Here is a 144179-nt window from a genome sequence, read left to right as displayed (position 1 = left end):
GCTATACTTATTAAACTCATAAATACAGCAGGTAAACATCGATGACCATTGGCGACGAAGGGTGAGTCAGTGCTTTGCTAGGACCTAATTTTGTGACTTCTGGTACTGAGCCTTCAATGCCTCGATGAGAGCATCATGTGTAGTGCAGTTCCTGATGACTGCATACCCTTTTATTCCTACTTTAGAAATGAGTGTGGACCTCCTGAGATAATCAGTGTGGAAGATATCTCTGGTCACATCCAAGTAGACCTGGAAGCAGTCTAGCCAGTATATGAAATCTTCAGTCGCGCCAGGGGACAGAGGGTCTATCAGCAACAGACGTGGCTTGAGCAGCGCTTCCATCTTCTAAAGAAAGGGCTAATAAAATTGTAGCGTGAATAAAAGCTCTTGCAGCTGGATGGAGAATATATGCTTTTATAAATTATAACTGAGGATAGGGTCTTACATTGGTCTTCAGAAGGACTTGAGGTTTAGGTGGGAAACCAAGGTTATATATGGGTAGATGGGGACAGAGCCAACCTTCAGTATAACACACCACCAGTGAATCTCAGTTCACTGCACGGATGTACTATTCAAATTGGATAAAGAGGTAATTAAAAAGACAACATCTGACCCGCAGGGTCACCAAGCAGGTGACAGTGCGTTAAATGTGGAAGGCAGAAGCAAACAAAGTTCTTCTAGAGTGGGCTCCAGAGTTTCCTGTATAGTATCAACACTTTTAAAATTATGAGCTGAAAAGGCCGTTATTGATGCAGAAGATGAATGACTTAAGGATAAATATATCTTAGAAGAATGAGAGGAAACACAGGTGGAGCAGCTACGAAGAGAGCAGGAGCAGCGACAGAAAGAGGAGGAGCTGAAACGGGAACAGCTAAGGAGGAAAAAGGAGCTGTTGTGAGTGAGGAAACAGGTTTGGTCGGTCTCAAAAACAAGGACACTGGACATAGTTTACAGCAGTCGTGGGAGAGTAAATTAGCACTGAAACACGCATACAATTAATAATGAACATGTGAAAAATAGGGTGAGAACAAAATGTGTACACACCCCCCACACCCCCACACACCACCATACACACACTGCCACACACACACTGCCACACACACACCACCACAACCCCACACACCCCCACACACCACCATACACACACTGCCACACACACACTGCCACACACACACTGCCACACACACACCACCACAACCCCACACACCCCCACACACCACCATACACACACTGCCACACACACACTGCCACACACACACCACCACAACCCCACACACCCCCACACACCACCATACACACACTGCCACACACACACTGCCACACACACACCACCACAACCCCACACACCCCCACACACCACCATACACACACTGCCACACACACACTGCCACACACACACCACCACAACCCCACACACCCCCACACACACACCCTCAAACACACCCCCACACACACACTGCACACACATGCACCCCACACCCGCACGCACCCCACACCCGCACGCACCCCACACACGCACCCTACACACGCAACCCACGCACGCAACCCCCCCCACACCCACACTCCCCCATACACACACCCACATTCCCCCACACACATCCCTTATGCACGCACCTACACACCCTCACACCCTCAAACTGGTACATACAATAATCAAGGAAAAATCACTACAATGCCTCACCACCCCTTGACTCAGTGTAGGCACAGTTCTTTGCTACAAGGGATATTAATTAAAAGTTCCTAACTCTTTTAATAGTGCACATCTTACCAACCTTTCCATGTTTCTAGGCCTGGAGTGAAGCAGGGTGGCCCCAAGCTGGCAAAAAGGGAGAACAAAGAACACATGTCACCTTTATAGTGCTGGAGGTTCCAGCCTATGTCGTTAGCAGGGACAAATGGCTCAGTGCCAGGAGGATTAATCCAATTACAACAGCCTATGGCCCAAGATCAAGTGCAGGCAGGCTGGAGAGTCCAGTCCAAGTAATTTACATGGATCCAACGGCAAGGTGTACATTAATGTGTGGGGCGGAACCAAACCTTGATTGGCAGTTGGGGTGTCCTCCAACTTGGTAGGGAGCAGTGCTGTCATGTGACAGTCACAACTCTTCCCAATACAGGAACAGATAAGGAAGCAGCTAAGAAAGCAAAAGAACCAAATGGAATTGAGGAAAAGAAGAGTTGGAATTGATTCCTTGTCGAATGCACTAGAATATTCAGAGGTATCTGGTGCAAGAAGTAAATTACCTAAAGTGTATGATGGTATGGAATCATATCGTAAAAAAAGAGCCACAGGAAACAAAAACAATTATTAAGATAGAAATCTTAGTACCATGGGGACAAGACATATATAAACAAGAAAACATCCTTCCAGAGCATGATGTAGCCAAGCTCTATGTACCTGTGGTAAAATCCATCAACAGAACTGCAGCTTAGGTTTAGTCAAATGCTGCAGGTTCCTTGGCATTCATAGTCATATAGGTGAACCTACTCCAGTGAGGTTTTCAGATACATTACCTGGTACAAGAGGCAGTGAATAGAACAACAAATTATTATCCATGAGAAGAAACAATGAAATAGCTGCATCATGGATCCAGCTACAATCTCTCACTTCTTTGCCCATGAAGAAGATTCAAACTTTGGATGGAGACCCTCTTCAGTACCAAGTGCTCATGAGATCTTTTAGACATAATATTGAACACAAATGTCTAGACCCTGAAGATTTTCTTTATTATCTGGAAATGTACACCGAAGTAAGGCCAAAGGAACTTGTCCTCGAAAAGAGAATTTGACAGAGCAAAGTGTTTACTAGAGAAGAATTTTGGCAACAAGCATCAAGTTGATGAGTTCTGGGAAAATCAAAAGACTGTAAATAAGAAATTCACTTCTGAAGAAAAGAAAACAGATCAATGTGAAAATAAAGCAAAGGCATCTAAAACAATATTGATAGAATTATTTTCATCAACAATAGATGGGAATAAAATATTAGCAGATGTTGCAAATACTACTGGTGATTAATCCCATGTAATTGGACTAAACTTAAAGACTGAGAAGAAATTTAAAAGTTTTTGCAGCTCAGAGATTACAGCAAAGTCAATGAAGAAATCTTGCAACGTGCTGCAAAACCTTCGAATGCAGAAAATTGCACTGATGGAATAAAGGAACATGTGACTGACAATTTGGTGCAATTGCATTCAGAGAACAAAATGTTGAAGAAGAGTTTCTTATTTAGAAATATTAGATAGTCATGGAAACAGTAAAAGGAAAATTTTAACGTTGCAATTGAAACCAAAACTGGATTTCAAAAGGATGAGAATTAATCCAGTGATTCTTTAGTTTCCAAAGGGAAAGGCCCAGAAAGAAGTTGACAAGAATAAAGATTTAATTGTCAATAACATTCTCAAGGTCAGAAAGCGAAGGAAAAGAATAACTGCTGAAGAAATGAATACAGTCACTGAGGAAAGAGATTCAGCATTATCAAAATGTAAAAGGTTGGAGGAAGAAATTCATCTTTTGAAAGAGAACAAGTCATTGGTTTAATAACACAAAACAGTTGACGACAGAAAACAAACAAGAATGTAAGTTGAAGGATCAGTTATCAACAATGCAGAAAGAGAAATTGCATTTCAGTTGTGTGACAAACAAGATGAAGAAAAAATGCCATTTGAATCATATTATTTATAAATAATTGTGGAAAAGAAAAGATGAGAAAATCTGGTGCAGAGAAGTTTAAAGAGACTCATTCATTAAAATCAAAGGGATCAAATACATTTTCAAAATTTGGTGCGAATTCTTTCTATGCGAAGCAGAATGTTGAAGAAAGGAAGAGAGCCAAACAACATGTTGAAGAAGTACCTCATGTTAAACTCAAAGGGAAATTGTGCCTATTTTGTCTGAGGAAGATTTGAGATTTACTGATCGACATTTTAACTCAAAGATTCTGGAGACAAAGAAACTTTTATGTACAAACGGACTTTATTTTGTTGTTTGCACACTATAAAGGTTACAGACTTTATTGATCCAGAGTGGTGGTGAAGATCACTCTTTATCAAGGCTATGTTCTGGTAACCTCTGGTCGTATGAAGAAAGAAGATCTGTATATTGTTTGAATGTTATATGTAATTATTATTTAACACATTGCATCTAATTATAATAATTAAGAGCCAGTATTGTAGGGGCCAAAAGGGCCAAAAATATGTAAGCAATTTATTTACCTTGTTAGGTCGGCATCCCATTGGTCCCTGCATGGTTATTGGAGGCGTCCCGAGTTAGTTTTAACATTTTGCAGCCATCTTTGTTGTTATGTGCATGCGTGGTTCCAGGAGCATGTGCAGTGCATTCGGGAGTTGGAGTGCTGGCTGGAGCATGCGCGGTGGGGCAGAACATGATTGGGCAGCTTAGATATAATGTTATAAAACATGGTGGCAACATAAAGGAGGGTGAGTGAGATCATAAATGTTACTGTAAATTTATACAGATGTTACTCATGGATATTTCATTTCAACATTCAATAAGATTATTTTAAGTTTATGTGCTGGAATAAAGGATTTAAATACATCTGGACATGTATTGGAACTAATTGAAAACACATCACTAATAAATGTCTCACTTAGCCTTCAAGCAACTATTTATTGGATCGAAGTTACTATATCCAGCTTTCCCTTAATCCGAAGTACCAGAGCCCTTTCTTTGCCAATCATCTCTACCACAGTGGCCATTCATCACAGTGCTCCCCCCATTGTTTGGAGATTCGCAACCCAGATGGCCACAGCCATGCCATTCTGTAGGTAGCCAGGGGTCAGCCCGGCAGGTGTGCACCCAATACATACCGGTGATTCTTGTAGGAGCACCCCATTGATGAGTTGTAGACTGTAGGCAGTCTCGTGTTAGGCTACTGTTTTTGCTTGCAATCCCACTGATTGCTTGGACTATTGCTGACTACACTAAATGCACTACATTACCAAAGTATGCTCCTTTTGTGAACCTACTGGGAGAGTCAGGACTGTTTGTGTGCCAAATTATATAGAGGAGAAAAATAAACCAATTCCCAAAGCACCCACCCAGCAAGGATTATTGGAAGTGAGGTGGTTAAGTGGTGATGGAAAGTGGAAGAATGCCATCATGACCAAAATATTTTAATTAAAATCAATACAAACATTTCCTGTAGCTGTTGTCGAGTGAAGTTGGCAGAGGTGGAAGACTTTCAGCTGCAAGTGCTGGACCAGTGATGCAGGTGCCACAGTCTGGTGTAGAGGTGCCTCATGTGTATTCAAACACACCCACTGTGCTGATCAGCATAGGCTGGAAGAGGAGCAGATTGAAAAGTAGCCTTCTCCCGTTGAATTTGGTGGGGGTGGGGGGGTTGGTGGTGGGGGAGCACAGGGGTGTTTGGTGAGTTGGTTGGTGTGGTAGCATGATAGATTAGTTAGGGACCACCTGTGGTGGGAGAGGAGCAGAGGGGAGGCTGGTCTGGGTCAGAGTGATTGGTACATTGGAAGCTCCAAGTTTATGAGGCTTCCCCCCTCAAATCTCTTTCCAGAAAGCATACATGTCTCTGAGAGTCACCGGGAGGATGGCGTGGCTGAACTTTGTTTCAGCCTTGCAAACTTGAGCAGGTGCTCCCTGCTCCACATTATCTAATCCCTCCAGGAGGGTAATGGGTAGCCAGACTGTTTTCTTAGTCATCTGTCCGTCCATTGATGGCCAAGTCAACTCCTCTAAGGTCGGGGCGTGTGGTAGTGACTAATTAGCACACCAAAGCACCAGTTACCCTCATGTGCTAGGGGAAGTGGCATTCATGGGTGCCCCTATATATATGCCCGTGATTAGTGCCCACTCCCTAGTAACCCATGTCTCCTTACTAATTGTGGGCACTGCAGCTGGCCACATAGGACCAGAAGGGTAGGTAACCTGGCCCACGCCGCAGTGACCACCCATTCCCTTAGGGCAGTCCCATCACCGACCCATTCTGGCAACACCCGCAAGGCATTGTCTGTTGCTCAGATGAACTGCCTAGTGCACTCACTTCTGATGAGAGAAGCGGACTTTGGGGACCCCCTTGTCTCAGACCCTTAGTAGCTAGGTATTCCCCCTTAGCCTAATTAGTTCCTTGGTGGAATAGTTCTGAGTCTCCGTAAGTTCACAGTGATCACATGCGTGGCCACTTGAAGTCCCTCCATTTTCAGCTACCTCCCCATTTTGGAGGGTCAGTAGGGTGCCCTAGTGGCAGGTCTGGGACCATGTGGTCACTAGTCAGGCTTGCAAAGGCTCATGCATGTAGTAGGACTCAGTTTCCTCCTGGTCATCACCATCTGTCCGCACATCCCCATCTCCAGATCACATGTTGACCCCCTTCCCCCGCTAGACAATGGCTTGGACCTTGTCTAGGTCGAGCTGCCAGTCAGACGGGTGACTACTTGCACTTTAACCAGCTTCCAAGCTGCCTTGGGCCTTTCATTTCCAGGATGGTCGCTCACACTTAGTCAGTCTGCACTGCCTCCTGTAGCACACAACAGTGATGCTGGAGGGATTCTATCTCCCTATCTTTGTGGGTACTCTGTTGGCCTAATTCTCCTATAATTTCCTGTTGGTGTCTCAGGAGAGACACCATAAGCCAAACAACCACACATGACTCCCCTCGGTCTTGGAAAATTCCAACTTCTCATGGAGGGATGCCACGTTGTGATCAATCTTCTCCCATCGCGCGTGAGTCCAAACTGTCAGCCCATGGTCCACCAGTAAACCCGTTAACCTGCTAAACCCAACACTATCATCAGTTCACCCAGCAATTCTGCTCTCATGCCCTAAGCGTCCCTTATGAGATGTAAGGTCCTTCTTGCAAGTCCTGTTCGTGGGGAAACACGGCATAACATGCACACACACACACACACACACACACACACACACACACACACACACACACTCACACACACACACACACACACACACACACACACAACCACACACACACACACACACACACACACACACATGACAGGAGATCCACACACATGCTTGTTATAAATACAAACATAGTGACCATGCATTTGTCCAGCTGAGACTCTTTGAACCCTGCTCGTAGCACCAATTGTTTTGTGGAAAGGGAAAAATTTGGTGGGTTCAAAGAGCAATGGTCTGGACAAAAGCTGAACACAGGAAGCTTCTTTATTGAAACACTTGTACAGAGATCGCAAAAGGGATAAAACACATTATACTGTGTTTTGTAATTGAGAGTACTAATCAGTCACTTTGGACTTAACACTACTATACTAGCAGCTGCTTACAGACATACAAACACAGTACAATCCAGACATATTGGACTTAAAGCTACTGATACTACCAACCGTGTACAGACTTATAACAACAAAGAATTCAATATGCTACTTGCCGTTTACTTGTCTAACCTGGGCTCCAAAGCTATCTACAGCCCCGATCTTTGTGCAGTGCACACCTTACCAACTCCTCCAGCACTGTCTACAGTTCGTGATCTGGAGTGGAGCAAGGTTCATCACAGGACCAAATAACATGATAGACTTTATACTTCAGCAAGCTGGAGTCTCTGGCTCAGCTAATCACTAGGTCAGGTGTGTACCGATGGGTCTGCAGAGTCCAACCTTGATTGGCATGTGATATAACTCCTGACTAGGTTTCGTAATCCACATTCCCACCAGGTATTAGACCTTCCTGATGGAGTGGACACATGATCTCCACAATCCACACTTCAAGTAATCACCTGAAGATTAAAATATTTCTGATGATTAACAGAAATATTAAAATAGACAGAGATAAGTTTTGATAAATGGGTCAGACCCAAAATTTGACCGACTGCTTCTACCCATGCATGCCATCTGAACTGCTGAGTTCCTCCAGAGATTCTTTGTCTACTCAGAAATAAACTCTAGTCTTGTAGATGAATCCAGGTTTATGATCCATATCCTTAACATTAGAGCTATTGGACTGTAAAATCTGGAAACACCTCTTTCCAAAGATCAAATACTTCATCCTATATAGTTATGACCTAATCTTGATTCAGTACCTCAGTTCCATTGAAATAGGATCTGAAGTCTAATTCCTGGAGAACTGCAATCTAATGGTTCTCTTACACACCATCTTGACTTGGAACATTGATACCATTGATACCATCATTGGGCTCTAAATCATGAAACTCCCTCCCTAACAGCACGATGGTAGAAATTTTATCAGGTGTTTCAGTGAGACAGTACACCACCATCTTCTCAAGGGCAGTTAAGGAATGAATTGCTTGTCACCCAGATCCCAAAAATGAATTTAAAAAGCCTGTTTTCTTCACTCAGGTTTGGGAACTGTACGCTATAACCACACTTGATCGTCAAAAGCAGGAGGAAAAATGAGTAAAAGCTATGGAGAAAATTGTCAATGACTTCTGACATTTAATAATACAAAAGAAACCCAGAATTCAAAGCAGACTTATTGAATTCTTCAACAACGGTCTATATAAACACAGCATGCTATTTGTCAAGGCTAACCCACACTGTCCTTCACATTTAAGCTACCACAAATAAAACAAAAAAGTGCCTTAAGTTGCACTGTTTGAGCTTCCACCAGCTCAGCACCACTTCCCCAGGTGGAGACTGAACTCTTGCAGTTCCTTTCTACTTGTCTTCACATCAGATCTTGAGTTCTTCTTATTTGCCACTGTGTGATGTTATGCAAGAGTAGTTCTGACTTTGTTAAGAAAAACCAAAGGAGAAAATCTTTATAAATAAATATTGAAAATAAATGAATTACCGGTACTTGCTTTCTCAATGTAAAAGTAAACAGCTAAGAAAGCTTTGGTTTATATATATTTAAATGTCTATTTTCAACCTGACTTCTTCCAATTCAATTAAACTTTAATTCTGAGATTGTCTTTCAATTTCAATAGACATATAGATAAATGTCAATTGGAAATAGCTTCCCTTACACATATGTTTTGGTCCTGTCCCTCTTTACAGAATTATTGGAAGGAAATTTTTTCCATTATATCTACCGTTTTGAATATTGATTTACAACCACATCCCATTACTGCAATTTTTGGATTACCTATGATAGATTTGACTTATTTATCTCTTCCTGCGGATCGTATGATTGCTTTTCTTACACTAATGGCTAGAAGATCTATACTATTGAATTGGAAAGAGGTTAATCCTCCCATTGTTTTCCAATGGTTTACCCAAACTATACTATGTTTAAATTTAGAGAAAATTAGAAACTCTGTCTATGAATCCCCTTCTAAGTTTGAGTTAACCTGGCGACCATTTATTCAATATTTTCATTTGTGGTGAGTTGATCTGGCTCTGTTTTCTTTTTATGATTATGTATGATAATTGGGCCGTTAGATGAGATCGGAGTGATCGGCGTGGTTTAGCTATATCGGTAGGTATTTTTTAAAAAAGTTTTTAATTCAGATTTGTTTTTTCTTCCTTTTTGGGTTTTTTTTTCTCTCTTTTTTTATATATTTTTATTAATTATATCTTTTTTTTAGAGATAGTTCATACTCTAAACTGATCTAAAATTTTTTTTAGGATATATTTTTATTCTGCAATATTATTGTTTAATATCTCTGTATTAATTCGTTATTTACTATGTATTTTTCATATCTCTTTGAACTGTATGTGTTTATAAATTATAATAATAATAAAAAGATTGGAAAAGAAAAGAAAGAAATTTCAATAGAGCCCCAGAGATTGCTAACAGTTGCCAGGTAACAGATTAGACAATCTTTATTATTATTTATTTTCCAAGAGTGTAAATTGTGATGAAGGTCTCAGTAACTTGAGACCTGTGGTTTTTTTTGCTACAATTTACCTTTACTGCACCCTTCCCTTACAGCAGAATGATGGAGTCCCCCATGTTGCCGTAATGTTAGAAGAAAACAGAATGTGGTAAATGAATAGGATTTACAATTATTTGTTATTAATATTCTTTTTATTAAAAACCTGTTCACTTCCAGCCTTTACCTGCCCATGTTTCTCCTGAAAAACAAACTTCATTAATAACATTTGCTAATATATAACAAAGATATTCTTGGATTCCAGGATTCTGAAAGACAGGATCTACTTGCATTTGGAAAGACAAGAGCTGATTGGGGATCACCAGCATGGCTTTGTTCATGGGAAATGACCCCTTTGGTCTTCACATTCATTGTATCCAAGATATTATTTTCTTGGTTTGGCAAATGCTGTGCTTATTTAATCCAAAAATCTTAAATAACATTTATAACTAAGCTTTTCCATTTTTACAATCCTGCAAACTTATGAAAGCACAAATTAGAAATTAATGCATTGCCTGTCCATCCAAAAAAGAGGACCAAACTATGGTGAGCACTGAGCTACACTGTGGAATATCTTTCCCAATGGATCGAAAGTTTGTGAATAGGACCCTGCTGTTTTGGTGTGAAACCTACAGGAGAAGAGGCTTTAAGTAGGTCGTCAAATATGTTTGCTGCTTATTTTCATGGAATAATGCAATGATATAGTCGTTAGGATGAGTCCTGTGGTTTTAGCATAAGATTTAAACTAACTTGGCAAGTAATGGATCTAATATTAAAAGTTGAAATCAGATGTGGACTTTATGAGGGAATTAGATATATTGCAGATTAAAGTAGAAACAAAAATAATAATGTCAAGGCTGCATAAAAGTTGCTAACTCTGAGTGTAAATAGCTAAAATGGAGTACAGTCTAGCGCTGAAAAGTTTGCAAAGATAAATTGATAAAGGAAAATATTTCAGTTCTTGAAATAAAGTGCCATTGAGGAGTGAAAGTTGGAATGTATGGAGCCAAGAAACAAAAGAAGGCGGAAGATTTACAGCAAAATTATTGAAATGTGCCTCAAATACAAAAGGAATGGGAGGTCTGAAGGTCTGAATAATGATCCTGACATGTATCTGAATCCCACTCTGGCTCAGAGGAAGTTAAATCCACCTTATTGAACAGTCTGCGATATAAAGCTATAATTAGCATTGCTGACTACAAACCTAATAAACTGTAGAAAAAAGATGAAGGATCTCCACCCAAACTATCAGCTGCTCATTCTCTCCACAGATGTTGCCTGCTGAGTTCCTCCAGTCATTAGTTTAATGCTGTAGTAAACCCTGCTGACTTAACAGTGCCTTTAGCCTATTTCTGAGCTGTATTATTTTATAATCTACTGATTAAGCAGAAGTATAATGCATAGATGATTGATTAATATAAAGATTCACTATGATTCTGTGCATGTCATATTACCAATCCTAGACCCATAGCAATCCTATTACTGAAGGCACTGAAAGCTTTACACTAACAAGAAATTTGCTGATCTTGAAAATAAAGGGGGCTGATACATCTGCTGTTACTGTAAAGCAGGAAGTGTTCAAAATCATGGATCCAAAATTCCCTTCTGCAAACTTGAGACCAAATATTTCTTGTGATGCTCTGGAAAGGAGAGCTGCATAATCAGAAGTTCTTCCTTTCTATTGAGATGTTACATATTTGCATTTTGTTCAGGGGACTAGGCAGTACAATGCAGAATTACTGATATCAAACTTGGAAATAAAAAATGGAAAGAGATACTATCAGATTTCAAATTTCAAGAGAAAATAGATATGCCATGGAATACATTGCTGCAGATGGAGCTCAATAGTAATAACTATTGAGGGTGAATTATGCAAGAGTGAGGAAGGGATTTTTTTTTAGCATGTTTAGCATGGCATTTATCTGAAGAAGAGCTGAGACTATTCCAGCATTGCGACCAAAAGCTAATTCTTCACATTACTTCAATGCAGTCTAATCATTTCACATTCAGAGTGATTGTTCTGTGCAAATTGTCTGCCATACTGCCTACTGATCTGTGTCTATTGAGAGACTACGTCCTAATCTATTTCATCTGGACACATCAGTTCACTATTTTACTAACCTGAAGACCAGTCCACCAAACTTAATTGCAAACTATATTCCTTCAAGAACCTGAAGCTCAATTATTAGTTTAAATTTTAACTTTTAAATATAAATTTAAATGTAAAATTATTTTAAATTTTGACATACAGCATGGTAACAGGCTATTTTGGCCTGCATGCCCTTGCTGCCCAATTACATCGAACGATGGGAGGAAACTGGAGTCCCCGGGGAAAACCCACACAGACACGTGGAGAATGTAAAAAGTCTTTAAAGACAGTGCGGGATTTGAACCCCAAACCCGATCACTGGCGCTGTAATATTAACCGCTATGCCAACCTTTCTGCCCCAAATTTAGGCCCAGACAATATCACTCCCTTCAGAATCACATCAAGCAATGCAACTTGTTTTTATACAACAGGCAAATCAAGCATTGAGACAAGAACCAATATGCAACGTGGCTGATTCTAAGAGACCGTAAGATCCTTCATGCACACTTTTTTGGCACAATGCCATAAATGATCAAATCTGCATCAGATTTGATGTGCACTTTTGGATCACAATTGAAATATGAGGAACCCATCCCTTTTGGACAAAAACACTTGCACCTCAATTAAGATTTCTTCCATAATTACATCAGGAAGGTCTTTGACACCAGGACCAGTGAAATATTCAGTATAACAATGGAGAGTGGTCTCACTTGCAGTAGAAAAACACAGATTGTGTAAATAATAAGGCAACCACTTAAAATCACTTTGAAAATTGTCAAGTCTATTGCACAATATTTACTTTATCAGTTATTGTTCTTGAAAAAGGTTCAACAATGTTTTTTTCACTGACAATGGTGCAGCAGCTTGGCATGTGCTGTGTTTTGACCAATGATTCTAGAGCTCTTTTATGAGAGTGACCGTTGATCCTAGATCTCAATCGGGAGGATGATCACTGATCCTGGATCACCATCTGGAAAGTGACCACTAGTTCTAGATCTCCATTGGGAGAGTGATTATTAGTCCTGGATCTCCAACCAGGGAGTGATGGTTGATCCTAGATCTCCATCAGGAGAGACACTGTTGATCCTAGATCTCTATTCAGAGGGTGGCCTCTGATCCTAGATCTCCATCAGGAAAGTGACTGCCGATCCTAGATCTCCACCTGGAAAGTGACTGCTGATCTTGGATCTCCATCCAGAGAGTGACCACTGATGCTTGATCTCCAGCAAATTACTTCCTTATCTTCAGTGAATTGGAAAGCACCTGTTTTTATTTTTACTAATAGCCCTTTCAGTCCAAATTAAATATTTCCTTATTTCTTGAAAGTTAATCTTCAGCCTTCAGTTGTGTCAGCTTTCTGTAATGCATCTCCACCATCAACAATATCAAGGGACATCTGACTCTTCTTGCTCCTTATTAAGTTGAGTGATTTCTGATCTCTTCCAAGTGTGCCTCGGGTCACAGCTTCTGGCAAGTTATTTTCATATTAGAAAAGGAACTCATGCCTCTTGTTGGAAGAAAAGGGTGTTACGAGTCCAGAGGATCCCAAAACCCAGCAGCAATAGAGATGCACCACATCAAAGGGTTACTTAAACAAAAGTTGCTTTTAATTAACTTTGAACATGAAAATAGAATCAAACATTCACTTATCTCTATTGACTCACTTAACCTACTTAACCACCTTCTAATTCTAAGCGCACATGTGTGTAATGTGTGTATAAGTTCAGCAAAGTTCTTTGGTTCACAGTCCAATCTCATTGGTTGCAATACTGTGCACAGAAGTTAACATTAATAAAGTTCACCAGGCTTTGGAGCTTAACAGGTAAATGGTTACCACTCAGGAGGGTTCTTGTTGGTTTTCAGAGAGAGAGTTTTTCTGGTTGCAGGTCAACAAAGAGTTCCTTTCTGTTTCTCCTATTCCAAGGGAAGCACCGGACAGCCAGTCTTCTTTGACCAGGCTCGCCTTCCAAAGCTTGCCAGCTTGTCCCTCTGGAACCGATGTCACTCTCTCTCTCTCTCTCTCTCTCTCTCTCTCTCTCTCTCTCTCTCTCTCTCTCTCTCTCTCTCTCTCTCTCTCTCACTCTCTCTCTCTCTCTCTCTCTCTCTCTCACACCCCTTCATCTCTGAGAGCAATGCCTGTTTTTTTTCTCCTCTCTGCCTGCAAAGACCAGACAGTAAATTCTGTTTCCCAGACAAAGCTGCCACTGCCTGTTGTTACATTTGTCACAAGGGGAAAAAGTAAGAAGTCTGGAGGTGTTAGGAGGGAGGCACAGAGAGCTAACAAAGATTCTTGCTAATAGGAGAGGACAGTAGATCATGGAATCATACACAAATAATTAGGCATAAAAAGGCAGATCAGTTTTATTTATCTCATTACTAGTAATTGAGGGCTAATATTGAGCAGTAGTTACCAACTGTTCTTGTTACACTGTTTTCTCCCATTTCTGGTGTTTTTAATATTTCCAGAGCTGATCTAAGAGATTAATAAATCGGTACCTCATCTGCTATTGGCAAATATTTTCCCAATGAACAGTAATTCTGGACAGTAATTGGGAAAGGAGAGGAGTGTTGGGGAACTGGTGATGCAGGGAGCACATTACAGATTGAGGGAATTTAACGGGAAAGGTGGATGTTATGAAAGTCAGGAACAACTACTAAGCTTCCCTCAAGGAGTCTGGGGAAGAGAACCAGTGTTCTTATTGGCTAATCATCTCCGAATCCAGAGAAATTAATGAGCATGCTAATTTCAAATTCAATCCTCAACGTCCCTGTGATATCAATAAACATTCCATCACTCCATGGGAGGATGCTGGAATGTCAGAGAGCATGGAATTTGTTTCTCAACATCCCACTTAAATTCTACACAGTGTTGGTAGTTAAATTTGAAGGTCAGAAATTGGAATTCAATGGAAAATTATCAGGACAGCATAAAATTGATATTGTGATCATACAGTGAAGTTACTACAGACAGCAGAGATGATTTATCTCTTGGGGGCTTTAACATGCTCTGTAAATTCATGGCTGACTTAAGGGCCTGTGACATTTAATAAAGAGCCAGGAACAATGTTTCAACTCCTAACTTAATAGCATCAAAAACAAAATGGCCAATTTCAAATAAGTTTAATCTCTCTATGGCATCTAATTAGAAAGACAAATGAACACCTGCATATAAAAATCTATAAATAATTGTAAAGACATTGTTGCTTATTTAATTCCCTTTCCTTATTTGTTCTTTGCTCTTTCTTCATTGGCAAGAACTTTACTTTCTATTGGAGGTTGGGGAGAGATGTTGAAAATGGTTACAAGTGATTTGAGGTAGTTCACTTGAAATTAGCATGTCTGAGGACTGCTCATGCTGATTCAGTATTGTGTTCTAAACTTTCTCCCTATATCCCTTCCAGTCCAAAGAACAATATCTACTCCATTTTGAATATATCTAGTGTGTTACATTTACTGCTTTCTGTGGTCGAGAATATTCCATAAGTTCACCAAGCTTTGAGTGAAGAAATTGCCGCCTTCTCTCTTACATTGCCTAGATCAAGATTAAGATGAGGATTTAATAAATTGTCATGCGCACAAAATACACCAAATTCTTTCCTTTGTTCACTCTAGAATGGCATATGAAGAAGGATTATTAATACAGAACCACTATCAGTGAACCAAAAGAGACTCCCTACAGAGACATCATGTGTCCATGGATCCCATTATGGCATCTAATGCCACCATCTCCTGCCGTGTCTTGTCCAGGAGTGAACCTAACCTCAAAGTATCCAAGACACACCAACTTGACCCTGGTTCCAAACCCCAAAAGTATTAGGAAGGTGCCAGTGCCCAAGGCCCTTCAAGAGCCTTGCTTGCCATTGGTGCCCTCACAAATCCTGGACCTCAAGATTCAAGATTCGATTTATTGTCATGTAATAAAGATTCACCATTGGCAGAAATTATCTGAGACACCTCTTACAGTCAGAGAAAGAGTCATCTCAGCATCACCGTGTGATAACTGATACCTGGTTCTCAGAAAGGGTATGAATTTGTTTCCAGGATTAGAGACATTTAGTTATTAGGAGTGACTAAAAAGTCTAGGTCTGCTTTTCTTGGAGTGCAGCAGGTTGCGAAGGGATCTAATTTAGATCTGTAAATTTATGAGGGCATATACAAGGTGAAAAGTGGCCTTTTCTCAGAGTAGAAAAATCTAAAATGAGATGATATAATGAAGGGAGTGGGATTTAGATGGGATGAGAGGGAACAGTTCTTCAGTCAGATGGTGGGCGTTTGGAGAAAGCTGCCAAACAAGATGGTAAAGGTGGGTACATTAGCTTCCTTTAAAAAATACGTGGATAATTATATGTTTGGGAGAGGATTGAAGGGTTTTGGACCTAATATGATCAAGTGGGACTAAAACAGAGGGCACGTTGTTTGGTATAGACAAGCTGGGCCTGTGAGCCTGTTGTCATGCTGGAAGACTATGACTACAAGACTCCAACACCATAAAGACTCTAAGACTCAAATATTTCAAGACTCTAAGCTGATTGCCTGCTGCCTGGTGTGAGGCCTTCTGCCCCAACCTGGAACCTGGTTCCTTACTTTTTTGGGTCTTCTCCTGGGCTTCTCCTTTTCAGAGGGGAAGGATGGTAGGGGGTGGTGGGGGGGAGGAAATGTGTCATGGTGTTCTCTAACTTTGGTGCACAGCACCGGTCTACTCCTTTTTCGGAGCCCAGATCCCTCCAAATCTGGGCTGCCAAATCTGAGCACTGCCATCTTGGATGTGAACTTTCAAGAACATTATTGAAAAAAATTGCTGGCGGCCCTATTCCAAAGGCTGTTTAAACCTGCACATTTTTCTCCCTGGAGTGCAGGAGGCTGAAGGGGGACCTTGTAGAGGTTTATAATGATAATGAATTATTTGTCATACACAGAAATAAAATGTACATATGCACCAAATTTCTTACTTCCTGCAGCCAAACAGAGTTTTGTAAAAAACCAACACCAATGGTACACATTAAATCATTAAATGACCCAGTGCAGAAAAAGATAATAAATCAAAAAGATAGATAGATAATAAATATTCATAGATGTCATGAGGGTATAGATAAGATATGTGGTCATAATCTTCTCTCCTGTGTTGCATAACTTAAAACTCAAGGGAATCGATTTAAATTCAGAGGGTAAAAATTTACAAGAGACCTGAGGAGGGCCTTCTTCACTCAGAGGATAGTAGGTATATGAAAGTGGTTCCCATGACAGAGCTGAGAAAATCAGTATCTACTTAGGATGTCGGGTGCTAGGCAGGTTTCTCTGGTGAGGTCTCCCCAGTGCAGCTGACAGAATGTAATTAGAAGGGAGTGGAACATGAAAGTCGGCTGTGATTGTAGTAAAAACACAGTGATGCTGGAGGATCTCAGCAGGTCTCACAGCATCCATAGGAGGTAAAAATATAAAACAATCATTTTGGGCCTGAGTCCTTCAAGGAAAAAAATGCTTTTTTATTTGGTGTCTGCCTGCTTTAGGGTGACAGGTTTGGCGTAGCAGTTAGCATAACGCCTTTAAAGCACCAGCCATTGAGTTCAGGGTTTGAATTCCACGCTGTCTGTAAAAAATTTGTATGTTCTCCCCATGTCTGCATGGGTTTTACCTGGGGGCTCCAGTTTCCCCTCACCCTTCAGAATGTACCGAGGTGTAGGTTAATTAGGTGTAAATTAGGCGGCATGGACTCATGGGCCGAAATAGCCTGCTACCGTGCTGTATGTCTAAATTTAATTTAAGGTATAAGCGAAAAGCAGGCAGGAACTAAAATACAAAAAAGCATTTTTGAAACCTCCTTAAAGAAGGGCTCAGGCCTGAAATGGCATCTTTGCCTCCCATGAATGCTCACATGCTCATTTTTGTGAATGTAATTAGAACCTCAGTGCTGGAGAGGATGTTGATCTGGGTGAAGTTGCTGACAACATCTCATTTAATCGTTCTATGAATTTGGAGCACATTGTGGTAATTATATTGATGATATATTTCCATTGATCTGAGTGCTTGCAGTAGTTTAGATCTCACACCATTTGGATGGGCACCTGTACGATAATTAATGGCGGAGCGGTCCATGAAGGCCTTGTGCACAATTTAATTGGATTTTCAGTATAACTCACATCTCAGACAATAAATGTTTATAAAATGTCAGTCAACAGCTGGGGAGAACATTTTTTGAACATAAAGCAGTTGGAGTCAGAAAGGATCTTCATAGTCATTGTGGCTATCCCTCAATGTCGAGGATCATGGTTGGATTGTTATTTGTCAGGGTCCTTACCCTTGACCTTACCGCCATGGGTGGCCCTACCAGGACCATAGCTCCAGATGGTATCATTCTTAAAATCTCAGGACCACAAAAGCTGCTCCACCACAACAAGGTGAAAATCCATGGAGAAGATCTTCATAGTAATACTTCGTTGATGGGCATGTCTGTACTTCTTGTCCCAAAGACTGCCATGCTACTGATCAGAAGCATTCCAGGAACTTTTACAATGGGGGATCCACCAGTGATCTCACCTCTGAATCTTTCAGCTGCTCAGTTCTGGAGGTCACACACCCTGTTAGCTGTACCACTTAATGCTTAAAAGTCTGCAATGAGTTGTGAGAAGCCACAGGCAAGCTTCCAGATGTCATCAAGAATTCACATTAAATAATTAACATTGTAGAGTGGCTGGGAATGAAAGATGACTTAATAGAGGTGTATAAGATTATGAGAGACATGGATAGGATACCAGTGCCCATCTGTATAAAGAGAGTGGAGGAACATTTAGAGGAGATATCAGAGATAAGTTTTTTACATAGAGAGGGATGGGTGTTTCCCGAGGTGGTAGTGGAGGCTGGTACAATAGAGTCATTTAAAAAACTCGGATTGTAACATGGATATAAGAAAAAATGTGAGGGAGAGAAGGGTTACATTCATGTGGAGGAGGTTTATATAAGTCAGCAAAACATCATGGGCTAAAGGCCCTGTATTGTACTGTAATTTTCAATGTCTATTTAGGTTGAGGCTTAAAAGTCTAATTTTCTTCAACAGAAATGGGATAAATTTTGCACAAGCTGTAAAGTGATCAGCTGCACATCTGATACTAGAAAACTTATAACATACTGATGTGAAGAGTGAGTAGAAACATCAGGTCCAATTTCCCAAATAATTTACACCAAGTTAAATGATTTTTTTTTTGTAATTCTCTCAAGCAGCAGAAATTGTAATTATCCAAAATCAGTAAACTCAACCCCTGAACTTCATTACAGAATATTCTCAGGAGAGTGTCCTATCATCAACCTTCTTCGGCTGTTTCATCAATATCTCTTCTAGTAAAGGTCAGAATTGTGAGGGTTAACTGATGATACAGAATGTTCAGTTCCATTAGCAAATGAGCCATTCCATGCCATGCAATAAAACCTTGTTTACAGGCATAGGCTGATAAGGGGTGAGTACCATTTGCACCAAATATCTCCAAGGCAATAGCCACCTCAAACAATAGAGTGTGGCCACTTACTCATTCACCATTTATCATTCATACTTTTTAAAGGCCAAGGTTTCCTAATGTCCAGAAATGTAACTGGACCTACCACATAGAGACTGTGGTTGTAGAGACAAGTCATAGATTGGGCAACCTGTGGCAGGTAAGTCAACTGCATTCTTCTCCAAAGCTTCTAGTCCTCAGCAGATTGTCGAATACATTAAACTTGCCTGGATGAGTGGAATTCCACATATTCTAAAACCAAGCAGCATTCCATTGACCACCCCACCTCCAGCACCCAGTGATGAAAGGTTATGCCATCTATAAAGAGAATATGGTTCCTTGCCATTCATAACCACTGCCAACAGGCAGCAAGCAGATTCAGTGCAACAGAAGGTCCCCAGATGCAGGTTTACTCCAAATCGTAGAACTATTCTGACTTGGAAATACTTCATTGTTCTTTCATTGTTGCTGGATCTATATCTGGAAACTTCCTACTCATCAGAGTAATGGGATGAGCTGGAGCAAAGGAAATGCAAAGCTTCAAGAAGGTGTCTCACAACTACCTGCAGAAGGGCATTTTAGAATGGACAAATAGATGATGGCTTTGCCATCAGTATTACATTCCATTAATAAACAAAAGGGCATGACCAACCTGGAATGTCAGATGTTTGAGAGACTGCATTCAATATTAATGGCAACATTTGTACAAGATTCTGTACTGAAAGTTAATACAACTAAATCTCCTCAAGAATTACAGCCTCAATAAATTAGAGGTTCTATTCCACCAAGACATAAGCAACAGTTTTATAGGTTTTGTGAGAATTAGAGTTCTCTGGTGGATGCTGGAATATTGATGGGTTCCTGCCACAGCATTAGTTGGATAGGAATAAAACAACAAATGTAATATGTTTCTTTCTATCAGTCCTGATTGGATGTCTTTATTTCATTTCATTTGGTTTGTGATAACTTTATCGCAGATTAATTAATGTTATAATGCGAGAAAGTTTAGTAGTATTTTTTGCTGGCTGATATATAAATTTAGTTATATACTTATGAATCCTATAAAAACTTATTAAATTGCTTATCAAATAAATCAAAGAAGTATGTGGATCATGGAGAGTGGTGCAACAAGTAGATAGGGTTGTAGAGAGAGCTTTTGGCATATTGGCCTTCATATATCAAGTACTGAGTATAGGAGATGTTATGACCAAGTTGTAAAAGACATTGGTGAGGACAAATTTGGAGTATTGTGTGCAGTTTTGGACACCCAATTACAGGAAACATATCAATAAGATAGAAAGAGCATAGAGAAGATTTACAAGGATGTTGCAAGAACTTCAGGAATTGAATTACAGGAAAGGGTTAAACAGGTTAGGACTCTATTCCCTGGAGTGTAGAAGAATGAGGAGAGATTTGAGAGAGTTATTTAAAATTATGAGGGGTATAGACAGAGTAAACATAGGTTGTTTTTTTCCACTGAGGGGAGGTGAGATACAAACCAGAGGATATGGGTTAAGGAGGAAAGGAGAAAGGTTTAGAGGGAACATTAGGGGGGAACTTCTTTACCCAGAGAGTAGTGAAGGTGTGGTATGAGTTGCCAGCTGAAGTGGTGAATGCTGCCTCAATTTTAATTTTTAAGAAGAATTTGGACAGGTATATGGATTGGAGGGGTATTGAGGTCTAGGGGTGCAGGATGGTAGGACTCAGTAGAATAACAGTTCTGCCCAGACTACAGGGGCCAAAAGGCATGTATGGTTTCTATCTATTTGTCCATTATGATTCTATGGAATGAGAGAAATAATGCCAGTCAAATATGTCTAACAACATTCTGATGATTATTTGGGAAGACTTCACCAGTTTATGCCACTCCCTGCTTCTATTCCTTTCTGAGTTGAGCCAATTAAAAGACCCAAGTTCTTGCCCCATCTTACATGTGAAATAGGAAAGAGCAAAGTTGAAATGTTGGGCCAGCAGTAATGGCTGCTTTGATTAGATAATTGAGAATACCTTCGGCTGATTAAACAGGTATCTGAGAAAGGAAGGAATTAGGGGACCATTCCTGAGAGCAACTTTTAAACAACAACTCTACTCTAGTTTCCTGTTGACCTTGGTTAGATTCTCCACCCAGTTCTTGGCCTGTGCCTATCTCCTCCGAAGTGTATGAAGTGTATTGCCGGTACTTTCATTTAAAAAACACCATAGCGAAGGGAAACAAGATTGGCCAGACCTGTTCCGAAAATCATAGTTTTCTTTTTGTGATTGACTCTGCCCATTGGGAGCCCAATTCATACTTTTCGCAGGTCTGATCAACCCGCAGATGTACACGTCAACTCATCCATGTATTGTAAAAGAAGGCTTTGACTTGGATTTATTATTCCTCTTGTATCTGTGTCCTTCCTGATAGATTGAGCAAAAGGCTCAACACAACACAGAAATAAGACAGAAGGCAGCCTTGTTTAGCTCCAAGACTGTGTCTTGCCCATTAATATGTATTATGTGTCTAATGCATGTGCAGTATGTTATATCCATTCATCTCTTCCTCGTCCCATTTGAAAAGCATGCCTGTCACTTATACGTGTGATTAAGGGCCTTCTCCTAGTTGAAGGCAGTCAGGTAAATGATCACTCCAAAGACATTTATATCCTTGAGAAATGTCAGGGATCTGGATATGGCACAGGTTTGCTCAGTTGGAGCACAAGTTCCATCACTGTGGCCTTGGACAGGATTTTGAGGTCCTATTTAATAGGGAGATGTGTGACCAATTGTAATTTTGATCCCTTTCCCTTCATCTGCAGATGATGATTATGAAGCCTTTGGTCTTGGATTCTGACATTTAAGAGCACATTTCCAGCAGGTCAGAGCTGATCCATCCCACAGAACCAAATATAATGGACATTCAGGTTGCACTTCTAGGAAATATATTTGTCTTAAAAGAATATGTGGAATTAATCAACTTGCCTGGAGTCAGTGGCTAGTGCAGAATTTTTCAGTTGCTGCCCTGGGATAGAAGCCAGTACATTTTGAGAGCTGTGTGGTCTATGGCCTTCAATTTGCACAGGCCATCATGTTCATTAAGTCCACCTATGAGGATATCTTCTTCTTTGGCTTGGCTTCGCGGACGAAGATTTATGGAGGGGTAATGTCCACGTCAGCTGCAGGCTCGTTGGTGGCTGACAAGTCCGATGCGGGACAGGCAGACACGGTTGCAGCGGTTGCAGGGGAAAATTGGTTGGTTGGGGTTGGGTGTTGGGTTTTTCCTCTTTTGTCTTTTGTCAGTGAGGTGGGCTCTGCAGTCCTCTTCAAAGGAGGTTGCTGCCCGCCGAACTGTGAGGCGCCAAGATGCACAGTTTGAGGCGATATCAGCCCACTAGCGGTGGTCAATGTGGCAGGCACCAAGAGATTTCTTTAGGCAGTCCTTGTACCTCTTCTTTGGTGGACCTCTATCTCGGTGGCCAGTGGAGAGCTTGTCATATAACACGATAACACGATCTTGGGAAGGTGATGGTCCTCCATTCTGGAGACGTGACCTACCCAGCAAAGTTGGATCTTCAGCAGCGTGGATTCGATGCTGTCGGCCTCTGCCATCTCGAGTACTTCGATGTTGGAGATGAAGTCACTCCAATGAATGTTGAGGATGGAGCGGAGACAACGCTGGTGGAAGCATTCTAGGAGCCGTAGGTTCTCAGCTAATTACATAGTTCCCATTTTGAACCCTTTTTTAAGATGAAATGTGAAAATATCTCATCTGACACAAGGAGCAAACTTTGATTTGAAAGCTGAACTTGATGGGTTCTGAGTCAGAGAATCAACTTTACTGGCTTCTTATCTCACCGTCACATAATTGTACATGTTAGGAGTCCAGAGGACCCCAAAACCCAGCAGCAATAGATATGCACCACGTCAAAGGGTTACTTAAACAAAAGTTGCTTTTAATTATCTTTGAACATGAAAATAGAATCAAAGTTTCATTTATCTCTATTGACTCACTTAACCTACTTAACCACCTTCTAATTCTAAGTGCATGTGTGTGTAATGTGTGTGTAAGTTCAGCAAAGTTCTTTGGTTCACAGTCCAATCTCATTGGTTGCAGGCAATTCTTGTACTGTGCACAGAAGTTAACATTAACAAAGTTCACCAGGCTTTGGTGCTTAACAGGTAAATGGTTACCACTCAGGAGGGTTCTTGTTGGTCTTCAGAGAGAGAGTTTTTCTGGTTGCAGGCCACCACAGAGATCCTTTCTGTTTCTCCTATTCCAAGGGAAACACCGGACAGCCAGTCCTCTCCTTTGACCAGGCCCATCTTCCAAAGCTTGCCAGCTTGTCCCTCTGGAACCAGTCTGTGTTTTTCCTCTCTCTCTCTCTCTCTCTCTCTGTCACCCGCTCCAACTCTGAGAGAAAAGCCTGCTTTTATTCTTCGGCTCTCTGCCTGCAAAGATCACAAGACCCTCCAGACAGCAAGTTCTGTTTTCCAGACAAAGCTGCCACTGCATTTTGTTACATTTGTTGCCCTTTTGCAAACCACAGTCCATCATGAGTCTCTGAGCCCTCTTGCAAAACCTCCTGCAAAAATTTTGTGTTTTAAAGTGTTTGTGTGTGACCTGCTCTAACGAAACTTGCCCAATTTATCTCCCAAACACCTCTCTATACTCTGTCACATAATATAACAACAATATTTGCCATATTGGAAAAATTAAATTTTGGAATAAGTTTTATTAAATGGATTAAATTATCATATTTAAATCCTATGGCCTCAATTCGTACTAATTTACAGCAATCAAAACTCTTTGAGCTTCAGTTGGGTACTCATCAAGGTTATACATTAAGTCCATTGCTTTTTGACCTGGTACTAGAACCTTTAGCAATTCCTCTTCGGGAAAGTAGAGATTTCACAAGGATATACAGGGATAGAATTGAACATAAGGTTTCCGAATGTGCAGACGATCCTTTGCTCTTTATATCTTTTTATCCTTTGTTTCTATACCAAACATATTAACTCTATTTGCTCATATTAGTCAGTTTTCCTTCTTTAAATTAAATCCGCATAAAAGTGAACAATTACTCTTAAAGGTTTCTTTATTAAGATACTCTAATTTCATTTTTAAGATTGTGAAAGATCAATTTATTTATCTTGGAATTACAACTATTAAGAGTTTTAAACAGCTATTTAAGGAACATTTTTTCTGTATATCAGGTCAAATCATTGTTATCAGGGATAATCATCTTTATCTTCTTCTTTCTTTGGCTTGGCTTCGCGGACGAAGATTTATGGAGGGGGTAAATGTCCACGTCAACTGCAGGCTCGTTTGTGGCTGACAAGTCCGATGCAGGACAGGCAGACACGGTTGCAGCGGTTCCAGGGGAAAATTGGTTGGTTGGGGTTGGGTGTTGGGTTTTTCCTCCTTTGCCTTTTGTCAGTGAGGTGGGCTCTGCGGTCTTCTTCAAAGGAGGTTGCTGCCCGCCAAACTGTGAGGCGCCAAGATGCACGGTTTGAGGCGATATCAGCCCACTGGCGGTGGTCAATGTGGCAGGCACCAAGAGATTTCTTTAGGCAGTCCTTGTACCTCTTCTTTGGTGCACCTCTGTCACAGTGGCCAGTGGAGAGCTCGCCATATAACACGATCTTGGGAAGGCGATGGTCCTCCATTCTGGAGACGTGACCCACCCAGCGCAGCTGGATCTTCAGCAGCGTGGACTCGATGCTGTTGACCTCTGCCATCTCGAGTACTTCGACGTTAGGGATGAAAGAGCTCCAATGAACGTTGAGGATGGAGCGGAGACAACGCTGGTGGAAGCGTTCTAGGAGCCGTAGGTGATGCCGGTAGAGGACCCATGATTCGGAGCCAAACAGGAGTGTGGGTATGACAACGGCTCTGTATACGCTTATCTTTGTGAGGTTTTTCAGTTGGTTGTTTTTCCAGACTCTTTTGTGTAGTCTTCCAAAGGCGCTATTTGCCTTGGCGAGTCTGTTGTCTATCTCATTGTCGATCCTTGCATCTGATGAAATGGTGCAGCCGAGATAGGTAAACTGGTTGACCGTTTTGAGTTTTGTGTGCCCGATGGAGATGTGGGGGGGCTGGTAGTCATGGTGGGGAGCTGGCTGATGGAGGACCTGAGTTTTCTTCAGGCTGACTTCCAGGCCAAACATTTTGGCAGTTTCCGCAAAGCAGGACGTCAAGCGCTGAAGAGCTGGCTCTGAAAGGGCAACTAAAGCGGCATCGTCTGCAAAGAGTAGTTCACGGACAAGTTGCTCTTGTGTCTTGGTGTGAGCTTGCAGGCGCCTCAGATTGAAGAGACTGCCATCCGTGCGGTACCGGATGTAAACAGCGTCTTCATTGTTGGGGTCTTTCATGGCTTGGTTCAGCATCATGCTGAAAAAGATTGAAAAGAGGGTTGGTGCGAGAACACAGCCTTGCTTCGCGCCATTGTTAATGGAGAAGGGTTCAGAGAGCTCATTGCTGTATCTGACCCGACCTTGTTGGTTTTCGTGCAGTTGGATAATCATGTTGAGGAACTTTGGGGGACATCCGATGCGCTCTAGTATTTGCCAAAGCCCTTTCCTGCTCACGGTGTCGAAGGCTTTGGTGAGGTCAACAAAGGTGATGTAGAGTCCTTTGTTTTGTTCTCTGCACTTTTCTTGGAGCTGTCTGAGGGCAAAGACCATGTCAGTAGTTCCTCTGTTTGCGCGAAAGCCGCACTGTGATTCTGGGAGAATATTCTCGGCGACACTAGGTATTATTCTATTTAGGAGAATCCTAGCGAAGATTTTGCCTGCAATGGAGAGCAGCGTGATTCCCCTGTAGTTTCTATTACTATTAAAACAAACATTTTATCTAAATTTTAATGTCTTTTTCAAGCTTTACCAATTTTTATTCCCAAATCATTTTTTGGTTCACTGGATTCACTAAAATAGAAAAAAATGGCAAGGAAAACATCCTTGCTTAAATAAAGCTCACCTTCAAAAGACTAAAATGAATGGTGGATTGGCCTTTCCTAATTTTAGATTGTATTATTGGGCAATCAATATACATAATCCACTTCTTTAATTACATTTTATAAAGTTGCTGATCACCCTCCTTGGGTAGAAATGGAATTGAATTTTACTAAAAATACATCTCTGTTGCCAATTTTAGAGTCTTTTTTTTACCTTTTTCTTTTTATAAACTGATTACAATCCGATTATGAGACAGTTTGAGAATATAGGAACAGTTTAGAAAGTTTTTTGGATTTCTCTTGCCAGCCCTATTATATAATCATCTTTTTCAACCTTCTTTTAAAGCCTTTGTCATCTATACTGGATAGCGATTTGCAACCTAACCTATCGAGTGCCCTTTTTAGAATTGTAGCTTCAGAAGTGGGTTGAGTTCCCACTTCCACACATCGGGTTGTAGCCTTTTCTACATTGCTGGCTAGATGATCTATCTTATTTAAATGAAAGATTCTAATCCACCTACTTTGATTCAGTGGCTCTCTCAAATTATGTCATGTTTAAGTTTAGAGAAAGTTAGGAGACGTACATGTGATACCTCTATTAAATTTGAGAAGACTTGGCGACCTTTTATAAATTACTTCCACTTGATTTAATTAGTATGATTATTTTCCCTTCCAGACTATATTTTATTTCTTTTCTCTTTGTTGATGAAGACCAGAAGATTAAATTTTATTAATAAATTCTCAGGAGAGGCTGCTCAGTCTTTATTTTTAGACTAAGTGGGGTTTTATATAATAATAAAATAATGTTTTTTTTAAAGATTTCAGTTTGAGGAGATGAGAACATATTTGTTAATTGTGGTGTAACATAATATGTTATATCATATGATGTCATATGATGAATTTTTTCCCCTTTTTGATCATGTATTCCTATTCTCCTTGTGTATTGTTTACCTATAATATGATTAATAAAAAGATTGAAAAAGAAAAGAACATGATCATACCTCAGAAACTGGTGTATAAACTCCTCACTGGGTATCAGTACCCTTCTCTACAAATGAATCCTGGACATCTTAATTGAAAGACCAGTCTGTCCAGGTTGGCAGCAAAACCTTAAGCCCCATCTCACTGAGTGGTAGGGCATGTCAGGGCTGCATGCTTAGTCCACTACTGTTCACGCTGCTGACTCATGACTGTACTGCCAGATTCAGTTCTGATGGAATCAGTTAAATCTCTGAGGTGGCATGGTTGGCATAGTGGTTAGTGCAATGCCTTTACAGCGTCAGCGAACGGGACTTGGGTTCGAATCTTACGCTGTCAATAAGGAGTGTGGTGGAACATGGTAGTGCAGGTGTGACCTCACTAGACTGTACAGGCTGGCATGCCCTGACCCTGTAACTCCTCCTCATAGATCCTAATAAAGGCTGATACTCCTAGTCTCCTCCTTCTATACCAGCCTTGGATCCAGGCCAGCAGCATGTAGAGACATGCCCAATGTTTCTGGATATTAAAGCCTTTAATCACTTGCTTCGTGTCTGCTTGTGGTTATCGATCACACCACAGGGAGTTTGTATGTTCTCCATGTGTCTGGTTCTGGTTTCCTCCCATCATTTGAAATGTACTGGGGGTGTAGGTTAATTAGGAATAAATTGGGCATTACGGACTCGTGTACCAAAATGACCTGTTACCGTGCTGTATGTCTGTAATGATATAATGTATTATGCTGACTGCTTGCTATTGGTTATGACTGTAGATTGGCTCCACCCTACTGGTATAACAGATGGTGCAACTTATCCCACTAGTCAGTAGAGGTGGCTTCTTCTGTTAATAAAAGGCAATAGAATGATATGTCTGGTCCTTGCTTATGGCATATCAATGTCTAAATTCAAATTTAATTTGCAAATGATACAACAGTTGTTGATGGCCTCATGATCAACGAATATGAGTTGAATGACAGAGAGGAGGTTGAAAGGCTCATAAAATAGTGTGAGAATAACAATCTGAGTCTCAAAATGGGAGATGATTGTGGAAGTTAGGAGGATGAAGGCTGACTATTCTCCACTACACATCAATAACTCAGTCGGAGAGTGGGAAGCACAAAATTCTATGGCATGCATAGAAAAAGATGATATATCCTGGACTGACAAGACCTCCTTGTTAGTCAGGAAAGTGCAGCAGCCCCTACTCTTCCTAAGGAGCTTGTGAAGGGCAAGGCTACCAACTCCATCTTGAAAATAATTGACAGGAGCACAAATGAGACAACCTGTCTGGTTGTATCATTATGTGTTATGGTAACTGCAAAGCAATAGACAGAAAGTCTATGCAGAAGATCGTAGATACAGCTAAGAGTATCACTGGGGGCTCCCTTTCCTATTAACAACATTTACTGGGAGCATTGTCCAAACAGGGCTCAAGGAATTACAGAGGACACTTTCTATCCAGCATACAGTAGCTTTTACCCACTGCCATCAGGAAGGAGGCACAGGAACATCAAAATTAGACTGCCAGGCTGGGGAACAGCTTCTTCCTACAGGCTATGAAATGGATGAATAGTATCCTGTAACTGTGTAAATTATCCCAAATATTTATATGTAATTATTTTGATTATTTATGTGATAATTATATACTGTGTATTGTGTGTTTTTATGCGTGCCCCATGGTATTGGCAGACATTGTTTCATCAGGTTGATTTGTACAATCAGATGATAATGAAATTGAATGTGAGAGGAACTCCTGCCTTTTTCGCTTAGTTCCACTGTAGAGGAAAAATCTGAGCTTGGTCTCAGGAGTTGGTCACTTAGTTACTTGAATAGAGCTGTGTACATCATATGTACTTCAGGTATTATGCATTAAGTATTATCAGGTGTTACTCATGGACTCCTGGGCATTAGGGGACCTGATAGTTAAGTGCAGATGAGCACTGCTGCTTGGAAAAGGTTAGTATGTTTCCAAAACTGCTTGCAGGTATTTGTCTAATTCTCATAATTTCAGTGTGTCCCAAAGCATTTTTACAGGGAATGAATCTTGGCAGTAGTTTTCTGAGAATGGGGTTATGAAGCCCTGATAAATTCAAAGTTAAAGGAAATTCAAAATCAATGGACTGAATGCACAAGTAAATGAAGATGGTTGCAATATTTAGGGTCCAATGATCTCAGCCCTAAGAAATTACAGGGCATTCTGCAGGAACACAGAAACAAAATGCAGCAGACATCGGAACTCTGAAGTAAAACAGAGTATTCAGCATGCCAGGCAACATCTGTGGAGAGAGAAAAAGAGTTAATATTTCAAGTGAATGACTCCCATCAGGCCTCTCATAGTCTAAAAAGAGTTTAAAAGGCCCAGAGTTCAGGTCATGATTAAAACCAGTCAGAGAATAATTCAGTAAATATAAGTAATGCAAATTTTGCCCATGAGCACATCAAATCTCATTATACCTTCATTACACGTCATTACATTAACAATGCAATACAGTATTTTCCAGGGTATCCTGCTGTAAAGCATAACCTGTGAATGAAACCTATAAATTGATGTTTTACTTTACCTGCGATCATTTGAGTGTTGAAAGTAATAAAGAATAGCAATTAAATCTTCTGAATTTAAAATTAAATCATCATATCCTTTATTTATTACTTCCTCTCAAATGACACATTGAATTCTTTAGTCCTATTTTTGACCACATTACAAATGAGATTTTAGTTGAGGTACTAATTTAAAATAATTATTAGACTCTAGTGAGCAAATTCTCCTCATTAATCATATTGTCCTCATTCTCCAAAGAAATACATACAATTCACAACTTACAGTATTAAGTATTCCAAAATTAATGGAAACAAAACAATTAATCTTGGCATACACTAGTTAATTTGTAATTAATGCTGGTATTATAGAGAGGTAGAACAAGAAATATAAATATCAGTCATGTAAACATCCTCTTCCTAAATCACTGATGGCAGAATATCCAATCTGCATGTTTAATAGTCAAACCCAGATCTTAAAATGAAATGACTGAACACAATAAAAAAAACAGACCCAGTGTTCATCATAAGTGTAAATGAGATCTGGAAGGTAAGGAACTGCTACATTTAGCTGTAACCGCTAACTAATCCATAACGTTTGTGACGTGCATTCAGCATATATAGAAATAGTGTAGCATGGTGGCTATATTCTAGAATTAATATCCAGAGACATGAACTAATGATTTGAAAATATGAGATTAAATTGGAGAAAAACTATTATTTAAATGTATCTAGAATTGAAAGGATTGCATTATTAATTCTGACCATGAAAATATTTGGACATGATAAAAAAAAACTGTCTGGTTCTCTGATATCCTTTGATGAAGGAGGTATGCTATCTTTATTAAGTTTTGCTCGCAAAACCCACAGCAATATGGTTGATCCTCAAAAGTCTTTTGAAATGCGGAGCAAAACAGTCAGTTCTACTAAACTGCAAATAAATGCAACAATGAGAATGAAACTGGACAGACTAAACACCAAATTCCGATCAGATAAAAGTACACTCAGCTGAGGTGATATTTGAAGACTACATCAATTACTGGAGAATTTTGCCAAAATTTATATTTTATGAATAACGAATTTTCCATTGGATCTTGCAAATGTGGGCTTTCTGTTCATCATATCAAGGGTATTTTGTAAGTCAACAAAAGCTACCTCAACATGTGCCTGGTTGTTCATGGTTTCATCTTTGTACAAAACACAAAATGCAATGGACAGTTCACTTGTATAGCACTTCGTTCTCAGCCCATACTGGATCTCAGATAAGACTGTTTCATAAGAGCTTTTATTTCAGTGGCATCCTTGCAGAGATTTTACAGTTCAACTGCCCTGGTAGTCCATGCTGACCAGAGATATATTTTGGTATGTCAAGTGAAGTTTATTGTCAGCTCATTGCACACGTACAACAGGACAAAATGACATTCTCTGGTTCTTTCGTGCAAAACATTCAGACACATAACCAGACATAAAACACATATACAGACAAATGATACATATTCAGTATTCATACATACAAATAAATAAATATTGTTTCGCTATGTCAATGAGGGTGAGAAGGAGGGAAACATTGGTGATCCTCTCTGTAACTCCTATTGTACTGTGGATTGGACCATTCCTGTGGAATGGTATGTGTGGGAGTTGTCCCCTTTGTTTTTGTGTAGAGACATTATCTTTGTTCCATTATGTTATATATTATTACCATATATGGTTAATTCAGAACAGATTGAACAGCTTAAAATCGATGATTCATGAGTTGTGTTGGCCATCAGCAGCAATAGATTTGTATTCCACTGGAATTTTAATTAAAAAAAATTTAGACGTACAGCACGGTTACATGCCATTTCAGTCCATGAGTCCATGCCGCCCAATTACACCCGAATGACCTACACCCCTGGAACTTATTTGAATGGTGGAGCCCCTGGGAAAAACCAATGCAGACATGGAGAGAACATACAAACTCATTACAGATAGTGCAGGATTCAAACCCTGGTCCCAAATCCTTTGAACTGTAAAGGCATTGCGGTGACTACTGCACCAAGCTATGCTGCCCCTTTCAATTCAATGTCTTGAAAATCCCTTCCTTTACCATTATCATCAGGCTGGCAACAAGGGCAGTTTATAAAGGACTGGCAGGGGCAACAATGGGAATATTCAAAAAGCCACAAGTCGATATGCATGTTAAACAGCAAAATCAACATATATTGTAATGTTTCTGAACAAATCCCCAGCAGATGGATACCCATAGCCAGTTTCAGATATAAATAGTGGAAGACAAGTAACCATCAATCAGATAAGGATAGTCCATGACCATTTTATTGTCTCTAATGGCAGAACCCATTGCGTTTCTTGTTTATTTAAAACAGCTTCTTTCTGAAGTGTCAGGGTAACACAATGTTTCGCAACCTTTTTTTATTCCCTACTCACATACCATCTAAGTAATCCCTTACTAACCACAGAGCACCTATGGCCTAGATTAGTAAGGGATTAATTAAGGGGAAGTGTGAGTGGAAAAAAAAGGTAGAGACCCATTGGTATAGCACATCCATCACAACTTCTTTCAGAGATCTTACTCAGCCTTCTGATATGTTGAATGAATTAATCTGATAATAATAAAGAGGTAAGAGTTATTGGAATTCCCCCCCCCCCCCACATTCCAGTCATGGAGCTAAATTCAAACCCATATCCTCGACCATTAAGAAGAACAAGGGTAACAGGTGCATTGGAATCATTAAATTTTGCTTTGCCCCTTGAAATTCACACTCTATTCTTCTTTTAAAATTATTTTTATTGAGTTTTATCATGCAACCATACATTATAAGTCCATATAAATTAAATATAATAGTGTTGCATTAGTTTCATATCATATATAAATAATAATACATGGACTCATATTAACATAACATAACATAACATAACATAACATAACATAACAACAATTAGAGCATGGAAACAGGCCATTAGCCCCTTCTAGTCTGCACCGAACCAAACACTCCTCTCTAGTCCCACCTACCTGCACAATGACCATAACCCTCCACCTTCTTCTCATCCATATACCTGTCCAGCTTTTTCTTAAATAATAAAATTGACTCTGCCGCCACTATTTCTCCTGGAAGCTCATTCCACACCGCTACCACTCTCTGAGTAAAGAAGTTCCCCCTCATGTTACCTCTAAACCTCTGCCCCTTAACACTTAACTCATGTCCTCTTGTTTCAATCTCTCCTACTCTTAACGGAAATAGTCTATCCATATCCACTCTGTCTATCCCTTTCATAATCTTAAATACCTCTATCAAATCCCCTCACAACCTTCTACGCTCCAAAGAATAAAGACCTAATCTGCCCAATCTCTCCCTGTACTCTAGATGCTTAAACCCAGGTAACATTCTGGTAAATCTTCTCTGCATTCTCTCCACTCTGTTTATATCCTTCCTATAATTAGGCAACCAGAACTGCGCACAGAACTCTAAATTAGGCCGCACCAACGCCTTATACAATCTCAACATCACTTCCCAACTCCTATATTCCATGCAATGATTGATAAAGGCCAGCATACTAAAAGCCTTCTTCACCACCCTATTCACATGAGTTTCTACCTTCAGGGAACAATGTACCATTACTCCTAAATCCTTCTGCTCTTCTATATTTATCAATGCTCTCCCATTTACTACGTATGTCCTGTTCTGATTCTTCTTACCAAAATGAAGCACCTCACAATTATCAGCATTAAATTCCATCTGCCATTTTTCAGCCCACTTTTCTAAGCAGCCCAAATCCCTCTGCAATCCTTGAAAACCTTCTTCATTATCTACTATTCCACCTATCTTAGTATCGTCTGCATATTTACTAATCCAATTCACCACCCCATCATCTAGATCATTAATGTATATAACGAACAACAATGGGCCCAATACAGATCCCTGAGGCACACCACTGGTCACCGGCCTCCAACCTGACAGACAATTGTCCACTACCACTCTCCCTTTCAGCCAATGTTCAATCCATTTGACTATCTCAAAATTTATACCTAAAGACTGCACCTTCCTAACTAACCTTCCATGTGGTACCTTATCGAAGGCCTTACTGAAGTCCATATAGGCAACATCCACTGCGCTACCCTCATCCACATTCCTAGTCACCTCTTCAAAAAATTCAATCAGATTGGTCAAACAGGACCTACCGCCCACAAATCCGTGTTGAGTGCTCCTGATCAGACCCTGTCTATCTAGATATTTATAAGTACTATCTCTAAGAACTTTCTCCATTAATTTACCTACCACAGACGTCAAACTTACAGGCCGATAATTGCCAGGCTTCCTCCTTGAACCCTTTTTAAATAACGGAACCACATGCGCAATACGCCAATTCTCCGGCACTATCCCCATCTTTAATGACATTTGGAAAATTACCGTCAGAGCCTCTGCTATTTCCTCCATTACTTCTCTCAATGTCCTGGGGAAGATCCCGTCTGGTCCCGGAGACTTATCCACCTTTATATTCCTCAAAAGCCCTAACACTACATCTTTCGTGATCACTATATTCTCCATATTTACCCAATTTGCTTTTTTTTAATCTCACATATCCCAATATCCTTCTCCTTGGTGAATACCGAAGAAAAGAAACTGTTCAATATCTCCCCCATTTCTCTAGGCTCCACACACAGTTTTCCGCTCTGATTCTCTAAGGGACCAATTTTGTCTCTCGCTTTCCTTCTACCATTAACATATTTGTAGAACCCTTTTGGATTAATTTTGACCCTGCTTGCTATAGTCTCCTCGTACCTTCTTTTAGCTTTCCTAATTCCTCTCTTAAGATTCCTCTTACATTCAATGTATTTTTCAAACATCTCCTTAATTCCATGCTTCTTATACCTAATGTACGCCTCCCTTTTTCTTCGAACTAAGTTTCCAATATTCCTTGAAAACCACAGCTCTCTCAAATCTTTTGCCCCTCCTTTTAACCTAACAGGAACGTAAAGCTTTTGCACTCTCAAAATCTGATCTTTAAAAGACTTCCATCTCTCTACTACATCCTGCCTATAAAACAAATTGTCCCAATGCACACCCTGTAAGTCCTTTCGCATCTCCTCAAATCTAGCTTTTCCCCAATCAAAAACCTCAACCCTTGGCCCTGACTTATCTCTTTCCATAATGACATTGAAGCTGATGGCATTATGATCATTATTCTAATCTAAACATATGGAGAATGGTTAAAAAGAAAGTAAAAGAAAGAGAAAAATAAAGTTGATTATAAAGATTTAACCCTATCCACTAACTAAGGCTGAAATTGGTATTCAGGCAGATTTGAAATTGAACAACAGCCTCGAAGAAAAGTGTACACTTACTGCATCCCCACACCTTGATCAATCCATTTATGAAGGTAAGGTATAAATGACCCCATCTTATTGAAAGAGATCTTAATCTTCTTAACATTATGTCTGTTTTTTTTTCCAAACTTAGAAAGGACATAATATCCAATAGCCATTGTCGATGGATGGGTGGAAAGACCTCTTCAGTTAAGCAATATTCCTCTTTTAGTCAGTAATATAGAAAATGCTAAGACCTGTTTTTGGTTGGACATTAAATATAAAAATGCATCACTGAAGAAGCCAAACATTTCAGTCAGTGGACATGGTTCTAGATCGATCCCATAAATGGCTGAAAATGTTCTGAAAATAGCAGTCCAATATCCTGCTAAATTGGGACAAAACCAACACGTATGTATCAAAGAGGCTTCAAATCTTTTACATTTATCACACAATGAGTTGATTACTGGTAGATTCAAGCAAGCTTAACTTGCTAACTGTGAAATGTTTCCCAAATTCTCATTTCAGGTCAAAGGCTTGAAACTCTTATCCTAATACAATACAAAAAAGTGCTGGAGAAGCTTAGCAGGTTATGGAGCATCTATAGGTAGTAAATGGTAACCAACATTTTGACCTGAGCTCTTTGTCAAGGTATGAGTAAAATACATGGTGTGTGGAAAGAAAATAATTTTTACCCTTGTCCTTCCCCATACTATTTGTCGTCCAAGTGGGGAAGAATCTATCCTTGTGACGCTGGTTGCTTGTCCTTAGGCTCCTGTTCTTTTCTCATGATGGTAACAGAGTGAAGAGGGCTTTGCCTGGGTGGTGAGGGTCTTTGAGGATAGAGGCTGCTTTCTCAAGACCCACCTCTTGTAGATGTCCTTGATGGAGTGAAGACTGTGGCCATGATGTCGCTGGCTAAGTTAACAACTCTTTAGTTTTTCCTGACCTAGAGGTGTACCTCTACCAAATCACCTCTCATTCTTCTATGCTCCAGGAAATGAAGTGCTAACCTCTTTAACATTTCCCTGTAACTCAGTTCTTCAAGTCTCAGCAACATCCTTGTAAGTCTCTTCTGCACTTTTTCAATGCTGATAAGTGTGAGGTGCTTCATTTGGAAAGAATAATCAAAGCAAGACATATGTGGTAAATGGGGGGGGGGGGGCATTGAAGAATGCAGTGGAGCAGAAAGATCTAGGAATAATGGTGCATTATTCCCTGAAGGTAGGAGCACATGTGGATAGGGTGGTGAAGAAGGCCTTTAATATGCTTGCCTAAAAAATCAGTGCATAGAATATAGGAGTTGGGAAGTAATGATGAAATTGTACAAGGCATTGGTGAGGCCAAATTTAGAGTACTGCGTGCAGTCTGGTCACCAATTTATAGGAAGGATATTAACAAGATAGAGAGAGTGCAGAGAAGATTTACAAAAATGTTGCCTGGGTTTCAGCATCTGGAATACAAGGAAAGATTGAGCAAATTAGGTCTTTATTCCTTGGAACATGGAAGGCTGAGAGGGGATTTGATAGAGGTGTTTAAGATAATGAGAGGGATCGATAGAGCTGATGTGGAAAGGCTTTTCCCATTGAGAGTAGGAGAGATGGATACAAGAGGTTGAGAGTTGACAGGCAAAGGTTTAGGAGTAACATGAGGGGGAACTTCTTTACTCAGAGAGTGGTTACTGTGTGGAATGGGCTTCCGGGAAATTTGGTGGAGGCAGGGTCAATTTTGTCATTTAAGAAAGAGTTGGATAAGTATATGGATGGGAGGGGGATGGAGGGATATGGGCAGAATGCTGGTAAGTGGAATTAGAGGAGGGTACTTGGATCAGTGCAGATTAGAAGGGCCAAATTGGCCTGTTTCTGTGCTGTAATTGTTATATGGTTATATCATCCAGATCATTGATATAGATGACAAACAACAATGGACCTAACCCCAATCTTTGAGGCATGCCACTAATCACAGGCCTCCAATCATCCAATACCACTCTATAGCTTCTCCCATGATGCCAATTCATTATCTCACCATAAACAACAAATGATTGAACTTTCCTGACTAACTTCCTATGCAGTACCTTGTCAAATATCTTAGTAAAGTGCATGTAGACAAATTCACAGCCTTTCTTCAACTTTCCTGATAGCATCACACCTTGAAAAACTCTATAGAATTGGTTAAACATGACCTACCATGCACAAAGCTATGTTGACTAACCAGAATCAGTCCATGCAGAATGCCACTAGTCATTGACCTCCAAGCAGAATATGCTCTATCTATGACTAACTTCTGCTTTCTGAAATCAAGCCAATTTTGAATCCACACAGCCAAGGTTCCTTCAATCCCATGCCTCATGAACTTCTAAATTTGTCAATGCTGAACTAAAATCCATATACACCACATCTATGCCCTATCTTCATCAATTTCTTTTGTTACTTACACAAAAAACTCATGAGACATGATGACTATCTCTGAGAATACTATACTGCTCTAAATCCTCCTCATAAATCTGTCCCTAAGAATCAAACAATTTGCCCACCAATGACATGACTTATTAGTCCATAATTCCCAGGATTCTCCTTTTCTAAATAAGGGGATTACATTTGCACTTCTCCAATTCTCCAGTACCTCCCTGTGGCCAGAGAGGATGCAGATATCATTGCTAATGACCCAGTAATATCTTCCTTCACTTCCTGTAGAAACCTGTGTATATCTTGTCCAGTCCCAGGGATTTATCAATCCAAATACTTTTAAGTAGATCCAGCACTTCCTCTTTCTTAATCTCAACATGCTCCAGCAGATAAGCTTGTTCTATACTTATCTCACATTGACCAAGGTTCCTCTTTCTGGTAAATACTGAAGTAACTTTAATTGGGAGAATCTTGATTCTTCATTGAGTTTCATACATAACTGACTGGCAGTGCTTTAAACTAATCTTTGTAAAAACATTCAACTTCCTAGCACTTAACATTTTTTGCTTTGAAAGGCTTTCCATTCTTCAGAAAAAAAAGACATTGATGTTGTCATGTAGAATAATAAAAGGTGATGAAATGTAAGTTAAAAGAAAATAAATGAATTCCAATACTGTGTCATTTGTGATAATGAGTGACACTTAATTTTTCTCCATTATTTCTTATAAAGTCATGCAGCACAGAAACAGACCCTGAGGCACAATTTGCCCATGCTGAGCAAAATGTTCTCCCCACACATCCCACCTGCAAGCACGGCCCACATCCCTCTAAACCTATCCTATCCAGGTGAACATCCAACTTTTCTTGTGTTGCTATAATACCCCCCCACCCCCACAACCACCTTCCCTGACAATCCATTCTATGCATTTTCATCTGTAACAGCAAGGTGTGGATCTGAGAGAGTGGAAAGCAGAGACACAGTGCTGTTTTGAAGACTTCAACAGTCTGGTCCTACTGTTGATGTCTCTGTACAGGCGTTAAATAGCCTGTTAGAGGAGCCAATGGAGTTTTACCCTGCAGCCATGAGTCTGTTCTTGGCAGCAGTCACAAGGGGTTGCAGACACCTGGGAGCAGCAGACTGGTGTAAGGCACCAAAAACAGAGAAAACAACTCCTGTGGAGAAGGAGAACCCAAGAAATGGCAGTAATTATGTTGGCAAACCAGCGAAGGTCTCAATGGTCAGGGAACCCACACAGGCTGTAGGCGGCCAGAGATTGGTTCATGGGAACCAGGTGTCGAAGCTGGGATTTGAGCTGGTGCTGAGGGAAAGAAAGGCTCCCAAAGGGCCTCAAGCACTGTAGATTTCCTGATCATGTCAGTGGTTTGGATCTGGAGCTCAGGTTACCGATGGATCAATCAGGAGTCTCTGTGGTTGCAAAGGCAACAGGTGTACTGGAGAACGAATCCACTCAGTAGGTGCTTTCAAATTGAAGCTCCCGGGTAGCCCTCTGGGACCCGAGTGAGATTACTGGGTCGTGTGTGCCTCCTGCACCTTTCAAATAGCAGCGTAACCTACCTGTTAAATCATCAACTTGGCAATTTATGGGGGATCCCGCCTCTTTGATGATGTGGTGAGTGAAGCATCACACAGCCACAGGGTATCCCCTGTTCCATGTGCTCTTTCTGTTTAAAGTTCCAGAGTAACTGGGCGAGCCATTTCCCCCTTTCAAATAGGTGGAGGAGGATGCCCGGGTAAGTTTTACTGGGTTCCCTGACCATCTTTCAGGTAGGTCTGGTACCTGGGTGGATTTTTGACCCGGTATGCCCAGTTTGGCCCTTTCAAATAGATCTGTACCTGGGTCTTCAACCTAATAAATTGCCTGGTTAACGCCATTTTACAAGGCAATTTGAGAGGGCCTCGTGACTCTGAAGGGACTCTCTTTTTCTCTTTAAGGGTAATTGGGTGACACTAATAATGACCTTTGACTTCCTTATCGCAGACAGAAAGCAATTTTGTGTAATATTTCATGTTCTGTTCTATTCCATGACAATAAAAGAAATCTTCAATCTTAAATCATTGATATAGATGACAATCATCAATGAGCAATTGAACCCTGAGGCAGACCACTAGTCACACACCCCCAGTCCGCTAAACATCCTTCCGCTATGCTTCCATGAAGCCAATTTTCGATCTAATCTGTTACCTCACCTTGAATCCCTTGCATTTTAACTTTCCAGAACAGCCTCTTGTGTGAAATCCACTTTAGGACTTTAACTTTCTTCCAACTTTGCTTATGTTAGTTTTATCAAAGCAACAACTCTGCATTTGTTTTTGAACTATTATTCCACTAATAATTTGCTTTCATTTAAATTTCAATCCTAATTTATATGTAAATATTTTGTTTGATATTCTTAAAGAGATTGCATTATTTTTCCCCATCATATGTAAGTAAAGACTCTGGATCTGATTGCAAATGGCTGTGGCCTTGCTTGTCCTGGAGAAATTCTCAAATAATGTTTTGTACATATGTCACTTTGGATTAATGGGTTTGCTGCAGGAAATGAGTTAGGCACAGGTTAACAAAGAAAAATAATTTTAACCCTGTCAGAAAGCTCATTTTGTTTTCATTAAATGATGTTTACTTCAAGCTGTGCACAGCTCTTCAGAAAATCACAATCTAATTTGGAAACTAGTCAGCAATGTAGCAAGGTCATCTCAACCAATGCTTGTGGGTGGCCTTGAAGGCAGTAACAAGGCAGATAAAAGCAGGAAGAGATATTGTCCTCCTGCATGAATGCTTCATAATTGTGCTTTCACACTTAACACCAATGCGCTCTGGAGTGTGTTCTTTGTTGATATCATATAAAGTACACAATGGGTGTAATTGTCTTTCAATGAAAATATAAAGTTGGTGATAATGAAATTCCACTCTGGTGATGCTGTTATCAATAAATGGAAGGGAATAACACCTCCAGGACTAGGTTCGCGGCCTCATTCTGGACTCTCCTTGAAAATCAACTGAGCACCTAATCTGAGATTTGTACTGGAGAGTAACAAAGCATAGACACAGGCCTTTCAGCCCACTCATCCACACTATCCAGATTCTGAGCAATGAACAAGGGAACTGTTACTGAGCTAGTGTTCCATAGAAGGATTCAAGGCAGAAGTTGTTTCATGGACTCATTGGGTCAGGAACTGTGAACACAATGAGGCTATGCAACAACTTCTAGCACAGAATCCTGGAGTGGAACACTACCTCAGCACCAGTTCCCTTGATCATTGTGAACACGGTTCTATGTTCATTTACATTCAGGAATGCAACATGTCTCCCACACATTGTTGCATTGGATTGAAAAGCATATTCTATCACTTCTTCTTTCTTTGGCTTGGCTTCGCGGATGAAGATTTATGGAGGGGTATGTCCACGTCTGCTGTAGGCTCGTTGGTGACTGAAAAGTCCGATGCGGGACAGGCAGGCAGGGTTGCAGCGGTTGCAAGGGAAAATTGGTGGGTTGGGGTTGGGTGTTGGGTTTTTCCTCCTTTGTCTTTTGTTAATGAGATGGGCTCTGCGGTCTTCTTCAAAGGAGGTTGCTGCCCGCTGAACTGTGAGGTGCCAAGATGCACGGTTGGAGGTGAGATCAGCCCACTGGCGGTGGTCAATGGGGCAGGCACCGAGAGATTTCTTTAAGCAGTCTTCTTCACCTCTGTCTCGGTGGCCAGTGGAGAGCTCGTCATATAACACGATAACACGATCTTGGGAAGGCGATGGTCCTCCATTCTGGAGATGTGACCCACCCAGCGTAGTTGGGTCTTCAGCAGCATGGATTTGATGCTTGCGGACTCTGCCAGCTCGAGTACTTCAATGTTGGTGATTAAGTCATTCCAATGAATGTTGAGGATGGAACGGAGACAGCGCTGATGGAAGTGTTCTAGGAGCCGTAGGTGATGCCGGTAGAGGACCCATGATTCGGAGCTGAACAGGAGCGTGGGTATGACAACGGCTCTGTACACGCTGATCTTTGTGTGTTTCTTCAGGTGGTTGTTTTTCCAGACTCTTTTGTGTAGTCTTCCAAAGGCGCTATTTGCCTTGGCGAGTCTGTTGTCTATCTCTTTGTTGATCCTTGCATTAGATGAAATGGTGCAGCCGAGGTAGGTAAACTGGTTGACCGTTTTGAGTTCTGTGTGCCTGATGGAGATGTGGGGGGGCTGGTAGTCATGGTGGGGAGCTGGCTGATGGAGGACCTCAGTTTTCTTCAGGCTGACTTCCAGGCCAAACATTTTGGCAGTTTCCGCAAAACAGGACATCATGCGCTGGAGAGTTGGCTCTGAATGGGAAACTAAAGCGGCATCATCTGCAAAGAGTAGTTCACGGACAAGTTGCTCTTGTGTCTTTGTGTGAGCTTGCAGGCGCCTCAGATTGAAGAGACTGCCATCCGTGCGGTACCGGATGTAAACAGCGTCTTCACTGTTGAGGTCTTTCATGGCTTGTTTCAGCATCATGCTGAAGAAGATAGTAAAGAGGGTTGGTGCGAGTACGCAGCCTTGCTTCACACCGTTGTCAATGGAGAAGGGTTTGGAGAGCTCATTGCTGTATCTGACCCGATCTTGTTGGTTTTCGTGCAGTTGGATAACCATGTTGAGGAACTTAGGGGGGCATCCGAGGTGCTCTAGTATTTGCCAAAGCCCTTTCCTGCTCACGGTGTCAAAGGCTTTGGTGAGGATATTCTATTACAGTATACATCTTAAACACTCAAATTTCAAAATTGCATATTGTAGTATTTCAAGTTACTGTTTTTAACTGTTTCTCTTTCCAAAGATGTTGCTTCACCAGCTGAGTGTTCCAGAATTTTCTGTACTTTTTAATTTTATTTCAGGTTTCCTGCATCTGCAGTTTTTTTTAAAAAAAACTTTGTTTACTGTGATTGTTGGAAATCAATATCCTAGCCCAAGCACATAAATCAGGAATAGACCAGGCTCCAAACCATCTTCAAGATTTTGATGATATTGAGGTATGAGCTGGTACGTGATAAATAACATTAGCACTAGACATGTGCTAGTCACTGATGACCTCCAACAAATGATCCTGATCATCTCCCCTGTATATTCAGCAGTATAACTCGTGTTTGGTGGCATGGTAGCATTGCGATTAACACAACACTATGACTGTACCAGTGACAAGGGTTCAATCTGATATTGTCTGAGAAGTTTGCATGTGGCTGCATGGTGTACTGGTTTCCACCCACATTCCAAAGATGAATGGGTTAGTAGATTAATTGGTCATATGGGTGTAATTAGGTGCCATTGGCTCATTAGATCAGGAGCAACTATTTCTATGCTATATCTCTCATCTATCCTAAATCCTACCTCATGACCATTGGCTGGCAGTGTAAATGGACCATTTATTTAAATACAATGGCTGCACAATCAGTTTGGAGAAGGTAATCTGCAATGTGATAGTTTTTGACTTCCCAAAGTCTCTCTGTCACCTACAAGGAAATATTATTTACTTGTCCTTGAAGAATGCAGTATCAACATCATTCAAGAAGCTTCACACCATCTAGGAAAATGTGTTCCCCGAGAGCTCGTTACTCCTCCATCCAAACCACGCATTCTCTTCTCTTCATCACTGGTGCATTGTGGCTAGAAGATCAAGTCTGCACAAACTGCACAATTGCAAGTTGCCAAGACTTTGTGACAAAGGCTGAGACAGGATGCTATCAGGAAGTCATGCAGGTGAAAATAGGTGGTGGTGAAGGAATAAATGTGTGATCAAGAGCTCATTATGGGGTTAAAAGCTTTGATTCACTTTCAAAGAGTTTTCAGTGAGGGAACAGGGTTAGGCACAGGGCAAAAACTTCACTCATCCTATTATTTTTATGGAGGAATATAACTGCTAACTGAGAACGGGGTGCCAGATAGACAACATGATAACTTGGATAGAGTGGAGACTCCAAGAGAGTGGTAAGACAGAACTGAATATCGTCAGCATGCATGTTGAAATTGGCACAGCATTCTTTCATTTGTTCAAATATCCACAACCCCCTTGTACAATCAGTGCGACTTTGGACTCTTCTCCAATTAAATTTTCATCGGACGAGCATCATAAATTCCTTTTTTTCTCTTGCAAATCTCTATCCTTGTGCTGTTTTCTACAGAATGAAGTGCAGCATAATTGTCTGCTCTTGTTATGAATACTGTACTTGCTGTAACTCCCAATTTAGTCAACAATCCAACGGTTATATGAACTCATGCAGTTATGTGAAACCCACTTGTAAGTCTATGGTCCTGCAAGGGAGGGCACCAATGGAAAAATTCCAATATTGACTTCCTTTGCGAACAAATATGCACCATGTCTTCATCTCAAAGACACCTACCAGACATGATCTCACCTGTAGAATCCAAGGGGTCAAGAACACAAAGATTTCACACATAGATCCCATCAGAGGATTGTCCCTCCACTGCTGCAAAGTCAGATTTTCCACCTGCAGCCATCTTCAATATATTTAAAAGGTTAATTAAAGTGGATACTTGCTCCTTTCTCATTTTCTGCTTTGGAGAATCCTCCAATCTGCTTTGATGCTCAGCCATCTTGGTGTCAAGACAAGGCTCCATTGAAGACATCAGATGGAATCCTTCTGAATGGAACATCCACGATGAAACTTTTAATCCATGGGACGATTTATTTGAGATCTGTCTAAGGGATTGCAGGAGCTGGGTTTTTAGATTTTGTTGGATATCACCACATGCCATCGCCTTAGAATTTTTAAGTATTGTGAAACATAGAGTTGATACAAGCAAGTAAAGACCTGTCTCATCTGTGTTGTTATGGGCCCAGAGGACCCCAAAACCCAGCAGCAATAGAAATTCACCAAGACAAAGGTTACTTAAACAAAAGTTGCTTTTAATTATCTTTAAACATGAAAACACGATCAAACTCTAATTATCACTATTAACTTAACTTAATCCCCTTCTAATTCTAAGCACAAATGTATGTAATGTGTGTGTAAGTTTAGAAGAGTTCTTTGGTTCACAATCCAATCTCACTTCTCACTCCTCTATTTTCACCGGTATCAGGCAATTCTTATACTCTGCACAGAATTTAACATTTATGAATCTTCATCAGGCTTTGGTGCTTGAAAGGTAAATGGTTACCACTCAGGAAGGATTTTTTGTCAGTTTTCAGAGAGAGATTTGTTACTCATTGAACACAAACTAATTCCTTCCAATCAGACTTCAGTGTCTTGCTGAAGAAACTTGCCCCATCAGGATTTTCTTGATGATAACCCCTTTCTTTCAGGTCACCACAGAGTTCCTTTGCTGTTTCCTTTGTCTCAGGTGAAACATTATACAGCCGGCCATTTCCTCTTGTATGGACCACAAGGGCTTTGAATAGGCTGAACTAAGAACTCACAACCCGTCTTTAAAATGGTTTTTCCACAAGCTTGCCAGCTTGTCCTGTTCCAGTCCCAGTTGCTGCTGCTGAACTGTAGAATGGAATTCTCTCTCTCTCTCTCTCTCTCTCTCACTCTCACTCATAGAAAACCACATGGCCCTCTTAGAACAGCAAATTGCACTTAGACAGACTGTGGAACTAGACCTAATCTTCCGAGTCCGTTTATCTGTTGCTTTCCAAAACAACAGTCCATTGCTCCACAGCATGTCCAATTAACACCTACTTGTGAAGTCTCTATAGGCATTCTTCAAAGTTTTTGCAAAGACATTTGGAGCCTGGACTATCTGGCTTGAGCAGAGCTCTGGCATTTTAAATGAGATCTGTGTTGTGATGTGTTTGTTTGTGACCTACACTAAAAAATCCCCACTATTTATCTCCTTTAAAATATATCTATCCAATATAAAATATAACATAATCCAACACAATGTACAAACAATGTTATGACTGAATCTATTGTTACAGTCAAAAAGGTTTTAAATAGAATGATTGAGGAAAAATAAAATAAACATTTAATTTTTTAAAAATCTGACTCAGAGAAGATAGCAGTAAAAAAATTACTGAATACAATATCACTTTCTCCTTAGAAATCTGAGTAGATTGAGAACCCAGGAAATTATTAACCAAGCTGTTGGAGAAGATCCTGAGAGACACGTGAAGCAATATTGCAGCTATCTCAGACCTTAGTTAATCCTCATTTGTTCAATTCAGGTCACCTCACCGCAGGAAGGTAGTAGATGCTATAGAGAGGGGCAGAGGAGATTTACAAGGATGTTGCCTGGATTGGAGAGCATACTTTATGAGGATAGGTTGAGTTAACTTGATCTTTTCTCCTTGGAGCGATGGAGGTTGAGAGGTGACCTTAGTACAAGTGTGATATAAGAGGTCATTTTTTACACAGATTGGTGGGCAAATAGAATTCACTCCCAACTACAGTGATGAAGACAAGTACAATAGGATCTTTTAAAAGACTATTAAAGACGTACAAGTAATTGAGAAAAGTAGGGGTAAATTCTATGCAGTTGTTAGAGTAGGTTCTTAGGACAGCACAACATGGTGGACTGAAGAGACTGTACTATAGTGTAGATTACTATGTTCTATAGTTTCTTTAGGATTAAATTGTTAGCATATATCAAGGGTTCTACTAATATTGTACCATGATAACAGTTTTGTTTTATGGGCTGTCTTGTTAAGCCGATAGAATATTGAACAACATGCCCTAAAGTGGGAACTGTAATTCAGTTAAAGCATTGTCGAAATTGAACAGCACTTTGGTCAGACCGGACCTGAGTGTAATGTTCATTTGTGGTTGCTAAGAAACCGGGAAGACAGTTGCTTCTGGAAGCGCAGAGAAAAGTGACAAGCATAATCCCAAGTGAAAGGAAGTCCACAGTATAAAGAATGACTGGAAGAAAATGAATTTTTTTTAGGCTAAAAGAAGCAAGAACTGAGAGGAGACATTAAAGGTGTTATTAGGTAGTAAGTGATATGGATAAATATCTGGAATACATTTTCTTATTGAAATCTGGGCATTTATTAGTTTAACTCACCCTAAAGCACTGTAAAAGGCAAGTGAGAGTTTCTATTCAGAGGAATGATAGAACATTGAACAATACAGCATCCAAGTAGCCCTTTCAGCGATGATGTCAGAGTTTGATGCCCAAATTAAACTAAAACTGTTGTTTGCACTTGCATATATCTGTTTATTGCCTGTACATTCATGTGTCTATCTAAAAGTCTCTATAATACTATTGTTCTTACTTCCACCCCTACTCCTGATAGCCTGTTCCAGGCACATACCACTCTCTGTGTAAAAACGTCTGTCACCCCTTCCCCATGTTAAATGTTTGTCCTCTAAAATATGTCATTTTTTACCTTGAAAAAGATATTGACTGTCTACACTATCAATGCCTCTCATAATTTTATAAACTTATCGGCCTCTGAGGGTCTCCTGATGCTCTGGAGAAAACAACGTTTGTCCATCCTCTTCCCTGAGCTTGTACCCTTAATCAGGTAATATCCTGATAAATTTCTCTTGCCTGCTTTCCAAGCACTCCACATCCTTCTTGTAATGTGGTGATCAAAATTGCACACAATACTCCAAGTGCAGCCTAGACAAAGTTTTACATAGATATGGTATGATTTCCTTACTCTTGTAGTCAATGAAAGAAAAGTATAGAAAACCACTGTTCTGATCGTACCTTATTGACTTGTTATGTGCACGGTTTCATATCTCCAAAGGACATGGACAAATGACAATTTTTCTCAAGCAAAATATTTCAGTAACAATTGGGTCTAGAGCAGTGATTCTCAACCTTCCCTTCCCACTCACATACGCAATCCCTTACTAATCACAGAGCACCGATGGCATAGGGATTACTTAAAATGGTATGTGAGTGGAAAGAAAAAGTTGAGAACCACTGGTGTAAAACCTCAAGCTTTTCTGGATTAAACTCCATCTGACATTTTTCTTGCCCATATCTGTAACTATTTTATTCATTGATAGCCCCCTCCACTGTCTGCAGTTCTACCATTCTTAGTTTCACCTGAAAATTTACTAATCTACCCCTCCTACTTTTTCATCCAAGTCATTTATATACATAATTAGAAACAACAGGTGTTTCAGCACCATTCCCTCTTATCATGGACCACCAGCCAAATAATCATCCTTTCACCATTATCCTCCATGAGCAAACTAATTTTGCATCTAAACTATCCTGTTTATCTTCATCTTCTGGATCAACCTACCACAAGAGACCATGTCAAATACCTCACTAAATTTCATGTAGACAACATCCACTGCCCTACCTTCATCAACCATCTTCATAATCTTGTCAAGAAATTCAGTCAAATTTGTAGGACATGAGCTGTCCCTCACACAACCATGTTGATTGTTCCTAATCTGACTAAGTCTTTCCAAATGTGTGTAATTCCTATTCCTAAATATCTTCTCTAATAACTTTCATATGGCTGATAAACCTCACTGGTCTACAGTTTCTGTGATTATCCCTATTTACCTTCTTGAACAGGAGAAGAGCATTAGCTACTCTCCAGTCCTCCAGGACCTCACCTACCTCTAACGAGGGCTCAAAGACCTTCATCAAGGCCCTAGCAATCTCCTCTCTTTCAATAACCTGGGATATATCATATCTGGCCCTGGACACGTAAAACCTGCCATCATAAAATGGCCTAATGTATTAGTATTCTCTACACTGCTCTCACTTGTCCTTCTTCTTGATGAATAGAGATGCAAATAATTCCTTTAGTACCAAGCCTGCTTCCTCCAAGCATAAATTTCCTCATTTGCCCTTGAGTGATCCTATCCTTTCCCTAATGCCTTTTTCATCCTGCTCCCCAAGGCTACTTGTGTGATCCGTAATGCCCTGGTTAAATTCTTTCTTTTCATCTTAATATTCTTCCAGCACCCTGTCTGATGGTAGCATCCTAAACCTTACATCTTCTTCTTTTAACCTTGTTGATGAAATTCACAACCTATTTTGTTATTCCTGTCCTTTACCATCCCTGTCCTTCATCCTTACTGGAATATGTCAAGTTGGCTGGTCCTTGACCAACTCCCACATCTCACTTTTAAACTTGATCGATAACGGCTGCTTGAATAAAATCTGGAATGTGCTCTTTAATCAAGTGTGATTGTTTGATTACAAATTTAAAACGGTGGAGCACAGAGACAAATAAAGGAAAAAAATGTGTCTTTATCCCAAAAATTATGGAGGCCACTGTACACAAAGATCTGTCCAGGGCAAACAAGATCAGGTTGCAGCACTTTGTCATTATTGAGAGAAAAACAAAGTTTTATTTGACAGTGCCACATCATCTTGGAAAGTGTTAGAAAGTTGTCAAAATGTCAAAGCAGTGATACTAATGGGAGTTGCCTGAAGAATTTTGGCTGGTATTTTGAGACTGATGCATGTTTGTTTACTCTGTGCATTGCCTATCAGTAATTTAAACTTATGATTTAAGCTCACTTTTCACTTTTTGGCTGCTGGTTTTGTTTCAGCTGAAAGAAACAACATTGTAAATCCTCTCAAAGTTGTTCAGAATGCCACATTAAGCAGCTATATCAATATCTGTCCTCACATATCAGCTCAACCTAATCTTTCAGCATGACAGGCTGTTTAGAACATAGAACAGCTCAGAATAGTACCTTTGGCCCCTCTATTTTACTATCATCCATATGCCTGTCTAAGAGTCTTTTAAATGCCCCTAATCTTTCAGCTTTCATCATCACTGGCATTCCAGGCACCCACAACTCTCAGTGTAAAATAAACTCACCCCTGATGTCTCCCCTAAACTTCCCTCCCTTCACTTTGTATATATGTCCTCTGGTGTTTTGTATTTCTGCCCTGGGAAAATACCACAGGCTGTTCATCTTATCTATGCCTCTCAGAACCTTATAGATTTCTATCAAGTCCCCTCTCATCCTTCTTTGTTCTAAAGAGAAAAATCCCAGCTCTGCTAACCTTGCCTCTTAAGACTTATTTTTTTCAATCCAGGCATCATCCTGGTAAATCTCCTTTGCACCCACTTCATAGCTTCCACATCAATGGTTCTCAACCTTTTTCTTTCCACTCACATACTACTTTAAGTATTCCCTATGCGATTGGTGTTCTGTGATTAGCATAGGGATTACTTAAAGTGATGTGAGTAGAAAGAAAAAGATTGAGAACCACTGTTCTACATCCTTCCTATAATGAGGTGACAGGAACTGAACACAATATTCGAATTGTGGTCTCACTAGAGATTCGTAAAGTTGCAACTTGACCTCTCTACTCTTGAATTCAATCCCCCTATTAGTGAAGCCCAGCATCCTCTTGGCGTTCTTAATTATCTTATCGACCTGTGCAGCAACCTTGAGAGATGTATAGATTTTGACCCCAAGGTCCCTCTACATTGTTATGAATCTGACCATTAACCCTTAAAATGCATCACCTCACACTTATTCAGATTGAACTCCATCTGCCACTGTTCCATGCAATTCTGTATCCTTTTGTAACCTATGACAACCGTAGGGTTAATCCAACAAACAAGCTATACATGTAACAATACAAACTATTCAAATTACTGTGCAACTTCAGTGTTTGCTGCACACTGAAATCTGTATTTGATACTTTAATGAATGTTTCACAATAATAAGTAACTTCATTGCAACAGTTTAAGACCATTCAGAAGTTTTTAGAGAGACAAATGGATTGTGGTTTGCATACAGTTAGCACATGGTTGGCCAAGCGGGCAGCACAGTTAGCGTAGCAGGTGGCATGTTTAGCTTAGCAGCTAGTGAAACGCTATTACAGCTCTAGCAACCCTGATTTAAATCTCGTGCTGTCTGTAAGGAGGTTGTACATTTTCCCTGTGTCTGTATGGGTTTCCTCCAGGTGCTCCGATTTCCTCCCACACTCCAAAACATAAGTAAATTTGGGTGAAATTGGACATCACAGGCTCTTGAGTGAGAACGGCCTGTTGCCGTGATTTATGGCTAAATTTAAATTTTAAAATTAAAAATTTTAAATTTACATTAAAAATTTTAAAAAATAAAATGTATATTTATAATTTAAATTACTTCTGCTTTCAAAACATTTAATTGTAGTTTAAATATCAGCTCCTCAGGCCAAGTATCAATAAAAAAATGAATATGATCTGAAACCAATGTTTTATCTTACAGAGAGATTTATTCTGTTTTACAATGGTCATTCACTGAATTCAAAATTCAGAGGTGCAAAGGGACTGCCCTAAAGGTTAACCTCCCTGTTGAGTTAGGGATGAAGGAGGCAAAAGCAATATTAGCATTCATATCTAGAGGAATAGGATATAAGAGCAAAGATGTGATCTTGAAGCTTTCTAATCAACTAGTGAGGCCTTACTTGGAGTAGGTGTAGAACTTTGGTCTCTTCATTTAAGGAAGGATGTTCTGGCATTAGAGCAGGTTCAGAGAAGATTCACAAGAATGATTTCTGAAATTAATGAATTAGCATATGAGAAACATTTGACAGCTCTCGGGCTGCACTCCTTGGAGTTCAGAAGAATTGGCTTGGGGTCGGTGGGGGGCGGGGGGGTGGGAGGTTGGTGGGTGGTGTGGATCTCAAATGTTGAAAAGCCTGGACAGAGTAGTTGTGCCAAAATGGTTTCAAGGTAAAAGAGGGCATAAACATCGGATTGAAGGGTGCTCATTTAAAACAGAGATGCAGAGGAATTTCTTTAGCCAGAGAGTGGTATTAGCTACCACGGGTGACTGTGGATGCCAAGTCATTGGATGGATTTAAGGCATAGATTGATAGGTATCTGAATAGTCAGGGTATCACAGGTTCTGGAGTGTGGGGCTGAGTGGGAAAATAGGTCAGGAATGGCAAAGAGGACGATGGAAAAAATGGCCTACTTCTGCCCTTATGTAATGCAATGTTATAAAAAGATTGAATCACATATACAGTCGCAAAGTGAGAAAATCAACCAACTATTTTGACACAGTATTGCCCTAGAAACAATCATTAACAGATATAAATTAGCTAAAATGCTAGCATTAATCTTCACTTAGAGTCATACAAGCTTTAATGCTTAGTTGAAGGATTGAAGTGTCAGCTGAATGATGGCAACTCAGGTGGGAGATGCTCCCTCAGTACTTCTTCCTCTTCTTCGACTGTCCCTCAGGTTCAAGAATAACTCTCTTCCACCCTGGTTTTATGGGTGACAGGAGAGGCTGATACAGGAACTGCGTGCCCTCAGGTTTCTCATCTGTGAAACCTGCCAAAGGATGAAATGAAACATAAAACCATTGATGCCAGTAATCTGAAGTAAAAACATAAAAAAACAGTGTCTCTGGAAGGACAAGTAGGGTTAATGGTTATTGATTTTTTTCCTCTGTATTGCACAGTCAGTTTGTTTACATTTCTTTATTTGTTTACATGTGCACGTTGAGTACAATTTTATTTGCACTAACAATAAATGGTAATTTTGCCCCACCTATAGGAAAAAGAATCTTAGGGTTGTATGTGATGTCATGTATGTAATCTGACAACAAATCTGAATTTTGAACTTTGAACTTAGGACTCTGCTCATAGTTTATGGGCCCCATTCTACCTAAGTTTTTAGCCTCTAAATCCTCCCTACGACTGAACCAATGAACAATACAGACTAAAGGTATGACATTTTTCAGGTATATGATGAACCCTCTGTATCATCCAACTACAGAAGCAGCACATTAAGTTGCATAGACAACTATTTTCTTTATTGGAATACTGTTCTCGTTTATGTAATTCTTAATCTCTTTGAATATAGTCAGTCCCTTAGTATCTATTTAATCCTCTGGCAAACAGCACTTCTTCCATCAGCTCGTTTCCAATCCAGAATATGCTGTAAGTCATTAGAAGAGTGTCGTTCCCTGCAGAGTGGATTTGTCTAATTGTAAAGAAAATTTCTTGGATTGTAATGAAATAGCTAGTTGTTTTTCAATGTCCCTTGCCATCTCATCAATTCTTCTGGAAATAGTGGAATTGCTCAAAGAAATTTCCTGAATAGCTACATTGGAATTTAAGTTCATGATGTCAGATATTATAATGGATAGTCAAGGTAAAATAAGTGACTCAGTGATGTTATGCGTATTTCCACGCTTAGCAATTTATTCACTTGTATGATGCAGAAGAAGACTCTTTTCCTGTCTCTGAGACATTTCATTAATCATGTGTTTGTGTGTGACTTTCTCTGAAAATATTTGAAAGGGTTTGAAGCAATCCAACAGTCTATAATTCTTCTCGATATGTAAGCTAAATGTTGCTTTAGCTTACGTGGCTTCGTCCTTACATTTGAAAATGTTTTCAAACAAATAAAACATATGGACAGAGAAGGAATTTGCGAAGATGTAACAAAACTATACGATAAGTATTTCACCGAATAAGATCATAAGACCATAAAACAGGAGCAGAAATAGACTATTCCATCCATTTAGTCTGCTGCCCTGACACTTAGTTATGAACTGATCCATTTTTCCACCCAGCCCCAATGCCCAGCAATCTCCCCATACCCTTCAATGCCTTGGCTAATCAAAAATCTATCAATCTCTGCCTTAAATACACCCAATGACTTGGCCTCCACAACTGTCTGTGGCAACAAATTCCACCCTGTGCCTAAAGAAATTCCTCCACATCTCTGTTCTAAGCAGACACACTTCAATCCTGAAGTTGAGCTTTCTTTTACTAGACTCTCCCTCATGGGAAACAACCTACTCTGTCTATGACTTTCACCTAAATTCCAATGAATACAGGCCAAGAGCTATCAAAAGCTCCTCATATGATTATCCTTTCATTCTTGGAATCATCCTTGTGATGTGATACACTTTATTGTCATTATACTGGAAAACCAGCCAATGAAACATGATTAGCATCGACTGGAATATAAAATAGAATGTAATACAATAAACACATACAATGAAAAAAAAGCCACACAATAAACCATGTACAATAACTGCAATATTCTAAAATATGTTGTTAAAAAAATTACTGATTCTGAATTATAAAATGCAGCACCGCTCAATGCCGTGAATTGATAATTAACATTATCACAGTTTCATGAAAAAAGCTCTTTTTAAAGCCTGGTATTCTCGAGTGAAGGCTCCTATAGTGTCTGTCCGATGGTAGAAGAGTAAATGGTTAGGGTGTGTTGTGTCTTTAATGATATTCCTCGCCCTGTCCAAACATCATTCCCTATAGATAGATTTGTTGGTAGGAAATTGCATTCCAACAATCCGTTGGACAGATTTCACTACCCACTGGAGTGCCTTCCTATCTTGTGCAGAACAATTCCCTACCACACTGAAATACTACATGTCAGTACACTCTCAGTAGTACATCTATAGAAATCCAACAGCCGTCTGGTGTGGAGGTGTAACTTTGTCACACATCTCAAAAAATAATGATGTTGTTGTGCCTTTTTGATCAACAATGATGAACTCAAAGACCATGTGAGGTCATCAGAGACATGGAGCCCCCAGAAATATGAAGCTCTGTCAACACTCCACCACTGCTCCATTGAATGTGGCTTCCCACCTGTCTAAAATCCACATGATCTCTTTTGACTTCTAGGTATTGAGTAAAAAATTGTTCTCAGCACACCACAAAGCTAGGTGCTGAATCACACACCCCTATAGGTCGTTTCATCATCCCCTGTAATCAGGCTGACCATTGTGGGAACTTTAAATTAAGTCTGAGTTTTTCATTGGAATGCAGTCAGTGGTAAAGATGGAATACAAAAGGGGACTCAGCACACAACCCTAGGGCATTCCAGTATTTGAGGTGATACTGGAGGAGAAAATATTGCCCAACCTAACAGACGGGGGTCTATTAGTAAGGAAATCCAGAATCTAATTCCAAAAGGATGAGCTGATACCATACGAACAAAGTTTGGTGATCAGCTTTAATGGTACAACAGCGTTGAAAGCCAAAATATAATTAATAAATAGTAATTTTACATAAGAGTTTGGTCAATCCAGAAGAGTCATGGTAGAGTGTGGCATTGTTGAAATGGTATCCTCTGTCGACACGGTGGGAGAGCTGATTTTGATTCATAATGGCAGGCAAACAAGATTTCAGATGAGATAAAACCAACCTCCCAAAACATTTTGCGATGATGGGAGTAAGTGGAATGGGATGGTAGTTATTCAGACTCATGGCGGTCAAGCGCTTTGGAACAGGCATGATTATAGCACTCTTAAAACTTGTTGGAACAACAGCCTTGGCCAAGGACAGATTAAAAATATCTGTAAAAACCTCTAGCAATTGATCTGTGCAAGCTCTAAGCACTCGACCAGTCATGCCATCTGGTCCAGTTGCCTTCTGCACATTCACCCTACTAAGGATGGCCCATACATTCATTATAGGAAACGAGAGAGGTGAATATCCTCCAATGTCAGCACATCCTTTCTTCAAGGAGGATCCTGAAACTGCTCACAATACTCCAAATGGGGTCTAAACAGTACCTAATAAAGCCTCAACATCACATCCTTGCTTTTATATTCTATTCCTCTTGAAATGAATGCTACCATTTCATTTGCCTTCTTCATGGATGCAACATACACGTTTACCTACATGCTATCTTGCATAAAGACTCCCAGGTCCATTTGCATTTGGATATTTTCAATTTTCTCCCCATTTAGCAAATAATCTGTTTGTTTATTTTTCTCTATCAAAGTGCCTGACCATACATCTTATGACATTGTTTTTATTTGTCACCTCTCTGCCCATTCTCCTAATCTGTTTAAGTCCTTCTGCGGCCTCCCTGTTTCCTCAACACTACCTTGACCACAAAGCCATTCATTCCATAATCCAAATCATCAATATACAACATAAAAAGAAGCAGTCCCAATACCAATCCCTGTGGAATACTGCTAGCAACTCGTAGCCAACCAGAATATTATCCCTGTATTCTGATTCTCTGCTTCCTACCAATCAATCATTGATCTACCCATGCTTGTATGTCTTCTGTTATACCATAGCTCTTACCTTGTTAAGTAGCCTCATGTTTGGCACCTTATCAAAAAAATAATGCAGGAGGCAGTATTCTATGAGTGGGTGTTGGTGACAAAGTTACAAAAGAATAATCCCTTTGAAATGCTGAAAGGGAAGGAAAGGGAAATGTGTCTGGTGGAAGGATTTTTTGAAAGCAGAAGAAATTGTGAATCTTTTGAATACTCAGAAGATGAGGACCAGGGGATTTCTCCTCTGGCTCTGTTCACCAGAAAGGTTTTGGGTGGGGGGGGGGGGGTAAGAGCAGAGGTGTGGGAAATGGATGAAATGTGGTCAAATGCTCTTCCAATGATGTTTGAGGTGAAACCATTGTTTAGAATGAAGGAGATAATCTCAGAGGCATCTGTGTAAATGCAATAGATCGGCCAGAGATGCAGGAACTAGGAGATACTGGAGCTGGATGAGAGAAAGCATAGATGAGTGGTACAGGGATCTGTATACTTGAAATGGATGTTAGTAGCAAGCTTGAGATAAAACAGTATAGAGAAAGAATCAGAGATGAAACCTGTTTGTGGAGGAGTGTGGATATGGACAAAAAAGGTAGTGAAATGTTTGAGCTCTATATGAGTGCAAGAAGCAGAGCCAATCTAGTTGATGTCCTGAGGTAAGAGCACCAGGAGGGGTTCTGAGTAGAAATGAAAGAAAAAAAAACTGAGAAAGTTTGTTTGACAATCACTGACAGTGAAAAATGTTCAAAAATATTCAAATTAAACCTTACATCAAATATTTAGAAGTACATTAATTTTTTAAAAAAATAGACACTTGAGGAAAAATAATTAGAACTGAAAATTGCAAAGAATATGTAAAACTTTCTAATGAACAATTAAGAAGTTTAAATTAAGTTACTTAATTCAAAAACTATGTTCTCCTTTTCTTTTGGGTCTCCAAGAATGAAGATGTTCTGCTTCCCTTCAGTTTGGTTGGCTCTGAGGTGGCTGATGAAGTCAATGTGGGAATAGGTGACTTCTGCAAACAGAGGGGAAGGTATCTGGGGAGAGTCCATGATTATTTTAGGTGGATGTCTGCTCTGTACACAATCCATACACATACTTAGGATTCTCACTAACACTCCAAATGTCTTTCTCCACTCCGGATTTCACAGGCCAGAGATTCTCTGGAACCACTGGAGGTGTTACATTTCTTCACTTGGTCACCTCCCTATAATGGTGCCTCACACTTATCTCATTGTTGCAGCTCACCTTCAGCCAACTTCCTACAGGATGGAGCTAATCTTCAGAACTAAGTGATTACATTCCAGAACTATAGTCACCCCCATCCCACTTCTGGGGCTACGATATGCAGACCATTTTTGTGTTTGCATGTGATCAGCGACCAAATACCAAAGAAGCACTGACAATTTCAGTGGAGTAAACAACAGGATGGGTCTTACTCTCAAAATATGCAACAGTATGGTCATCTATAGCATGTATCCCCAGGTCAAAACTACTCACCAATGGTTGGCATCCTTTTTTTTAGGAATCATCTTGGCAAAAATAGACAAATGAGAGAATTCCTAACTGCCTCCAAAGAACCATCAAAGTGCTCAGTCCTACTCGAAAGTATCAAGTCTGGTTATCTCCAGGCAGCTGCTGCTTCATTTCACCCTACAGGAGGAAGCCTTTCTTGCCACCTTTTCCCAAAGAGATTAGCTAAGCATCAAGAGTTAAGACAACCTGAAGGGTTTATTCCTTAGCTTCATAAACACGAGGTCCTAATTTAAAATCGGAGGTGGCACATATTCTGCCATTACAATCAAGCCAGGACTTGCTAGGAATTGAACAAAGCAATGAGTTTCCAACCAGATGAAGCTGCAACACTGGTTCACATTAAACAGAACAAATATCATGCAAAAGAAAGAGCTAAATGATCCAGTAATCAACAAATCAAGTTAAAGCTCTACAAACATGCCATATCCGGTGAGAATAGAAGTGGGCAATGAAAAAAGTAACTGGAGAAGCAAGCCATAAGAACATTCCCATCTTAAGGTTGATGGGATCAGAATGTAAGACTTGCCAATTAAATATGTTGGATGTAGCATGCTCCAAATCAAGATTATCAAGATTAGTTCAAATAAATCAAAGATTCACTGCATAGTCAAAGAAAAAGTATTAACTATTTAATGACTTCATTTTTCTAGTTAGCTTCACAACTTTATGTTTCCATATGTTCTTCATTAATTTTTTCACATTATCAGTTTTCATGAATACTCATAGACATTTTAGCCATGTGGTCCATAATTACAAGATTTTAGATGGACAATTTATTCGACTGTTCCTGATAAAGTGTATCTCAAAAAAGTCTTTGCTTCTCAGTGTTGGAGATAATAGGAATGATCCCAGCAATGTATCATTGTCGAAGCTGAAAAATTATGACAACTACATTCCCACTGTGACACAAATCAGTTGTTCAAAACTGTCACAGCAGCTTTTCTTGCTGCGCTGTTACCAATTTTTCTAATGAACTCTTCCTTCTCTCAACTGCATAACTGCTGAAGACATAAATGGAAGTGTTTGCCACCAAGTTCATTCAAGAAAATCTCTTAGTTTTAACTGAGTTACCCATCATAACGTAAGCCAGTCTTCAGCCAATTTGATGCACCCTAAACTGCTCTTTGCAGACGATGCCGCTTTAGTTGCCCATTCAGAGCCAGCTCTTCAGCGCTTGACGTCCTGCTTTGCGGAAACTGCCAAAATGTTTGGCCTGGAAGTCAGCCTGAAGAAAATTGAGGTCCTCCATCAGCCAGCTCCCCACCATGACTACCAGCCCCCCCACATCTCCATTGGGCACACAAAACTCAAAACGGTCAACCAGTTTACCTATCTCGGCTGCACCATTTCATCAGATGCAAGGATCGACAATGAGATAGACAACAGACTCACCAAGGCAAATAGTGCCTTTGGAAGACTACACAAAAGAGTCTGGAAAAACAACCAACTGAAAAACCTCACAAAGATAAGCGTATACAGAGCCGTTGTCATACCCACACTCCTGTTCGGCTCCGAATCATGGGTCCTCTACCGGCATCACCTACGGCTCCTAGAACACTTCCACCAGCGTTGTCTCCGCTCCATCCTCAACATCCATTGGAGTGCTTTCATCCCTAACGTCGAAGTACTCGAGATGGCAGAGGTCGACAGCATCGAGTCCATGCTGCTGAAGATCCAGCTGCGCTGGGTGGGTCACGTCTCCAGAATGGAGGACCATCGCCTTCCCAAGATCGTGTTATATGGCGAGCTCTCCACTGGCCACCGTGACAGAGGTGCACCAAAGAAAAGGTACAAGGACTGCCTAAAGAAATCTCTTGGTGCCTGCCACATTGACCACCACCAGTGGGCTGATATCGCCTCAAACCGTGCATCTTGGCGCCTCACAGTTTGGCGGGCAGCAACCTCCTTTGAAGAAGACCGCAGAGCCCACCTCACTGACAAAAGGCAAAGGAGGAAAAACCCAACACCCAACCCCAACCAACCAATTTTCCCCTGCAGCCGCTGCAACCGTGTCTGCCTGTCCCGCATCGGACTTGTCAGCCACAAACGAGCCTGCAGCTGACGTGGACTTTTTACCCCCTCCATAAATCTTCGTCCGCGAAGCCAAGCCAAAGAAAAAAACACGATATCAATCAACAGCTGAGACCACTGAATAGAGCAGATTAGACAAAATCCCAGTGTAGGTACTGAGACCAATTTTACAGATCTATCTGTACTTTTAGCCTAGCTGTTCCAGTAATATTAAAATATTGGCATCTGCTAAAAGTAGACCAAAATGGGCTGTTCACAGAAAGCAGAACAATCCCAATCTCGCTAATTACTGCCCAATCAGTTTGCTGTGTCAAATGGATAGTTATTAACCAATAATCTACTCACTAGCACTAACTTAGGTGAAACCTGAACTACTTAGTTCTAGACCTTCTCATAGCTTTGTTCAGGAACCAAGAATCCAGGTAAAAACACCTTGATCTCCAACAGGCCAAGCATAAACATACTGTGGGAACAAGAGCAGGTTAGAGCCAGGACACACTATCTGATACTCTAATCCAGTGGTTCCCAACCTTTTACTTTCCACTCACCTACCACTTTAAGTATTCCCTATGCCATAAGTGTTCTGTGATTGCTTAAGGTGGTCTGTGGGTGGAAAGAAAAAGTTTGAAAACCACTGTTTTAATCTTTCCAAATTAATTTGTTATGTGCACAGTTTCATAACTCCAAAGGAAATGGGCTAAAGACAATTTTTCTCAAGTAAAATATTTCAGTAATATTTGGGTCTAGAGCAGTGATTCTCAACCTTCCCTTCCTACTCACATACCACCTTAAGCAATCACTTACTAATCACAGAACACTTACGCCATAGGGAATACTTAAAGTGGGATGTGAGTGGAAAGTAAAAGGTTGGGAACCATTGCTCTAATCCCTCTCCTCCATCGACAAAGCACAAATCTGTATTATGATGGAATAGCCTTCCCTTGCCTGGATACCTTCAAGACACTTCATGCATTCAAGAATGAAGCTGCCTATTTGATTGGAAACCAATTACCCAGTTTAAATTTGCATTCTTTCCATCTCTGTTGCCCCAGGCCTGTGATGTGTTCCTTCTACATAATACATGGGCTACTTCAAACACACTTCCTAAATTTGTATATAATGTTGGTACTTGTACAATCAATTAGTTGGTGAAAATCATCACCCCATAATCCACATACTTAATGATTATTTGTTGTGATTGCATGTGTTCTTTTGGAGTGCAAAATCTCAAGCACATTGGAGTTAAATTCAAGACAATACTGCTGTCAATACTATGACTTGTTTGCCTTGCATCAAAAGCTTTATATTTTTCAATATTCAGTTTCCAGGACAGTCACAGAGTGCTGAAATCAACCTCTTGGGAGCTTTTCTGAATCATACTATAATACCATTAGGAGCTAGCGTTTGTGAAAAGATATTACCCTTGATGCAGTGATGCATCATTACGTAGGTAATAAATTTAGAAACATCAAGCTTGTTTACTTTTCCACAACCTCCAGTTTTTTAGATTCATCTCCACTTTTGCTCTAATATTCTGTTATTCCATATTCACAAGTTTGAATATAGCACTGCCTTTCTCATTCTATTTTTTGCAAAACCTGGTTAAATTTCCTTATTTGGGAATAATATATTAGATTTTGATGTAAACCCCATCTCTTCACATCAAATATTTTCATGTGCTCACCTATGGCTCCTAGAACGCTTCCACCAGCGTTGTCTCCGCTCCATCCTCAACATTTATTGGAGCGACTTCATCTCCAACATCGAAGTACTCGAGATGGCAGAGGCCGACAGCATTGAATCCACGCTGCTGAAGATCCAACTGTGCTGGGTAGGTCACGTCTCCAGAATGGAGGACCATCACCTTCCCAAGATTGTGTTATATGGCGAGCTCTCCACTGGCCACTGAGACAGAGGTGCACCAAAGAAGAGGTACAAGGACTGCCTAAAGAAAGCTCTTGGTGCCTGCCACATTGACCACCACCAGTGGGCTGATATCGCCTCAAACCGTGCATCTTGGCGCCTCACAGTTCGGCGGGCAGCAACCTCCTTTGAAGAAGACCGCAGAGCCCACCTCACTATCAAAAGACAAAGGAGGAAAAACCCAACTCCCAACCCCAACCAACCAATTTTCCCTTGCAACCGCTGCAACCATGTCTGCCTGTCCCGCATCGGACTTGTCAGCCACAAACGAGCCTGCAGCTGACGTGGACATTACCCCTCCATAAAACTTTGTCCGCGAAGCGAAGCCAAAGAATCTGATCAATGCTTTTCAAAAAGGAATTCACAAAAGATCAGTACATGAATTAACCAAATAATTTTAGAATTAAGTTGAGTAAGTATTCAAGATTTTCCCAGCCAAAAACTTAAAAAAAATGGCATAAAACATTTTTAAACTACAGATGCTGTAACTTTGAAATAAAAACAAAATATGCCTGTTAAGCTTCTTCAAGTGCCTACATTTATTTATTTTTCTGGCAATATCATTCCTTGCATTTCAAATGTACTGTTCAAATAAAACTTTTCTTTGATGTTGGGTAGTGTGGTGCTTGATTCTTTAGGCTGAGGAATATTGTGAGCCAGAGGTGTCCTTGCCAAGTAATACCTTCTATCAACATCCTTTGTTTTGACATCTAGATCTTATGGGGAGGAGCTGAATGCAACAGGTAAATCCTGGTCAGAGGGGAAGGGAATCCAGGGTAGTCTTCTGTTTTAGCTTCATTTTACTATGCCCCTGGAAAGGAAATTTTCCAAGCATCTACCCTTTCACTTTCTATCTCTTACTGAGCTGCAAAGACCATTAAATACATCAAGACACATCCCTCCTGCCTCTGTATACACACATGTAAGATAAACATTTTTACATGTGAAATAAAAGACAACTCTTGCCGGTCACATGTGGGTTTGGAAAAGGAAGATTTATTGAGGGGAGTATTGCATCAATCATTTTTCTGTTCCTTATAATACCCTATAATTTTGCTTCAAAGGAGGCTAGCTAAGTCTGATGGAGTGGGGATCCCCATGGAAAAGGGGATCAGCTACCTGCTAAACACAGAAGCTTGTTTCATCTTGACTACTCCTGCAAAGATACCCAACAATGTTAGCAAGGTTCCAAATGTATAAGTGGTGACTTTCATTTGTACAGACAAGTTACTGCTAAATATGGAAGCAGGGTTTCAAACAGCCCTCCCATCTTCACAATCACTCTGCACCGCACCTCTCCTCCAAGAAGTAGAGACGTTAAAGAAAGGAATTAAAGCTGTTTTTTTTTTACCCTGAATCACCCTTTATTAGATCTACAATGACACTGACGATGACACAGGCAGGATGTAGACTTGGCTGGAGCTGTTTCAGTTTCCTGGTAGACAACTCTAATTCTCTTCATTCAGTTCTCTCTTCTCTATGACTAACATTTCTATCTCCTCAAGGTGATCCAAAAAAAAAGAGCCAACAAAAACTTTTTATTCTTATTGATTGAAAAATATTTTTTTCAGAATTCACATGACGGGAAGAGTTATAAAAATAACTGCAGCATTTGATTAGAGCCCTGTTTCAAGTTGCAGATGAAGACCTAAGCATAATTTTAAGAGTTCCTGAATGAATTCCTAAAAGGAAATTGCTCAAGGATTGCTCAGTACTTTAGGAATGAAGCCAATATGCTTAACGTATCCAATTTTCCAAAAGATTTTTTGCAAAAATTTACTACAGCAGGAAATTCCATCTCTAGACCTCTGAACATTATGGAATCATTGATTCCTTCCACCACAGATGAAGACCACCCATCTCACTAAATCCATACATGCATTGTGAGATAGAAATCCTGCCATCATTTTTCTGACTGTTTAATCAGTACTCTCAAAATACTTTTATTTGTTAATGTCTTGTGGGAAACAATTATTGAATCTATCACACTTTCTGAAAGTGAGTTCTAGATTATATCATCTATTTCTGCCCGCACGTCACCTTTATTTTGTGTGCTGATCACATTAAATTCTTGTTCTCCGATGTCAATCCTTTCCCCAGCAATTTCTGGTTATTTTCTTTCTCTGGACATTTCATGATTTTAATCATTATCATCAAATAGCATCATAGCTCTCCCAATTTATCTAATCGATCAAAATTCACCTTTCTCTAAATATTCACATTTTTTTCCTGAAGTGGTTCCCCAAATTGGACACTATATTTTAGCTCAGTGGTTTTCAAACTTTTTCTTTCCACTCACCTACCACCTTAAGCAATCCCTTACTAATCACAGAGCACCTATGGCATAGGGATTACTTAAAGTGGTAGGTGTGTGGAAAGAAAAAGTTTGAAAACCACTGTTTTAGCTGCATGCTTTGAAATACAATACCTTCAAGCAAAATGAAAAACAATTGTATGATTGAACCACCAGGGGGCAATGCGAACCACTACAGGACCATGAAAATCATAGTCTGTGCAGGCAGAAAGGAAAAGTGGGAAAGAGGAATTTTAAAATGTAAAATTAAAAATTTAGAAATACTTCAGCACACAAGCTCATGCAGCTCAATCACACCCAATTAACCTACACCCCTAGTACGTTTCGAATGAAGTGAGGAAACCGGAGCCCCAAAGGAAAACCTATGCAGACCCGGGGAGAACATACAAACTCCTTACAGACAGTGTGAGTTTTGAACACTGTTCTTGATTGCTGATACTATAAAGGTGTTGTTCAACAGCACACAGAAACAGATGCAGCCATTGTGTTTCTTTAAGCTATACAATCGGGGACAAGCTTGAAATTGGGTTAAAGCCTAAATGATGTTAACTGCCAGCATAAACAGCAGAAATTTTGTAGGAACAAATATTGGATTGTTTCCTTTGCCATCAATGTCTGAAGGTAATTTTACACTGAGGATGTGAAGTTACAATGGTGGGGGAAGAACTGCAGGGTTCCTGGCTCTACTCAACACTAAAAATTCATTGTGTCACCGAATTAACAATTCTGATGGAGTAAAACTAGGTTTTCCATCAATAAAATCAAAACGTGTGAAAGGCCCACATTTACAAACGTGAGGTCCCTGTTATATTGCAGATGATTATCAGAAGTGCCTAAAAATTTCCAACAATAATGAGGAAGAATATTTCAGGATTCAGGATTCTTCATTGAATGCAGGAAATAAACATGGTGGGATTTAATTTCTATATTACTTTTTTATAAATTAGAGGATATGACTAGATTGATCAAGACATAATTAAATGAGGATAGCAGGTGGCAAGACCATTAGAGCAAGTGACTGCACAACTCATCTTTAACATTAATGAAACAACAGGTAAGTGCAGCACCGTGGCAGAACTAGTAAAGCAGCTGCCTCAGTGTCAGAAAACTGGCTTCAATCCTGACCTCAGGAGTTGTCTGGACAGCTTGTGCCTTCTTCCTGTGACCAGAAGGGTTTCTTTCAGCTGCTTCAGTTTCCTCCCACATCCCAGAAATGCGAGGATTGGGGGGGTTGGGGGGGGGTGTGGGGGTTAATTGGCCACTATAAATTGGCTCTAGATTGTAGGTGGGTTTCAGTCCTATATTTCTTTAGGATATTCTTTAAACCAGTAGTTTTCAAACTTTTTCTTTCCACTCACATACCACTTTAAGTAATTCCTATGCTAAAGGTCTCTGTGATTAGTAAGGGATTACTTAAGGTGGTATGTGAGTGGAAAAAAAGTTTGAAAATCACTGTTTTAATTGTACCTAATTGACTCGTTATGTGTACGGTTTCATGGGCCAATGACAATTTTTCTCAGCAAAATATTTCAGTAACAATTGAATCGAGAGCAGTCATTATCAACCATTTTTCCCCCACTCACGTTCAATTAAAGATTATTTTACTGGAACTTTAAACCAATTTAAAATAAACAAGTAGCCTGAATGAAATGAGCTTCTGGGGGATAACATATTAATGAGTTGAACATTGTTAATTCTGGAAATAGCTATCTTATGTATTTCTATCACACTGGTAGTGGAATATCCTTCCTAAAAATTCAATCTGTGCCAATATTCTTAAATGAATATTTCACATCCAGTCCATTTAATAAATAGGAATTAAATTAGCAGATAATCTATAAAATAATTAGTTGTGTTTAATGTATTAATTTCACATAAGGTTAAACATTAAGAATTAAGGTAAACTTGGATTGTTGAGTTGTCTTGGCATTAAATCTGGATGTGTCTCAAATGATATAGAGAATGATGAATTAAGTCTGCTGAGCTTGATTAAGTCAGTATCAGGTACCTTCCCTTTATTAAAATGAGACTGTAGGAAAGTATTCTATACTGACCTTCTATAGACATCAGTGTACATGTTGTGGAATCACTGTACATATTATCTAGTTGATGTATATGTGCCAGAAAGCCATTATACACACTGTGGAATCCACTGCAAGACTGACTCCTCCAGGCTTGCAGTCTGGGCATATATATATATATATATATATATATATATATATATACACACAAACACACACACACATATATATATATATATATATACAAACACACACATATATATATACATACAAATTATTTTTATATATATATATATATATATCTTTTCTTTGGCTTGGCTTCGCGGACGAAGATTTATGGAGGGGGTAAATGTCCACGTCAGCTGCAGGCTCGTTGGTGACTGACAAGTCCGATGCGGGACAGGCAGACACGGTTGCAGTGGTTGCAGGGGAAAATTGGTTGGTTGGGGTTGGGTGTTGGGTTTTTCCTCCTTTGTCTTTTGTCAGTGAGGTGGGCTCTGCGGTCTTCTTCAAAGGAGGTTGCAGCCCGCCGAACTGTGAGGCGCCAAGATGCACGGTTTGAGGCGATATCAGCCCACTGGTGGTGGTCAATGTGGCAGGCACCAAGAGATTTCTTTAGGCAGTCCTTGTACCTCTTCTTTGGTGCACCTCTGTCTCAGTGGCCAGTGGAGAGCTCACCATATAACATATATATATATATATATATAAAACTGCCTCTCTCACATGGACAGGAAGTGACATCATCCATGATGTCATCAGCCCAGATTAAAAACCTGTTTTGGATGCAGGAATATTTCCTGTGTTTTCCACAGCACAGCCACCATTTTGGGAGCTGGTTTGCTTGCTGGTAAGTGGGTCATCATGTGACCATAAAACTAAAGATGTCAAACAACTTACTTCTAAATAATGTATTTGAAATAGCAAACTATCCCAATGCTCTTAACTATGATGTGCAATAGTATCTTGAACAAATGCCTAGGTATGCAGGTTGTGGTGCACTGTTAGCCAGAATCAGACACACACAAAGATAAAGACTGTACAACAGGCTTTAATCCACAAATGCTTCCACAGAACCAGGCTGGCTGTGGCTGCAGCAACTCTGAGTGAGGCCTTGGGAGGCCAGCTCAGGCTTATATCCCCAAGGATGATTGATACCCGACTAGGTGGGGCTTGATTCAGGTCAACTGATTGACAGCTGGCCAGGTGTTGTCCTGTCCCCTTACTCTCCTGCTGATACAGAGGTTGCCCCCTGCAGTAGGCCAGTGGTATACCACCACACAGGTGGCTTTCAAACCAATGGAGTTCAGCAATTTAATATTAAACGACCCTCAGCAGCAAAAACATTCAACCATCTCTTGCTATTTGGCATATAATTTATCTGGAAGGAACTAATGTTGCTTATTTTGCAAATGATGGATTCACTTGATACATCATGCATTTTACCCAAAGTTATCAACTATCAATGTCTGTAGTTTCCTATGAGTATTTCACTTCCTTTCCATCAGCCTTAATTTGGTGCTTGCAAATGAGCAATATTTTAAACTGTAAGGAAAACCTACATTCACAAACTATATAATTTCTCCCTGTATCACTCAATACCATTTCAATATACACTACATAGACTCACCATCCAATGAAGATGGTGATCTGTTATGGAGCTGAGTGTTTCCTTTGACTTTGATTTGGTCATTGATCATCAATACAAAAGCTCGTGTTCAGAGAAGGATCAAGCTCAATGTCCTTAATCTTCTGGGTCACATCAATTAACAGTCTCCCACATCAGCAAAATGCCTGATACTTCATAAGCAACACTAACCAGTCTTGTGAAGTTAAGATGCCAACGTGACTCTGTAATCATATCTCAAATAGATGACCATGAGCCTCAAATATCAGCACTAATTTGCTGGTTTTCATTGGCATATTTAGCCCTTCACCACAACTAATGCAACAATGAACATGGCCAACTATAACCTTTATCTGTCTTCTCATTGAGTCATATTCATAGAACATAGAATAAGAAACTTTGATCCACCTTGTCCATGTTGACCATCAAATGTCCATCGATACTGATCCCATTCACCAGCTCTTGGTCCATAGTCTTCTGTGCTTTAGTCTTGATAATTCTTAAATGTTGTGTGATTCTCTGACTTGATCACCCTCTCAGGTAATGCATTCCAAACTCCAACCACTCTCTGGGTAAAAAATATCTTTCTTCTATCTCTTCTTTCTTTATTTATCTAAAAGGTATGTCCTCTAGTTGTAGAAACATCTGTATGGAACAAGTTTACCACTGCTAATCTCTCTGTACCCCGCATAATTCTATTAAGACTATTCTCCTTCTTCCCCCATGACACGATCTCTGATTCTCCTGAATTCTCTTCGTGCTTTCCACTCTCTCTACTATCGAGTTGTTGATGTGTAGTGAAGGGTAGTCATTCCTGGTCCTTCTGAGGTCCATGTTCATCCCTTTCATCTTCTCCATGGTGAGACTCAAGTTGTTACTCTTGCATCATTTTATGAGATTTTCCCCTTCAAGGTTTTCCAGATGATAACCTCTTTCTTTCAGGTCACCACAGAGTTCCTTTTTGTTTCCCTTATTCCAAGCTAGTCCTCTCCTCTTGCATGAACCACAAGGGCTTTGACCAGGTTGTCTTCCAAATGGGGCTTTCAACAAGCTTGCCAGCTTGTCCTGTTCCAGTCCCAGCTACTGTTACTAACTGTAACACTGTGGAACTGATCTCTGTGTGCGTCTCATCATTGTTGCCGATGAGGCCAACTACAGCTCTGTATTCTGAAGAATACTTATCTGATAATGGAAAATTGTCCACCTCCTTGGCTGACATAATGAAAGATGAGGTTTGTACTTAAGCTCCTGTTAACTCGACATGTTATCCTCCGAATTTGCTTTCTCTGTGAAAAGAAGCCAATGCAGATTATGAGATGGCACTTGGGAAAGCTTTTGGCAGAAAGCAAATTAATTAATCATTAGGTAGCCAGGCAAGCCCCAGTTTTTCCTCCATTACATTCCACTTTCCAATCATAGAGATTATGTGAACATACATATGAACATGTGAATTAGAAGTAGGCTATAATTTCTTGCCATTCTTGCTCAATAAGATCATGACTAATCTGATGGTAATCTCAAATATGCATTCCTGTTTACCCCCAGCAACCCTTTACCATCTTGCTTTTTCAGAACCTATCTAGCTCCATTTTAAGACAGGGAAAAGGTCTGTTTCTTTGCTATAAAACTCTATGACTATGACTCGATTTTAAAAATATTCATATATTCTAGTTAATGAGGACATAGCTGTGTTGTACATCTGGATGTCACCAAGGCATTCAATGAGATTTCACATGTGAGGCTGCTCTGAAAGGTTAGATTGCATGGGATCCAAAGAGAAACAGCAGAATGGTTAGAAATAGACTTCATGGAAGGAAGTGGAGGGTGATGGTGGAAGTATTATTTTTTGGAATGGAGGCCTGTGATTGTATGCCTCAGGATCTGGTTTTGGGCCCATTGTGTTGGTCATCTATATTAATGACACCTAAGTTGCTGGTATTGTAGATAGTGAAGACACTTGCCAAAAATTGCAGCAGAATCTTGATCGGTTGGACAGGTTGGCAGAGGAATAGTTGAAGGAATTTAATATTGAGAAATGCAAGGAAGTTTTTTGGAAAGTCTAACATGAGTAGGATATATACAATGAATGGCAGGGATCTGAGGGATGTTCTGAGGCAGAGGAATTGAAGAATTCCACTACATAGGCCCTTGGCAGTGGTGTTACAATTTGATAATATGGTCAAAAAGGGATTCAGTACATTGGCCTTCATAAGTCAGAGGAATGAGCATAGAAGTTATGCTGCAGTTGTATAAGACATTGGTGTGGCCCATTTTGGAATATTGTGTTCAATTTTGGTCAGGAAATAGATTATCAAACTGGAAAGGTGTGAAGTAGATTTACGAGGATGTGGCTAGGACTTGTGGGTTTGAGCTATTGGGGGAGATTGCAGCGTGGAAATAAACTCCAAGATAGTGTCTTTGAGATTTGCTCTGTGTTTATTAACATGATATCAAAGAGAGTGTTCTGACAGCATATATAGATATGTTTTTGGGAGATAAATTGGGAAAGGTTTGATAGGGTAGACCACATAGAAACACTTTAAAACAGATATTTTTAAAACACTCGAGCTCTGCCCCATGCTAGACATATCAGCTCCACAGCTTTTGCAAGAGCTTTGAAGAGTGCTTGGATTGTTGCTTACAAAAGGCAGCAGATGAAAGATCTTGTTGGAGCCACAGATTGTCTGGAAGAGAACTTGTTGTTTTAAGAGGGTCATGTGGTTTTCTCTCAGAGAGAGAGACACAGAGATCAGTTCCACAGAGTTACAGTTAGTAACAGTAGATGTGACTGGAACAGGACAAGCAGGCAAGCTTGTTGAAAGCCCCATTTGGAAGACAGCCTGGTCAAAGCCCTTGTGGTTCATGCAAGAGGAGAGAACTAGCTGTCTAATGTTTCACTTGGAATAAGGGAAACAAAAAGGAACTCTGTGGTGACCTGAAAGAAAGAGGTTATCATCTGGAAAACCCTGAAGGGGCAGGTTTCATCAGCAAGACACTGAAGCGGCTGATGGAAGTACATCACTTCTGGATGTCCTGGAACAACAAATCTCTCTCTGAAAACTGACAAAACTTTCCTGAGCGGTAATCATTTACCTTTCAAGCACCAAAGCCTGGTGAACTTTATTAATGTTAAATTCTGTGCACAATATAAGAATTGCCTGCAACCAGTGAACTTGGAGGAATAAGAAGAAAGATTGGACTGTGAACCAAAGAACTTTTCTGAACTTACACACACATTACATGCACGTGCACTTAGAATTAGAAGTGGGGGTGGCGGGGGGGCGGTTAAGTTAGGTTAGTTAAGTTAAAGTGTGATTCTGTTTTCATGGCTAAAGATAATTAAAAGCAATGTTTGTTTAAGTAACCATTTGTCTTGGTGAATATCTATTGCTGCTGGGTTTTGGGGTCCTCTGGGCTCATAACAGTGTGCAGTGGCCTTTACTGCCATCACACTCTAAAATGCAGTGGCTACAAAGCTTGCATTTATACAAGATAACAAATGAACTGATGTGATTCCTTTCAATGTCCAATAAATCTTTCAATTGATATTTATTGATGAATACAAAATCATAAGGGCAATAGAATGGGTGAATCCACAGATTATTTTGCTCAGCTTATGGGGAATTAAGAACCAGAGGAAATGTTGTCATAGGCTGCTAGATCATGGAACAGACACTACTACATGTTGACTACACTGGCATTCTGGCCTTACAATGTCCCTACATTTGATCCATGCCCTTCCTAACCATATATCTGACCAAATGTCTTTTGAATAAGATAATTTTACCATTTTCTATAGCTTCCTCTGGCAGCTCCTTCCCAATTATGGACTACCCCTCTGGGTGAGAAAGTTGTCTCCAGTTCCCTTTTAAATCTCTCCCCTCTCACCGTAAACTTTTCCCTGTAATTCTAGAATTGCCTATCCTGGCAACAGAATGTGAGCATTCCCTCTGTTCATGCCTCTTCTTTGTTTATATAAGGCCATGCCTCAGCCTGCTATGCTCTAGGGACAAAGACCCACTCATCCAGACTCTCTCTATAAATCAAGCCCTCTAGTCCTGGTAATATCTTGATGAATCTCCTTTTTGCCATGTCCTTCTTATAGCTGGGTGACCAGAAATGCATAGTACTCATAGTGTGTTTTCACTACTGCTTTGTACAACTATATATGAGGCCCAACTTTTGTAACCAACACCTTGTCTCATGGAAATAACCATGAAAAAGTGCCTTCTTTAGAACCTTGGCCAGCCGAGTTGCCACTTTCAGGGAATTGTGCACCTGTATCCCTGTGTCTCTCTCTTCTAGGATATTCTTTGGTTCTCTACCATTTACTCTAAGTACTACCTGGTTTAACTTACCAAATTCACCAATCCCAATCTTTATCCTGGGATACCAGATTAAGCTGGAAGTTGACCACCTATTTGTTAAGACTCAAAGTTTCATGAAAATTGAGATGAATTGCACCTCTTTGGATTTACTAATTACCATTTTTCTGCATTCAGCTAATTATACCCTCATAGAAAGTTTCACTTTGAAAAAGTTAATTAAGAAGCTTAATCTTTTTTTTTCTAATACTCTTCCAATTCCTAATTCATGGTCTTTAATACTTCATGTCGATCATCCTAATAGATTTTCCATTTTTGTCTCCAATTGATTTTCCAAATCTTAAATACATGTTTAATTTATAAGATGTTTAATATATAATGCACAAAACCCTGAAACACCTGGACAGCAAGATATCAGGAAAGAAGTACAGGGATCAGAGGATTCATACCTCCAGGTTCAGAAATAGTTACTACCTCAACCATCAGATTCCTAAATAACATACTCAATCAGAGACTCATTTAAGGATGCTTATTTTGTTCATTATTTATTATAGAATGATTTTTTTCTGTATTTACAGTCAGTTTCTTTACATTTCTTTCTTTAGTTTATACTTGTTTTGTATACATTTCTTTCTTCTTGAATACCATTTATGGTTACTGACAATTAGAAATTCTGCCTGGCCCACAGGAAAAAGAATCTCAGGGTTATATGTACTCTGACAATAAATTTAAATTTTGATCTTTATCTCGTTACTGATATTGTGACATTACAAGTTTTCTTTCTCAGCCTAAATCACATGTTGGTTGACATCAAGCAGCCAAATATAAATATATTTTTACAAATTTTGAAATACTGTAATGGCCCGTGCACTAAAACGTGGACCAGCCCACAAAATGGCTGCCGAATGCGGTGACCATACTCAGGTGACCTTCCACATGGTGGGAAGATGGGGAACTGTGGCAAGAATGCAGGCCAATTGCTGGCCAGTGCTCCGATGACGCAGGGCCCTGACGTCAGTGCCTGGAGCCCATATAAACGTGACGGCCAATGCAATAAACCAGTCTCTACTTCAAGGCTTTAGTGTGCATGTCGTTCTTCTCCGCACTCGCATAGTGTAAACTCTAAAATATCATAATTTGCCACAAATATGAAACTTTCTCACAATATTTCTTATTCTGGTACACCTCCTCTATCACTAATTCAAACATTTTTAGTGGATGGAGAAGTTTCTCTTCTCGAAAAACCTATACGAGGTAGAGAAACTATTTGTAATCATGAAAACATAATGGGCTAAATCATGCCTATTTTGTGCCAAAGGTTTGGTTCTCAAGCCTCAGGATGTTCATCTGACTTCTTGCTTCACTGTTGAACTGAACAGCCTGCCCAGATACACTTTGTATTACAGGATGAGACTAATCCCTCAAATGTGCATTAAATGAGCCACCAACATTGAAGGAAAAGGTAGGTAAAGACAGTAGTTTGTATTTAAGTGTGTATTTTAATGAATGTTCATATTTTTAATGAACTTGCATTAGTTAAATGTATTGAAATCCACATGAAAGAAAAATCATGTCTGACCAACTTAATGAATTTTAACAAAAATATTGTGAATAAGGGGGAACTGCTAAATGTCCTGACTTGCATTTCTAAAAGACATTTAATAAGGTGCTAAGTTGAGTTTAATAAAGGTAAAGTGGCATTGCCAGAAGATTGGCTTAATCACAGGAAACAAAGAGTAATAATAAATGGGACAATTTCGAGTTGTCCAGATATAATGGAGGTGTGTCACAAGGCCTCAGCTTTTCACAAATAATACAAATGTCAGTACGAAATTAAGATGTGTAGAGGATATCAATAGGTTGTGATTGGACAATGAGATGTTGAAGTCGTCTGTGCATAAATGGCTTATATGGCAGTAAGATGAGGAATCAGGGAAGCTAACAAAATGTTCCTATTAGGAGAATTTAAATGTGTCCTGCATACAGTTTTGGTCTCCTGTTTGAAGATGGATACAAATGCATTGGAAGCAATTCAAAGCAATTTACTAAAGTAATACCAGGAATTACCAAGTTGAGTTATGTGGAAACGCTGGTCTTGAGAAAAATGTGAGGTAATTTACTTGAAACATAAAATCCTGAGAAGCTTTGACAGGTAGAATGCATATAGCAAGGTTCCAGTTAAAACTAGAGGTCATAGTTTAAAAACTAAGTACTAATGGATTTAGGATGGAGAAGAGATCAATTATTTTCTCTAAAAGAATGTTGAGTCTCTTCCTCAAAAGGTGAATATTTTTAAGTCACGAGCAATTGATGCTGAATGAGGAAGGGGGTGAATGATTACTACAAGTAAGATGCAAACATGAAGTTGAATTTTCATATGTTTGTGTGCTCTCATGCAATTTTTTTAGGATTTGAAATACAATTTTTATTTCATATGGTTATTTAAATCTAATTCAACCTCATTAAACTATCAATGACATGACAGATAGAAACATTTGGAAAGGCTTTGAAACAAGGTTTCATGTCTGAGGGCAGAGACTCAGCACCCACTGACTGATGATAGTTGCCACTCAGCCCCCTGCAGTTTATGGAAAGATCACAAAAATGAGCTTAATGTGAGTCCATGGCTACGAATGTGTGGCGACAGTGACCATGTCCAGAAAAACATGAGACAGACCCAGGTAAAGCTTTGGGGTAAGGTTATTTGGTAAATCTGCCAGGAAAATGATATTAAAGTCCAAGTTTTCACAGTGAGAGCAATGTAAGCCATCAGAAAACATGAAACAGCATTTGATTCTAATAATTATTCATACAGTTTTTTTCTCTCTATTTTATCAACTGTCAGAGTGAATAACATTGTTTTTGTTTCATTTTAAGTTGCATATGTTCTCCCCCAATTTCTTATCTAGTGTTGTTTGCTTTAAATGAGATATAGTTATAGCTACATGTTGAATTTGCTTTGAAATTCTGTTCCACAGTCAGAAGTAGATTTGAATGTATATACATTTCCGTACGACGTATTTAATACATGTAATGAGGATATACTTCAATATATTTTCCAATCTAACTTGTTCTCTTCAGAATTTGTAAATTGTAATACTTAATCTTTCATTCATTTTAGAGCTCAGTCTTGGTGCCAATCCTACGGACATATTTATGTTTATGACACTTTTGAGGGAAAAGCTAGGGTGTCAGATAGGAAGAAAAATAATCAGGTCCATCACATATGTTTTACAGATTAGAGCTGTTGCATGTAGTTTGCAAGCTTTCAATCAATGGTATGGAATCTGTACTTGGAAAAAATCTGGGAAAGAAAATGATTTGTGTCTACCAGTGATTTATCTATGGAAACATTAGGTCTTGTCATGGTCTTTGAATTCTGCAGCACCTCACTCAATGATTCCACTGCATAGTCGGTTGCAACTCACTTCATTCTCAAAGACAGATAGGGATAAGGAATAATTGTTGCTATGGCTTATAAACCTATGAATAATTAAGTAATTAAATACATACAAATATAAATCTGCAACATGAAGGTGTAGATTCTGCCAAAAACAGTACTGAAATACTGTATTATAATAGTTTTAAAATAATCTGTAGAATTCATGCTTTTTTTTTGCAATATTTTAGCTATGTCCTTTAACTGTTTTGTTATGGTTGTTCATTCTTACTTAATGCCTAATCAGACCTACGCTGATGTCACATGGAAGAACCAGTTTAAACCAATGAAAGAGAGTTAATGTCTATTGTGTCCATGCTGTATCAATATTGGAATGAACTAAAGCCTGACCTTGATATCTCACAATGTGAAGAATCCAATAGATGATCCAAAAATAGTCACAATGTTTAACACACTCATTCAAACATCACAGCAGTGACCACCTAGAAGCCCTAGGCTTCTTGAATACAACACATCATGATTCTCCTGGACAACCTTGAACCTAATAGCATGAACATTGAGTTTTCTACTTTAAGGCAACCCACCCCATTTTTCTAATTTTATTTTAATATTTAGAGATACAACATGGTAACAGGCCCTTCCAGTTCATGATGCTGTGCCACAAGAAATACACAAATTAATCTAAAAACCCTGTATATTTTTGAAGGTGTTAGGAAACCGGATACCAGGAGGAAACTCATACAGACCAGGGAGAATTTGAACCTGGGTTTCTGGCATTATAATAGCGTTGCAAAACAACTGTGCCCACCATGTCACCATGTTTCTGATTTACATCCATCTTTTTTTAAAACCTGTACTGATATTTTTTTCCTCTCTCTAATATTTCATCCTAATAATTTTTCCCTCTGCCTCCCTCCGCTTCTCATATCTATTGTCCCATCACCAGCTGGCCCCTCCCCAGCTTCTTTCCACCTTTATATTTGTAATGGTACCTTTTTATTTTAGTCCTGATAAAGAGTTCTGACTCAGAACATGGCCTGACCATTTCATAAATGCTGTTTGACCTGTTGAGTTTCTCTGGCAATTCTCTGCTTGAAGTCCGAGGCAACTCTTTATGCTGAAAGATCACAACGTTTGATTGTCTGTGGAGTGAAAGAAACAGGGTTAACATTTCAACGGAATGAACTTCCTTTGGTAATTTTGTTTCAGAATTCCTGTATCAACAATATTTTGCTTTTAGTTTTAGATGCACTGGTTAAAGTATTGACTCTGATTTTTAAAGTGAATAGTGATTTAAAATGATTTTAAAGTGAATATTGCAACTTCTTTGCAATATTTCAATGTTTTTTTAAAAACTATTTGAGGAGACAAGGGATAAGGAACTCCCTCAAAATTACTCAGAACTGTCAGTCTTGAAGATGTGCTTGGGCAATCAGCGTGCAGATACATCTTCCTATCTCAGTAGAGAGATTGATGGTCTAAGCCTAATTTATTGAAATAATAGCAGACCATCCTTGGTAAACTGCACATTATACACACCATTTCACTGATGCACCCAGCAAGCTCAGTGTTGTGAGCATATTCTATGATGGAGATAATTATTGACGTAATTTGACCATTGAATTATTTGATGGAATCTGCTTCTTCACCAGACATTTTATGTTGGTTCAAAAAAGCTGATTTTCTCCCACATTCTTCAGTGTAATTATGACCAGACAACATGAATGAAATTAAAAATTGCTGCCTTATTCTCCTTGGCTAACTTGTGTCATGGTTTACCCTCTCTAATATTATCCCACTTGTTCCTGAAAAGAAATATTTGGAGTGTTGGGCATTTATACTCTCTTTATCAGAGGAGAGTATAGATCTGTACAGATGAAGATTGGAGGCAAATATAAATCATTGCAGAAAGTCAGTCACCATGGAAGGAGTCATCACTGAAACTCTCTGTATACCTTAGGCTCTCTTCTTCCTGTTTCAGCTGATCCTGGCAATGGTTGAGACTTGTGAAACTTGGCTGAGTCTACTCCAAATGATCTGTAAATGTGAGACGGTTTAGTTCTGGAGCTGCAGTAATCACAGATTTAGTCACAATAACTTAAATGCGTCACTGGAAAGGCAACAAAAAATCAACCAAGCAATTTTGGGAAAGAAAATCAATTTTGCAGCATATAAGTTACTTCTGCACCATTTTGCTGCCAGCAAAATGTTACAGGATCCAAATCACCCTGACAAGAAGGTGCAATGATTTGACAATACTGAAGATCCAGCTGCACTGGATGGGTCACGTCTCCAGAATGGAGGACCATCGCCTTCCCAAGATCGTGTTATATGGCGAGCTCTCCACTGGCCACCGTGACAGAGGTGCACCAAAGAAAAGGTACAAGGACTGCCTAAAGAAATCTCTTGGTGCCTGCCACATTGACCACCGCCAGTGGGCTGATATCACCTCAAACCGTGCATCTTGGCGCCTCACAGTTTGGCGGGCAGCAACCTCCTTTGAAGAAGACCGCAGAGCCCACCTCACTGACAAAAGGCAAAGAAGGAAAAACCCAACACCCAACCCCAACCAACCAATTTTCCCCTGCAACTGCTGCAACCGTGTCTGCCTGTCCCGCATCGGACTTGTCAGCCACAAACGAGCCTGCAGCTGACGTGGACTTTTTACCCCCTCCATAAATCTTCGTCCGCGAAGCCAAGCCAAAGAAAGATAAGCATTTATAGATAACGAATTGGTATAAAACCCTATCTACATTAATCCCACCCTCTGAGTGAATGATTGTAGTGTAGCAAAGTATTCTATACTGAGCTACTATAGATGTCAGTGTACACATTATGCAATTGCTCTGCATGTTGTCAAGTTGATGTATATACTGTGGAGTCTAGTGAATGACTGACATATCCAGGCTTGCATGCTGGGCTTATAAACATCACTGCTTCTGTCATATGGAAAGGAAGTGATGTCATCAGTCCAGATTAAAAACCTGTGTTGGATGCCGGTCAATTTCCTGTGTTTTCCACAGCACTTCTGCCATTTTGGCAGCCGGTTTGCTTGCTGGTAAGTGGGTCACCACAGTAGAACTTTTTATTGTGGCATTAACCGATTGAGTGGCTGTTACTTTAAGGTTGGTGGGCCTCCGGGTCCAAGTAAGTTATGTGAAAACACTAGAGATATTGAGTACACTGGCAGCAAAAGAAGTGACATCACCTTTGAGTATTTGTTATGTGGCAGACATTTGATTATCAGAACAATTAAACAAGTTCTTCAAGGCAATCAGGTTGTAGAAATTTCAGCTGAAAATGCTGGAAAAGCTCAGTGCTGAAACCTGGGAGCTGTCATTGGTTCCAATATTTAAGTAATAGTACCTTGTCTGGTGGTGCCACTATATAGGTTATTGTTTAATGAGATTGAAGAAAATTTATGTAGTACTTTTGGCAGTCTTCTGAAGTTTAATATTGACCGGGGAAACAATAAATGATTTGTGCCATTGTCAATTTGGGCCATTTTTAGACTGCGCACAACTGAATCATTCCATCAGTATTCTCTCTGACAGACATTTTCAAACAAAGTTCACATACGGTGATGGCACTACTTGGCATGAGGCTGCTTGATTGTTACTTAATGCAGAGGGGAGTGGTCTGTCCACATGGAGGACGTGGAAGATTCCTGGGTTGCATGGATACAAGGAGCTGAACGTTTGCTTTGCCTGTCTGGGCTTGTTCTGTTACAGGCCACAAATATAAATCCATCACATGATGTAGGGGTACAAACATAAGGTAAGAAAGCATCTGGTGCAAAGATACCCTGAATACAATGATGTTATGCTCCTAGGGCCACAAAGCAGACATGCTGAATAGTATCTACTCAAAACTTCAGAGCAAAGCAAAACCTTGTTCTGTGACACATGTAAGATATCACCGAGGAAGATCCTTGAAGTAACAATGTGTATGTTTTATCATGATTACCATAGACAGAGAAAAATGTGATTGAGCAGTGATTGACTGTGGAAACTTCCCTTGGTAAGAATCTTCATTTTGCATATACCACTCTCAGGGCCAGGAGAATGTTTTAACATGGAATTCTGTCCTATTGTGGTAATGACAATCCCAATATGCAATTACATCATTAGGTACCAAGGCTTGGCCAGAGTTCAAAGCATATTTGAATGCACATAAACCAGAGCATCCTGGGCTGTTGGTTAAAATCTAGTACAGCAAGTGGGAAACCTGATAATAAGGGTCACAAGTTTATCTTAAACCAAACAGGTGATGATGAGCAAAGTTTACTGCCAGCAACCCATTACAATTTCAGCGTGGCAGGACCAAGTTTTCCAGTAAGCTGATGTACACAAAAGCACAATTGAATGTGGATCAAGACTTGACATTATTTGATTAATAATACCCAGAAGGAATTTATTGCTGTACAAATTTGCCCTTTAAGATTAAACCTGTTCCTAACATCTTTGCTCCTCTCCTAGATTATTTGTTTCAGGAAGTTTCTTACTGCCTGTGCACCAAAATGAGATAAATCCTCATTGCAATAGAAATCAAGGGTACTAAAGGAAGAGTTGAAGATAAATAACCAGGTGCGACTGAACCACAATAAACGTATACATGATGCAGTGTACCTTGATTTGGGAGTTCATGAAACCTGATGACTACTCCTGTGGGAACTGCAGCCAACTTCAGCTCCTGGAAGTCCACATTAAGGAACTGGAGCTGGGATGCTGAGCAAATCATAGATAAGACTTTTGAGCAGGTGGTTACATCCACAGTGCAGGATTCAGCAAGTAGCTGGTGAAAACTGAGCAAGGTAAAGGGAGAAAGAAGTCAGTGCAGGGTCACTCTGTGCCCATTCCCCTCAACAACAAGAATGCCCCTTTAGATGTTGCTAAAGGGGATGACCTATCTGAGCCAAGGATCAGCTAGGCCTCTAGTACTGCAGTCAGATCGGAGCGTCAGAAGTGAAGGGTGGTCATGTAGAATGATATTCATAGGGGGGACTCAACAGTTAGGAGATTCTGTGGCTGCAAAAGAGACTCCAGGATAATATGCTCCCTCCTGGGTGCTTGGGTCCAAGATGTCTCTGAGTAGTTACAGAATATTCTTAAGGGGGAGGTGAGCAGCCAGAGGTTATGGTACATATTGGGACCAGTGAAGGAGTGGGATAGAGGCCCTTCTGAGTACTGGTAAGCTTAGAGAGTTAGGAAGGAGGAAGAAGAGCAGAATCTCCGAGGTGGTAATGTCTGGATTACACCCGGTGCTACTAGCTATCAAAGGTAGGAAAGGAAGATAGCGCAAAGAAATTAGTGGTTGAGGAGATGGTGCAGGGGGTAGGGTTTCAATGTCTTGGATCATTGGAATCTTTTCTGGGGAAGGGGGTGATCTGTACAAGTGGGATAGGTCACATCTGAACTGGAGGGGAACCAATATCTTTGCTAAGGTTGTTGTAGGGGAGGGGGTTGGGAACCAAAGTGAAGAGGCAGTTGGTGCATAAGCAGAAACAGCCAGTAGGGAGTTTGTGTGGAGGGACAGGCAGATAGGGCAAAATTGTAGCCTTTGCAACAGGCACCCAGAGTCAGAAAACAAGTGTAGGGCTAAAGGTTTCGTATTTAAATGCATGCAGCACAAGAAATAAAATGAATGGCCATATAGAACAGCTACAGATAGGCAGGTATGATGTTGTGGCCGTCACAAGTCATGGCTAAAGGACGGAAGTCATTTGGAACTAAATGTTCAAGGATACACAATTTATCAAAAGGTTTGGCACGTAAGCAGAGGGGGTGGTATGGCTCTGTTGATAAGGAGTGACCTTAAATCATTAGAAAGAAGTGCCATCAGATCAGAATGTGTTGAATTATTGTGAGTTGAGTTAAGAAATGACAAGGGTAAAAAGACACTGTTGGCAGTTATATACAGATCTCTGAATTGTAGCTGGGATGTGGACAACCAATGACAACAGCAATTAAAAAAAAGCCATGTCAGAAGGGAAATTTTATGGTAATCATGGGGAATTTTAACATCCAAGTAGATTGAGAAAACCAGGTTGGGAATGGATCCTTTAATTAATGGCACCATTTCATTTCGATTTTCCAGGGACTGGATTACCATGATCACACAGTAAAGTACAATGTTTAGGCAAGCATATGGACAAATCCTTTTCAGATGGCTTCATTCAGAACTGTTTATCAGTGGTAATACTTAATCTTTCTGATGAAGACAGAATGAGCTACAGTGATATCATGGTGCAAAATCCATTGTCCGTCAGGCAGGAAAATGTTTAACCCTTGAGGCTTCTGATATATGTAAAACAAGCATCTCAAAGTGACAGAAATATTCCACCAATTTTGTCTCCACAGTCCTCTCAGTTCACTGAAACAATAAACTACTATCTCTATCCTCCTTCAAACCAACATTTCAGCTATTGATAGCCTATTCATTCTCAGTTGACTCCACAGAGGAAGCAACATGCCTGACACCAGTCTCTCAAAATGGGCACTCCAAGCATGATCATGGAAAGAGAAATACCAGGTTGACAGAAGAAACCATTTAAAGATATGATCAAAATCTCTTTGAGAAAAATACAACATCCTCAGTAACATTTGGGAATCCCTTGCTCGTAACTGCACAAAGTGGTAAAGGAGCTACCAGAGTGGTACTGGGAACCTTCAGTCATACGTAACGTTTGGAAGGAGTGCACCTACTTCCCCTTCCATGGAAGAGTCTATAGATCACACATTATCCTCATCAGTCTCCCCAGACTCCACAAAGCATGAGTAGAAGTGAGTCCATCTCAATCTTGAGAGGGTGCCTGGAAGAAATGAAAGTACTGTGGAGAGAGTGAACTTGATGGATTTTGAGATGATTAAGAACAACTTGCATATAATTGAGAAAAACTTGGCATATTCTATAAATGGATGAATAATTAAGTAACATTTATAAATTGGCTCTAAATATGGTGATATTTGTATTACTAGTTTATGAACATAAAATGAGAATTATTGGCCCTTTTGAGTTTGGTTCCATTTTTCAATGAGATTAAGGCTGCTCTACAGTCTAATTAATTAATTAATTATCTTTCTTTTAATTCACTGGGGGTTCAGAATATGTTTAGTGATAGAGCGTTCATAGCTTAAGATGGATAACTCTAAAAGACCTTGTCTCGATCCTGAGATCTCTTCTCCTGAGGGAACAGTAGTGTGATAGTCGTTATCACCCAAAAGCCTATAAAAAAACTTTTCTCAAAGTATTTTCCATATGCTGAGCTCTCCTGTGAAAGAACTTTTCAGCCTTCACTTTAACAAGATACTTCTCAGATACTTATACACTTGAGAGAGTCTGAATAGGTCATTCCAGTTCAATCTTCAGAAACAAGAGTGGTAAAATTGCACAATCCACCAGGGACCACACTCATGCTGAGCCACATTAATGGTGGGATATGACAGAAGGAGTAGGTGACTGAATTGCTCATGTTTCGACCCCATAAAATCCTATGACAATTACATCCTGTAAATGCTTAACAAAATAATCCTATGATTTTCCTACTGGTGTTATGCGAAAAGGAAAATAATTCTACTGGCCACAGTTTGTGTACTAGAATGACAACAGTGTCGTAAGAAGTCAAACAAATGCTTGTTTGGATGATAAATTGAATCTTCAGATTTATGTCTCCAGGTGACTGGTGATAACTGTACTCCTAATCTTTCTCCATTCTTGAAATATTGGATTTGAAAGCTTCAATGCCCTGTGGTACTCCAGCAATCACTAAATGAGTTCCAATGCCACTGAAAGCACAGTAATTAAGATCTTAAAACAATGAATTGTTTACATTTGAATGTTGAACTATTATATTCTGACAATGAAGCAAAGGCATTTTGAATGTGAAACATTATATAGTAGAAGGAATATAATTAAAGTACAAAACTGCAACAAAATAATGAAAGCTGGTGGCCTTTTACATGTTCTCATCTCTGCTTTCTTTTCATTCCTTTTATGAAAGTTAATAGAAAAGAGTTTACACTCTAAGTTGTTGCAAAATGCATTGTGAAGATTGAGTTGTCTTGGTGAACCCAATCTCATTTCCATTTTAGCCAGAAATAGTGACCAATATCTTATGAATAGCATTGAGATAAATGATCAGCTCATTTTTTGGTGAACTTGGCTAAGAGATTAATATTGATCAGAAAACTGAAGAAATTCCACTGCCCCTCCTCAAACATTGCCATGCAATCAGTTACATAAATATGAATAGCCAGATGGTTTCTCTGCTTAATACCTCATTAGAAAGGCAGTGTCATCTTAATGCAGCACTTCCTCAATATTACTGTGAAGCATCAGCTTATACTACAAATCAGAACTGGGCTTGAATTCAGTAATATTTGACTCAGAGACAGGAACACAACCACTTAATAATATGCATTATCTTGATGGTTCAGTAAATAAAAGTATTTTGGCAGTTTCTACCAGATTTAACTAATGGATATTTAACCTCTGATTTGCATCAATCATAGCCTTCACAGAGAGTGGTATGGAATGCATGACCATGAACCCTGGGATTCAGTTCTTCTAAATAATAAAAAGCAAAGCAGAGATTGTATCCACTCTTCTTGGCCGTGTTGCTTTAAGTGTACACTGGGGTCATTACAGGATGCTACAAATAGAATGTAATTGAGAGAATAAGAATTATTGTCCTGCAATAAGAAAAATTCTGAAATTCACCACCATCAAAATTCTCCAGTGGACTCTGCCCTGATGACAACACTTGCAAAAACTGCATCCAGCTGCAGCTTCTTATAGACTGCATTAGGGAACAGCCTGAACACTGGAGTTTAAAGGGGTCATAGGCAGGAGCTACAGAGAGGCAGTCACACATTGGAGGCAACAGGCAGGTACCGGGGTGACTGTCAGGAGAGGGAAAAGGAATAGGCAGTCAGTGCAGCATCTCCCTGTGGCCCTTTCTCTCAATAACATGTGCTGGATACTGTTGTTGGTGGGGGGGGAGGGTGGGTAGGTAGGTGGATGGGAATACTTACCTGGTAAAACATTACAGCGGCCAGGTCTTAGAAGGGAAGGGTGAGAGGAGAAGAGCAATAGTATTAGGGGATTTATTGGTTAAAGGAACAGACATGAGATACTGAGATCAAGATTCTCAGATGGTGTGTTGCCTCTCTGGTGCCAAGGTCAGAGATGTCTCTGATTGGGGGCTACCTACCATGTAAAAGTTCTTCTCCAGTCTTTAAAGAGAATTCTGTGAGATCCACTCGCACTGCTTCCCCTCTGTATCCCTGCTTCCCCTCTGTATCCCTGCTTCCCCTCTGTATCCCTGCTGCTCTCAAGCTCTTAGTTATGTTCCTCCCCCTCCTCCCCACCTTTTTATTCAGGTACCTGCTTGTTTTTGCTTATAGCTGATGAAGGGTCAGGTCCGACACATTGATTATCCTTTACTTCCTCTAAGTACTGTGTGGCCTGCTGGGTGTCTCTTACACATGTGTGCATTAGACCCAATACTAGATGACATCTGTTTAAAGTGAAAGGAGGAAAGTTTAGGGGAGAAGTCAGAGGTAAGATTTTTTTATACAGTGATGTGTGCCTTGAATACATTGCCAGGGGTGATGGTGGAGGCTGGTACAAATCTGACATTTAAAAAACTCTTAGTTAGGCACATCGATATATGAAAAATAGAGGGTTATTGATGTGAGGTTATGTATGATACTTTGATGAAGGGCTCAAGCCCAAAACATTGGTTATGTATATATATCTTTGCTATATAGAGCTCTCTGTTTGAACTGCTGAGCAGTGGTGGATTAACTATTACCTGGGCCCAAGAATGAGCTTTAATTATGTCACATCACCCAGCCCCCCAACTGACCTTGCACTCCTGCCCCATAGCCCCACCCTTCATTGAATAGTATTAAGTGAAATTGTTCCATTTATTATCCTTTGGTCATGATGCCCTTGCACATTCTAAATTTATCCATTGAGTATGTGCTGGGAATACACCAGTTGACGTTTGATTGTAAGAGGGGAGGAAAACTTCATTAAAATCAAGCAAAACGTTACCTTACAGAAGCTGTCTGTTAGCCTCGAATAATTTGAAAAGTCTGTTAGTTACAAAAAGATAAATAAAATCAGTTCTAAGAAAACAGTCTCGATACAAAATAACACAGGAGAATGGAGAATCTTTTTAAAATAAAAGCAAACCTTTCATGAGCAACGCTGCATGAGTCGAGCTCTGCTGCAGATCTGCTTCCTCAGACTCCTGCCTGCGTACAAATGTGAGCGTTAATTGACAGGTAGCATTGGGACTGGCAGAGCCCAAATTGATAGATGGGGCCGAGACCCCGCTGCAGATTGACAGGTGGACATGATACTTCCGCGAGCCTTGATTGACGGGTGGAGCCAGGACTAACGCGAGTCCATGTTGACAAGTAGTTACATTGGTACACCAGTGGTTGTGATGGGCCCACTTACCTTTTAGGCCCTTAGGCTTCAGCCAACTGAGCCGAATAGTTAATCCACCTCTGCTGCTGAATTTCTCCAGCTTTGTGTTTTCACTTAAATTGTATGAAGTAGGTTTACATAGGTCAGCACAACATCAGGGGCTAAATAATCTATTCTCTAAATCTGATCCGAGCATAATAAAAATGATTGGTTACAACACCATTGGAACTCTCTAGTGCATTATGCCTTGATACTGCCTGCATTTCAGGCAGATCTGCAAATACAGAAATACTACGGGTTGAGTTCCCTCATTTCACATTTCAAGTGTGTTCTGACAAAGTCTGGATAGTGGGAAATACAGCACCTCAGATCAATGTTGAATGAATTCTCTCAAATCGAACAATAATCAGTGACCACGACAACGGGGTCAGCACCCAAGATGGTGACGCCTCTTATCGGCATCAGCCATGAAGGGTTGCAGACTCCAGGGAGGCGGAGGACTAGCGCAGGGTATCAGAAAATGGGGAGAGCACACCCCCGTCTGAGAAGGAGAGGCAGAGGAGATGGCCCATGGGATGGTGACCACAGCGGTGGACCGGTGTGACTGAAAAACCCATGCATGTGGCAGACTGCTGGCGACTCGAGGCGAGGAATCCACGGAGACTATGGGCTGCTGGAGACTGTTTTCAGGGATTCCCGCTGAACTCCAGACTCCTGGAGACCGGTTCAAAAGTTGCTGAAGGGGTAGCAGGTATCAGAACCAGGATGCAAGGGGTTGCCGAAGGTGATGAAGGTTTCCTGATCGTGTTGGAGGTTCAGATCTGGAGCTTGGTTTGCCGATAGTTTGGACTGGACTCTGTGTGGCTGCAGAGGCTATGGAAGCTCTGGAGGTGAATCTCTGGACACTCGGTGGGCCTGGGGGAACATTCTTTTGCTTCTCTTTCTCTGACTGTAGAGGTGCTTTAGGCAATGTCTGCCGTTAGTGATTCCGTCCGCCTGACAGCAGGCAAAAGCAATTTTGTGTAATATGACACTGTTTTATTCCAATGACAATAGGTTAAACCTTGAACTTGTATATAAAGTAAATAGAGGAAAATCAAGTTTGAAGATTATTAGGTTTGAATAAAAATTCTTCCTTCCTGTGTCAGCCTCCAAAAACTAAGTTTGTGGCGGCTCCTCGCAACCCCCTCAGCGTGCCTCACAAAATGAAGGACAAACATGACGATCCAGCAGGTTGCACGAGGCCCACAGCACTCCCCTCCAATTAGCCACGACTAAAGGAGCCTATCTGGCCTATCAATGAAAGTGGATCACAAATGCACCAATCAGTGCTGAGGGGGCTTTGACCACACCCCTCAGCTTGAGTATAAAAGCAGGGCTGTGAGCCCAATAAAGCTCAGTGTTCATTGTACTCAGCTGGGGTTGGTGGTGTTCTTTCTGGGAACAGTGTGTTCTTTTTGAGCTAATCTGCATTCAGCTATAACCTCTCTTGTGCTATAGACTCTCCGGAGCCATAGCTTGTAGCAGCTAGCTACAAGTTAGACATTAGAAAGAATAGTTGTTTATATGAGATCCTGGAACTACATCCAGAGAAATACAAAATCATTGGAATGGTGTGCAAGCATAAGCAAATGTTAGCCATTGGACATTTAGCTTTGAGTATCAAATTGTCATTGTTACATTACAGCTAATATTTCATTTCCTTCTTTAGTATTGTTTTCTATGTTGATTTGCATGAAATAATTCCTTTACAGGACAGCTATATATCCTGGTTAAAATAATTAGATTATGTTTGCAAATCAGGATTAAATAGACTAATAAAATTATAAAACTCCAATACGATATTACGTGGGATGCATATAATGAAGTCTCTTTATTCCTCTGTGGGCAAATGAGTGTTTAGCATGCAGGTTATGATGCCTTCTGCTGGTGTCTTTAATACATAATTCAGCTTGTATTACTTGCTGGCCATTAGAAAATGAAAGAATATTTGTTAAATAGGTATAAATGGATAATATTCTGTAGGTGCCAGATCCAGCCCATAAATTCTGCATAGATTTTCAAAGCCTGAAAGTGAGTCTGCAGTTTAAATGTATTGGGCTCATAAGTGCATAATTTTATAAATGTTGTGCAATACTGAAGATAGCAGTCTGATAAAACTGCACTGCCCTAACATGCAGACATTGTAAGTCCATGATGAATTGAATAAATATCTTGCCAAAATACAATTCATGTGTACAGAAAGCTTGTTGACATTACATTTATCTCCTGGGGCTGACAGGAGCAACACTGATGCATTGAAATTCAATTCTGAGGTAATTTATAATGAAATGGACAATATTACTTGATTCTCCTGATTTTCTAACAGGCAGCAAAGCTAAATAATAACATTATTAAAATATACAAAGTGTTGGATAAACACAGAATGTCACAGAGCATCTTTAGGAAGTAAAGGGTAACCAACATATTGGGCCAGAGCCCTTTGTCAAGGAATGGGCAAAAAGCAGGCAGGTACCTGGATAAAAAGGTGGGTGGAGGTGGGAAGAAGGGGCATGAGAGGAGCACAGATCAACAGGCAAGAGGTCACAGGTGGAGGACAGAAGAGAAATAAAAGCTGAGGTGATAAGGTAGCTCTCTGAATAGGGAGAGAAGGGAATGAGATAGGTAGCTGGAGTAAATAAGTTAGAGGGATAGGGAAAGAGAGAGAAATGTTGGGGGTGGGTGGTGTTGACTAACAGTAACTGGATATATTGATGTTAATGCCATCTGGTTGGAGAGTGCCCAGAGAGAATATTAGGTGTTATTCCTCCAATTTGCAGGTAGCCTCAGTTTGATAGTGCATGAACACATGGTCAGATATGTCAGTGTGGGAATGGGTTGTGGAATTAAAATGGTTGGACAATGGTCAATAATCCAAGAAGATGAGAATGGCAGCAGGTGAGGGTGCTACTCCAGTGACCCTTTCATGAAGCACATTTATTCTCCTTGTTCCTCGGCAGAGAGTACCAGCTCATTCTTCAAGGCAACAGCATACAAGAATGAAGATTGTGTGAGCATTGATTTAGTTTTAGAAAATGCTAAATAACTTCCAGAAATGTGAGGTAATTGAAGGACTGTGTAGGTGGAGAACCCACTGAAAGAGGCTTTTGCTAATTATTTTTGTCAAAATCAAATGTTACTTCAATAGAAATGAGACCCCTCAATTATTTAATATTTAATGTCTTCTAATACGGTTTCTTTCCAGGCTACTGGAAAAATGTTACACTATTGATTTATCTGTGGGCCATTGCCTGGACAAATTGGACATTGACTTCTTTAGAGCTACATTGGAATGCTTGTGCATAATTTAGCCTTGGATAGGCAGGTTAGTAGCATATCAATTTTGATTTCTATAGACCTAAAATCAGTTCTTGGTTATAATTAGCCCATCTAAGTATCATAGCTAATACATTCTACAGGAAAAAATATTGCGAGAAAGATTATGATCTGTGCAGATTCATCAGTTTCATAAATGTAGGTTTTAAATAAGTTACTTACAGGTACTTTGATATTAATTCAATGATCTAAAATATATACATTAAATAAACCCAAGAATGAGATGCAGTAAGCAAGAAATGTACGCAATTACCCAATCCAGCAAGATCCTCTTCAGCAAATCCAATTAGAGGCCAAAAAAAAAAGAACCAATAGAGAAACTTCCGATATCAAACAAAGGAATATCTAAGACTATTGAATTCAAAGGGTCAAAAGTCCTGCGGACAAGTCAGAGAAGGAGAGAAAGAAAAATCCAAAGATGAGAAGACTGCAGGCTATTTATTGCACTCTATTGTTTCACCAATTACAGTCCAATGCGATAACAGACAAGAAACATTTAAAATACTTTGATATTTGGCAGGCATGATTATTGCATGATATGTGAAGGGACAATATTACAAGAGAGAAATCAAGTTCTATGAACACAGCTATGTAAATTAATTTAATTAACTTTGCTTGCTAATTCCTGACTATTTTTGATTTAAATGATATAAAAGAGATTTTCTTTAGTGCTTGAGATTTCATCCATATTCAATGTCAGCATTGGCCTGCAATTGACGGTTTTGGCATTTAGCTATATGGACTTAGCATGCATTATTACTGGTGCATGTATCCGTGAATGTACTTGCATGTTACTGTAAAAGCATATCTAAAGATGATTGCAAGATAATCATGATAAACACATGGTTTCCAATCCATTTATAGCAAAATATTCCTTTAGACAGTTGGTCCAATGGCTACCCTTTATGTTTTGACCACTATAGCCAAGGGTGGCAAAAAATTAAATTATACACTGGGGTGGCAACCCGGCACACAAAATGGCCGATGAATGCAGTGATAGCGCAGACCCACGAGTGCCAATGACCTTCATCCCAAGTGACTGCCTCCAAGGCAGGAAACAACGCACAACAGCGGGAACGCTGTGTAATTGGAGATTGACGCTGTCATGACGCCACTCCTGTCATCAGCACCAGGGATTAAATATAAGCAGAGCTGCCAGTGCTATAAATCTTCGACATTACTCCTCGTGTGTGTCGTGGTAGTCCACACACTTCAATACTGGTGCAGTCATATTGTTAACATTGCCGATTTAACTTATTTGTCTTGACCATATTTTTACTTGGTACACAGTACTGGCCCAGACTGGCTTACATTGGTAACAACAAAGTGTATCTAAGGTTTTCAGTGTCTAATCAGAATGCCGATTATGGGGGGTGTGGCAAGATGGCGTAAGGAACAGATGTGCCTTCCTGTCCTCTCCTGACTCTTTGTTATTGTTTTGTCTATAAGTGCCCGTTAAAACTTTTTAAAAGTTTAGAAATAGTTAGAGGTGTTGAATTAGTTTCTAATGGTACAACTGCTGAAAAGAAGCAAAAAACAAAAAGGCAACAGATCGTTAAGAAATTGCATTTTCCGAAGTTATCTGAGCCTACCTGTTTACAAGAAGCCAGGACTCAGCGTGGAATGGATCCAGGAAGAGAGGTACAAGATTCGGCAACGGAGCTCCGCTCTTTGTCGGCAGGGCTCTTTAAAGATGGCGCCCGGCAGCCCTTTGAACAAAGGGCTGGCCAGGAGCGTGCGCGTGAATCAACGCCCGCTGTGAGCGATTTCAGTGAGTCTTTGACAGCTAGAACAGCTGAGACGTTGCCAGCTGAAGACCCGACCTCGAAAAGACGCTTACCGATTGATGTAGCGGTGGTGCTGCGAAATGCACCTCCAGTAATGAAGACTTCAACAGACATCGATGTAATGAAGGCATTTGATATAATATGGGTTAAGGATAACCCTGGCCATCAGCCTCCAGATATTGCTGAGGAGGTTGTGGCAGGGGTTTCCACATGTAGTCATACTATAAGAAAAGCAGTTAAACCAAAGGAAATAGAAGACCCTTTGGCTATACAGAAACAGCAAGATCCTACTGTGCCTGAATCTATTCCAGTAGATATGCTTATTAAGAATCTTGAATCTAAGTTATCCTCTACAATAAAAGAAATAGGTAAGGCTTTAGTTCAGGTTAATACAAAGCTTAATACTTTGGTGGACATTAATGCTCAACAGATGGTTGATTATGGAGCTTTTAAGTTTGAAACGAGTGAAAGACTTGATGGTTGTGATCAAGGCATAATTGAGGTATGAGACTAAATACAAGATGTAAATAAAACAATTGAAATTTTACAAATTCAGAATAAAAATTTGGTGAAAAAGGTTGATTATTTGGAGAATCAATCTAGATGGAATAATATAAAAATTGTTGGTTTGCCAGAAGATATGGAAGGATCAGATCCAAGAAAATTCTTCACTGAATGGATTCCACAAGTGTTAGGACAAGATAAGTTTCCGGAAGGCATAATATTGGAACGTGCTCATAGAGCTTTGAGAAGAAAGCCTTTTCCAGGACAAAATCCAAGACCTGTTTTGGTTCGTTGTTTAAATTATTATGATAGAGAGACAATTTTGTGTGTGGCTATAAGAAATGCACAACAAAGAGGATCTCCCCTGATGGTTCAGAACAATTGTGTTTTTTTCTATCCGGATTTGAGTCAAGAAGTTATGTATCAATGATGTGAATTTAATCCTGTGAAAGAAGTGTTGTGGAAAAAAGGATATAAAGCAACATTTAGATATCCTGCAGTATTGAAGATTTTTCAAGATGGTTATCAACCAAAATTTTTTGATAATCCTAAGGAAGCTATGGACTTCGCTCAATTACTGCCAATTATGCAATTTCAGGAACGACGTAGTCCATCACAGTCTCCAAGGAGAGTGGAGACGCAAGATGGGAACCGAATTCCAAAAAGAAATGGAAGCAATGGTGGTCAGAGTGACAAAGTTGATTAAAATTTTTTTTTTTTCCTGAGAAGATTTCAGATAATGATGATAGTTTAATGTGAAACGGGAGTGGGAGAGGGAGCTGGGTGGGCATCATTTTCCAAAAGTCATCAGCTACGTGTGAGTTATCTCACACCCAATATTTTGTGGGAGTTACCGCATTGAGCGGTTGAGACAGGAGGAGGTGGCTGTAACCTCCTACCTGTTCTTTTTTTTAAATCAATTTTTGGATTAAGGAGTGAAGTTTTTTTTATTATTTTTAATTTTTTTTTGTAGTTTTAGGAGGGGATAAGGGAAGGGGGTGTTTTTCTTTTTTTTTTCTTTTTTCTCTTTTCTCTTTTCTTTTTTTCTCTCCTTCTCTTTTTCTTTGTGTTATTGTAAGTAATGTCTAAACTTAAGTTTGCCTCTCTTAATGTTCAGGGTTTAAATAATCCTATTAGGCGTAAGAAAGTACTTGCTTACTTAAAAAAATTAAAAGTTGATGTGGCTTTTTTGCAGGAAACTCATTTAACAGATAAGGAATATTTGAAACTTAAACGTGAATGGGTTGGACAAGTTTTTTATTCTTCATTTAATTCAAAGGCGAAAGGAGTGGCAATTCTGGTGCATAAGAATCTACCATTTCAGTTACAGAATGAAGAGAAAAATGGAGGAAGATTATTAAAATTGAATTGTACAATTCTTAATGAGGCTTGAACTTTGCTTGATGTTTATGCTCCAAATGTTGAAAATACAGCTTTTATTGTAGATGTGTCTTTATTACTTGAACAAACAAATTCCAATGTGATGATTGGGGGAGATTTAAATGTGGTTTTGGAGCCTTTATTGGACAAGTATCCAAGAGTAATTAAGAAATCTAAGATGGCAGTACAAGTGACTAATATGATGAAAGATTTGAATTTAGTTGATATTTGATGAAGATTGAATCCTACAGAGAAAGATTTTTCTTTTTATTCTTCACGTCATAATTCCTTTTCAAGAATTGATTATTTTTTAATTTCAACACATTTGCAGGATAAGGTTATATCTGTGGATTATAAGGCAAGGTTGGTTTCAGATCATTCATTATTATTATTAGAATATCAGAGTTCACAAGATGTTCAGAGAACCCCAAGATGGAGATTTAACACTATGTTATTATAAAAACCAGAATTTATTAGTTATTTAAAAAAACAAATTGAGGATTTTATTAGTAATAATGCTAATTCTGTTTCTAGTCATTTTGTTTTATGGGACGCATTGAAAGCTTTTTTATAAGGTCAAATTATTAGCTATGCATCTAAAGAAAAGAAAGAGAGAATTAGAGAGATTGAAGATTTAGAGAAAAAGATAACTGTTAGTGAAAAAGAATTTCAAAAAATGCTACTGAAATGCAAAAGAATCAGTTAACTAATTTAAAATTAAAGAATAATGAATTACAAACATATTGATTTGAATGTTTAATGAATCGAACTAAACATAAGTTTTTGAATGGGGTGAGAAAGCTCATAAAGTTTTATCATGGCAGTTAAAAAAGAACAATTATTTAGGATTATACCAACAATTAGAAAAAAATCAGGTATTACTTTTAGACAAAAAGAAATTAATGAGGAATTTTGTAATTTTTATAAAAAACTATATACATCTGAGTGTAAAGATGTAAATGAAGATGCAATAGATTCTTTTTTGAAAAATATTAACTTGCCACAGTTGAATCAAGAAGCTAGGCAAGAGTTGGATAAATCTTTTACAGAGAATGAAATTGAAATGGCTATAAGAGATATGCCAAATGGAAAGGCACCTGGTGAAGATGGGTTCTTTATAGAATTTTATAAAACTTTTTATGTTGATATATCTTCTTTTTATAAGAATGTAATACAGCAGATTTATAAAACTTTTCAATTATCTGAATCTTGTTCTAATGCAATAATTACGGTTATACCAAAAAAAGATAAAGATCCTTTACAGGTTTCTTCTATCGACCAATATCATTGTTAAATGTAGATTATAAAATTGTGGCTAAAGTTATGGCTAATAGATTGGCTCAATATTTACCTAAAATAATACATAAAGATCAAACAGGATTTATAAAAAATAGATATGTGTCTGATAATATTTTGCGATTAATTACTTTGATAAATTTAAATCTCAAATCTCAAATAGTGGTCTCATTAGATGCAGAAAAGGCTTTTGATAGAGTGGAATGGAAGTTTTTATTTAAAGTACTTGATAAATTTTGTTTTGGTTCTTCGTTTATTGGATTGATAAAGGCTTTATATAATAGTCCGAAGGCTAGAGTTGCTACTAATGGACAGATTTCAGAATATTTTGATTTAACAAGGTCTACTAGACAAGGATGTCCATTATCACCTGCTTTATTTGCTATAGTTATTGAACCTTTGGCACAGTTAATACGTCAAAATGAAAATGTTAAGGGTATGAGAGTTTTGAATGAGGAATATAAGATTAATTTATTTGCAGATGATGTTTTATTATATCTGGTAGATCCTGATATTTCCTTACCAGCAATTCAAGAATCTTTAGAAATTTATGGTCAATTATCTGGCTATAAGGTAAATTGGGCTAAAAGTGAAATTTTGTCAATTTGTAAAGATGATTATTCGATTTATAAAAATATTACGAAATTGAAGTGGACAAAACAAATTAAATATTTGGGAATTAACGTTAATACAGAATATCAAGATTTATATTCAATTAATTACCTTCCTTTAATAAAAAAGATTAAACTAGATTTGATTAGGTGGAAGGACTTACCTTTAGGTTTACTGGGGAGGATTAATACTATAAAAATGAATATATTTCCTTGGATGCAATATTTGTTTCAATCAATTCCTTATTTTAAAAAAAAGTTCCGAGGGTAGCAATGAAAAATTTGATGTGGGACTTTCAATTTGGAGGTTTGAGATTACCTAATTTTCAATATTATTATGAAGCAGCTCAATTTAAATTTCTTAGTGCATTAATGAATATGGAGGATCCGCCCAGTTGGGCAAAGATAGTACTGGCAGTTATTTTAGAAAAATCTCCACATGAATTTTTGTTTCAATGGAATAAAAATTTGTTACGAACTTATGATGTACCAATACTGAAACATTTATTAAATTTATGGATGAGTAAACTTGATAAAATGGGGCTTAAAAATAAATGGTCTGGGCGATTGCCATAATATAATAATCAACTTGTTCCTTTTACGGTCTCCAATATCACTTTGAAACAATGGGAAAGGAAAGGAATAAAACATTTATCTGATTGTTTTTTTGAAGGACATTTTTGTTCTTTTGAAGAATTACAAAAGAAATTTGGTATTAGTGGAAATTCTGTATTTGTGTATTATCAGTTAAGATCATTTGTAAAACAAATATGTGGTCGTCAAATGACTTTATTGCCCAAAACTAGTTTTGAGAAATATGTACTTTCAATACCAGAAAAAGGGTATATATCTGATTTGTATTGTATTTTACAAGAAATTGAAAGTAAGAAAGATTGGGATAAAGATAAGTTGAAATGGGAAAAAAGATTTAGGTTCTACAATAGCTGATGAAGCCTGGATGGAAATTTGTCAAAATAGTATTCGGAAATTGATTAATGCTAGATTAGCGATGATTAATTATAATTTTATACATCAATTATATCTAACACCAGAAAAATTTAAAAAATTTGGTCTTAGTAAGTCAGATTGTTGTTTTCGTTGTGATCAGATAGCTAGTACTTTTTTACATACTGTCTGGTCTTGTGACCGATTGCAACATCTACTTGGAAAGATAGAAATATGCTAACTTTGGATAGGTGGTATTTAGAGATGAAGTCTTGTTTAATTATGGAAAGGATATCTTTTTCAATTCAAGATAAGATGTTTTTTTATAAGTTGAAGTGGACTCCATTTGTTAAGTATATGCAATTAAGTTTGATTTAAGTATGTTCCTAGATGTGATATTCTAGATTTGATAAATCTTTTTTTAAAATTATTTTTATTTGATTTTTTTTCTTTGTGTGTGCTTTTTTAAATATATAATATTATTAATTTTACTAATTCTTCACTCTTTATTTTGGGGGAGGGGAAGGGTGGTTTTTTTTATATAGATTTTTTTTAGTTCTTGTATATGTGGGGGGGGGGGTTAGGTTGAATTAAGTTAGTTTATTGATGTTGTTTTGTAATTATATTATTTTATTTTATATTTTTTCTTTAAATGTAATTTTTCTTTTTATTCCTGTGATAAAATCTTTAAATAAAGTTTAAAAAAAGGAATGCCGATTATGCTATAAGGCAATATGGAAATGCTGTCCTTGTACTGAGAAATTAATTGCTTGACACTCTGAGTCTAGTCTCACTCACTGAGACTTTATGCCTTTTTTTTGCTTTTAAAATATTTCACTTTTCAAAACTGAAGACCTCCCAGAACCTCAGCTTTTTTGCCAAATTCACTCCTGCGGTGAGCTTATTATTACAGCCCCCACCTTTGATGTTGACATTTGTTCATTCATAGAATTAACAGCAATATTATGAACCAGACAAACTTCATCAATATTTTTGGAAGCCATCCTTACAAATGTGAAATTTGACAGGCCTGTTCAAATTTTACATCCTGCCTAATACATCTTGCCTCACATCACTTAATTCAGGAAAGGTACTTTTAGTTTATTCAAGATCCTTTTTATTTTGCTCATAAGTACTCAACAATATACATATTATGAAATATACTGCAAATGTTATTAAACTTATTTATAGGCACGACAGTAACAGCACTAATTTCTTCCTGTCTAACCCGCTTAACATTCTTATTAGACGTAGCGTTATATGAGCTGACATCATCTTTGACAATGTAATCACAGAGGTTGGAAACCCTTTGTAGGAATGCATGTGAGGACAACTTAGATATTGAAAAATGTTTCTTAAGAAAATTATTTTTCTATTAGACTCTTCCAAAGAATTAAAGTTATGAGTGACCCCTGTTCTTCTCCTTGCAAACTATTTAGGTGAATCAAAATGTCTATAATTCAGAAGTTACATTATTTTGACTCAAACTGATGTTCTCATTCCACCATTGACTTGGAGAGTCCTATGTAATTTTGCACCAGACATAATCACAGTAAATTGTGTTCAAGGAACCTATCCAGTTGCTCTTCAATGAAAAGTATAAATGGTGTAAACTGTTGTAACTGAACATATAATCTGAAGATATTGATTTTTACTGATCCCACACCTCTCTAGGCCATTTGAAAATCAGACCAATTAATGTGGGCACCATTTCGTTAAATATATCAGTTTAACTTACTAATTCTCTTTATTTCTGGATGCCTGTCTGCCTTTCATTGATCCTTAGGATTCAGCCATTTATTTTAATTAACAACCTATAGGAGGTCCCCTTTTCCTAAGTTTTTATGAATTGTGAATGAATACAATTCCTCTCACTCTGCACTAGTGACTCGCTCTCTTTCCCACTCATCTTTGGCCATTTATCACTGCCTTCACCTATTGTCAATTGAATATGCACTTCAACAAAATAAATTTGTGTTTAATCTCATAACACTGAAATGCTTCAAAGAAAACTGCAGGATATGTCACATTACACTTTAATACAATCATAACATGATTTTATGTTGCAATTGGAAGAACCCAGGAAGTAAATGTTAGAAATCTAGCCCAGTAAAGAAAAATCAGTGTTCAGATTCCATACACGAGCTCCTTCTGCGGAAAAAAAAATATTTTGAGACAACTATACATAGCTGAATTAAATTATACCATAATTTTAGGGAAATGGACCCAAAAGTTATAAATTCTGAGTTTTTTTTTCTCATCTTCATCTGTATCTTGTTAAGACATTAGTTAAATCTTCATGGTTAACACAGCCATGTATGAGAGGGCCTGGAGACTCAGGAAAAGGCATGGACCCTCTCCAACTACTCCAATAAATAGATTTTCTAGACAATATTTTAGAAAATAAATTCAATATTGCCAATAGAACTAAAGAATAGCTAATACATTTTGCAACATGAACAACAACGTGTAAATCTTAATTTCTTTTGGCCTAGAAAGTAAATCTTTCACAAGGATGATTTCTGTATATTAAATGTGTCATAAATGACATGTGCAATAACTTTAGCGTTTTTTTCCCAAGTAATTACTTTTTCCCTTTGAGTCATTATACAGCACAGTACAGAAAAAGGCTCTTTAGCCCATCCCATCCATGCTGATCTTTTGTCCCACTTGTACTAATCCATTTGCCTGCATCCACTTCAGCGCCTTGCTTATTTAGTATATGTCTATATGTCTCTTTAATTTAATAATTATATCTGATTCTATTACATCATCTAGCGGAGTATTTATGATATCAAGCACTCTTGGCATAAAGTACCTACCTTCAAGCCTCAAATCCCCTTCCTCTTATTTTAAATCGATAACCTCTTATTTTGACAACCTTACATGGGAATGCAGTAAAACACAACATTCTGCAGACACCGTGGCTGAAAAAAATTCCATGTGTAACCTCCTGCCATTGAAACTATGCTCTTTCCCATAACTCCCCTCCCCCACCATGTTCAGCTGCTTGGTTATATTTTTCCATGCCTTGATGAAGGGCTCATGCATTGGTTATGTATCTTTATCTTGGCTACATAAAGTGCACTGTTTCTTCTTCTGAATTTCTCCAGCATTGCGTTTTTAACATGGGAAAGGATTTTCACAAGATCACAAGATAAACAAACAGAAACAGGCCACTAGGCCCAATGAGTCTGTTCCATTTACTTTATTCATTAAAGAGTCATACTTTCATTGCCACAGAGTCGTTATTATGCCATCTAGTTTAGGAACTTCTCAGACAGTGGTGGATAATCACAAGCAAATAGAAATCTGAGCCATCCTGAAACAGAATTATCCACCTACATTTATTGAAACAATACTGAAACATCATAGATTAGTGCTGTTCACTTGTTAATATTTCAACACCACGGAAAGCACCTCATGCTATTACCCATTTAAAAAAAAATGATAATTTAGATTATCTATTCTATCCTTCTGTCTTCTCACCCCTAGAGCTTCCTGCACTCCAAGGAAAACAGCCTGTCCAATCCAATCTATTCTCATAATTAAAAACCTCCAATCAAGACAACATCCTGGTGAATCTCTGCACTCTCTCTCCATTGCAATCACAACCCTCCATATTGTGGTGACCATAACTCCAAGGGCTCCCCAATCAGTGCTTCGTAAAGTTTGCAATATAATGTTCCAAATGTTATGGGCTATGCCCGATGAAAGGAAGCATGCCATATGCCTTCTTCATCATTCTATCCACCAGTATTCCCACTTCCAGGGAACTAAGTTTGTTACTCGTGTATAATATGAGGAAACACAAACAAATGCACAGACCTGACATTAGTCCTTTATTCAGCAAGACTGAGTATGATTTCTACAGCAGCAGGAATGATAGGCACCACATCCCCAACAGAACACACCAACCCATTGCAGAGAGGGACTTCCATAAAATAGAGGAGCAACAACTTACAACTTTAATGATATTATGATTATTGGTTTACATACAAGTTTTGAAATAGATCATTCAAGTTACATGTTTGAAGAAATTTGAGAGAGAGAATGCTTTTGTTTTGAGGTTGGGTGTTATATTTGTGTAAGAGTGATCTATATTTTTAAGATACTATTTGTAATTATTGGATTCCTGCCTTCTCTCCTTTGTAAAACACATATTGTGTGTCTTGGCAGTGCATGGCCTAAGTAGTCTGAAAATAAACAGGATGTAAATTACAGATTTGATTCTTAAAGTTTAATTAGAAAACAGTGCTCTTGGAACATCAAGATGTAACACGGAATCTTTGGTATTTTCTGTGCAAAGGAACTGAGGAGGCTGACTCATTGAATATCTTTGAGGCTGACATGGACAGATTTTTCAATTTTGGAGAATTCAAGCTTTACTGGAATGAGACAGGAAAGAAGAGTTAATGCGAGACACAATTAATATGCTCCTATTTCCAATTCTAAAATAAATTAAGACACTTTTAACTATATAGCAAAATTTTCAATCTATTGTATAGATTGGCCATTGCTAACATCTTGGTAATAGAAAGAAAAAAGTAATCCAGCTCAGAAAAATTCCCATCAACTCCCTTCAGATTTTACCATGCAAAGAGAGGCAATTTTAAATGGCCAATTAACCTACCAACCTGCACATCTTTAGGAGTGGAAGAAAAACAGACACCCAGAAAAAACCTCTGGGGTCACAGGAAGAATGTGCAAACCCCAATCGATAAGACCAGTGCAGGACTGGTCACTGGAGCTGAGAGAAAGTAGATCTAATATCTATCAAAACATTGATAATGATTATTAGCAAAATAAAAATTGTGAAATAGCAAACATCATCAGATATGATGCTTTGTGCTAATTCACTGACAATTACATCTGACAAAAGGCAAAGGAGAAAAAACCCAACACCCAACCCCAACCAACCAATTTTCCCTTGCAGCCGCTGCAACCGTGTCTGCCTGTCCCGCATCGGACTTGTCAGCCACAAACGAGCCTGCAGCTGACGTGGACTTTTACCCCCTCCATAAATCTTCGTCCGCGAAGCCAAGCCAAGCCAACATCTAAATTGTATTTCTGCTTGACATAAATTACACTTTCTGTTTTGCATATATGGATACTGCAGCTTCTTTAATTAACCATCACCAAATTTTCTGTGGAAGTCAAGGAATTATTGAACTTCACTTTATTCATTAGAGAGTCATACTTTCATTGCCACAGAGTCGTTATCATGCCATCTAGTTTAGGAACTTCTCAGGTAGTGGTGGATAATCACAAGCAAATAGAAATCTGAGTCATCCTGGAACACAGAATTATCCACCTACATGCATTGAAACAATACTGAAACATCATAGATTAGCGCTGTTCACTTGCTAATATTTCAACACCACGGAAAGCACCTCATGCTATGACCTCATTTTTAAAAAAAAATGATAATTGCTTGATTTTCATAGCTTATTATTTCTCTTAAATGGTAAAATTTGGATTTGGTGCCAACTTCGAATCCAATGATTTGCTGCAGTTAAAAAAAATATCAGAAGCAAATTCATTTTGAAGTCCAGATATCTACATAGCCCAAAACTAGATAGGGTGGCAAATGAGGTGGTGAGCATGCTTGCCTTCATTGGGCAGGGCATTGAGTATAAAAGGAAGAAAGTCATTGCAGCTGTATAAAACTTTGGTTAGATTACACTTAACATAGCCCAAATTTGTCTTCATGTACTACTCAAAAGCTTGTTGATCAAAAAACATTCCACGGAGCTCTTGCCACAAGACTCTGCTGGTTGGCTGACTGCCAAAGCAGTTCTTTACCTTGACTGGTATCTCTGGTCAGTACAGCTTCAAGATTCTGCAGCCTAACAGAAATGTTTTGACAGACATTAGAACCAAGCCCCCAGTCTGAAAGGACAATCAAAGCTGATAGATAACTAAAATGCTCACAAACTGACAAAAAAATGTTAAAATTAAAATAGAATGTAAATACGTTAAAAAGTTTTCAGATAAGTGAGAGAGATAGCAAAGAGAAGGCAAGGGTAAAGAGAGCAGGGGTCAAGGGACCAAATCCTCAACATGAGATTGGGGTGTATTTCCTTTAACTTAGGGGTCTCCAAAGTGGTTGATATTGACCTCAAGGGTTGATGGGACCATCCAGGGGGTCGATAAATGCCATGGGGTCACCGGTGCAGACTCGAAAGGCTGACATGACCTGTTTCTGCTCTGTAAATGGTTATATCAGAAGTGTTGGAGATCACTTAAATCATAAATATCATACATATAGAATTATATTAATTTTAGTTAAAATATTAATGTTCAGAAGATTCTAGGAGTTCAGGTTCATAGATTCTTGAAATAAGCCGCAAAACTAGATAGGGTGGCAAATGAGGTGGTGAGCATGCTTGCCTTCATTGGGCAGGGCATTGAGTATAAAAGGAAGAAAGTCATTGCAGCTGTATAAAACTTTGGTTAGATTACACTTAGCATATTGTCTGCAATTCTAGTCACCCCATTACAGGAAGGATGTGAAGGTTTTAAAATGGTAAAGTTTTAAAGTTCACAGTTATTGTCAAAGTCCATACATGATATCACATTCTTTTTCATGTGGGCCAGGTAAAATTTCTACTTATTGGTACTGCAAAAATCTGTACTCAAGAAAAGATATGTATTCAAAACAAAGAAATGTAAACAGACTGACTGTTCAGTACAGAAAACGAAATTCAATAACAAATAATTTGCAAGGTAAGAATCCTTAAATGAGTCCTGATTGAGTATGAAGTTGAGGAGTCTGATGTTGGAGTGTAGCGACAGTTCCTGAACATCGTGTCACGAGTCTTGTCGTACCTATACCCCTTTCCTGATGGCAGCAGTGAGAACAGAGCATGATCTGGGTGGTGTGGATCCTTGATGAGGGTACAGAAGAGATTTACCAGGATGTTGCCTGAATTATAGAGTTCTGTATAAGCTATAATGAAAGATTTGACAAACATTGGTTGTTTTCTCAGGGATGCCATAGGCTGAGGGGAGGCCTGATAGAGGTTTATTAAGTTATGAGAAGCATTAATAAAAAAGACACTCTTTCTTCTAGAGTAAAAATGTCACATTCTATAGACATGCCCATAAGGTAGGCATTTAAAGGAGATGAGTGGCATGTTTTCTTTTCAACACAGTGAGTGTTAGGCACCTGGAACAGGTTGCCAGAGGTAGCAGTGGAAGCAGATACAACAGTAAATGCTTAAGAGGCTTCTAGAAAGATGGAATAGAGGGATGAAATCTTGTGTAATTTGCAGTGTTTTAATTTAACTTGGGCACCTTGTTTGACACAGACAGATGGGTCGAAGGAACCATTCCTGTGCTTTATTGTTGTATGTCTATGATACAAATTAAGAAAAAAAATATTGCTTGTCTATTTATTTTGCTGTCATCTGCAGTGAAATTAATAGATTTGCTGAACTTGCATAAAGTCTGAGCTGACACTTTCTTTACGATACATTACGATAGCAGCTCCTTCCACCCCACAAGCCTATTTCGCCCAAAATACCCCAATTAACGTACAACCCCTGTATGTTTTGAAAGGTGGGAGGAAACTGGAGCACCTGGAGGAAATCCACACAGACACGGGATGAACGTACAAACTCCTTGCAGTCAGCGTCAGATTCGAACCTGGGTCACTAATCCGCTAATCATTACGCTGACTGTGCTGTAAGATTCAAAAGGTAAATTTCCAACATACATTTTAGCAAGCTGGAAATTCACACTTGACCTTTAAACTTCATGAGGAGTTCATGGTTGGGGCACCGTCAGATTGGTTGCACAATCAGTTCTCTCTAAGTTTGAGGATGCCACATGCTAATCCCTGAATGTCTATAGAATTATGGATGAACAAACTGGTGGTTTCCATACAGAACTAGTTATTGCATTTGGTGCTCCAAAATGCTGAGCCAAGAAGGGAATTATGAATTTACTCTAGGCAATTTTAACTTCCAGAAACCTGACTCTGGCCCTTCCAAAATGCCTACAATTGCATTTAACAGAGGTGGAACTAGTTAATTGGCCATTTAAATATATTACACTGTATATGTGTCTCATTATGTTTTATTGATTGACCACAACTTGTTTTGTACAGACCCTTAAGTGAAGAAAGGTGAAAAGGTCTCAATGGAGAGAAATGGAGAGAAATGGTCAAGACCAAAATGGGAAGTGGAGGTAACAAGGTGTGGGGGTGGGGAAGAGCCAAGAAGTGATAGGCTACTGGACAAGTGAAGGGGGGAGATATGGAAGGTATTGCTATTTTTCAAATTAGCATAACATCTGTCCAGTATGAACTATTGCCCTTTCTGTTTATAAATGCCTCCTCAATGTGGAACATAATTCCTTCATTCAAGATCAAAAGAATCCTCATTTTAACAAGTGTTGCATGCTTTAAGGTTCTATAATGTTTCAAAGGCAAGAAGTTTTGTGCAAGTGAACATGAGTTCACAACATGAGAGCTTGCAGAACTTAAAGTAAAATATAATACCAATACTTAATGCCAAAAGCCAGTTTATTATATTTAAAACATGATGTGTTCTACAAAACTTTCATGTCACTAAAAGATTTTAATAGCCAAGAGGAGGATGAAATGGCATAAAAAAACCTCAGTTTAATGCTCCCTGTCGATGTGCCTAAACACTAGTCTTCACACGGTTTTTATGGAAAATAGTAGGAATGCATTCAACAATCTGATAGCAATGGTATCAAACTTTGGATGAAATGCAATAAGCAATAAAGTGTCTAAGATTTATCTGATAGGTTTATTTTTGGATACGTGGGACTCCAGATCCTAAGCTGCAGTAATTATTTCACTTACCTTATTTCAATACGAAGTTTCATCATCTATATTTAATTTCCTCCATGAACTATACTTGGTGCACTATTTTTATTCTCTTGTTAATCTATTTAGACTAAAAATAACTGATGGAGGAAATTAAATCTCATGGTGTTAAAAAAAAAATCACTTGGGTGGTGTTAATGTTACATCATACTTTCCCAAATGGGTTTAACTTGTTACCACTAGAGTCATTCTGCAAATATACTTGAGTTAGAGACCACTGTACATTTTTTTAACGTTTACTGAGCTCTGCAGTTATGTTCTGTCTCACTAGGACCTTGCAAACTACTGCGCTTGCCCAGCCACTCTTTGAGCTTTAAAATCTAAGATGCAATCAACCAAATCCATGCCTACAATTGTATACATAATTGAATTAAAAAGAGACGACAAATATAAGAAAACAAAGATAATAAATATTTACAGTTATTCCAGTGCAAATCAAGTTACAGTAATAGTGCAAACAGCCCTTCAGTGGTGTTGGGACAGTCCATGATTAATGTAGCAAGGGGAGGTTCAAGAGCCTAATAATTGTTGGAAATGAGCCATTCTTGAACCTTGAGGTCTTGGTTTTTAGGCTTCTGTATGTTCTGCCTGAAGCAAACAGTGAGATTATGCTGTGACCAGAGAGATGAGTGTCCTGAATGATGTTGACTACCTTCTTGAGGCAACACCTACAATCAATGCTTGCTACCTTCTGGCCCCTTCTACATTTAGGAAATCTGATAGAAGTTTATAACATTATCAAATGCAGGGATAGGGTCTGCATCTTTCTCACTGGATGGAATTCGCATGTTTAAGTTGAGAGAGGTTAATGCTAGAATCAGAATCAGACTTTGCATCTTTAATATTGTATCTAATTTTTTTCCAGACTTGAATAAGATGCAATATCATGTAGCCATTGGATATGAGGAGGCGAAGAGTTATCTTTCCATTTCAATAGAATTGCTTGTCTGGCTATCAGGTGTTGAAGTCAGAGATACATCATTTTCTTGAGAAAAAACAAATAAAGCAATTGAAGGGCATGGTTTGATTTGATCTCAAAAATCTTTGATAAAGTTTGGAAAATATTTTTCCAAATTTTTTCTCAATTTGGGCACACCCAGAACATATGAATCAGCAAAGCTTCTATATTTTACTCTTATTACATAGTGAATCAGTATCAGAATAAAAAGATAATTTAACTTTGGACCACCTTATATTGTAGCAAACAATGTCGTGCACAAAATGAGGAGCCATAAATCAAATTAAGAGTGGTGACCTGCTCTTCATCTGGAAATAATGCATTCAAATCTTGTTCCCAATCATTTTTAATCCCAGTCATTGAGGCTGTTCTTAAATCCATTAAGTTATTGTAAATAATTGATATTAATCCACCATGATAAAATTTCTGATCAAAAACTAAATTAAGAATATTTGCTTCAGATTTTTGAGGAAAATTAGAATTTAATCAGATGTGATGCCCATTCATAGATTATTATCATAAATTGAAGATTTAAGGTGTACGGATGCTCCAGAGACACTCTGTCTGGTATCTGAAGGTTGTTAGTTGATCCATATCTTCATATTTATATGTTAACCTTGTTAAAGGAAGGGGTTAGATTAGTGGGGGGCTTTTTTCTTTCTTTGCACTTTTTCTTTTTTTTCCTCCTCTCTTTAGTAGAGATTATTAGATAAAATTCAGAGTGAAAATGGATTATTATAGATCATAGATTAAGATACAAATACCATTTTATATAATGAAATTATAATTGTATCTTATCTATTTTATCTTTAACACTAACTTTGTTATAGTATCTGAAATGGATTAACTGTTAACCTAATACAATTAGAGAATTGGATTTTTTGTTAGAGATAAGTTAAGATGATAATCATGGGTATATTTCTGATTTATAATTTATCTGTGTTATGTGCATGATATGACCTGTTCTATGCTATCAACTATGAGTCTATGTATACAAGGTTTTGTCTGTTAAACACAATAAAAATATTTTAAAAGGAAAAATCAGAATCTGAATCAGATTGTCATGAACAAGTCATAAAATTCAGGGGTTGCAGCAGTATCATAGAGCAAACATTCATATTATAAACCATCTTACAAGATTACTATATATAAAAAATCGTGTACGAAAAGTAAGGCAGAGTCTTTGGTCCATTCAGGAATCTGATGGCAGTGGGGAAGAACCTGTCTTTGTGCCACTAAATGCTCTCTTTATACTCCTGTACCTCTTTCCTGAGGGTAGTCGAGTGAAGAGGGTGTGGCCTGGGTGGTGGTGGTCTTGGATCAAGGCTACCTTTTTAAGACACTGCCATGTAGATGTCCTCAATGTAGTGAAGACTAGTGCCTGTGATGGCACAGGTCGAGTTAACAACACTCTGGAGTTTAATCTTGTCCTGATAGTTGGTGTCTCCATATTAGGCAGTGATGCAACAGCCAGAATGCTCCTCAAGGTAAACCTGTAGAAGTTTACAAGAGTCTTCAGTGTCATACCCAAATCTCCTCAGACACCTCACAAAGTATAGTCTCTGGCAAGCCTTCCTTGTGTGTGCATTAACATGAAGGCTCCAGAACAGATCCTCAGAGATGTTGACATCCAGGAATTTGAGGTTCATGACCCTCTCCAGAACTGAGTCTTCGATGAGGACTTTAAAAGGCAAAGCAATTTTCTTTTTACACAGAAAGTGGTAGGTGCCTGGAATATGCATAAGAACAAAGCAGGAAACAGAGGGATGTGGTTGGTCCTTATGCAAGCAAATAGGAATAGTTTAGACTGGTGTCATGCTGTGCCAGAGATCATAGACTAAATGGCCTGTTCCTGTGCTGTTCTAAAGTTATGCTTGCCCTCCTCATTCTCCATGACATGTCCTTATTCTTTGTGATTGCAGTCTATTTCATTCGCCATCAATATTTCTCCACAATAATCTAGCTGGCTGCAGTGGTGCAGAGCGCGTCGAAAGAACCAAAGACTTTTATTAACTAAAAGACTGGAGCATATCACAAGTAGGTCGACCAGTCCAGAATGACCTGGTCTGGCTAGGAGCAATCCTTTATGATCTGCCAGTAGGTGTGGCTACACTCTCAGCCAATCACAGTCATCCTACACTACAATCTGTACATATACACATTGGTGATAGAATCTGTACTATCACAAGTGGTTTCCTTCCTCCCTAAAACGCTTCCACCAGCGTTGTCTCTGCTCCATCCTCAACATTCATTGGAGCGACTTCATCCCTAACATCGAAGTACTCGAGATGGCAGAGGCCGACAGCATCGAATCCACGCTGCTGAAGATCCAACTGCTCTGGGTAGGTCACGTCTCCAGAATGGAGGACCATCGCCTTCCCAAGATCGTGTTATATGGCGAGCTCTCCACTGGCCACCGTGACAGAGGTGCACCAAAGAAAAGGTATAAGGACTGCCTAAAGAAATCTCTTGGTGCCTGCCACATTGACCACCGCCAGTGGGCTGATATCGCCTCAAACCGTGCATCTTGGCACCTCACAGTTCGACGGGCAGCAACCTCCTTTGAAGAAGACCGCAGAGCCCACCTCACTGACAAAAGACAAAGGAGGAAAAACCCAACACCCAACCCCAACCAACCAATTTTCCCTTACAACCGCTGCAACCGTGTCTGCCTGTCCCGCATCGGACTTGTCAGCTACAAACGAGCCTGCAGCTGACGTGGACATTACCCCTCCATAAATTTTCATCCGCGAAGCCAAGCCAAAGAAAGAAGAAGATACCAAGAGAGTCAGAATACAGTAAAACCCATGGTGTCCAACACCTATGTGAATTGGTAGATGCTAGTTGCTTGAGATTGCATGATGCATGATTGCTGAGGCCAGCCAATTTTAAACTTACATATTTTTTACCTATTTATTTTCTATGATTTTTTTGTTGTCATTTGTTTGAATTCTGGATAACAGGGGTTTTACTGCATTGTTAAAAATGGCTCTCTTGCCTTGGATCTCTGAGGGACCCAATTTTGGCCCACAACTGATTTTCAGGAACTGAAAAATATGCATGTTTCACCCAGAGATGAGGTTTAGACAATATGTTCATGCCACCTCTAAAGCTATTTCCAACTCCATAACACTAACTGAATACCATCTGCTTTAGTCCATGGCACTCCAGAAGATCTCACTTGGGTCTTTGTAATGTCTGATCTTGGCAATTCCAATGCAGTCCTTGATACTCTATCTGATTCTATCTTTCATAAACCTGAGGTTATCCAAAACATTCATTCATATCCCCTCTCTTTAGTCGCCCATATTGACTCCTGTTTATTCTTTCTTTTCAAATATATTTATTGAGTTTAATAAAAAAATACACATGTTGATCGAATACATAGATTGAAATATAAGAATTACCAGACAATTTGAACTTCTCAAATAATACTTAAATCTTAGGTAGTGCAAGTTTGTATATTCCTCTTGATTAAACCCTTTTTACAAATATCTCAAAAGGAAAAAAACAAAAAGAAAGAACTGCCCCCCCCCCCCCCCATTAATCAAACTCCCTCCCTCTAAACAAGGTTAACTTGCATATCTTACTTAGGAAAAAAAACACAACATTTAGAAACCAGTCAGAGCAATTTGGGAACATCCAAACACCTTGATTTGTTAAATGATGATAATATTCATGAATGGGCCCCACGTTATGTAAAAATCCACCTTTACATCTGTAACCATTGAATATGAGTAGGTGCATCTTTCCATTACATGAAAATTGTTCGTCCAGCTATTAATGAGGTAAAAGCTTCTGAGATGGAGTCAATAATATTTCCCCTTCTTGAGAAAGTCCAAATAGAGCAATTAAGGTGGGGGGGGGGGGGGGGGGGATGGTTCTAATTTGACCCTAAAAAAATTGATAAAATTTGAAAATAATTTTTCCCAAAATCTTCTAAACTAGGGCACGTCCAAAGCATATGTATCAATGAAGCCTCAAAAATTTAACATTTATCACATAATGAATCAATATCAGATTAGGGAGTGGTGTAGGCTGGGTATTAAAAATGTTAAAGACCTGCTTATTCAGAGCGATTTCATGGCCTGAACTCTCCCTGTAATCTGCTCCAAGATGATTACCACTCATTAATTAGGAACTCAGTGCCATTTCCAAATTTAATCATTCCATGAATGACAAATGTTTCTCAACTTCAAAGTCTCCAGACTCTGGAATTTATTCCTTAAAATTTTCTGCTTCTCTGGATTTTTTTTTTCTTTCTGAAAAGATGTCACTTTAACACTCTCTCTCTTTGACCAAACAATAAAACATTTTCCCAAATGTCTTCTTCCATTGATCAAGAGAAATGTAGTGCACAGAAATAGATCTTTATGGCCACCTTGCTGATGCTTATCTACACTAATCTAATTTACTCATATCAAACACGATCCCTCTATGCCTTTCCTATTCAAGTACCAGTCCAGTGGTAACACCCTCCATTACCTCCTCTAATAACTTTGTTCTAAAGATTATCTACCTTTTAAGTGAAAAAAATGACTCCTATGATCTTCTTTAAATTTTTTCCCTCTCACTTGAAAATTGATGACCTCTACTTCTGGACTCCCCCCTCCCCCTTAGCAAATGAGCCTGATTATTATCTTAACTACGCATCCCCCACTGACCCTCCGATATTCTGTGTTTCAGTATTTTTCATTGCACAAAACCCCCTTTAAACAGGAAACATCTTTTGTGACACTTGTAACACCCAGGGTGCTGTATCAATGAAACTTGTTATTGCTGTTGTTTATTGCCCAAAGCTAAAGAACTTGGTAATCATTATTTCCTCCCAATGATAACACATTCTAGCATCCAAAATTCCTATTGGTGGTTGTTCTTGTTTGGCAGGCAACTTAATTTTGTCTTTCACAGTTTTTTCTGTCATGTATTTCCTGATTCTGTGGCAGTTTATTTCTAGAACTTGCATTCAACTGATGAGCACCCTTCTGGTGTGTGATGTAGGTGGATTCAGGCCACTGCCAAAGATCATACCACTTCTGACTCAAATTATCTTCCACAATCAGATCCATATCTGTTCAGTAAACTTGACTTATTTGTTTCAGGTCAATTATGAGATTTTCGGTTTATTCTGCTATTCTTATTGCATGTGGTTTCTCTTGGATGTTGGGCATCACACATTTGGTTAAGAAATCTCCTTAAGTATGAATATATAAAATTATATTCTGACAGCTCAATAATGATCTTAATATAAATTTGGGTCGAGCAATTGATCTTGAGGCAATACAAATAATTTTGAACATGAAAATCCAAATACAGACTCTTAATGGAGTTAAATTCTTCATGCTCCATCCAGAGGAAGTAAAGGATATCCAGAGTTCAGACCCGGGGTCTTCATTGCATATCAGAAAAAAAATCATGCAAGTGCCTGAATAAAATGGAAGGGAGGAGAAGAGGGAGAAAGGGGCAGGGGGAGGACGACAGGCCAACATAGTGGTTTTCAACCTTTTTCTTTCCACTCACAGACCACGTTAAGTAATCCCTATGCCATTGGTGCTCTGGATTAGTAAGGGATTGTTTATCGTGGTCTGTGAATGGGAAGAAAAGGTTGAGAATCACTGCTCTAGACCCAATTGCTACTGAAATATTTTGCTTGAGAAAAATTGTCATTGGCCCATTTCCTTTGGAGTTAGTTGTGAAACTGTGCACATAACGAGTCAATTAGGTAAGATTAAAACAATGGTTTTTAAACTTTTTCTTTCCACCCACATACCACCTTAAGCAATCCCTTACTAATCACAGAGCACCTATGGCATAGGGATTACTTAAAGTGGTATGTGAGTGGAAAGAAAAAGGTTGAGAACCACTAGGCTAACAGGAAAGAGATAATAGAGAGGAGAAGAGAAAAAAAGCCAAGAAGTGATAGAGCAAAGGACCTGATAGAAGGAAGAAGGAAAAGAAATAGAGAGTTGGTTACATTTGACTTTCTATGGATGTTGTGTGACTTGCAGAGGTTCTCCAGCATGTTTATATATTGCACAGCCTTGTCACATTTGTGGCCCGAAATGTGAAGTTAATGAAACATTAAACACAAGTTTATCAGGTAAACTTCTTAGTGTCTTTTTATTCTCCGGTTTCCTTTGTTCTCTTGCTTGTGTTCTTATCTCCCTCTCATACCACGTGACTTCCGGTACATCTCATACATATTCATTATCATGACATCCCTCCTTTAATCAGAAATAAACTTTACCTTCACTTATCAATATCCCTCGGAAACATACAAACATCGTAACTAATGGTAATACTATAACTCAACTACATAAAATTTACTTCCTACAGCACTCATACATGCACTTTATGATATAAGATTAAAATACTGTCCCAAAGTTCTTATTAAAACTATGGCACAAAGTCTTCGTATCGTTTGGGCACTTTCCGGTTTCGTTTCGGCCTGCCTGCGATATTGTCGTCGCTTCTCGGTTGTTCACTTTCAGCGTCGGACATACTGCTCGCCACGGCTTCGGGTGTTTCTGGCGCTCTAGTGACTTCATCAGGAGTGCTGGTAACTGCCTCTGGAACATCATCAGGTCTCTCAGTTTCAGCATCTCGTATTGGCTTTTCAACCTCTTTGCTCGATGTATCTCTGGACTGGTACCTTTTTACACCTGATACATTTCTCTTATACAGGACTCCAGTCGGAGACTTGACTGTCACCATACTGCCACTTCTGGATACGACAGTATAGGGTTGATGGTAATAAGGTGTGTCTAGCTTACCACCAGTTTCATGCCTCACTAGAACATTATCTCCTGGCATGATGTCTGAGTACTTGGCTCCACGTTTCGAATCTGTGTACAGCTTTGCTGCACCTTTCTTTTCAGCATCGTGGTCCCTCATCTCCTGGTCATCTCGGATTTCCTTTATTTCTGGCATTTTTGTGTGGATTTTTCTCCCAAAAAATGCTTCTGCAGGACTTTTTCCAGTGGTTGCATGAGGCGTTGCTCGATAGACAGCCACATAAGATAGCAATGCTTCTCGCCAATTTTGTCCTTCTGTGTGTGCAATCCTCAATCGTTTTTCAATGGACTGATTTTGTCTCTCTACTTCTCCATTGGCTTGCGGCCATTTCGGAGTTACTTTATGATGGTGGATACCTGTGGTCCTCATGTATTCCGCAAATGTCTCTGAAATGAATTGTGGACCATTGTCAGAGTATAATGTAACAGGTAATCCATATCTTGCGAATATCTCTGCTAACGCTTGTATTGTTTTTTCAGTAGTTGTGGACTTCAACACCACGTACTCATAGTATCTGCTGTAGTAATCTATCACTACCATAATTGATTCACCCGTCGGTAAAGGTCCAAGAAAATCAACAGCTACGTCGATCCATGGTCCAGTCGGAAATTGCGTACTCCGGATCGGTTCTGGCGGATTACTCCTACTTGTGATTTGACATCCGTGACAAATTTTAACAAATTTCTCGGCGTCTTTATCACAACCTGGCCACCATACCTTGGTCCTGAGGTTTTGCTTGGTACCAACAATGCCTAGGTGTCCTTCATGCGCTAAGGATACGATCTTCGGTCTCAATCTTTGTGGTATCACCAATCTGCAACCTCTTAATACACACTGTCCGATGCAACAAAGTTCGTCTCTAATGGGAATGTAAGCCTTGTAAGTACACTTGTCCCATTGTCCACTCTGTATGCATTCTCTTACTTCCATAAATTCTGGATCACGTTCGGATTCTCTCTCGACTTCCTTCGTAGTCACAGCTTTCGGTGTCACCTGAATAGCTACGAAGCGTACAAAGCTCTCTGTTTCTGTTCCCAATTCTGCCTTGGATTGTGGACCACCAACCTTCACCAATCTGGACAGTGGATCAGCAATGTTTGCTTTCCCTGCAATGTGGATTACTTTATATTTGTAGGGTTAAAGTCTGAGTACCAATCTCTTTATTCTGGCACATGGTTTGGATCTAGGTGCATAGATCACCTCTAATGGCTTATGATCTGTGATGAGTTCAAATTCAATGCCGTATAAATAAGCATGGAACCTCTCACAGGCCCATACAAGTCCGAGTGCTTCTTTCTCTGTCTGAGAGTATCTTCTTTCCACATCTGATAACGATCTGCTGGCATAGGCAATGATTCTTGGTCCTCCATCATGCATCTGGACCAACACTGCTCCTAAACCAACTGGGCTGGCATCCGCTATGACTTTGGTTGATGCCGCCGGATCGTAATATCCAAGAGTTTTTGCATCTGTCAGGCTTTGCTTCAGCTCTGTGAACGCTTTCTTCTGCTCAGATCCAAAATGAAATGGTACACCTTTCCTGGTTAGTTTCCTTAGTGGTTCTGCCACTGTACCGAAATTAGGAATGAACTTTGCACAAAAATTAACCAATCCTAGGAAGCTCCTCACCTCTGTTGCGTTCTGAGGTGCATGTGCCTTTGCAATAGCTTTCACCTTGGCCTCTGCAGGGTTTAGTCCTTTCCGTGTAAGTCTGTGTCCCATTAAGTCCATTTCTGACACACCGAACTGGCACTTGTTTCCATTCACGGTAAGGCCTGCCTCCTGTAGTCTAGATAGTACATGCCTCAACCGTTTGTCATGCTCTTCCTTCGTTGGTGCATGGACTATGATGTTGTCAGAAATGTTGGCAACTCCAGGAATGCCTTGAATCACTCGATGGATTTCATACTGGTAGATCTCCGAAGCTGCATTAATTCCAAATGATAGTCTCTTGTAATGATACAATCCACAGTGAGTCACAAATGCACGCATGGGTTCGAATCCCATCCTCGTCGCCAATGTCACATTTGTGGCCCGAACTGAGGGTCCTGCAGTGAAAAGAAGTAACGCCCTTCTCTGCGCTTTTTGTTCAACTGTACCGGTATCTAGAAATAGGCCACGACTGTCGGCGTAGGATTCAAATTCTTCCACCATGCCTTCCACTTCACACTTACAGTACTTGCATCACCCGTTGGGTCAAAATGAGCAATTCCACTATGTGTTAGAAAGTCACTGTCTGCACCAGCCATGAGGAAATATTCCAGCCCCAAAAGTACTGAGCCACAGAGAAAATTTTTTATCACCTTGAAGTTGTCTGTAAACCTCTGTAATCTTGTTTAGTCTTTCATTTTCTTCAAGCTTCTCTCATCCTCGTCGCCAATGTCACATTTGTGGCCCGAAATGTGAAGTTAATGAAACATTAAACACAAGTTTATCAGGTAAACTTCTGAGTGGCTTTTTATTCTCCGGTTTCCTTTGTTCTCTTGCTTGTGTTCTTATCTCTCTCTCATACCACGTGACTTCCGGTACATCTCATACATATTCATTATCATGACAAGCCTCATAATCAATTTTTTTTTGTCAATACACAAAGTAATTGCATTGCACCACATCCCTTCAAGGTACTGTACCTTTAATTTTCCTGGCTTAGTATGTTCTTTGAAAGAAGATATTTGTACGAATATTGATGTGACCCACCCTATCTCCGACAATTCTGTTACGTGGGTTAAACATGGCAGTAAATTAATGATGATGTGTCATTTCTCACCATCAGCAACAATGAAATTCCCCCCAAAATGCATGACTGGTGAACAATTTACTAAAGGCGGCAGGTAGATCATAGCTGCGGGTTTCAGATGACCAAATACATTTTCATTCTCCAATTTTTCATTTTGAACCTCATTCAAAGGCTCAAATGTATGGAGATAACACAGAACAGTTACCAGTGAGGAACAAGTGCTGTTCCTTCTGCCTGTTCATTCCCCTCCTTTGTTGGGTAAGAGTTGATTCCAGAGCAGGAAAGGTCAAAATTTTAGTGAGGTGCATCAGGAAGGACATTGCCTCACATATTTGGTTGACTTCGTTCTTCCTACCAATATCTACTTCATTGCAGTCAGAGAGAGGAATTCCATTGCTTCTATGCAGGCCTCAGAGAAATGGCCTTATTAACATCATAGAAGCCTGAATTACCTTTAGTCATACCATTCCATTCTGCTTCAACTCTCAAAATCACTGCATCATATGGTCATAGAGCCATACAGCTCAGAAAATCATAAGGCATAGAAGATATAGGCTATTCAGCCCATCAAGCCTGCACTGCATTTTAATCATAAGGTTATCCAATTTCCTACAGATCCACTGCCCAGTCTTCTCCCCTTTACCTTTGATGCCCTGAATAATCAAAAACCTATCAATTTCTGCCTTAAATACACCCAATGACTTTACCTCCATAACTTTCTTCAGCAATGAATTCCACAGATTTACCATCCTCTGATAAAGAAATTCCTCTGGATCTCTGTTCTAAGCAGATGCCCTTTAATCCTGAAGTTGTCCGAGACTCTCACCATGAGAAACAACCTTTCTACATGTACTCTGACCATGGCTTTCAACATTAAAAATGTTTCAATGAGATCCCCCCAACTCTCCCCCCGCTCCCCCCTCCATTCTCCTAAATTCCAGTAAGTAAGCTGACAGAAGCTCCTCATATGATAATTCTTTTATCCTGGAATTATCCTTGTGAAAATCCTCTGAACCCTCTCCAACCCTAGGACATCCTTTCTTAAATGAGGAGCCCAAATCTCTTCACAATACTCCAAGTGAGGTCTTACCAGTGCCCTATAAGCCTCAAACATGATATTTCTGCTCTTATATTCTATTCCTCTGGAAATGAATGTCAGCGTTACATTTTCCTTCTTCACCACTGACTCAACATGCAAGTTTACCTTCAAGCTCTCCTGCATAAGGTCTCCCAGGTGCCTTTGCATCTGGGTATTTTCAATTTTCTCCCATTTAGAAAATAGTTTGCCTGTTTATTTTTTCTACCAAAGTGATAACCGCTCACTTTCCTACATTATATTTCATTTGCCACTTCTCTTCCCATTTTCCTAATCTAAGTCCTTCTGCAGCCTCCCTGTTACCTCAGCACTACCTATTCCTCCACCTACCTTCATTCTGTCTGCACACCTGGCCACAAAACCATTCATTCCATAGTCTAAATCATTGATATACAACATGAAAAAGAAACAGCCCCAACACCTACCCCTGTGAAATACTACTAACAGCCAAATAGAATATGATCCTTGTATTCTGATTCTCTGCATTCTTACAATCAGCCAATGCTCTCATATACTTTCTGTTATTACCATGCATTCTTGTGTTGTTAAGTATCTTCATGTGCGGCACCTTGTCAATAGCCTTCTGAAAATACAAAACATCTAACCCATCTCCTTTATCTGGCCTGCTTGTCACTTAAAAGAATTCCAGTAGGTATATCAAGAAATATTTTCTCTTAAAGAAACCATGCAAGCTTTGGCTAATCTTATTATGTGCCTGCAAATACTGCATAACCTCATACTTGACAATTAACTCCAACATCTTTTGACCCATGGAGTCTCTTCCGACTATAAAATACCCATTGACATTAATCCTACAATAATCCAATTTTATTCTCCTCATATTCCAATCAATTCTTCTAGATTCTAATGTATAGCTATATACGAGCCAAATTATAATGACCAATTAACCTACCAACATCCATTTGAATGACTAGAAAGTGAATTGCCAAGAGGAAGCCCATGCAGTCAAAATGAAGATGTGGGAGCCCCACATAGACTGCACCAGAAATTGGAATTGAATCCAGATTACAAGAACTGAGAGGCAGCAGTTCTACTTACTGCTGTTCTGGGCCACCAAAGTTGGAGATACATAGGGACAGACAGGCAAGTCAAACCATCCCACTACCAACGAAATGTGGGAGAATAATGAACATCTGGGGTCCATATCAATTGGATTTCCTCAAGATTTAAATATAAGCTATGCTTGATTTAGAAACATATCTGTCACTGTTTGTCAAATACACTCAAAGTCAGAAATGCTGGAAGAACCCAACCAGTCAAGAAGCATCTGTGTAAAGAGAAATCAGTTAAATGTTTTGGGGCCAGGATCCTCCCTCAGAAATGGGCGAAGAGTTTAAAAGCAGAGGTGGGGGGGTTGGTGAGAAACAAATGAGATGCAAGATGAAAGCTTGCATAGAGATGGATTAAGACAGGTCAGATGATAAGGAGCACGAGAACTGTTCATCAACAAGACATTTTAAATAAACTGGGCAAGAAAGAGACTTGAGCATAATAATTGAGAATGGTCCAAGGGCTTCTTATCTAAAGTTGGAAAATTCAAGTTTTGTTCCAGAGAGTTGCAAAATGCCCAGATGGAACATAAGATGTTGTTCCTCTAGTTTATTTGATGACTTGTTGTTGAAATGGAGGCATTTGACAGACAGTTTGGAATGGAATTGGGATTGACAATTAAAATGACATGTAATGGGAATCTTAGGATCACTCATGTGCTACCTTTGATCAGATGAACTATAATGTACTTCCTTTACCTGGAATGAATGTTTGGGGCCCTGAACAGTGTGATAGAAAAGTGAATGGCAAGTGTTGCATGGGAGATATCATGGGACAGGGAGTGCTAAATGGTGATGGAAAAGTGAACCTACAGAATGCTTGATAAGCACAACTGGAACAAATACAATGGAGACAAAGAGAATGGGTGAAAGTGTAGCATCCTTACAGAAGGTGAGGAGAGAGGAAGTATAGATAAGGTAAGTGTGGGAATCTTGCAAAATATGTTAGTAACTGGGCCATGTTGTGAGTCAGAGAGATCCAGAAATGGAAGGAAGGTATTGGAGTTGGATCCATGTTGGAAATTGACAGTAAAAGTGGTGACATTTTCAAGTTCAGTGAAATACCAATGCTATCATTAAAGTTAGTTCATCGCCCCCACAGGATATTACAGTCTCCCTTCTCTGTTTTATCATGTATATGACACATACCAGCAGCAAAGGTCTTCAAAAGCTTTGGTTGTCAGAATAACACCTTCATATTCCTACCCTCACTTTGATTCAGTTGCGCATCTTAGATGTAAACATTTCTTTATCCTAGACTCCCACAATACAACCAACCTTTGGTCTCATTATTTTAATTGCATTCAATTTTAATGGTTTATTCAGTATCTAATGGTTTATTCAGTATCTAATTTAATTGAAATTCTAAATTATATATTAATGTAGTGGCAGCTAAACAGAGTGGAGAAGAACAAAACCAGTAGCCAGTGAGCTCATTTGCACTCCAGTGAAATTTATTGAAACTTCCTGTGCTGCGCCTTATAAGGCTATGGGTAAGACCCGCCCTTGTGCCGGAAACAACATCATGATGTTGCCCCACGCACGTACAGACCCAATCCTGCCAGTAGAAAAGATGGCCCCGGCAGCACTATCTTGACACGGCTGCTCCGCTGCCACGACTGTAACTCGTGGAGATGGTTCCCCTGACTTCAGTGATGTACACCGCCACACAACAACCCCACACCAAAAGGGTGATGGAGTCCTGTGCCCCCAAAATCCTGGGTTGGGTTTGCCTTAGGGGGTCTGCCCCTACACTTGGCTGGCTGTAGGGCAACGAGCTGACTGAGGTCAAGATGCACAGACTTCAGGCGATCAGCTGTGAACAGTTTCTCCCTGCCCCCAATGTCTAATGTGAATGTACTGCTGCTCCTGCTGACTACCTTGTAAGGGCCTTCATAGGGTTGTTGGGGCGGTGGGTGGTTGTCGGTGAATACCTCGGTGAATGAACACATAGTCAGTTGTCTTTAAGTCTGCGGGCACTGAGGTGGGGTGGTGTCTGTGTTGTGAGGATGGCTGTGGTACAAGCGAGTCAATCATATCACTCAGTTTATGCAGTGTTGCCCTCCTTCTGTGTCTGTGCGCCTGGAAGCGGGGAAGAATTCTTTAGGGAAGGTTAAGTGGCTCCATCTACCAACTCAGCAGAGGAAACCTGGAGATCCTCCTTGTGTGCTGTCCGGATGCCAAAGATCACCCAGGGAAGCTCGTCCACCCAGTTGGGTCTGGTCAGGCAGGCCATGAGTGTCGACTTTAGGTGGCGGTAGAAACATTCTACCAGGCCATTGGATTGTGGGTGGTAGGTGGACATGAGGTAGAGTTTTGTGCTGAAGAGGGAGGCGAGCTATGTCCACAAGGCCAAGGTGAATTGAGCCTCCTTGACTGTAGTGATATGGCCAGGTGACCCGAACTAGGATATCCAATGTGTGTGTGAGCACTTCCCTGGCACTGGAATCTGTGGAGATATCTCTGAGAGGGATGGCCTGGGGCCATTTGGTGGCGTGGTCAACCACTGAGGAGATACTGGACTTCTGGTGACATGGGCGGGGGACTGACGATATCGACGCCGATGTGGTCGAATCGTTGGATGAGAACTTATGTGTGTCTGTGGACTTTGAAAACATGGTAATGTGTGCAAATGCGCACCAATTCAATGATCTGTTTTAATAAGCCATGCTACACAAACGATGCAGAGACCATGCATTCTCTGGTCTTGATGGATGGGGGTGAGAGGTCATGATTGGAGTGGAAAACCCATTGTCTCTACTGACCCAGAATGACTGGTTGGGGCTGACTGGTGGGATTGTCACAGAGCAGGGTGTGGCTGCTGTCTGGCAGGGGACGTCTTCGAAGGGGAGGCTGGTGATAGCTGAAAAACCTGGGTCTCCGCATTGTCTTATTGCCCCCATGCAAGCTCAGAATAGATTAGGCCTACTGCCAGCGACTGGATGGCCGGCCTTGAGAGGGCATCAGTGATGACATTCTCCTTGCCAGAGAGATGTTGAATGTTGGTGGTGAATTCCAATACGTATGCCAGGGGTCGGAAACTTTTGAAAAGGTGAAGGTGGGGGTTTTGTGGTTGCTATACATGGTGAAAGACCTGCTCTTGGAGAAGTAGTGTAAGTGCCTTACCGAGAGGTAGAGGGCTAGGAGTTCCTGGACAAAAGCACTGTATTTTAACTCAGAGGGGGACACAAATGGCGGCTGAAGAAGGCCAAAAGTCTCCAATGTCCGTTCACCAGCTGTTCGAGTACACCCCCTATTGCTGTGACCGATGTGTTGACTGTCAGGGAGGTGGGAACATCCATTCTGGGGTGGAACAGTGACATAGCTTGGTCCTTTAGAAAGCTGTGGCTGCATCCTCGCTCCAGGCCAAGTCCTTCTGTTTGGAGGTCATCATGGCAAAGAGGAGGAGCATGATTTGTGCTGTGGTGGGTACAAAGCGTTTGTAAAATTTGACCATGATGACAAATTCTTGAAGGCCCTTGAGCATGTTGGGTCTTGCAAACTGCGGAATGGCCTCCACCTACTCCAGCAATGGTGTTTCTCTCCATCCCTGACAATCCTGTGGCCTAGGAAATCGATCACCTCCTGGCTGAACTGTCTCTTTTCTGGGTTGACCGTGAGGCCAAAGTCAGCCAGGCGGGAGTAGAGTTTGTGTAGGTGGGTAATGTGTTCCTGGTGACTCCTGATGGTGATGAGGATGATGTCCAGCTAGATGAAAACAAAGTCCAGATCCATGCCCACTGCATCCATGAGGTGCTGGAAGGTCTGTGCTCCATTTTTAAGACTGAAAGGCATGCGTAGGAACTCAGAGTCTGAAATGCATGATGAAAGCCGTCTTGCCGATGTCATCTGGGTGGATGGGGATTTGAAGGTAGCCTCATACCAAGTTGATTTTGGAGAAAACGGTCGTGCCGTGTAGATTGACTGTGAAATCCTGTATGTGGTGGACTGGACCAGGGTAGTTGAATCGTTGAGAAGCCGATAGTCCCCACAAGGTTGCCAGCCCCATGTGGCCTTGGGTACCATGTGCAGAGGGGAGGCCCACAGGCTGACAGACCTGTAGACAATCCCCAGCTTCTCCATACGTTTGAACTCCTCCTTGGCCAGTTGTAGCTTGTCTGGGGGAATGTGTCTGGCCTTTGCTTGGATGGAGGGGGTGGGGGGGCTGCACACTGTGTCTTGGGATCATGGACGTGAACTGGACATGAAATTTGGTCAAAATGTGGCTGTACTTGTCAGTGGGGGTGTTGACTGTGGCCATTTGCTGGTTCTGTACGCTGGTGGCAGTGAGCTGGAACATTTGGGCGTGCACCAAGCATTTAGTTTTAAGGTCCATGAGGTGAACTCGAAAGAAGTTTGCACTGAAGTGTGGCTTCTCCACTGTGGCCAGTGTGAAATCCCAGTGGATGGTCTCGCTGCTGAGGTGGATTGGCACTTGCCAATGTCGAAGGTTTTTTTGGCTATCCGCAGGGTGGGCTTGCGTGGTTGTGTTCAGGTCTCTAGTGGCGTTGGTGGAATGATGTTGAGCTCTGCCCACTTATCGACAAGGAACCAGCAGCCCACGGTCTTGTCTTTTACATGTAGTAGGCTGTTTGCATGGCCAGCCACCAAAGCCAGCCTTTCCCAGAAATGTGCAGGGCTGCTTGCATTTACGGGCTTCTGCTCCCCAGCGTTGGTGGTAGGAACACCACCACATCTCTACAGGGTTATAGGGTGTGGCTGATACCTGTTTGTTTGGGATTGGGCTGCTGCTCTGTCTGGGGGCATGTCAGCTGATTCATGGTAGATTAATTCTTCCTTTGGTGAGCCAGAAGATGTCCGCCTTCGCTGCAACCTTGTGGGGGTCACTGAGATCCTCATCCACTAGCAGCAGCTGGATGTCATCGGGCATCTGTTCTAAGAATGCCTGTTCAAACATGAGGCAAGGCTTGTGGTCCTCTGATAACATGAGCATTTTGTCGACCAGGACATCCAGGTGCATGAACCTGGCTGGTGTCTGGAGACACTGTAGGCGGAAATGAGCAGCACCTTCAATGTGGACTATTTACCTTCCTCCGATGGGCTCTATGAGGTCATCCACTCTTGCTGTGGTTTATTAGTCCAGGGAGCTGACAACATGGTTGCACTTGATGGAGTCTGAGGTAATCTGCTTTATCTGGAACTGTGCCTCTGCCTGTCCAAACCAAGTGCCTGGGTGAAGCGTCCAGAAAGTTGGAAGTTTGAGGCCAACTGCACTGACTGCTGCAGCGTCTATTCTGCTGAGTCCAGTGGTGTCTGGACCCGTTGGGGTCAGCAATGTAGCAGTAGCTAAACGGAGTCAGGAAGAACGAGACCAGTAGTCGGTGGGGTCATTTGCATTCCGGTTATTTATTGAAACTTCCCGTGCTGCACTTTAAAAGGCCATGGGTAGGTCCTGCTCTCGCGCCACAACCAATGTCATGGGATTGCCCTGTGCGTATGCGGACCCAAATAGCGGAAAAGATGGCCCCGGCGGCGCCATCTTGACCTGGCTGCTCCGCTGCCACGACCGTAACATGCAGAGTTCGTTTGCCTGCCATCAGTGATATGCACCGCCACACAAACATTATTTCTGATTTCCCAATGTATGAAATTAGACTGCTAATCTTCCATGCCCAACTGTGATAAGCTAATAGGGACAGCAGTCTGATTCAACAAAGCAGAATAACTAATGAAATAATTAATAATAGTTCTTTTTTTAAAACTTATTTAGATTCTCTATTTAATTAAGCCACATAATGTTCGACCACAGAAACATAGTTTAATTGGGGGGAAATGTCAGTGGTCAGTCCAGAGAAATGAATTGAAAAGAACTTCCAAAGAAGGTTTATTCCATGAAAAATATATCCTGCAAGATATTTAAAGGTCAAAATATAGGGTGGAACATCATTTTATAACAAGCACCTAGTTTATTCTTTGGAAAAAAAAATTAATTACATTTCATGCTTTTTTTCAGTAATTTTACCAGCTGCCTACTGCTGTAATATATGTGATGATGTTTTGCTATTATTGAGAGCTAGACAGAATGTATTAATACTAACACAGCCTACTGCATAGCTTCTGAATCAATTATTTTTTAACTGCTTTAAAAGTGCAAAAACATGGATCCAGTGATATGTCTTCACATTAGCTTTTGTGATTTGTTCAATAAAAAATAAATCTTTCAAATTGCTTAATCACTCTGAATTTAAAAAATAGTTTAGGCTCAGATATGCAAAATTAATACAGGTAGTACCTTACGTAATAAGAAAACTGGCAAACCAATGACATTTAAAGCCTATTAATTATATTCTACCTTGATCTCCTGAAAGTAAGCATTATGATACTGTGGTTTTCATGAAGATGAGTTCGTAAATTCAAAATGTAAACATTTAAAATTGGTGAAGGCATTGGCTGGTATGGTGTTCAGTTGCCCCAAGAAATCACTAGTCAAACTAAGTTTACCATTGCTATGTATGCAGGTTGTGCGTATTGTCCTATTGCAAAATTAGCATCAGTTAAAAAGAAGTAAATAAACATTCTGATCAAGATGATTTTTTTTTTTCTTATTAATTAGCCTCTGTTGAACACAAACCTCAAAAAGCTGACCACTAGAGTCTGACCTGCCACTTTGGTAACAATAATGGGAAGGCAGATTATTATTTGAGTGGTGAGAAATTAGGAAAAGGGAAGCTGTAACAAGACATGGGTGTCATTGAAAGTTTTGAATATAGAAGCAGGAGGATCTCGCTGCAGGGCTTTGGTGAGGTCACAGCTTGAGTACTGTGTACAGTTTTGGTCTCCAAATGCTGCAGCAAAGGTTCACCAGATTGATTCCCGGGATGGCACCAACGCTGTTGTCAAAGTTAATGCATCACACTCAGAAGTGTTAGACTCTCCCTTCCCTGTTATATCAGTATATGACATGTACCAACTGCTAAGGTCTTAAGATGCATGGTGGCAGGAGTAACACTTTCAATATCCTATTTTCATTTTGATTTAGCTGCATTTTTCAGATGTCAGTCATTGCTTTGTAATAAATTCCCACAAAACAATAAATCTTTGGCCTCATTAATTTAGTTGCATTCAACTTCAATTTGTTTATTCAGTATCTAATTTAATCTAAATTCTAAATTGTGTGTAGTCATTTCTGATTTCCCAATGTATGAAGTTAGATTCCTACTCTGCTGTCTTCCACTGTGATGAACTAATAGGGACAATAATCTAATACACCAAAGCAAAGTATCTCATGAAATTATTAACAATTGGATTCCCCATTTAATCTAGTCTCATGTTTATCTACAGAGATGCATAGTTTAATTGAAAGAAAAGTAAGATGAGGTCACACATTGAGTATTGTCCACAGTTTTGATCTCCTGCATCTGAAGGATATTCTTGCTTTGGGAGACTGCAGTGAAGGATCAACAGACTGATACCTAGAAATATAGGTCTGACCAGTGAAGACAAACACAATGGAATTTAGAAGAATGAAAGGGTTTCTCACTAAGACAGGGCTAGACAGGTCAGATGCAGCTTGGAGAAATCTGGAATATGAGGTCACCACCTAAGGATAAGCGGTAAGCCATTAAGAACTGAGATGAGGAGGAACCTTTTCATGCAGAGTTGTGAACTTATGGAATTTGCTATCACAGAATGTTGTTGATACTATTTCATGATATATATCTTCAAAAATGAGTTGGATGTGGCCCTATTGGCTAAAGGGATTAAAGGGTATGGAGAGAACGCAGGAAAATAGAAGCAAGCTCCATGGTCGGCATTTGAACGTCTAATCGTGGGGCATTAGAGTAACCGCAGAGAGAGGGGGCATAATCTGAAATTCAAAAACTCGCTCAGTGGGTGGGGGGTGGTGGTGGTGCCTACCTACCATGAACCACTGCCACCTCCGATGTAAAAGACAAACATGCTGCTTATATTCCGTGGACACTAGTGCTGTAGGTGGGGGTCACAATACCTTATTTGGGGTCAAAAATACCAATAAATACCAACCCCTCCTTGGCACCAGCCCTGGTGAAATCATATGATCAACAATGATCCTACTGAATGGTAGGGTAAACTCAAAAGGTTGAATGGCCATACCCTGTTCCTATTTTTCACATTATATGCTGGTCTATAACTTTGTTCTGTGCCAGTTCCCCACAACACACATTTCTGATTATCTGTCCTCCTCCCCCTTTGAGGTCAGAGAATTTCAGAGTGGGAAGGGAAGGTTGAGAATCACTGATCTTAATCCAAAAGTTACTGAAATATTTTACTTAGGAAAAATTGTAATTGGCCCATTTCCTTTGGAGTTATGAAACCATGCACATAATGAGTCGATTAGGTACAATTAAAACAATGGTATTCAAACTTTCTTTCCACCCACATACCACCTTAAGCAATCCCTTACTAATCACAGAGCAGCTATGTCATAGGGAATACTTAAAGTGGTATGTGAGTGGAAAGAAAAAGGTTGAGAACCACTGGTGTAGAGGAACAGTAAAGTGCAGTGATCACAATATCAATAGTTTCAAGATAATTATGGATCCTGGACTTCCTAACGGAAAGAAGACAGTCTGTTGAGGTCGGTAGCAGAACATCATTGTTCTCCAGGTAGGCCAGGCCAGAGTGAAGCGACAAGACCATAGCATTGTCTATGAAATGGTTTCTTCTATAGGCAAATTGAAATTGATCCAGTATCTCTGGGAGGAGTGCTTTGATGTGTTCCATCACCAGGCACTTAAAGCATTTCACATTGGTGGAGGTCATTGCCACAGCGCAGTCATCATTGAGGCCTGTTATTGTCCCCCTCTTGGGTACCAGGATGATGGTAACTGTCTTGAACCCTGTGGGAACAATGGACTGCTGCAGTGATGTGTTAAAGATGTCCATGAAGGCCTCTGTCAATTGGTCTGCAAAGTCTTTCAGTACCCAACCAGGTACAGTACATTGCCTGGTCCTACCGCCTTGTGTGTGTTCACCTTAGATAGGAATCTCCTCATTTTGACTGAGGCTATGCGGGTGGTTGGGGGGGGGGTGCATGGAGCTTTCTTTGGCATTATCCTGTCCTTCTCTTCAAACCATATATCTGTCCGGAAGGGAGATGTTATTGTCCTTAATTTGCAAGGTTGACTTGCGACCTGTAATAGTCTTGATCCCTTGTCACATGTGCCTTGTTTCACCAGAGTCGCACAGCTGTCGGTGGATCTTTTGCGTGTACCCTCACTTTGCTTTCCAGGTTGCATGGGAGAGTTCAGCCCTGGGTGATCTTAGTGCCATCTTATCCCCTGTCCTGAATGCAGCATCATGAGCTCTGAGAAGGGCTCGAACCTCTGTATTCAACCATGGAATTTGGATTTGGATGAATAGGGACTGATTAACATGGCTTTGGCATGGTAGGTCATGCTTAATGAATTGCATAGTTTTTCAAGGAGGATACCAGAAAAAAATTGAAGGAAAGGCCATGGATGATATTAACATGAACTTTATTAATGCTGTTAACAAAGTCTCAAATGGTAGTCAAGAACATTCAGTTGCTCATTGTTCATTTAAATTAGATTAGACATTGGCTTTACAGGAGAAGCCAAAGAATGGTGGTGGATGATTTCCTCTATAACTGGACGTTCATGATTAGTGGTGTGCCTTCATGGATCAGTATTGGTTCACTGTTGTTTGTCATCTTTATCAATAATCTGGATGATAATGTGGTAAATTAGATCAGCAAAATGCAGATGACACAAAGATTGGAGGAGTAGTGGACAGGGAGGAAGATTTTCAAAGCTTGCAAAAGGATCTGGACCAGTTGGAATAATAGGCTGCAAAATGCCAGATGAAATTTAATGCAGACAAATAAAAGGTGTTGCACTTTGGAAGGAAAAACCAAGGTAGGATGTACACTATAAATGGTACAGTATTGAAGAGTGCGGTAGAGCAAAGGGATCTGGAAATACAGGCACATAATTGCCTGAAGATGGTGTCACAGGTAAATAGGATCATAAAGAGAGGTTTTGGCACATTGACCTTCATAAATCAAAGCATTGAGTATAGGAGTTAAGATATTATGGTGAGGTAGTGTAAGACATTATGAAGTCAAATCTGGAATCTAGTATGCAGTTCTGGACACCTAACTATAGGAAGGATATTAAGATTGCGAGTGCAGGTAAATGTGAAACAAGTTAGTACTTTAATCCCTGGAGTGCAGAAGAATGAAGGAGAGATTTGTTAGAGGTATACAAAATTATGATGGGAATATATAGAATTAATGGAAGTAGGCTTTTCCCACTGAGGTTAGGTGAGATAAAAATTGGAGGATATGAATGAAATGCGAAAAGTGTAAAGGAAAGATCTTCACACAGAGAGTATTGGGAGTGTGGAATGTACTGCCAGCTGAAATGCAAGCTCAATTTTGACATTTAAGAAAAAAATTAGACAGGTCCATGGATGGGAAGGGTATGAGGGCTATGGTCCAAGTGCAGGTCAGAAAAAGAGTTTGGAACAGGCTCGAGGGCTGAAGGGTTTGTTTCTGTAATGTAATGTTCTATGTATTAAAAAGGATATTTCTATATCTTTTTAAGGTGGGGGGGGGGAAACCAAAAATGTGTACAGTATACCTGGTTTGGCCTCACCAACAACTTGCATAATTTAACGAAACCTCCCAATTTTTAACTTTCAAGCCCTTCACAATAAAGGTCAAAGTGTTGTTTTCCTTCTTATTTACTTGTTGGACTTGCTACATTTTTTATGATTCATGCACAACGTGTAAGTTTATTTGTCACTTTATATCTAGTGCAATGAGAATGCCTTTCCTGTGAGCAGTCTAACAGATGATCTCTACAACAGGATTTAAAACTGCACACCATCCTGATTTGGAAATATATGACAGGTTTTTCATCATCGATGAATCTAAATCCTGACACTTCCTACCCATGTGGGATTATCTTCACCAGAAAGATTGCTGCAATTCAAGAAAGTAGATCACCATGATTTCCCAAGGACAATTGGGGGTGGATAATAAATGTAAGCCTTGCCAGCCGTGTTCATGTACTTAAAATTAAAAAAAAACGAATGACATTTCCTTTGACCTGTAAATTTCCATAAATCCATAATTTTAGAATAGGCCAGTGGCATGCACTACAAATAATGTATCCACCTGGGCCAAGCTGCATTGAATCAGATGATTCAATAAAAAGAACAATCAATTTCTTTCTGCTGAACTCTGCTTATTTGTTTTTTGAAATATACATAATGTGCTTAGACCAGCATGAAAGACAACGGTGGACCACAATTTAAATCTGGAAAATATAGAAACAGGGCTTACTTCTCTCAAGGTCTCCACTGTAAATATTTGGCTTCCTTCAAAAGTTAAGACTAAGCTACTCTAAATGAGATCAAATCAAAGAGAAAACAATAAAGCCAATGAACAGGATGATGAAGGTGAACAGTTTACTTTGCAATTATTTAGTCAGTCCATTAACAGGTTGGGCTACTGGGTAGGTCACGTCTCCAGAATGGAGGACCATCGCCTTCCCAAGATCATGTTATATGGCGAGCTCTCCACTGGCCACCGTGACAGAGGTGCACCAAAGAAGAGGTACAAGGACTGCCTAAAGAAATCTCTTGCTGCCTGCCACATTGACCACTGCCAATGGGCTGATATCGCTTCAAACCGTGCATCTTGGCGCCTCACAGTTCGGCGGGCAGCAACCTCCTTTGAAGAAGACCGCAGAGCCCACCTCACTGACAAAAGACAAAAGAGGAAAAACCCAACACCCAACCCCAACCAACCAATTTTCCCTTGCAACCGCTGCAACCGTGTCTGCCTGTCCCCCATCGGACTTGTCAGCCACAAATGATCCTGCAGCTGACGTGGACATTACCCCTCCATAAATCTTTGTCCGCGAAGCCAAGCCAAAGAATTAACAGGTTGGGCTAGAGTACATAATTTGGCTTGTGCTTCCTTTTAGCTTTGTAAAACTTTGCCAATGGAAATCATTGCACCTTCCAGTAAGATCACACACAGTTCTTAAAGGCCATGAAGAAGGACATTGCTATTTTTCTCTTTCAGTTTTACACACACACACACACACACACACACACACACACACACACACACACACAAAGACAGATAGATCTAAGATCAATGATATCAGGAAGACAATAGATTATTAGAATAGTTGTCGCCTTCAAAATATAAAATCTACATAACATGAATGTGATTCTCAATTTGAGCAATTAACAACATTAAGCTGTGTCAGGGTTTTTAATTTCAGATGGGACATATCTTGGAGTTATATTATTTTACCCTGCAGAGTGTAACATATTTAGAATTGTAAAACATATAGCAACCCCAGTATGATTTATTAAATTTCTATTTATTGACACAGGCAGCTGAGAAGTCATATAAAATCAAAACAGGCCAATTAAAAAAAATGTGACAGCAGATAAATGAAAAATTAGCAAACATCTGGAAGAATTATTTTCAGTGTTTCTGGAATGCATCTTGTCAGAAGCTTTTGCTATGTTTATTAATATCAAGAAAAATTAGTTTTATCAATAACCAGCTAAGAACAGAATTTAAAGATTTTGAGGAGAATGGTAATCCCCCTAAATCTGAATGAAATATGGGAGAGGATGTAGGGAAAACTTGTGCAATTTAGACATTTCATTTCTGGGTTTACTTGTTACATGTCAGGTTTCCACAGTGTGAATCCAAACACACTGCAGTTAGGGAATTAATACTTGGATGGAAATAATAGCTCTTAGCTCAATAAATATCCTTGGAGATATTAATGAGATAATTTTAATCTGGCTCCACATTTAATGGAAAGTTGAGATTCCCTCCCTCAGAATGATAACAAAATAAATATATTATCAGCAATTCCAGTGCATAATAAAATTTTTGTTTGATGAATACAATTGGACCTATGGTAACTAGTATCAGGAACAGTTCAATACTATTAGAACACACACCACCAGTGTATGATCTGAAAAGGATCTGAAAATATTGGAGATTTTAAAATGAACTGTAAATACACTTTCTCTTACCATAGAGCCATTGATTTCAGATTTTTTTGTCATGACATCACATCCAATCCTAAGATTCTTTTTCCTGCAGGTGAGGCAGAATTACCACTTGTTGGTAGTGTAAAAAAAACCCTACTCAACGTACACATGTAAACAAATAAAGAAATGTAAACAAACTGAGAGAAAAAAGTCAATAAAGTGCAAAATTAAGAGTCTTTAAATTAGTCTCTGATTGTAGTTTGTTGTTGAGGGGTCTGGTAGTGGAGGGGTAGCAGCTATCCCTGAACTTGGTGGTGAAAGTCTTATGGCACCAATCACTCTTTTGTGAGGATAGGAGTGAGACAGAGTGCTGGCTGATGTCAACCCTTGATTACTGCTGCTGCTCTCCAACAGCAGTGCTCCCAGTAGATTTTCTCGGTAGTGGGGAAGGTTGTGGGCCCGCTACCTTTCATGAGGCTTTATGTTCAGGAGTACTGGTTTCCCATTACCAATCCATGATGCATCTGGTCAGCACACTTTCATACCAAACCTCTGCAAACTCCTGAGGAGTTAAAGATGCTGATGTGTTTTCTTCACAACACCATTAGTATCTTGTGTCCAAAAAAAATCCTCCTGAGATAGTGAGTCCCAAAAACTTGAATTTGTTCACCTTCACCACCTCTGATTCCTCAATGATAACTGGATCATGCACCTCTGCTTTTCCCTTCCTGAAGTTAACGATCAACTTCTTGGTTTTGGGGATATTGAGTGTGAGGCTGTTGTTCATGCACCATTCAGGTATCTTTTCAATCTCCTCCTATGTGCTGATTCATCACCCCTTTTTATAGAACCCACTATTATCAGTAAATTTGGAGATGCTGCTGTTGTTGTACAGAGTCGCACAGTCATAGGTGTATAGAATACAGCCCCGTGGTACTGAAAGAGATTGTGGAGGAGATGTTCTTGCCAATCCTCACTGATTGTGGTCTGGAGGTGAGGAAATCCAGGATCCATTTACACAGTGAGGTGTTGAGTCCCAGGTATTGGAGTTTGCTGATCAATTTTGATCCAGATGTTCCAGGGTTTTATGTAGAGCAAGTGAGATAGCTCATTGGAACCAATCTCAGTCAGAAGCTGATATGCTTCTACATCAGTATTTCCAAACACTTCATCACTGTTGATGTGAGTGCCACTTGTTGATGGTCATTTAGATAGGTTACCATACACTTATGGGCACCTGTAGGATTGACGCCTGTTTGAAGCAGGTGGGTACCATGCACTGCCAGATTGAGATGTTAAAGATTGGCGAATTGATCCAGCACAGTTTTGTTTAATACTCGGCTGGGTACTTTGTCCAGACTTGGTGCTTTCCTTGGATTCATTTTTCTGAAGGCAGCCCGCACATCATCCTCAGATATGAACAGGAGAAGATCATCAGGGAACATGTAGGTACGGAGTAGTGGTTCTTCTTTGTTTTTGTGGTCAAATCAGGTGTATTCATCTGGGCGTGAAGCTTTGCTGTCTTCTACTGCACTGGATTTAGTTTTGCAGTAGGGTTATATAATTTACGGCCTGCCACAGTTATTGGGTACCCTTGGTTATTTCCACTTTTTTCCGGAAACGCCACTTCACTCAGGAAATGGCTTTCTGCAGGTCATAACTGCTCCTTCCGATGTGATTTGGGTCTCCAGACATAAATGCCTGTGAACTGGCTCTCAGCAGGCTCTAGATTTCATTGTTCTTCCAGGGCTTCTGGCTGGGGAAAACCCTAAACAATTTGGTGGGGACACACTCATCCACAACTGTCTTGATAAAGTCTTTGACAGCTCTGGTGTAATTGTTCTAATCCTCAGCTGACTCCTTGAACACTGCCCAATCCGTTGACTCGAGGAAGTCCTGAATCTGGTCTTCAGCTTCCTGAGACGACTTTCTAGTTGTCCAGATTACTGGAGCCTTTTTTTGACTCTGTCTGTATGAAGCCAGAAGGAGCTCAACCAGGTGATTTAATTGCGGCCTCGGGAAAGAATGGTAGGCTTTCCTTGGCTTGGTGTAGCAGTGATTGAGTATGCTAGTACCTCTGGTAAAGCAGATTACATGCTAATGGTAATTGAACACTAAATTACAAAAATGGGTAGTCCATGTTGAAATATTATTCCTCCTAGTCCAATGGACTGGCACACAGTCCATAGCCATCCATTCTTCATCTATCCATATAAACATCCAATTTTTTCTTAAATATAGATAGCAAGCCAAAATCCACCATTTCCCTGGCAGCTCATTCCACACTCTCAATACTCCTGAGTAAGAAGTTCCACCTAATATTCCCCTTAATCATTTTGCATTTGCCCTCATCCCATGTCTCATCCCATCACAGTGGAAAAAGCCTGCTTGCATTTACCCTATCTATACCCCTCATAATTTTGTATACCACTGTCAATTCTTAAGTCTCTGATACTGCAGGCAATAAAGTCCTAACTATGAAACCTTTCCCTGGAAAACCCCAGCAATGTACATTTAAATCTTATCTGCACTCCTTCAATCTTTCCATGTAGGTGACCAAAATTGCACATAATGCTCCAAATTTGGCCTCACCAATGTCTTATACAACTTCATCATAATATCGCAACTCCAGTACACTATACTTTGATTTATGAAGGTTAATGTGCCTAAAGCTCTCTTTACGAGCTTACTGTGATACTCTAAAGCATACCAAACTAAGATAGCAAATCAAGAAGCATCTTGGGATATAAATTCATTAACAAAAGCATTTATTTTCAGCCTGACACCTTATTGCATTTATATTTGCATTCTGCAGACTCCAAGGTAATAATAATTGAGAAAAGAATGGAATGACAGGTAGATTTGGTAAAGATTTACCTGTTATTTGATTTTGCCAGTTATCAAATTGGGAAAAAATAAGTTTGCTACTGAATTTTACTTCAATATATTTATTACCCAAGACAATTCTAGCTTTGCAATCTAGGTTTGAAATACTTTAAGCTGTCACAGTACATTTACAGTTCACTTTTAAATTGGCAATAATTGCACTTCCAACTTCATAATACTTTGGTAGCTGTCCACAAGTTATCATATTTCTTCTAATTTATTATCATGACATTCTATTTCCCAGCCAAAGCCAATATTACTGAATTAAATTATCAATGCTATATAGATTTGAACAAGGTTGTCTTTCTTTTCATTCAGTCTGTCATGAATCCCAAAGACATCAAGATCAAATATTTTTTTCAAAAACCCAAAATGCTGGCAATACTCAGCAGGTCAGGAAGTATCTTCAGAAAGAGAAATTCACAATTGCGAAGAAGAAAGCAGCTTAGCTGAAAGTTGTACAGAGAGTGAAGGAGAGATGCCTATGAGAATATTAAATAAAAATATTGTGATCAGGCGTATGAAATGAGAACAATTTGAGGTAAGAATGCAAACAAATGAACTGTTCTAATTTTTGTAGCTTTTCATTAGTTTTCTCTCTTTTCATTAATTGACTAGATGAGTTTTACCATTTATCCCCATGGCAATTCTACCCCACCCTGAGATTTTTTTGTCCTATCCATCCATCCTCCACTACCTTTACTGCAACCTAAATTTGTATTGTTTTCTCCTCTGCCCTGTTTTGATGAAAGATCTTCAACCTCAAATATTAACTCAGATTCTCTTTCCACAATCATTTTGTGTTTCTAGAATTTTCTGTATTTATTTCACATTCCAGTATTTGCCTTTTTTTTTTGATTTTTCACTTCCTGAATATTTTGAATTTCAGAGCCTAAATAAATAGCTTGTTAACTGGTTGGGAATGTGAAAATGTCAAATGCAGCTTGCTGATAATTAGCTTTTAATTCTTCTTCATTATGAGAAAATTCATGAGGCATAAATATAACTGTAAACCTCAAAACGCCCATCTGTTTAATGGATGCATACCAGACAGAGATAGAAATAGGTGAACCCTTACATTCATATCTAAACAAATTAACTGCACTCAATAGTGCTTTGGTTGTCTACCTGATACTTATTTATTGATAGAGACAAGTGGGTCCATTTTAAGTTGTTAAAACTGGGGTAAATAGTAAAATAATGGCCAAAAAAAATGAATAGACAAAGTAACAATTTACTTGAACTTCCAATTTAATGCATTGCATTTGGTGCTTACAGAAAGGTGCTCTCTGCATTGGTGAATAAAAACAGATTGAATGCCTGTTTTGCAAAAGGCTAATCCTGACCTTTCAATTGTCTGTGACTTTAAACTCTGCATTGTTATTCTTTTCTGATTTAAGCCTTTACTCATAAACATTGTTCAGGTAAGACTCTGAATCAGAATTTATTGTCATGAACAAGTCAAAATATTCAGTGTTTTGCAGAGGCATCATAAAGCAAACATTCATATTATGAACTATCTTACAACAATAATATAAAAAATAAAAATAATAGAGCATGAAAAGTAAGGCAGTGTCTTTGGTTCATTGATTATTCAGGAATCTGATGGCAGTGGGGAAGAAGCTGACCTTGTGCCATTGAATGCTCATCTTTAACCTCCTGTACCTTTTTCCTGATGGTTGCAGTGAAGAGAGGATGGCCTGGGTGGTGGGGATATTTGAGGATATGGGCTGCTTTATTAAGAGAGCTCCTTATGTGGATGGAGTGGAGTCTGGTGCTTACAATGACACATGCTGAGTTAACACCCTCTGGAGTTTATTCTTGTCCTGAGAGTTGGCACCTCCATACCAGGCAGTAATGCAACTAGCCAGTGTCCTCCCCACAATACACCTGTAGATGTTTTTGAGAGTCTTCAGTGACATACCAAATCTTTGCAAGAACCTCAGAAAGTATAGCCACTGATGAGCTTTCTTTTTGATTGCATCAATAAGGAGGATCAGGACAGATTCTCAGAGATGTTGACACCCAAGAATTTGAGGTTCTTGACCCTCTCCACTACTGAGCCGTCGATGAGGACTGGGTCATGTTCCCCTGACTCCCTCCTGAAGTCTATAATCATCTCCATGGTTTTGTTAACATTGAGCACAAGGTTGTGTGACACCACTCAAAGAGCTGCTCTTTCTCCCTCCTGTTCACTTCCTCATTGACATTTGTGATTTTGCCAACAACTGTGGTGTCATCGGCAAATTTATTGATAGCATTGGAATTGTGCCTGGCTACACAGTCATGGGGTATAATGAGTAGAGCAGTGGGGTAAGTACACATCCTTGCGGTACGGCTGTTTTGACAATCAGTGAGGAGTGGATGTTGCTTCCAATTCATACTGACTGTGGTCTTCCGATGAGCAAGTCAAGGATTCAGTTGCAGATTGGGGTACAGAGGCTTCTTTTATTTAAAAAAAATATTTCATTGTTTGCATCATTACAGGAAAAAAATTAATAAAACATTAATCAAATATCCATAGGCAGTGATACAAAAAAGTACTTTTATATTTTTCTCCCCATACCCCCCCACCCAAAAGTAAGAAAAGAAAGAAACACCGACCATTTAATATAAAATAATATTAGCATCGACAATCATTAATTGTAATTAAAAATTACTAATTAAGAGGAGTGGATAAGATAGAAGAGGTATGATAGAGACATAAAACATATAAAAACTCAAACTTTAAAGAGAAACATAACAGTATTTAAAGAGATACACAAAAAAGTATTTAAAGAGAAAAAAAATGAAAGAAAATGTTCTTATGCTCACGCTTCCTCTGCATCTCATTGAATAATGAACAAGTCACTAGTCTAGGTGGATATTATGACATATTACATTATAGTCACTATGGTAACACTAAAAAAGTTAGTTCTCTTAAAGAGACAGGCACAACATTAACAAAGAGTTAAAAAAACAAGGTTTTAACCTTTACACCATCCCCAACCACTCAAACCCCACTCTATCTGAGTCTGAGATTTACATCCAATGCCAGTCCCAGGCCGATTCATTATCTGGGGAAGGTCTGTTGCTGTGGGAATGACGCCTGGTGATGCTACACTGACCCACCGACATCATCTCGCAGAGACATGGGAAGTTCACAGCAAGTCATTCCATTCATCAGTAGCAGTCCTGTGCCTGGGCTGTGACCACCCTGTCATGTGGTGGCCAGCCTTGGTGTATGCATGGAGATATCATGGGGCCTGAACATTGACTCTGAGCCCTATTGTCCCAGCAATGAGCTGGTTCCTGGAGGTGGCCGTGGCCTGTGTCTGGTCCATGGGATGGAGGTGAGCTGGACGGCAGCCTGGACATGAAGGTATCCAGAGCCAGGGTGTAGTGGAGCTGGGCTGCCGTTATTGTTAATTTGTTTAACTTTTTGCTTTCTTTGATTTTTTTTTCTTGCTTTGCCCGAATTTTCCCAATTGTTTTGTCTGAGTTTGGGAGGGCAGATCACCTCCCTCCCCCACCCTCCCGGGTAAGCCTATGATGAACTGTTATTAATGAAGAGCAGCTGTATGTATAAATTGCTGTTTCTAAGGTGACTCAGAGCTGAGTGGAGAGCCAGTGATATTGCATCTGCTGTGGAACGATCATGATGAAAGGTGAATTGCAGTGGGTCCAGACCTTTGCTTAAGTACCTGTTAATTGTGGCCATAACCAACCTTCCAAAGCGTTTCATCACAGTAGAAGTTAGTGCTACTGGACAATAGTCATAGGGGCAGCAACTCATACATACAGCTGCTCTTCTTGGAGATTGGGATTATGGATGCCCTTTTGAAGCAGGTGCCGATCTTTGACTGCAGCAATGAGTTGTTGTAAATGCCTGACACCTTGAGAGGGTTCACCCTCTTGAATGATGTTCTGACGTCACCCTCAGAAACAGGGTTCTCAGTCTTTTCAGGGATTTTAATAGGCACTGTTTGGTTCTTCTCAAAGCGTACATAGAAGGTGTTCAGCTCATCGAGTAATGAAGCATTACATCCCTCTATGGTGTTCACTCTCGCTTTGTAGGCTCTAATGGCCTGCACTCCCTGTGATAGCTGGTGTGTATCTGTCTCTGTCTCTAGTTTCCTCTGGAATTGCCACTTTGCCTCAGAGATGGCCTTCCACAGGTCATACCTTTTTTTTTGTAGTGATCTTGATCCCCGGCCTTAGATGCCCTTGTTCTCACCCTCAGCACGTTGAGAATCCTCTGATTCATCCAGGGATTCTGGTTGGGGAAACACCCAATATTTGCGCGTGGCCACACATTCATCCATGCAAGTTTTGATGAAGTTGGAGACACTTGTTGCATATTCATTCAAGTCTATGGAGGTGTGGGGGTGTGGCAAGATGGCGTAAGGAACAGACGTGCCTTCCAGTCCTCTCCTGACTCTGACTTATTGTTTTGTCTTTAAGTGCCCGTTAAAACTCTTTAAAAAGTTTATAAATAGTATGAGGTGTTGAATTAACACCTAATGGTACATTTGCTAAAAAAAGTAAAAGGAAACATCAACAGATTGTTAAAAAATTACATTTTCCGAAATTATCTGAGCCTACCTGTTACAAAAAGCTAGGACTCAGCGAGGAATGGATCCAGGAGAAGAAGCACAGGATTCGGCACTGGAGCTCCGCTCTGTACCGGTAGGGCTCTCTGAAGATGGCACTCGGCAGCCTTTAGAACAAAGGGCTGGCCGGGTGCGTGTAGTTCACACAACGTCCACTGTGAGTGCTATTACTGAGACTTTGACAGCTGAATCAGCTGGGGCGCCACCAGCTGGAGAGTTAAAGAGCTGTCATTCGACTGCTATAGCGGTGGCGCTGCGAAGTGCACCACCAGTTACAACGGCTCTTCCAGATACTGATGTAACGAAGTTTTTTAATGAGATTTAGCTTAAAGGTAACCCTGACCATCAGCCTCCTGACATTTCTGGGGGGTCTGTGGCAGGGGTTTTTACACGGAGCCAAACTGCAAGAAAAGCTACTAATTAAAGGAAGGGATAGAAGGTCCTTTGATTCCACAAGAACAGCAGGATCCCACTATGTCTGAATCCATTTATGCTGATATACTTTTCAAGAGTCTTGAACATAAGATATATTCTTCAATGATGCACTTAGGTGATTCTATGAACAATCTTACTTCTAAGATTAATGGATTGGTGGATGTTAATACTCAGCAGATGGCTGATTATGGAGCTTTTAAATCCGAAACTAATGAAAGGCTTGAGATGTGTGATCAAGGATTATCTGATGTACAAGATCAATTGCAAGATGTGAATAAAACAATTGAAACGTTACAGATTCAGAATAAAAATCTAGCAAAAAAGGTTGATTATTTGGAGAATCAATCCAGATGGAATAATGTGAAAATTGTTGGTTTGCCAGAAGGTATAGAAGGGCCAGATCCAAGAAAATTTTTCACTGAATGGATTCCACAAGTGTTGGGACAAGATAAGTTTCCTGAAGGTTTAATATTGGAACGGGCTCATAGATCTTTGAGAAGGAGACCTTTATCAGGACAGAATCCAAGACGTGTTCTGGTTCGCTGTTTAAATGACTGTGATAGAGAGACTATTTTACGTATGGCTATCAGAAATGCACAGCAAAATAGATCTCCTTTGATGGTTCAGAGTAATCGTGTTTTCTTCTATCCGGATTTGAGTCAGGAAATTATGTTTCAACGACGTGAATTTAATTCTGTGAAAGAATTGCTGTGGAAAAAGGATATAAGGCAACATTTAGGAACCCTGTGGTACTGAAGATTTTTCAGGATGGATATCAACCAAAGTTCTTTGACAATCCTAAGGAAGCTATGGATTTTGCTCAGTCTTTGCCAATTACGCAATTCCAGGAACGACGTAGTCCTCCACGGTCTCCAAAGAGGGCAGAGCTGCAAGATGGGAATCAGATTTCTAGAAGAAATGGAAGAAACGGTGGTCGCAATGGCAAAGTTGATTAAAAAATATATTTTTTTATTTTTTGTTGAGAAGATTTCAAATAGTGATGGGAGTTGGGAGAGGGAACTGGGTGGGCACTAATTCCCAGAAGTCATCAGCTGTGTGTGAGTTATCTCACACCCAATATTTTGGGGGAGTTACCGCATTAGGCGGTTTAAACAGGAGGAGGTAATTGTGACCTCCGACCTGTTTTTTTTCTTTCAAATTTTTGGGTTAGGGAGTGAAGCCTTTTTTTAAATTATCTTTTTTTAAATAATTATTTTTTTTTTATATATATATTTTTTTTATTTTTATTTTTTTGTGTCTGGTTGTAATTTCAAAGGGGAATTAAGGGTTTTTTTTCTTTTCTTTTTCCTTTTTTTGGGGTGTTTCTTTTTTTCTCTTCCTTTTTTTCTCTCTTTTTTTCCTTTTTGTTTGTTTTTTGTTGTTGTGTTTTATTGAGTGTAGGAAATGTCTAAATTGAAGTTTGCTTCTCTTAATGTTCAGGGTTTAAATAATCCTATTAAGCGTAAGAAGGTACTTGCTTATTTAAAAAAATTAAAAGTTGATGTTGCTTTTTTACAGGAAACTCATTTAACAGATAAGGAACATTTGAAACTCAAATGTGAATGGGTTGGGCAAGTTTTTTATTCTTTGTTTAATTCTAAGGCAAAAGGTGTGGCAATTTTGGTACATAAGAATCTACCATTCCAGTTACAGAACGAAGAGAAAAATGGTGGAAGATTATTAAAATTAAATTGTACAATCTTTAATGAGGCATGGACTTTGCTTGATGTTTATGCTCCTAATGTTGAAGATACAGTTTTTGTTGTGGATATGTCTTTATTACTTGGACAATCGAACTCTAATGTGATGATTGGGGGAGATTTGAATGTGGTGTTGGAGCCTTTATTGGATAAGTACCCAAGAGTAATTAAGAAGTCTAAGATGGCAATTCAAGTGACTAATATGATGGCAGATTTGAATTTAATTGATATTTGGCGAAGAGTTAATCCTACAGAGAAAGATTTTTCTTTTTATTCCTCGCGACATAATTCTTTTTCTAGAATTGATTATTTTTTAATATCAGCACATTTTCAGGATAGGGTTACATCTGTGGAGTATAAGGCTAGATTGGTTTCGGATCATTCATTACTATTATTAGAATATTTGAGTTCACAAGATGTTCAGAAAGTTTCAAGATGGATATTTAATACTATGCTATTGAAAAAACCAGAATTTATTAGTTTTTTATTAAAGCAAATTGAAATTTTTATTGGTATTAATTGTAATTCTGTTTCTAGTCATTTTGTTTTATGGGATGCAATGAAAGCTTTTTTGCGAGGCCAAATGATCAGTTATGCCTCTAAAGTAAAGAAGGAGAGAATTAAAGAGATTGAAGACTTAGAGAAAAAGATAACTGCTACTGAAAAAGAATTTCAAAAACATGCTACCGAAACGCAAAAGAATCAGTTAACTAATTAAAAATTTAAATATAATGAATTACAAACATATCGGTTTGAATGTTTAATGAATCGAACTAAGCATAAGTTTTATGAATGGGGTGAGAAAGCTCATAAAGTTTTGTCATGGCAATTAAAAAAGGAACAATTATCTAGGATTGTACCAGCGATTAGAAAGAAATCAGGTATTACTTTTAATCAAAAGGAGTTTAATGAGGAATTTTGTCATTTCTATAAACAATTGTATACTTCAGAATGTAAAGATGTAACTGGAGACGCAATAGATTCTTTCTTGAAAAATATTAACTTGCCACAATTGAATCAAGAAGATAGACAACAGTTAGATAAACCTTTTACAGACGATGAAATAGAAATGGCAATAAGAGATATGCCAAATGGAAAGGCACCTGGTGAAGATGGGTTTTCTATAGAGTTTTATAAAGTTTTTTATGCTGATGTATCTTATATTTATAAGGATGTATTACAACAAACTTATAATACTTTTCAATTACCCGAGTCTTGTTCTAACGCAATAATTACGGTTATACCCAAAAAAGATAAAGACCCTTTACAGGTTTCTTCTTATAGACCAATATCGTTGTTAAATGTAGATTATAAAATTGTAGCTAAAATTATGGCTAATAGATTAGCTCAATATCTGCCTAAAATTATACATGGTGATCAAACGGGATTTATAAAAAATAGGTATGCATCAGATAATATTTTACGGTTAATAACCTTGATAAATAAATCTAAATTTCAGTTGAATTATCCAATAGTGGTTTCATTGAATGCAGAAAAGGCTTTTGATAGAGTGAAATGGAAGTTTCTGTTCAAAGTACTTGAGAAATTTAGTTTTGGTTCTTCATTTATTGGATTGATAAAGGCTTTATATAATAGCCCAAAGGCTAGAATTGCTGTTAATGGCCAAATTTCAGAATCTTTTAGTTTGACAAGATCTACTAGATAAGGATGTCCATTGTCACCTGCTTTATTTGCTATAATTATTGAACCTTTAGCACAATTAATACGTCAAAATGAAAATATTAAAGGTATGAGAGTTCTGAATGAGGAATACAAGATTATTTTATTTGCTGATGATGTTTTATTATATTTGGTGGATCCGGATACTTCTTTACATGCAATTCAAGAATGTTTAGAAATTTATGGCCAATTATCTGGTTATAAAGTAAATTGGGCTAAAAGTGAAATTTTGCCAATTTGTAAAGATGATTATTCAGTGTATAAAAATATTAAAAATTTGAAATGGACTACACAAATTAAATATTTAGGAATTAATGTTAATACAAAATTTCAAGAATTATACTCAATTAATTATCTTCCTTTAATAAAAAGAATTAAATTAGATTTGATTAGGTGGAGGGATTTACCTTTGGGTTTACTAGGGAGGATTAATACCATAAAAATGAATATTTTTCCTAGAATACAATATCTGTTTCAATCAATTCCTTATTTTTTTTTAAAAAGTTTCTTTAAGGACTTATATAAAGTGATTAGAGAATTCTTATGGAAGGGAAAATTTCCGAGAGTAGCAATGAGAAAATTGATGTGGGATTTTCAATTTGGAGGTTTAAGATTACCGAATTTTCAGCATTATTACGAAGCAGCTCAATTTAAATTTCTTAGTGCATTAATGAATATGGACGACCCACTGAGTTGGGTAAAGATAGAAATGGCGGTTATTTTAGAAAAATTTCCTCATGAGTTTTTTTTTGATGGAATAAAAATTTACTACGAACTTACGATGTGCCAATATTGAAACATTTATTGAATTTATGAACAAGTAAACTTAAAAAATTGGGACTTAGAAATATATATTCTGGAAGATTGCCATTATATAATAATCAAGTTGTTCCTTTTACGGTCTTCAATGCCACTTTGAAACAATGGGAGAAGAAGGGAATAAAAAATTTATCTGATTGTTTTTCTGAGGGTTGTTTTTGTTCCTTTGACGAATTACAAAGGAAATATGGTATTAGTGGAAATTCTATATTTGTATATTATCAATTAAGATCTTTTGTAAAACAGTTATGTGGTTGACATAAGATTTTATTACCTGAATCTAGTTTTGAAGAATATGTACTTTCAATACCAAAAAAGGGATATATATCTGATTTGTATTGATTTTTACAAGAAATTGATAGTAAAAAAAACTGGGATAAAGATAAGTTGAAATGGGAAAAAGATTTATGACAAAATAGCTGAAGAAGCCTGGATGGAAATTTGTCAGAATAGTATTCGGAAATTAATTAACGCTAGACTAGCGATGATTAATTATAATTTTATTCATCAGCTATATTTAACGCCGGAGAAATTAAAAAAATTTGGTCTTAGTAAGTTGGATTCTTGTTTTTGATGTGATCAGACGGCCAATACATTTTTGCACACTGTTTGGCTTTGTGATCGATTGCAACAGTTTTGGAAAGGTATTCAATCTATTTTTAACAGTTTATATAATCTCCATCTTGTATTAGATCCCGATATATTTTTATTAGGGAACATGCAATTATTAATTGATTTAGGTTTAGAGGATTATCAGATTTCCTTTATTTATTTAGCTTTAGTCGTGGCTAAGAAATGTATAGCACTTACTTGGAAAGATAAAAATATACTAACTTTAGATAAGTGGTATTTGGAGATGAAATTTTGTTTGACTATGGAAAGGATATCTTTTTCAATTCAGGATAGGATGCCTTTTTATAAGTTAAAGTGGACTCCGTTTGCTAATTATATGCATTTAAGTTTGATTTAAATATATGTTTAAGCGTGATATTTTAGTATTGATAAAAAATTTTTTTGTCGTTAGAATTTTTTTTAGGTTAAGTTTTATCTCTTTTTTTGTAAGTGGGTATTTTTTTTTCCATATATAATATTGTTAATTTTATTAACTCTTAACTTTTTATTTGGGGGGGGGGAGGGTTGGACTAATTTTAAGTTAGATTACTAATATTGTGTTACAATTAATGGGGGGGGGTTATTTTGTGTAGTTTTCTGATGTAATATTGTAATCATACCATTTTAATTTTTTTAAAATTTTTCTTTAAATGTAATTCTCTATTGTATTCATGTTATAAAATTTTAAATAAAGTCTTCCAAAAAAAAAGTCTATGGAGGTGTTTTTGAATATGTCCCAGTCCACCAATTCAAGGCCATCCTGCAGATGCTCCTCTGCCTGCCTCAACAATACTTTCACCATCTTCTCTTCTGGTGCTGTGGTCTTCAGTCTCTGGTTGTACACCAGATGATCAGACTTGCCAAAGTGCAGTGGTGGTATGGCTCATTATGCATTCTTCATGGTGTTGTTGCAGTGGTCGAGTATGTTGGCTCCCCTGGTCTCGCCATGTGATGTGTTGGTGGTAGTTTGTCAGAGACTTCTTCATGTTGGTCGGATTGAAGCCCCCTTCAATGATCGGGAAGGCATCAGGATGTGCTGTCACATGGCTGTTAATCACAGCACGCGGACCCTCCAGTGCTAGCCTGAGATTAGCCTGGAGTGGAATGTACACTACGACCAGGATGATGGCAGTGAACTCCCTTGGCAAGCAGAATGGAGAGTATTTGATTGCCAGATGTTTCAGGTCAGGAGAACAGATCTGGGACATAACTGTCACATCTGTGCACCATGATGAATTGATGATAACACAAACACCACCTCCTCTGGTTTTTCTTGATGCCAGTGTTTGGTCAGCATGATGAAGGGTGTAGCCATGACCAGAATGTCTGTGTTCAGCCATGTTTCTTCAAAGCACATCATGCAGCCCTCCCTGATGTTGAAGTCTGGCTTGGAGTTATTCATTGGCCAGGAGGATGGTAGGGAGCAGAAGCCTCAGGGCCCGACATCTCAGCTTACTTAAATGTAGCTTCCCTCTGTTTCCACGTGGTCAGGTATTCTTTACATGGCCCTTGGGTCCCCTGCTGGCAATTCCCGTGGTGTTCAAATGGTCTGTGTGATGTCCCTTTAAATCTCACGCGATCTTTAAATGAACTGAGCATCTGTTATTTGCAAAGCCCACGAAGTTTAAATGGCCTGATCGCTGGCTGTTTAAAACTCCCATGCTGCTAAACTTTCCTGAGCGTTGGATGTTTAAAGGTACCAATTCTTCTTATTCCGAGGTCTGCCAGCGATCCTAGGATGTCCTTGTTAATGGGTAAGTTTGTTTTTTTGGTTCTTTGATTGTATTTTAGCAGTTCTGAATAGGAATATTTGATAATACCCGTCAGAGCTGCACGTAAAGTGTCGCGTCTGTAAGGGGCCATCTGCCAGTTAAAGAAACAATAACTCATTAGACACATGACAGCCTTCCAGTCTTAACATTGAATTTACCAGTTTCAGATAAACAGCCATTACCTAGACTTTTAGCTGGGTCCAGGACAGAAGTTCAAGAGTTC

General features: G+C 39.4%; 2 long non-coding RNA genes across 3 annotated transcripts; both read right to left on the bottom strand.

Moving 5' to 3' along the window:
- Positions 1–45497: 45497 nt before the first annotated feature.
- Positions 45498–129566, bottom strand: LOC138755547 (uncharacterized). Of its 2 annotated transcripts, XR_011352380.1 has the most exons (5): positions 84811–84895; positions 84670–84710; positions 76566–76647; positions 75603–75752; positions 45498–51712 (listed from the first exon to the last, which is right to left on the bottom strand). It is a non-coding gene; the product is annotated as an uncharacterized lncRNA (long non-coding RNA). The 2 variants fall into 2 exon arrangements; XR_011352381.1 differs by lacking the exons at positions 84670–84710; positions 84811–84895 and adding an exon at positions 129503–129566.
- On the bottom strand, positions 99174–100253 carry LOC138755548 (uncharacterized). The gene is made up of 2 exons (XR_011352382.1): positions 100149–100253; positions 99174–99336 (listed from the first exon to the last, which is right to left on the bottom strand). It is a non-coding gene; the product is annotated as an uncharacterized lncRNA (long non-coding RNA).
- Positions 129567–144179: the final 14613 nt, after the last annotated feature.

This window comes from Narcine bancroftii, chromosome 2 (genome assembly GCF_036971445.1).
Source record: "Narcine bancroftii isolate sNarBan1 chromosome 2, sNarBan1.hap1, whole genome shotgun sequence".
In the NCBI taxonomy this organism is placed as follows: Eukaryota; Metazoa; Chordata; class Chondrichthyes; order Torpediniformes; family Narcinidae; genus Narcine; species Narcine bancroftii.
The sequence above is the reverse complement of the archived record's forward strand: the minus strand, read 5'-3'. Positions and strand labels throughout refer to the sequence as shown.